This window comes from Pongo pygmaeus, chromosome 10 (genome assembly GCF_028885625.2).
Source record: "Pongo pygmaeus isolate AG05252 chromosome 10, NHGRI_mPonPyg2-v2.0_pri, whole genome shotgun sequence".
Taxonomy (NCBI): domain Eukaryota; kingdom Metazoa; phylum Chordata; class Mammalia; order Primates; family Hominidae; genus Pongo; species Pongo pygmaeus.
In genome coordinates this window covers 50,801,894-50,926,803 of record NC_072383.2, presented here as the reverse complement: position 1 = coordinate 50,926,803, position 124,910 = coordinate 50,801,894, and the positions used below count along the sequence as shown (strand labels likewise).

Below are 124,910 nucleotides of genomic sequence, written 5' to 3'. Positions count from 1 at the left end.
TGGCTAACACGGTGAAACCCCGTCTCTACTAAAAATATAAAAAATTAGCCGGCGCAGTGGTGGGCACCTGTAGTCCCAGCTATTCGGGAGGCTGAGGCAGGAGAATGGCGTGAACCTGGGAGGCAGAGTTTGCAGTGAACCGAGATTGCGCTACTGCACTCCAGCCTGGGCGATAGAGCGAGACTCCATCTTAAAAAAAAAAACAAAAAAAAAACATGTTTTGGCCAGGAATAGTGGCTTACACCTATAATCCCAATGCTTTGGGAGGCCGAGGTGAGAGGATCCCTTGAGCCCAGGAGTTTGAGACCAGCCTGGGCAACATAGTGAGACCCTGTCTCTACCAAAAATAAATAAATAAATAAATAATAGCTGGATGTGATGGTGCATGCCTAACATCCCAGCTACTCAGGAGGCTGAGGCTGGGAGGAGGCTGAGGCAGGAGGATTGCTTGAGCCCAGGACTTCAAGGATGTAGTGAGTTATGATCTCACTTGAGAATAGCCACTGCACTCCAGGCTGGCCAACACAGCAGGAGCCTGGCTCAAAAAAAATAAAGCATGAGGCCAAGCGCGGTGGCTCACTCCTGTAATCCCAGCACTTTGGGAGGCTGAGGCGGGTGGATCACCTGAGGTCAGGAGTTCGAGACCTGCCTGACTAATATGGTGAAACCCCGTATCTAATCAAAATACAAAAAAATTAGCCGGGTGTAGTGGTGGGCACCTATAATCCCAGCTACTTGGGAGGCTGAGGCAGGAGAATCGCTTGAACCTGGGAGGCAGAGGTTGCAGTGAGCTGAGATTGTGCCATTGCACTCCAGCCTGGGTGACAGGGTGAGACTGTCTCAAAAAAATAAATAAATAAATAAAATTTTTTAACGTAAAAATTAGCCTGTAATCCCAGCACTTTGGGAGGCTGAGGCGGGTGAATCACGGGGTCAGGAGATCGAGACCATCCTGGTTAACATGGTGAAACCCTGTCTCTACTAAAAATATAAAAAATTAGCCGGGCGTGGTGGTGGGCGCCTTTAGTCCCAGCTACTTGGGAGGCTGAGGCAGGAGAATGGCATGAACCCAGGAGGCGGAGCTTGCAGTGAGCCAAGATCGGGCCACTGTACTCCAGCCTAGGTGACAGAGCACGACTCCATCTCAAAAAAACAAAAACAAAAACAAAAACAAAAAGTGAAAAATTAAAGTAAGTTTAAAGAATTATCTTCAGGCCAGGCACAGTGGCTCACACCTGTAATCCCAACATTTTGGGAGGCTGAGGTGGGAGGACTGCTTGAGCTCAAGGGTTTGAGACTAGCCTAGGCCACATAGTGAGACCATCTTCTCTACAAAAAAAAAAAAAAAAAAAAAATTAACTAGGTGTGGTGGTGTGCACCTGTAGTCCCAACTACTCAGAGGTGGGAGGACTGCTTGAGCCCAGGAGGTCGAGGCTGCAATGAACTGTTATCGTGCCACTGCACTCTAGCCTGGGCGACATAAGACCTTGTCTTAAAAAGAAAAAGAAAAAAAATGAATTATTTTCAGAGGCAGCAACAGAAGGCGAAAAAAAAAATGCCAAGCACGGTGGTGTTTGAGTAGTCCCAGCTAGTCTGGAGGCTGAGGTGGAGGTGGGAGGACTGCTTGAGCTCAGGAGTTGGAGGTCAGCCTGGGTGACATAGCAAGATTCAGTCTCAAGAAAAAGCCAGGCACGGTGGCTCACTCCCGTAACCCCAGCACTTTGGGAGGCCAAGGTGGGCGGCTCACTTGAGATCAGGAGTTTGAGACCAGCCTGGCCAACATGGTGAAACCCCGTCTCTACTAAAGATGCAAAAATTAGTCAGGCATGATGGCGCACACCTTGTAGTCCCAGCTACTGGGGAGGCAGAGGTAGGAGAATTGCTTGAATCCAGGAGGCTGAGGCTGCAGTGAGCCAAAATTGTGCCACTGCCCTCCAGCCTGGGTGAAAGAGGGAGGCCCTGTCTCAAAAAAAAAAAAAAGAAAAAGCCATACTCAGATTTTGAACTGCGCCATGGGTCAGTGGCTTGCTGTTGTTCAAGCGTCAACTATGTATTTATATAGCAATACAAATATATGTATTTTAATATACTACTATAATGTAATTAGCACATACTGATATTCACATATGTATATTAAATATGCATTTCTGTATTTGCATTTGACCATTTTACAATGAGACCATATAACTTTATGAAAAAAACAGTTAAAGTAAATGTGAGGTATTTTTATAACATCAGATCTGATCTCAAGCATGACATTTGTTTGTGTTACATTTCCAGTCTGTGGTTCTATGGGGAGGTGGTGTTAGAAAATAATAAAAAGGGCAGGGAAAACCACAGGATTGGGGTTAGGGGAAGAGCCATGAGGAGAAGACCTAGACTCAGCTGACCATTAGCTGGGAACAGCCCCCTCCCCTCCCAGGGCAGGGACTGAATTTCCAGGAAGAGGTCATCCTCCAGGCCTCAGAACCCTGTACTGTCTTCCTGCCCCAGTCCTCCTGCCTCCTCGTTCATTGGCTCCTGGGTCCCCGGGATGTTTCTCTTTTCTCCTCAGGATCGCTTAAAAGCTCCAGATCAAATAATCATGTTTCCAGCTGGATGGAAATTCAGAAAATCAGGAGCCTCTTAGTGAAAGATGGTGGTTGTATCCAGTCTAACCCCAAGCTGACCTTCCCACTAGAGGAAGAGGAAATGAGTTCAAGTGGAACACACTGACACCCAGCTCAGATGCTCACATATCCCAGAGTAGAAGTCTTCTCAAATAGCTCGATAATTCCATCTGGGCCAGTACTGAGGATAAACGCTGCTGGGAATCCCCCAATCACTGAGACGCGCTGGAAAGTTCTACACCCCATTACAGTCCTGTCCACTCATTCCCACACTCAAATCTAGATAGGCTCAGCTGGATTGGAGAAGTTAAAAAATAAAATATAAAAGCAAACACTTATGTAGTGCTTATACTGTGGGCCAAATACTGTTCTAAGCACTTAAGTACAATGATGCATTTAATCCTCACAAGAACGCTTAGGGGTTGAAACTATACTATCCTCCTCATTTCACAGATGAGGAAACTGAGGCACAGAGTTGTGTAGCCAGATTCAAACCAGGCAGTTGGGCTTTTTTTTTTTTTTTGAAATGGAGTTTCACTCTTGTTGCCCAGGCTGGAGTGCAATGAATGGCATGATGGCATGATCTCGGCTCACTGCAAACTCCGCCTCCAGGGTTCAAGCGATTCTCCTGCCTCAGCCTCCCAAGTAGCTGGGATTACAGGCGCCCACCATCATGCCTGGCTAATTTTTGTATTATCATAGAGACGGGTTTCACCATGTTGGCCAGGCTGGTCTCGACTCCTGACCTCTGGTGATCCACCTGCCTTGGCCTCCCAGAGTGCTGGGATTACAGGAGTGAGCCACTGTGCCCGACGACCTTGGCTCACTGCAAGCTCCGCCTCCTGGGTTCATGCCATTCTTCTCCCTCAGCCTCCCGAGTAGCTGGGACTACAGGCGCCTGCCACCACTCCTGGCTAATTTTTTGTATTTTTAGTAAAGACAGGGTTTCACCATGTTAGCCAGGATGGTCTTGATCCCCTGACCTCATGATCCGCCTGCCTTGGCCTCCCAAAGTGCTGGGATTACAGGCGTGAGCCACCGCACCCAGCCCTCAGATCCACATTTTTAATCACTTCCATATGGGGCCTCTTGGTGGAGCATCATGAGCAGCATTTTGCAGGGAGTATGCACCTGGTTAACCAGTCCCTCATTTGAATAATCTGGACAGATACCCCTAAGTGGATCAGACAGCCAAATGCTCCTACTCTCTTGCTGTTCTCCAGGGACAGAGCTTTGGGTGGGGAAGCAGGGCTGGAGGCTAAAAAACAGGTAAGTGGAGGCCCATGGGACAGAGGCAGCAGGGAGCACTGGGTTGGCAACAAGAGGCAAGGTTTAGTCTTAGTTTTATCACTCACTTGCTACATGCCCTTAGGCAAGTTATTTGCTTTCTTTAAGTGGATTTTCCTCTTGAGTAAAATAAATAAATAAATAAATAAATAAATAAATAAATAAATAAAGCCAGGTGTGGTGGCTTACGCCTGTAATCCCAGCACTTTGGGAGCCTGAGGCGGGTGGATCACGAGGTCAAGAGATGAAGACCATTCTGGCCAACATGGTGAAATCCCATCTCTACTAAAAATTAGCTGGGTGTGGTGGGGCGCACCTGTAGTCCCAGCTACTCAGGAGGCTGAGGCAGGAGAATCACTTGAACCCCGGAGCTGAGATGGCGCCACTGCACTCCAGCCTGGCAATACAGAGACTCCATCTCAAAAAAATAAATAAATAGGCCGGGTGTGGTCGCTCACGCCTGTAATCCCAGCACTTTGGGAGGCCAAGGCGGGTGGATCATAAGGTCAGGAGTTTGAGACCAGCCTGGCCAAGATGGTGAAACCCTGTCTCTACTAAAAATACAAAAATTAGCTAGGTGTGGTGGTGCATGCTTGTAGTCCCAGCTACTTGGGAGGCTGAGGCAGAATTCCTTGAACCTGGGAGGCAGAGGTTGTGGTGAGCCGAGATTGTGCCACTGCACTCCAGCCTGGGTGACAAGAGCAAAACTCCATCTTAAAAAATAAAATAAAATAAAATAATAAATAAAAATATCACCAGTACCTAGCAGCAGTAAAACACATGGCATAGCAGGTGCTCAATAAAAAATGTTTAAGGCCAAATGGATAATCTCTAAGATGCCTTCCAGCTCTTAACACGCTGTGAGTCTGACAGGAAAGAACCCTCTCCACTCTATTTGCCACCAGCCCCTTTGAAGCAAGCTCATCAGGGACAAAGCTAAAGGAATCTCATTAGTCTCCCCTACCCCTCTATTTCCATATCACTTAGGAATGTGAGGGCCCCTAATAATCACTGTCAGGCCAGGTGTGGTGGCTCACACCTGTAATCCCAGCACTTTGGGAAGCTGAGAAGGGAGGATGGCTTGAACCCAGCAGTTTCAGATGAGCCTGGGCAACATAGTGAGACCCTTGTCTCTACAAAAATTTTTTAAAAATTAGCTGGGTGTGGTGGTGCTGCCTGTAGTCCCTACTACTCGGGAGGCTAAGGTGGGAGGATCGCTTGAGCCCAGGAGGTCGAGGCTGCAGTGAGCCGTGATCCTGACACTACACTCTGGCCCTATCTCAAAAACAAAATAAAACAAAAACCGATAATAATGACATTGTCATCCAAAACAACAAATCACCAAGTGTCTCCTGAAAAGCCAGGCGTGAGCTAGCCTGTCTCCTCTCCAGATACGTACTGAGCACAGCCATGGGGAAAGCATCCAATTGTGTGTATATATGCAGGAGATAAAGGTGAGTAAGACTGTTTCCTCTTCCCCTCAAGATCATAGCATGATAGAAAGAGACGGAATGTCTACAAATAACTATAAAGTATATCTAGGTCTAGCCCAACAGGGCAGAAAGAGGAAGTGGAGTTATTGCAAGACTGTCTTTTGTCTTGAGATGATGGGTGGCAGGAGTAGGGGGGTAGTAGAAAAGATGCCTTTTCTTTTTTTTTGTTTTTTGAGACAGTCTCACTCTGTTGCCCAGGCTGGAGTGCAGTGGCGTGGCTCAATCATCACTCACTGCAGCCTCGATCTCCCAGGCTCAATTGATCCTCCCACCTCAGCCTCCCAAGTAACTCAGACCATGGGCACATGCCACTACGCACAGCTAATTTTTGTATTTTTTGTAGAGACAGGGTTTTGCCATGTTGCCCAGGCTGGTCTCAAACTCCTGGGCTGAAGATCTGCCTGCCTTGGCCTCCCAAAGTGCTGGGATTACAGGTGTAAGCCACCACACCTGGCTGATACGTGTTTTTCTTACTTAACCTCAACCGCTATTCCCTGAAGCCTGGGTGGGGGAACATGTTTTTTCCTGGTCTGAGTAGGGACCTGAGACCACCACCCATTCCTCCCCTTGGCCTCACCCTGCAGAAGCCCTTCCACCCTGCATTCCACCAGCACCTGCTGATGCTATCTCTCCACACAGGTTGGAACCTGCAGGTCTTGGAACATCCTGCATCTTTCTGAGTAGTCTGGGACCCAAGGAAAGGTCATTAACCCCTTTCCAGAAAGGGTAGGTGTCCCCCATGCCCATCTCAAGCACATTCCGGGACACATCCTTGAGCCTACCCTCCTTCTCTCCCCACCCTTCTTAAAGCTGGCTGTGCTTCCCCTGAGAAGCCCGTTTTGGTGGGAGGAGGAAAGGCAGATACAATCAGAGGTGAGGCAGGGAGGCACCCACAGAACTGGCTCACTAGTACTGTTTCCTGCCCTGATGGCTCCCTCACCCTCATTCAGGCTGGGTGGGGGAAAGTCAGGTACAGACAAGACATCCTAGTCCCTCAGCCATGCACCACTCTGTCCCCTTGGCAGCCTTTCACTTCGGTTTCACATGGGGATACAGGATCTGGTAGACCCAGATGATGTTGGACAAATGGTGCATTCATAGCTACAGAGGCAAAAGGGAGGCAGCAGGCCTGTGCTAAGCTGCAAGCTTACTTTGGTAGGAAGGGCCCTGGCTTTCCCCAAGTGGTGGTCACAGCAGCAGCCCAAGCCCCTGGAATCTTTGCTCAGTGGCCTGGCATATTGGGCATCTACTCCATGTGCTCCAGAGATCATCTTACCCTGGATGTAAGCAAGGGTTCTGCTTGACAACTGGGGGGAGTGCCTGTCCCACAACAGAGGAATGTGGAGGACCTAGAAGCCTCAGGCCCTTCCCACACAGCTCTGCTGAGAGCAATTCCATAGTTCTCAGTTTGAACTGGAGACAGCCTTGGAGAAGTTAGAAACAGAAAACTTTTGCTGATAATCCCACCTCAAAACCTCTAGCTGGGCTGGGCGTGGTGGCTCATGCCTGTAATCCCAACATTTTGGGAGGCTGAGGTGGGTGGATCACCTGAAGTGAGGAGTTCGAGACCAGCCTGGTCAATATGGTGAAACCCCATCTCTACTAAAAATACAAAAATTAGCTGGGCATGGTAGCAGGCACATGTAATCCCAGCTACTTGGGAGGCTGAAGCAAGAGAATTGCTTGAATCCGGGAGGCAGAGGTTGCAGTAAGCCAAGATCGCGCCATTGCACTCCAAACTGGGCGACAGAGCAAGATTCCGTCTCAAAACAAAAACAAACAAAACAAAACAAAACAAAAAAACTGAAAAAAAAAAAAAACTCTAGCTGCCCACTCACCAGAAACTACTGAGAAGGCTACAGGTAAGGATGAGTAAATCAAATCAATGATCATTTAAAAGTTTTTTATTTTCTAAATGGGAGTAACACAGAGGGAACTTTTGGCACCTTCTTTCCAGTCCATCACCCCCATCATGTCCTCCCAAACACAAAGCAATGGCAGGAGAAACTACAGGACAGAGTCACAAAGTCAGTCACAGAGAGATCTGTACAATCCTGGATAGCTGGAATTCAAGAGTCTGTCCCAGCTATCTTGTCCTGGAGTAGGGTTACAGCTCAGGGGCATAGGGCTCCTCAGTAGGTGAGGGTACCCGCAGCTCAGCATCATGCCTTACCACGGTGAAGAGTCCCACCACTGCCAGCAGAGCCATCACCATGACAGCAGAGCAAATGCTGAACATATTCCGAGTGCCTGTTTTTCGATCACTGTCATGGAGGACAAGGAGCCCTAGGCAAGCCAGTAAGTGCAGAGGTACCCGGAACCAGTTGAGTACACCAGCCTGCTCTGTCTCAGGGATCACCTTTCTCCGTAGGAAGCTCATGCTGGGAAAGTATAATCCACAAGCCAACTCAATAAGTAGAAAGGCTATGAAGGACTCCACTGGACTCTCCTGGCCTGGGCTGGTAGAGAAAGTCAACATGAAGAGAGAGAAGACGACGATGAGCACAGCAAGGGAGAGCAGATGCATGGGCTGAAGGTGGTACCTCTTGGAGGTGGCAATACGGTACAGGGAAGAGCCAAGCAGGCTGGCTGCCATGAAGCTGGAGAAGACAATGCCCAGAGGGGCCCCGTGTGGGTCCAGCACAGGTGTCCAGAGGAAGACAAAGATGAAGATGACACTCTCAAATAGAGCTTGTATGGTGCCCAACAGCAGCACGCGGCGGTCCGACAGCAGGCAGCGCAGGCCTCCAGCACAGGTCCTTGAGAAGGCACGCTGCCGGTCATAGTTCTCCCCCCAGTTTCGAAGGGCCAAGGCCCCTGCCAGAGCCAGGAGAGGGATGGCAGCCACAAAGGGCGCTACAGGCCCCAGCCCTATCCAGCTGGCTACAGCCTCAGCTGCCACACCTGCCACTACAGCCAGCACATGGTTCCAGAAGGCAGCTCGAGCAAAGGTAGCTGGGATCCACTCAGTAGGGAAGTCATGCCGTTCCACGTGCTCATGGATATACCAGGCCTCGAAGGCTGAGAAGAGCAGGGCTGTGGACAGCCCACCAAGTGCTCGCCCCACTAGCAGCACAAAGTAGTCTTGAGAGAGTTTGGTTAAGCAGCATAGTGAGTAAGTGAGGGAGAAGAGGACACAAGAATTCTTGCGACCCAGCCAATCCACAAGGGAGGAGGCCACTAGGCCAAAGAGGACTGTAGAGGCAAGGCCACAGACATAGAGGATGGCAATTTGACCTTCCAGGAAGTAGTAATGCTGGTAGAGTTTATAGAGGTAGGGGGCCTGGAGCCAATCAGCTGCCAGGGCCAGGAAGTAGACCTGATAGAAGTCCAGTTGAAACCGAAGGAAGGAGGGATTGCTGCAGGCCCTTCCAGGGGGTTTAGCCCGGCATCTTGACAGTTCCAGCCCCAGGCAGGAGGCCAGGAGGCCTACAAAAGCAAGGTAGGCAGTCACCAGCATGGTGGGCCCCCGGACGACCTGGGAAGAGAGGTGGGAGTCAGAGTCATATCCATCCTTCGGGCAGCACGGTCAAGGGGCTGACTGTCTTAAGCAGATGGCAGCTCCACCCAACCCCGCTGCCAACTCCACTCCCCAAGATCTCAGACCGGAGGGACCAGTTGGGCGGGTGGGAGGAGTGGCCACGCCAAAGCTGTCTCCTAGGACACTGTGGGGCAGGGAGGGGTAAGAAGACAGAGGAGAGGACTGAGCACTCACCCCATCCTTGCCTGTGAAGAGGGAGTCCCTTTCAATAATCCCGCTCCCGCAAATTCTACTGCCCTTTCCCACAGCAGCTCCCGCACACTTCCTTCTATTACCTCCCATCCTCGCTGCGGAGCCTCTTTTTGCCCTCAGTGTCTCATCCTCCGTCCCGAGCATCCCTCCCACTCGCGCAGGCCTCTCGAGTTGCTTCAGGGTCATGCGTGTGCATCTCAGATGCCCACTCCTCCAGGTCACTGGCACCCCACTGCGCCCCCTAGTCCCTGCCCAGCCCTGCCACATCCACTTGCACCTCGCCCAGACTCCGTCTCACCTGCTACCCCGGTCTGCGGGGACGCCCCGGGCACGTCCGGCTCCAGGCCGCCCGGCCACCCTCCCCGCTGTGGCTCCGGCTCCGGCTCGGGTTCCAGCAGCGCTCCCGCCCCTCACAGCCTGCTTCCGGGAGCCGGGCAGGCCTCTGGCCGCCGCCATGATGGCTTCGTCACGTGACGGGGGCGCGGCGCCAAAACCCCGCCCCGCCCCCCCATGTTCCCTTACCCGGGCGCGGAACTGCTGACGCCTGGGGTGGGTCGGGAAGGGGCGACCATAGGCGGCTGCGGTTGCTCCTCCTGGCCTGGCCTCGCTCGCTGCCCTCCCGTGACACCTGCTCCTCTGGCTCTTGGATGCCTGTGGGGCCACCCTGAAATAAGGGCCAATTTTCTTTTCTTCCGTGCAGTGCTCGGGAAAGATGCCCGCAGTCCGGTAGAGCCAAGGGTTGGAGCTTCCTAAGGAACAGCACCGCTGCCCGAAGCCGAGACGGTCTCCTCGGTTTGCCTCCTCTCCCACTGCAGTGACCTCCATGCAAGAGAAGCCTAGTATGGTCCAGACACCTGAGGGAGGCGGTGTGGTGTAAAGAACTTGGAGTCGGGCTGCAGACACACTAAGGCGCAATCCTGCCCCTGTCACTTACCAGCTGTGTGGCCTTGGGCAAGCCGCATAACTTCCCAGTGGCCCAGTTTCTTTGAAGTCACAGGAGAGCAATGCCCAAATAAAGAAGGCTAAAGTTCAGTGGCAGCATGGGATTAAGAACTTCAGCCTTGGAGCTTAACTCCCTACCTTCTGCCACTTACAAGCTGTTTTACCTTGGAAAAACTATTTAACCTCTCTACAGCTTCCGTATTATCTCCTCAGGAGCCTCCAATGACTTCCTATCTCACTAAGGGTAAAAGCCGAAGTCTTTATAATGGCCTACAAGACCCTCTGTCCTCTGACCCTCTGCCACTCCTCTGACTTCATCCCCTGCTCCTCTCCCTCCTACTCCATCTATATTGGCTACCACCAGGGCTTTTGCACACTGTTCCCTGTACAGTTCTTCTCCAAGATATCCACGTGGTTCCCCCCCTCAGCTCCTCCAGTTCTCTGTTTAAATGTCACGTGATCTTGGCTGGGCCTTGTGGCTCATGCCTGTAATCCCAGCAGTTTAGGAGGCCGAGGCAGGCCGATCACTTGAGGTCAGGAGTTCAAGGTCAGCCTGGCCAACATGGTGAAACCCCGTCTCTACTAAAAAAAAATATAAAAATTAGCCAGGCATGATGGTGGGCACCTGTAATCCCACCTACTCGGGAGGCTGAGGCAGGAGAATCGCTTGAACCCGGGAGGCAGAGGTTGCAGTGAGCCAAGATCACACCACTGCACTCCGGCCTGGGTGACAGAGCGAGACCCTGTCTCACAAAAAAATTAAAAATAAAATAAAGTTTTAAAAAAAGTCACCTGATCAGAGGGGCCTTCCATGGCTCTCCTGTTTAAAATAGCAACACCACCACCTCCAGCACAGTAATCTACCTACTTTCCTTCCAATTCTCTATTCTCTCTGCTGCTTTTACTCTACAGTACACTATGTATTTTCCTTGTTTATTTATTTACTGTCTTGGCCAGGTGTGGTGGCTCACACCTGTAATCTCAGCACTTTGAGAGGCCAAGGTGGGTGAATCACTTGAGGCCAGGAATTTAAGACCAGTCTGGCCAACATGTCGAAACCCCATCCCTACTAATAATACAAAAAATTGCTGGGCGCGGTGGCTTATACCTGTAATCCCAGCACTTTGGGAGGCCGAGGTGGGCGTATCATGAGGTCAGGAGTTCAAGACTAGCCTGGCCAATATGGCGAAACCCCGTCTCTACTAAAAATACAAAAAAATTTGCTGGGCATGGTGGCGTGCACCTGTAATCCCAGCTACTTTGGAGGCTGAGGCAGAAGAATTGCTTCAACCTGGGAGACAGAGGTTGCGGTAAGCTAAGATCGCACCACTGCACTCCAGCCTGGGCAACAGAGCAAGACTCCGTCTCAAAACAAACAAACAAACAAAAAAATTAGCAGGGCCTGGTGGTGCACGCTTGTAATCCCACCTACTCAGGAGGCTGAGGGACGAGAATTGCTTGAACCTGGGAGGCGGAGGCTGCAGTGAGCCAAGATTGCACCACTGCACTCCAGCCTGGGCGACAGAGCAAGACTTTGTCTCTAAGTAAATAAGTAAATATTTACTATCTCTTTTCCCTACAGATTCTTACCTGTTTTGTTCACCTGTATTCCCAATACTTAAAGCAGTCATTGATATGTATTAATAATAAATATTCCATAAATAGTCTATGAATAAATGAATAAGTTATGTAAATTACTATCAAAAGTACTGGCCCGTATTAACATAATAACACTTATCAGTTATTATGTACCTAAGGAGTTTTAAGAAGGTTTAGTCCAACTGCTATAGATGAATTATCTCATCTGACTGACAACAATTCATACAGTAGGTACTAACCAGAGTTGGAAAGGTTAGGTAACATGTTTAGAGTTACATAGTAAAAGACAGAGTTAGAAGCAGGACCCAATCTTTCCAGTTCCAAGCTCACATAGTTTATGCAATTATACTAGTTCACCTACCTGCGCAGCAGATCAGTCTTTTTTTTTTTTTATTTGAGATGGAGTTTCACTCTTGTTGCCCAGGCTGGAGTGCAATGGTGTGATCTCAGCTCGCTGCAACCTCTGGCTCCCAGATTCAAGCGATTCTCCTGCCTTAGCCTCCCAAGTAGCTGGGATTACAGGCATGCGCCACCACCCCCGGCTAATTTTGTATTTTTTAGAGACAGGGTTTCTCCATGTTGGTCAGGCTGGTCTCGAACTCCCAACCTTAGGGGATCTGCGCCTGGCCTGTTGGTTTTTTTTTTTTTATACTAAAGCTTAGAGATAGGGTAGGAGGGTTTGGGATTACATCTGGAGAAATACTTTCTTTTGGCCAGGCATGGTGGCTCACGCCTGTAATCCCAGCACTTTGGGAGGCCAATGTGGGTGGATTATTTGAAGTCAGGAGTTCCAGACCAGCCTGGCCAACATGGTGAAACCCCATCTCTACTAAAAATACAAAAAGCTGGGGGGTAGTGGCACACACCTGTAATCCCAGCTACTTGGGAGGCTGAGGCAGGAGAATCTCTTGAACTCAGGAGGCAGAGGTTGCGGTGAGCCGAGATCACACCACTGCACTCCAGCCTGGGTGACAGAGTGAGACCCTGTCCCAAAAAAGTCTTGAACTTCTGGCCTCAAGGGATCCACCCACCTTGGCCTCCCAAAGTGCTGGGATTACAGGTATGAGCCACCGCGTCCAGCCTGGAGAAATACTTTCTTATGATAAAACAGCTGATTTATATCCTACAAGTTCCAAAGCGCTTTCATCCCTAGCTGGCAAACTGGTGGAGAGTAGAAAGGGGTGATGGTTCCCATGCTTTCATCTAGAAATACTAAGATAGAAAATCATGATTTCTGACCAGAGGTGGTGGCTTGCGCCTGTAATCCCAGCACTTTGGGAGGCCAAGGTGGGTGGATCTCTTGAAGCCAGGAGTTCGAGACCAGCCTGGCCAACATGGCAAAACCCCATCTCTACAAAAAATACAAAAAAAATAGCCGGGCCATGGTGGTGCATGCCTGTAATCCCAGCTACTCAGGTGGCTGAGGCAGGAGAACCATTTGAACTTGGGAGGTGGAGGTTGCAGTGAGCCAAGATCGCACCACTGCACTCCAACTTGGGCAACAGAGTGAGACTCTGTCTCAAATAAATAAATAAATAAATAAATCATGATTTCTGCCAGGCTTGGTGGCTCATACCTGTAATCCTAGCACTTTAGGAGGTTGAGGTGGGAGGATCTCTTGAAGCCAGGAGTTTGAGGCCAGCCTGGGCAACTAGGGAGACTCCTGTCTGGGCATGGTTGTGGGTGCCTGTAACCCCAGCTATTCCTGAGGCTTAGGCAGGAGGATTGCTTGACCCCAGGAGTTCGAGGTTGCAGTGAGCTCTGATGGTATCACTGCACTCCAGCCTGGGTGACAGAACAAGCCCTGTCTTTTAAAAAGGAAAAAGCCATATGCAGTGGCTTATGCCTGTAATCCCAGCATCCCAGCACTTTGGGAGGCCCACGTGGGCAGATCACCCGAGGTCGGAAGTTCGAGATCAGTCTGACCAACATGGAGAAACCCTGTCTCTACTAAAAATACAAAATTAGTTGGGCAGGGTGGCACATGCCTGTAGTCCCAGCTACTCGGGAGGCTGAGGCAGGAGAATCGCTTGAACCTGGGAGGCAGAGGTTGTGGTGATCTGAGATCGCGCCATTGCACTTCAGCCTGGGCAACAAAAGCAAAACTCTGTCTCAAAAAAAAAAAAAAAAAGGAAAAGAAAAGAAATCATGATTTCCCCAGGGTCACTCAGTAAGTGCCCTCTATCCCAGTCCTGGGCTTCAGCCCCTTGAACTCATGACAGTGAGTCTCTGAATTCTCTTTTTTTCTTTTGAGACAGAGTCTTGCTCTGTTGCCTAGGCTGGAGTGCAATGACGTGATCTCAGCTCATTGCAACCTCCGCCTCCCAGGTTCAAGCGATTCTCCTGCCCCAGCCTCCCGAGTAGCTGAGACTACAGGCGTGTGCACTACGCCCAGCTAATTTTTGTATTTTTAGTAGAGATGGGGTTTCACTGTGTTAGCCAGGATGGTCTCGATCTCCTGACCTTGTGATCCACCTGCCTCGGCCTCCCAAAGTGCTAGGATTACAGGTGTGAGCCACTGCACCCGGCCTGAGTCTCTGAATTCTTAGTGGTATTTCCTTTGGGGTGGAGGTCATCCTGGATGAAGGCAGTGGATGAGACAGGATGACCTTACATCCCTTGCCTTCTATTTCACAGGATGGAGACCAGTTTTCTACCATTATTGCATTGCATTTTGCTCCAAAGCACCTACTAGGGACCAAAAGCAAGATTATATTATTTTGGTTTATTTTTGTTTATTGTAGGACCTATTCAAAATATGTATACTCCTTAAGGTCTCTCTGGCCCCTCAGAGCTGTGAAGCACGGCTGGGAAAGGTCCTAAATGTGGGGACTGTGCCAGCAGAGAACTACAGGGGATAAAGGGTGGCCTGGGTGGAGGGGAGAGAGAGCTGGGATCTGTGTGTGGGGAGCCAAAGGGGAAGTCCTGGCTTTCAGGGCAAGTGGGGAGGAAGCTCTGGGAGTTACTGGAAACCATGCTTACCAGAGGAACATCATTTAAAACTCTTTTATTATGGAAATGTTCAAACATACACAAAGGTAGAGAGCATAGTTCTATGAACTTCCATTTTTTTTTTTTTTTTTTTTTTTTTTGAGACAGGGTCTTGCTCTGTCACCCAGGCTGGAGTGCAATGGCATGATCTTAGCTCACTGCAACCTCCATCTCCCGGGTTCAAGCAATTCTCCTGCCTCAGCCTCCCGAGTAGCTGGGATTACAGGCGCACGCCACCACGCTTGGCTAATTTTTTGTAATTTTAGTAGAGATGGGGTTTTGCCATGTTGGCCAGGCTGGTCTCAATCTCATGACCTCAGGGGATCCACCCACCTCGGCCTCCCAAAGTGTTGGGATTACAGGTGTGAGCCATCGCACCCGGCCAGAATTTACATATTCTTTTTTTTTTTTTTTTTTTTGAGACAGAGTCTTGCTCCATTACCTAGGCTAGAGTGCAGTGGTGTGATCTCGGCTCACTGCAAGCTCTGCCTCCCGGGTTCACGCCATTCTCCTGGCTCAGCCTCCCGAGTAGCTGGGACTACAGGCACCCGCCACCATGCCCGGCTAATTTTTTCTATTTTTAGTAGAGATGGGGTTTCACCATGTTGGCCAGAATGGTCTCAATCTCCTGACCTTGTGATCCACCCCTCTCGGCCTCCCAAAGTGCTGGGATTACAGGCGTGAGCCACCATGCCCAGCCCAGAACTTCCATATTCTTAATTCAACAATTACTGATTATTGTCACTCCTTTCTTTCCTTCTGTCCTTTTTTCCTTTCTTTTTTTTTTTTTTTTTTTTGAGATGGAGTCTTGCCCTGTTGCCCAGGCTGGAGGGCAATGGCGTGATCTCGGCTCACTGCAACCTCCGCCTCCCGGATTCAAGCGATTCTCTTGCCTCAGCCTCCCGAGTAGCTGAGATTACAGGTGTGCGCCTCCACGCCCAGCTAATTTTTGTATTTTTAGTAGAGATGGGATTTCACCATGTTGGCCAGGCTGGTCTCGAACTCCTGACTTCATGATCCACCTGCCTCGGCCTCCCAAAGTGCCGGGATTACAGGCGTGAGCGACCGCAACCGGCTCCTTTCTGTCCTTTTATCTCTGCTGAAATATTTAAAATTAAATAGGTCACTTCACTCCATACTTCAGCATACATCTCTAGGAAATAACAACCTTCTCTTCTATAACCCAAGAGCCATTTTTATATCTAACAAAATTAGCACTGCTTCCTTGTTATCATAAATACCCAGTCCATAATTACATGTCCCCAACTGTCTTTACAGTTGAGTTGTCCAAATTAGGAACCAAACAATGTCCATGTGTTCCATGTAATAGTTGTCTTCTTAAATCCCATCTCATTTTTTTCCCCAGCCATTCACTAGTTGAAGAAATGGGGTCAGATTTCCTTTAGAATGTCCCACATTCTGGGGGTGTTTACCTGCTTCCTTATTGTGTCATTTTATTTGTTCCTCCATTCCCTGTATTTCCTGTTAAATGGAAGTCAGCACTAGAGGTTTGATTAGGTTTATGTTCAATTTTGTTTGTTTGTTTGTTTCTTTGGCAAGATTCCTTCATAGGTGGTGATGAGTGCTTCAGATTGCATCACATCAGGAGGTACACAGTGCCTGGTTGTGTCACTTTTAGTGAAGCTAAGATTCATCCGTGGGGTTAGGTTGTGGCAGCTCAATTTCCCATTGTAAAGTTCTCCATCACCCATCATCTTTGGTTTCATCCATTAGGCGAGTCTTGCTTTGATCAGTTACTTCATTAGGAGTTACAAAATGGTGATTTTTCTAATTCCATATTCCTTCCACGTTAGCTGGAATCATTCTGTAAATAAGAAGTTGTCTTCACCAATTAGAGCTATTTGGCTATCCTGAAATATAGTTTATACATGCAGGCAGCATAAGTGCTTAATTCTTTTTTTTTTTTTTTTCTTTTTCTTGATACGGAGTCTCGCTTTGTTGCCCAGGCTGGAGTGCAGTGGCGTGATCTCAGCTCACTGCAGCCTCTGCCTCCTGGGTTCAAGTGATTCTCCTGCCTCAGCCTCTCAAGTAGCTGGAATTACAGCCACACGACACAACGCCTGGCTAATTTGTGTATTTTTAATAGAGATGGGGTTTCACCATGTTGGCCAGGCTGGTCTCGAACTCCTGACCTCGAGTGATCCACCCACTTCAGCCTCCCAAAGTGCTGGGATTACAGGCAGGAGCTACTGCACCCAGCCATTTCTTTTTATTTTTTAATTGCCAACTTCCAGAATAAGAATTTGGGAGAAGCATCATTAAAAAAGAAAGACAAAAAAGAAAGAAAAGAGGCTTGGGCTTAAAGCTGAGCAGGAATGAATAGCCTGGATAGTGAGTGGGGAAAGGAGGGGCCATTCTGGTAGACATGTCTACCCCTGGCTCACTCCAGGGCATGGACTGTGTTTCCATGACAGACACTGGTGGAGAGCTCAGTGTTCTGGCCCTTGGGCAGCAATGACAAAGACATGAGACAGGCATGGTGTGCTCTGTTGTGCAGGACCCAGAGAGATAGGGAGATGGGGGGATGGGGCAGCACAAAAGCAAACCAGATATGAGGAGGCAGAAAGAGAGACAAGAAGTGAAAAAGCAGCTAGACATAGAAGACAGAAAGAGAGACAAAGAAAGGGAAATAGAAATGGAAGAGATCAAGAATGAAATGTGGCCAGGTGCAGTGGCTCACACCCGTGATCCTAGCACTTTGGGAGGCTGAAGTGGGAGGATCGCTTGAGGCCAGGGGTTTGAGACCAGCCTGGGTAACATAGTGAGACCCTGTCTCTACAATAATTAAAAAAAAATTATCCAGGAGTGGTGGTGCATGCCTGTAGTCCCGGATCGCTTGAGCCTGGGAGTTAGAAACTTCAGTGAGCTCTGATTGCACCACTGCATTCCAGCCTGGGCGATAGAGCGAGCCCTGTCTCAAAAAAACAAACAACAACAAAAAACTAACAACAAAAACCAAAAAGAATGAAATGCACCCAGAAGTAGAACAGGACAGAGAAACAGAGAGATATGAGGGAAAAGGAAAGACCAAGGAAGAAAATAGGCATGAAGACAAGGATTGAGACAGAGAAGGGGGAAGAAAAACACATATGCTAATTTTTTTAACCTTTCCTATGGTGCTGAAGACATACGTTAAATTGATTTCAAATTAGATAGAGTAATAGAGGGATAGAGAGTGGGGAAAACAGATGTGGTGATACAATTAGGTGAAGGCAAAATGTCCCAGTGACAGAGAGTGAGGAGGAAACAGAAATGGAGAGAGTGAGGTAGACAGAAGGAAAAACAAACAGCTATAAAGACAAGAACGAAAGGAGTCCTAGAGAAGGCAGCTAAGAAAAAGAAGCTTGAAACAGATTAGTACAGGAGCCAGAAAACTGGAGAGACGTGGAGTGGTGCTGAGGGACTCTCAGCCTAGGAGCTCGTCCCAGGCAGATACCAGAGTCTCCCACTTCCAGCTATCTCTTTTTTTTTTTTGAGACAGAGTTTAGCTCTTGTTGCCCAAGCTGGAGTGCAATGGCGCGGTCTTGGCTCACTGCAACCTCCACCTCTCGGGTTCAAGCGATTTTCCTGCCTCAGCTTCCCTAGTAGCTGGAATTACAGATGCGCGCCACCATGCCCAGCTAATTTTTTGTATTTTTAGTACAGACGGGGTTTCACTATGTTGGCCAGGCTGGTATCAAACTCCTGACCTCAGGCGATCCACTCGCCTCAGCCTCCCAAAGTGCTGGGATTACAGGCATGAGCCACCGAGCCTGGCTCTCAGCTATCTCTTGGTGGCTTGTCTCATCTCCCAGTCCCACCCCTGGGGACAGGAGACTTACAGCTAGCTATGTGTGGATGCCATCCTTAGGAGCCTGAGTCAAGGGTTCCCAGCCTCCCTCATCCCCATGCCAGATGACCCTGGATGTCACAGATGGGATCACTGCTGCAAGATTGAGGTCATGAGGCTGAGTGAGCTCTCAGAGATTTGAAAGACAAGACATCCAGGCAGAGGGTTCCTGACTAGAAACAAAGGACCACAAAGGATGCCAAGGATTTCCAAGTGGAGGGAGGAACCAAATATCTTCCACTCAGCCTCTTCTTCTGTTCCAAAAGCCACTGACCCTCTCTGCCTGACTCAAGGTGAGAGGTCAGGGATTGACTCTTGGGTCAATCTTGGGTGTAGGTCAGAGGGAGAAGTGGCCTCTGGACCAGGATCCTCCAGCTCCTCTAGAGGAAGAGTCCATTTATTCATGTGAACTGCAGAGGAGACTCCAATGGAGGCTCAGTGGAGGGGAAGAAATGACAAACTTGCTCACCTTCAGGGACCGTGGGGGAGGCTCTGAGAAGAACACTTTCCATTCCAGAAGTTGCAGAGGAAGAGGTTCTGGAACCAGCAGGAGCACATCCAGAAACTAACTTCAAAGCAGATTCCCCCTGCCACCTCCCCAGGACTGGGGAAAGCCAGCTGCCTCTACCTGCTTGAGGGAGGGGTCCAGCTGATCCCTCTCCCACTCCACCCAGCTCCTGCCTCCTTGCCAGGGCAGCAGTATGGAAGTGCTCCAGGAAACTGGCAGTCTCCTGGTGGGCAACAGTCCACCTAAATTATCAGACAGCGCCCCCGGGAAGTGCGTTGTTGTCCCCTGAAGCAGCAGCTACAGCAGCCAAGGGAGCCTGGAGGTCCCCAGGCAGCCCCTTGGCCACAGCTACAGCTATCACCGCAGCCTAAACGGGAGCTCAAACAGGCAGCTTGGCTCATGGAGCAAGGGTAAACCGGGCAGGGTGAGGGGTGGCAGCAGGTCAAGGGTGGACCGGAGCATGAGACGCAGGAGTTATGGGGACAAGTCAAGGGAGGACAGGCAGGGCAGCGGGGGCAAGAGTAGGTGCAGGGTGGGCCCAGGAGGCTGGGACAAGCGGGGCAGGGAGCTGCACTAGAGGGACAGGCAGTGCAGGAGCAGGGGGGTGGGGGACAGCTATGGCAGGGGAAGGCACAGGCAGAGGGGGGACAGGACAGACAAGGAGAGGCAGCAGGTGGACCATGCCTGGAGCGGGCAGGAGGCTCTTGGTGGGCAGGCTTCTTATTCCTAGGCCCCAAGCGTAGGCCCAGAGAGAAGTCCATTCAGCTGCAGTTGTGGCCAGGCTGGGGGCTGGGTGAAGGGGAGGACAGGGATGGAGTAGGAGGGGCGGACGGTGGGGGGCAGGATTAAACCTAAGACATGCTGAGCCTTGCTGATCCTGCAGGGAGCTCAGCCCTCCACATCCAGCCCTCCTTTTCCAGCCCTCCCCTTCCAGGCCGGCAAAGCTCTCCTGCTACCCCTCTCCCCTGAAAATCCTCCAACAGCACCAGATCAGAACACGTTCTTCAAATATGACATGTACTCCCAGGCCTCCAGTCCTTTCTTCACACTGGTCCTTCTGCTCTGAGTGCCCCTGCTCCCTTCTTCACCTGGCGAGGCCCTGTCATAGCTAAAGTCTTCTCCTTTACTCAATCAAAAAGCATTTCTTGGCCAGGCACGGTGGCTCATGTCTGTAATCCCAGCACTTCGGGAGGCTGAGGTGGGCGGATCACCCGAGGTCAGGAGATCGAGACCAGCCTGACCAACATGGAGAAACCCCGTCTCTACTAAAAATACAAAACTGGCTGGGCGTGGTGGCACATGCCTGTAATCCCAGCTACTCGGGACGCTGAGGCTGAGGCAGGAGAATCGCTTGAACCCGGGAGGTGAAGGTTGCAGTGAGCTGAGATCACACCATTGTACTCCAGCCTAGGCAACAAGAGCAAAACTTGGTCTCAGAAAACCCCAAAAAACAAACAAACAAAAAAAATATTTCTTGAGCTCTACGCCCCTGATGCCTGAGTCTCTCCGACACTAACCTCCAGAGCTGCTGCTTCAGGGCCCCCAAACAGCTCCCACAGGGGACTTAGGGAAGCAGCAGTAGGCAATAGCAGTGGCCACAGGAGGGCTCTGAGAGATGGAGTCTGGGATGTAGTTGGGAGCTGGCAGAGGAGGTGGGATGCCTAGGTTCTAGGAATTTCCAGAGAGAGCAAGTCCCAGGTGTGAGTGTGGGAGGTACCCAACTGTCTCTGGGAGACTGACAACCAGCCTGGTCAACTATTATTTGAGACCTAGTATGCATCAGGCACTGGCCTTAGTAGTGGACGAGATAGCTAAGTTTCCTCTCTTATGGAGTTCCCATAAAAGTGAGGGGTGGGGTGGGGTGAGGTGGGGACAAAAAGCAAACAGGTAAACACATAACTAAGCTTATTTCAGAGCATGAGAAAGGCTATTCTTATCCCAGGGTGATGTGATAGAAAGTGACTCGGAGAAGTGACTCCATCAGAAGTGACAGTTAGACCAGCCCCCAATCAGGTATGACCACCCTTAAGGGCTTTGTGGGAGATGCAGTCTGTCAAACCCTGGCAGAGGAGGCAGAGCTGACTGAGGCTGAATGGAACCCGAGTGGCTGGGCTATGGAGAAAAATAAAGCTGAGAAAGGAATAAGGAAGGCTGGAGGTGGCAATCCAAAATTCGGTGGTCAGGGAAGGTGTCACTGAGCAAAGACCTGAAAGAAGTGAGAGCAAGCCATGGAACTATCTAGTGGGAGAACATTCCAGAGAGTGGGGACAGCAAGTGCCAGGAGCAAAGAGGAGAGTCACAGTGGTACAGGTCAGAGAGTAAGGCAGAGGCCCTACCATGCAGGCTCTTGTGAGCCATGGCAGGGACTTGGATCTTATTCCAAGTAAAAAGGGAAAACCAGCCGGGTGAGGTGGCTCCCGCCTGTAATCCCAGCACTTTGGGAGGCCGAAGGGAAGATTGCCTGAGCCCAGAATCTCAAGACTAGCTTGGGCAATATAGTGAGACTGCATTCTCTACAAAAAATTTAAAAAATTATCCGACTTGGTGGCATGAGCCCGTAATCCCAGCTACTCGGCAGGCTGAGGCAAGAGGCAGAGGCTGCAGTGAGCCGAGATCACATCATTGCGCTCCAGCCTGGAGCGCAGAGCAAGACCCTGTCTCAAAAAATAATAAAACTAGGCAGGGTGTGGTGGCTCATGCCTGTAATCCCAGCACTTTGGGAGGCCGAGGCGGGCGGATCATAAGGTCAGGAGATCGAGACCATCCTGGCTAACACGGTGAAACCCCGTCTCTACTAAAAATACAAAAAAGTTAGCCGGGCGTGGTGGTGGGCTCCTGTAGTCCCAGCTACTCGGGAGGCTGAGGCAGGAGAATGGTGTGAACCCGGGAGGCGGAGGTTGCAGTGAGCCGAGATCGTGCCACTGCACTCCAGCCTGGGCAACAGAGCGAGACTCTGTCTCAAAAAAAAAAAAAATAATAATAATACTAAAAATAAAAATAAAGGCCGGCATGGTGGCTCACGCCTGTAATCCTAGTGCTTTGGGAGGCTAAGGTGAGCAGATAGGTTGAGCTCAGAAGTTCAAAACCAGCCTGGCCAACATGGCAAAACCCCCGTCTCTACAAAAAATATAAAAAATTAGTTGGGTGTGATGGTGCACGCTTGTAGTCCCAGCTACTTGGGGGGCTTAAGAAGGAGGATCACTTGAGTCTGGGGGTCAAGGCTGCAGTGAGCTGCGTTTGGACCTCTGCACTCCTGCATGGGCGACAAAGTGAGACTCTGTCTCGAAAATAAATAAATAAATAATAAAAAATAAAAATAAATAAGATAAATAGAAAACCTCTGAGGGTTTTAGGCAAGAAATTGTGTGGGTCTTCTTGGCCCTGCACCTGCTCCTGGTTAGAATGTTCTGCTTCGGCCGGGCGTGGTGGCTCATGCCTGTAATCCCAGCGCTTTGGGAGGCTGAGGCGGGCGGATCACCTGAGGTCAGGAGTGTGAGACCAGCCTGGCCAACATGGCAAAATCCCATTTCTACTTCTACTAAAAGTACAAAAACAAATTTGCTGGGCGTGGTGGTGGGTGCCTGTGATCCCAGCTACTCAGGAGGCTGAGGCAGGAGAATCGCTTGAATTCGGGAGGCGGAGGTTGCAGTGAGCTGAGATTGCACCACTGTACTCCAGCCTGGGTGACAAGAGTGAGACTCTGTCTCAAAAATAAATAAATAAATAAATAAATAAATAAATAAATAAATAAAAGAATGTTCTGCTTCTTGGCCGGGCGCGGTGGCTCATGCCTGTAATCCCAGCACTTTGGGAGGCCGAGGCGGTTACGGTTAAATCACCTGAGGTCAGGAGTTCGAGACCAGCCTGGCCAACATGGTGAAACCCCCGTCTCTACTAAAAATACAAAAATTAGCTGGGCGTGGTGGCAGGTGCCTGTAATCCCAGCTACTCAGGAGGCTGATGCCGAATCACTTGAACCCGGGAGGCAGAGGTTGCAGTGAGCCGAGATGGCGCCATTGCACTCCAGCCTGGGCGACGAGAGCGAGACTCTGTCTCACAAAAAAGGAAAAGAAAAAAGGTCCAGGCACGGTGGCTCATGCCTGTAATCCCAGCACTTTGGGAGGCCAAGGTGGGCGAATCACGAGGTCAGGAGTTCGAGACCAGCCTGGCCAACATGGTGAAACCCCGTCTCTACTAAAAATACAAAAAATTAGCTGGGCGTAGTGGCAGGTGCCTGTAATCCCAGCTGCTTGGGAGGCTGAGGCAGGAGAATCACGCTTGAACCCGGGAGGCGGAGGTTGCAGTGAGCCGAGATCACACCACTGCACTGCAGCCCTGGCGACAGAGTAAGACTCTCTCTAAAAGGAAAAAAAAAAGAAAAAAGGAAAAAAAATGTTCTGCTTCTTATATAATTGATACAGCCACTTTGGAAATCTATTTGGAGCTATCTGATAAAATTGAACCTGTATATACAGTTTGACTCTTATAGTTCTATATCCTAGAAAAACTCCTGCATCTGTGTACTGGGAAACATGTACAAGAATGTTCATGGCTACATTGTTTATAACAGTCCAAACTAAAAACAACTCAAACATTCACCAACAGTAGAATGAAAAAAATAACTTGTGGTATATCCATGCAATGAATACTGTGCAATAATAGGAAGACAGCTATGTGTAACAACTTGGATATATCTCACAAGTTGAACAAAATAAGTAGGAAGCAAAAAGTAATAGAGTATCATTCCATTTATAGAAACTTCAAAAACAGGTAAAGTTGAGCAGTATTGTTTATGAAGGCATACACAGGTGCTAAAACTATAAAGAAAAACAAGTAATTTCTGTGTTAACGATTATTACAAACGTCAGAATGGTAGTTCCTTTTTAGGAGACTGAGGGAATTGTGAAAGGGATGCATGGGGAACTTCTGAAGTATAGGAAATACTCCATTTTTTGACCTGGATGGCAATGAAGTAGGTATTGACTTTATTCCATTTATTCTGTATACTGTTCATAATATATTTATATACTCTGCACAGAAGGAGGAAATAAAAGTACTGCTTCTTTCTCAGCTCCATGCCACCTTGTTCAGGTCATTATGCTGACGTTAGGGCACTTCCAAATGCTCGTCTTTCTCACCAGACCTCGAGGACAGTGATCTCTTTATTTCTGGTACCTGTCAGTACCTGGCACATAACAGATACTCAATGTTTGCTGAATTGGATTAAATTGAATTTCTCAAGTCTCTCGTCCCATAGAGAGGTGGGCAGCTGCAAGAGAAGTGGAGGAACGCTGCTATAGTGAAGAGAGCTCAGGACCACCAAGATCTGGGTTCCCATCTTAGCTCTGCCACTTCCTAGCTGTGTGATATTGAGCAAGTCACTTAACCTCTCCAGTTCTTACTCCCTGCTCTGTTAAGTGGGGATGAGATAATGTATATGTCTAGCACAATACGTGGCACATAGTAGGTGCTCAATAAAAGATGGCTTCTCCACAGCCCCCTCCCCCAGCTTCACATCTTTTCTTCAAAGGAGTCCACCAGAAGGGGCAGTCAGACACCAAAGGGTGGGCTGGAGTAGAGATGTAGTTTGGTCAAAGGCTGGCAGACAGGGAGATCTAACTGAAGCTGAATAGAACCCAGGCAGTTGGTGGGAGTTGGCAGGGGAAGCAGGATGCCTGGGTTCTGGGAGTTTCCATCCAGGGGAAGTCCCAGGTGTGGGTGTGGGGGTGCCAGGCTGGCCCCACCCAACACTCTGGCCCCAGGGGATGTGGGCACAGGGAGGAAAGTGGGTCAGAGCAGGGCTGGGACTTAACCCCATTGGTTCCATGACCTCTTTGCTGGCTCCAGAGGAGGCACAGCCACAAAGAGGCCTGCTCCCTCTTTCAAAGGGCCCCCAATTCGTTTTCAAAAGGAAGAAACTTGGAACTTTGGTGTCTGGGTAGGAGGAATTGGAAGCTCTCCAGTGGACAGAGGAGAGAGAACCCCGTATCCCCTGGATGGAGATTCTGTGCAAAACAGACAGCTACGTCCACCCACACATTGGCTGGCAGACACCTGTAGCACTTGCTTCACACACACTCCAGGCAACTGTGGAGGCAGACATGCTAGCTCCAGGGAGTGGGACAGGTCAGGGCTGGATCAGGGGAGTGGGGGCGTGGTAGAGCAGGCTCAGAGGAGAAGGCTTTCTGTCTGGTGAGGCTCCAGCTGGGCAAATGCAGGAATCCCTTACCCTGGAGGATTTGCCAGCATGGGGCCTTGTTTTCCGTAGTATAATCTCAAGTCTCAGCCTGTGAGTCGTCTTCCCTCTCTGTCTCTGTTTCCCTTTCTGGAGGAAATGAATGCATTCAGGTATCTCAGCGTTCTGCTATGACCACAAGGAGGTACTTACCATCCCTCCCTCTTGGCATATTGAAATCCAAGCACGTCACAGGAATGGAAGGCCCCTCTTTTTTTGGGGGCGGGGGGAGCAGACTGGCTGAGGGCCAGGACCTCAATTCCAGGGCCTTTGTACATACTCTTGAGCAACACATATATTTCGCTGCCCTTCCTTCTCTCTAATCTTCTCCCATTTTTTCTCCAAAGACTTTCCTGATCTCCTTGGCAGGGGAAGAATACTCCTCTGCTCCATTCTCATGGTACCTCATGCCTCTCCACGCTGATTATTCTAGTTGCAGTTTTGTGGATTATTTGGTTAACATCTGACTCCATCCGACTGTGAACCTGCCAGGGACCATACCTGGGTATTCCCAGAACCTAGCACAGTGTTTATCACATAGTAGATGCCTACTAAAGATTTGTTGAATTAATGCATGGTGCCTGTTCAGGGAAGAAATTCCCAGAGCTGTTTAGGCTAATCCTAAAATCCTGAGCTTCAAAATTAAGTCCTTATTCTATGTGGGGATCTGGGCAGCACTGGGGCTGGTAAGGACCTTCCACACACAAACTCACTCACCAGGAGAGTCAATGAGCTGGCAAGCAGCAGAATAGGCCTGGTACAAGGGATGGAGTGGAGCAAGCACCAGAGGCAGGGCTGGCACCAGCACTGGCACAGAGCCTGCCTAGGGGGAGGAGGTGGGAGAGGAGAGGAGGAAGGGAAAAGAGAGGACACGTGTTATACAAAACATGTTTTCATCACGCTCTCCCTGGGTGCCCTGGTCTCCAAGCCCTGACAGCACTTCCATGCCTTAATGATGTCCTTGGGGGCTGCAACACAGCTTCCCCACCACCCCCCATAGTCATCTGCCATACACTTCTGAGCATGGCATAGGACATCCCCCACACCACCAGATTTGGGCATGGGGAAATGACCTATTCAGTATCCTGATGCTGGAGGGTTGGGAAGGGGTGAGGGTGAAAATTAGGGTGGGGCAATTTTCATCCTCACTACTGTCCGCCCCCCCAGCATCAGGACACTGAATAAGTCATTTCCCCATGAATTTCGGGACAGGTGGGACAGATATCTGCATCCTTTTCCTCTCCTCATAATCTCTCCTTTTGGTCTTTGCTCTGGGATGAGGGGAGCAAACAAAGCCTGGTCCTAGGGGCCCCAAGATATCATTACTCCAAGTTGCCAGGGTGACAAAGTGGAGCAGCCACAAACAGAGCAAAGCCTAGAAATAGGGATGACCCAAGGGAAAGAGGAATGAGGGGAGCCCCCTCCACCAGCTTCCAGAGTGGGAAGCCCTCTTCCCAAGCCTCCTCCTGGAATCTCTGGACAGAAAGCTGGCTCTGTTGCAAGCTGGGGAGTGGAGGGTGGGGAGAAGAATCTGAAGCCCTCACAATGCCCCTCTTCCCTGTCCCCCAATCTGCTGCTGCTATTTGGTTTGACTTCCAAACTGCTGCAGTGAACAGACCCCAGTCACTGGGTCCTGGGGAGGGGCGGTAGAGGGGGCGGGGGTGGAAGCAGTGGCAATCCCAAGGGGAGGGGCCGGCATAGGGCGGGTCTTCCTGGGCATCGCTGCTTGGCTGCTGTCGTCGGCTGGGGACGAGGAGGCCGCCAGAAGGGAGGAGCTACAGTTACCAAGACGGATGGATAGACAAACGCCCACCAGAGACAAAGACCCGGGCAGACAGACAGACAAACCAAGACAAAGGGAGGGCAGAGACAGTTGGAATTCTGACTCCCTCTGTCTTCAGAGGTACCCCAAGTGTTTTGTCCCCCGATTTAGGCTTCCCTGGCCCCATGTGCTACCTAGATGCACTGTCTCAGAGCTCCAGCTGTTGATCTTTGGGACTAACCCTACGCCCCTCTACAGAAGAAGAAGGGAAGAGCTCAGAGAGATGATACTCAGCAGGGAGAGGAGAGTGTCACGGGTGGTGCCTGGTTCTGTGTCAGAATGCCCGGCCAGGGAGGGAGTGGTGCCCTTGCCTGGTTCATGAGGACAGGAGGCTCATTCACTGTAAACCAAGTACAGATGTGCTGGAAGGGGGAGGGGGAAATTAGGGCCACATTCCCAAACCACAACTGGGCCCGCCCTCCTCCCGCCAGCCACGACTAGGGCAGGGCAGGAGGGGTTAACTTTGCAGCCTCTTGGCAGGATCCCTGCCACACAGGCGGGGCGCCATCCCACCCCAGCCTGGACGCCTGGGTCCAACTCCCTGACACCCCCCCTTCCCACACTGCTGAGAGCTGCTCCCAGGGTAACCAAGCAAAGTCAACAGCAGCTAGGCCACCTGGGGACGGGACCCTGGAGTACCTATTCCTAGCTCTTCCTATCCCTGGAGTGAAAGGGAGGGCTTGTCTGCACCCCCATTGCCGTCTCCCATTCTCCTGAGATAACCACAGCATGCCTCTTCTTTCCCCCCTCTCCTTCACCTGACTTTGGCTACCAAAAGCAGCCTTTCCCAGGAGGGAGGACACCTGGCCCCCAGGGGGGAGCAAGGACAAAGCCAAGTAATTCCAGTACGGAAAATGTGACGTGACCCAGGAGTCTGTGTCCCAGGTCCTGGCCACCCTGCGAGCGTTGCTGGGGAAGGTACTTTGGGTATGTCTGTCCAGCCTACCAGCCTAGCTCAGACGCTCCCCTTCTCCTTTTTCTCCCTCCCAACTCCAGTTCCTATGGGAGTGTTTGGGATCCATGCACAGAGCTTGGACTGCAGACCCATTCTTTTGTCTCCCTCTGTCCTCAGTAGAATGAAGAGTGAAACCACTGGGTTCTCACTCTAGGGTTGAGAGTTTGTCTATGTTGAAGCAGAGAATGCCCCCATCAGACACAGACACTGACTCTCGGCACTGGCATGCGCACGCGCGTGCACAGACACACACACACTCACACACACACACACACATGCAAGTGCACACACACACACACCCGGAGTCAACAGCATTCATGGCACATCTACCAGGCAGGCAGGCAGGCAGGCAGGCCAGTGCTGGCTAGGGCAGACACACACCCTCTGCCTGGGCTTTCTCTCTCACACCCAGCCCAAGGCTCCTCCCACTCCCAGCCACAGTTCCTCTTGCCCTCCTCTCCAGCCTCTCCCCTTCCAAATCCAGGCCTAAAGGTGGGGACAACTGGCAGTCAGGGACCCAGGCGCCCTAACTCCTGGAGCTTACTCCAGGCAAGATGACAGGGAAGATGTCTGTGAGCCCTGGCCTCAGCACCCCCAGCAACAGCCACTAGTCAACCAGTTTGCTTCTGGGACCAAAGGAGTGAGGTGGGCTAGGGGGAGAGGCTACTTGGATCTGCAGTTGAAGGCTTAGCAAAGAGTAAGGGCAGGAGCATCTATTCTAGATCTGGCATACTCCTGCCCGGCCACTCCAGCACTGGGAGGGAGTGGGTACCGCCCCATTGCCTACCCTGGGGAGGCGCTAGAGACTGGCCTCCGAAGAGTCACAGCCTGGCCACAGACAACCCAACTAGTCCCCCCAAAAGGCAGAAAGGAGAAAAGTGCCAGAGAGAAAGGGTTGGCATCACGGGGCCAGGACATTGACCTCCTCTGCCAGCCGTGCCTGGCCTCCCAGAGGATGGAGTCACGGAAGCCTAGCAAATGGGAGGGGCAGAGACCCAGGCGTCCCGGGCCGCCCCGCCCAGTCCCCCTCCCGCCCACCCATCCCTCCGCCCCCCAGCCCCAGGGCACAGAGGAGGGAGCCGGGCAGGGGCAGGCAGGGGAGGGAGGAGCGAGGGCGGGAGGGGGAGGAGGGAGTTGGGCAGGGAGGGAGGTGGGGGGGGTGGGGAGGGAGAAAAAGAAAGAAAATATTTTCCGTGTCCCCGCCTGCAGAGTCAGTGTGCGGTTTGGGAGAAAATGTGTCGGATATTTTGGGGCGGTCACGTGGGCGGGCGGGCTCCGGGAGGCCCCGGGACAGTCCCAGCCTAGAGCCGTGCCCCCCCAGGAGCCCCCCAGTACGGCGAGCCCCGGACATTGCGACGCTCCATCTAAGAGACCGCCTGACGCCGGGACCTCGGGGCTCCGCCGCCTCCCTTCCCCCTCCCACTCCAGGTGAGTCAGGCGGGGAAGCAGGCTCGCCCGCCCCGTCGCCTGGGTCCTCCGGCGAGGCGGCTGGGGGAGGGGGCGCGGAGGAGCCGCACTGGCGAATGCCCTCCCGAGGCTGGCCAGGCTGGCCGCCGGGCTTGAGGGGGGCTTCTTGCCCCGACCCGGGCCAGTCCTGCTGTGGGAAGGGAATGGGGAAGATTTTAACAGGCTGAGGATGGGCTGGGTCATCTGCCCTTCATTTTGGTGCATAGCAGAGGACAGCATTTGGGGAAGTCTTCAGCCAGGGGGCATTCCTCCTTATATTTTTGTGCTGGGAATGTGAGAGAAGACAGGGTTTCCTCTCGCGGGGAAAGACTACCACCCCCTTACCCCCGGGCTCTGAGGGGTAGATTTGATGTTCCATGCTGGTCCAAGTTCCTCCCTCCCCAGTGGAATGGCACAGCTTGGACATCAGAAGGCAAGGAAAACGTCCAGAGGCAAGTGAGCCTGGCCCTCCGCGTCCAGGAGTTCCGAAGGACTAGCGCATAGGATAGGGATCTGTGAACTTTCCTTGAAGCGCTGGATTCCCTCCCACACGTTCCCAGCCCAGGTGCAAGCCTTGGCTCCCTCCAGCCAAGGTGGGGGGCACCTCTGGAGTATTCTTGAGGGAAGCCCAAATGGAACAAAGAAAGAGCAGGAAGACCGGGACAGGGACCCAGGAGTGCTGGTCCCAGAGTTCCACTGACGCTGCCTCTCTGTCTTTAGCAGCTACGGCCCAGTTCCCTCAACCTGACCCAGTATGTAGGAGCCAGTCTCTGCAGGCGGCCAGCCGGTAAGAAGATGCTTGGTTGTTAGTGGTGGTGGGGGCAGGGGAGCCTGAGTAGGAGGTCTTCAGGGCAAGAAACTGAGATGACTGTCCCACTTTAGGGCTCTGGTCCTGGGCAGCTGGAATCCCAGTCCTCAAGTCTGAGGCTTCTGCCCTTAGGGTCAGATGCTGAGATGGGGTCAAGGACCACAGCCAGCGTCTCATATCCTTGAGGCAAGTAGAGAGAAGACAGGGGAGCGGGGGTAGTGTGTGCAGGGTGCCTGGAGCTTGGGTATCCCATATAGACAGACAGACAGACATACACACACAAACACACACACACACACATGCACTGTGGCCTACAGCCTAGTAGGCAGCATGGGGCACGCCCCCCCACACCCCAGCACACCCCAACCCCTGGCTCAGAAAGCCACCTAACTGGCACCTCCAGTTCCCCCCTCTGCCCCACCCTGCCCATGCCCTCTGATGCCCACACACATTCCACTGGCATTGCCTGCCTGCCTCCTGGGCACTGCCCCTCCCTGGGGCTAGCAGGGTGGAGGGAGGGCACCTGGGGATGAGAGGTGGAGACTCAAGGGTCTGGACTCCCCCAGGGATGGCACAAGGCCAAGGAAGCCTGGCCCACTGCTGCCTCCTGGGGAGCAGGATGGGGGCCCAGGCTAGAGCAGAGGATGCCTGGGTTCTCTGCCCAGGCTGGAGATGGGGTCATGGAAAAAGGTGGTCGTGTTTATACAGAGGGGAGGGGGGCAGCGGGTGGAGAGTGGCCGACAAGAGCAGCTTTGTTCCAGGCTCTGGAGCGGGCAGGGCGGCAGGGAAACGCACCCCCCTCCATCCGGCAGCCCCCTTCATCCATGCCCTCCCCTCAACTCCACCTCAGCTCTAAGAGAAGCAGCTTTGTAAGAGCCCCTCTCCCCTAGTCCATCATCCCCCCTGCCCCACCATTTGAGATGGCATCTTAGTAGAGGAAGAATGTTCTCTACTTTCCACGAGTCCCCCAAAGAACCAAGGCATCTGGGGCCTCAGTTTAGGACTTCCTTTTACTCTGCACTGCCTTCAATTCCTTAGTCCATTCCTCTACCCTGGGTTTAAGACCCTCCCCTTCTCTTCCCAGCCAAGTCAGAACCAAGGCTCAGAAATGGGAGGAATCTCTACCCCCTTCCTCTCTTCACTCAACTCCCAAGTCCCTTCTCTGAGGCAAAATAAGAGGAAGGCCAAGGACAACTCTCCTTGGCTGACATGCAGCATCATTCCTTGGTGAGGATCAGGAGCTGAGCATCCCTCTGTGGGGACCCCCCCACTGCCCTACCTGCCTGTGTTTCCCATTGGTAGGTGAGAAGCAAAGACAAGGAGGGCTAAGGCAGAGAGCCCTGTTCCCAGTCTAAGCCAAGTCTGGGGAACATGGGGATGGGGGAGCCCTCTAGTAGCTTCTCACTCTTGTCATTGGGGGGGTTAATCCACCTGGAATGTGGCCTGGCCAGTTGAGCTGTGGCTCAGGGGCCTCAGAGGTCCCCAAACTCCTGGCTCCATCTGGGTTTAACTAGGGATGAGAACTTCGGAGGGGAATAGCATAAGGAAAAGGAGAGGGACCCTGGAGGCTTGGAGCTCAGACTTTTAGGGCCTGCGAAGACACTGGGCTAAAGAGTTTGAGGGTGCTGGGTGTATGGGTGGTGCCATGGTGAGGGGCAGGGGATGCTTCATTAGTAAGGGCTGAGTGAAATGTGATGGCGTTGGGGTCTGGGTTCTTGTAACCTCCATGACAGTTTACCCTCAAAGGCTTGAAGGCCAAGGTAGAGGAGAGAAAGAAAAACAAGCAAAAACAAAAATAAAAACCAGAGGTATAAAGACTGAGAACTATACATCCTAGAAGCAAATACTGATGGAAAGAAAGGCAGATATACCCATCCCCTACCTCTGGGCCTGCTCACCCCGTGGTCTCTCTGCATTTTAGTCTCTTGGCCCTTCTCTACCCTTCATAGCAGTCTGTTATGGCTCTGGCTGGTGGAGATACCCAGGCTGGGGTGACTCTTCCTCACTAGCCCACTAACTGCCTAGAGAGGTGAGAAGTTCTGGGGCTCCTAGGAAAGCCAAACTCTTCCTTTGTCAGAGGATCAACATAGGAACCACCTACTTAGCACTAGGATTCCCATCTCCTCTCTCTACCTCCTTCTCCTCCCCTTCCCCTGGGCTCAGGTTTAAACTCTTAGAGAGAAGCCTACTTTTGGGGGAGGAGAGGATGCAGGGAGAACTTCCTAGAAACAGGGAGCCCAGGGATAAGAAAGAAAAGGAGGCGGAATGCCCGGGCGTGTGGCTCACGCCTGTAATCCGAGCACTTTGAGAGGCCAAGGCGGGCAGATCACCTGAGGTTGGGAGTTTGAGACCAGCCTGACCAACCTGGAGAAACCCCATCTCTACTAAAAATATAAACATTAGCCGTCTCAACAAGACAAAACAAAACAAAACAAAAAGAGAGAGAGAGAAAACGAGGCAGACAAGTAAAGTCAGCTGACCAAGAAGCAGCTCCTTGGCATCATACACTTGGCACAAGTGGGGGCTCCATCAACATCCTTAGATTTGAAGCAGTGGGTACAAGAGGGCTTAGAGGGCGAGGAAAAATTGGAGACAGGAAGAATTGGGAGGGGAAACTGGAAGAGGGAGTGTTGAGGAAAACAGAGAGGGAAGTGCTTACTGAAGCAGAGTATGGAGGAAAACAAGGTACAAAGAGAACTAATATGAGACATTTACATCACATTTCATATGTGCCCTACATTATGCCAGACGCTTGACATTGGTTAATTTATTTAGTCCTCACAATAACCATATGAGGTAGGCCCTATTATTAGTCCCAAGTGACGCATGAAGAAACTGAGGCACAGAGAGATTAAGTAACATGCCTGAAGTCCCACAGCTAGCAAGTGGTGGGGTACAGTCCAGGTAGTCTGGCTCTAGAGTCTGTCCCCCTAACCTTTGCCTTATACTCCTCTCCAGAGAGCTGTAGGGCTCCCAGGTTATAACAGAGTTATGTTTGCCTTCTCCAGGATGGTAAAGAGTTTGAATCTGAGCTCCCGCACTTGCAGCCATGTGACCTTAAGCCAGTCACTTCACCTTAGTTTCCTCATATGTGAAAGGAGAATCATAACTCCCAGTTCACAGGACTGATGTGAAGGTTAGGTCAAATGCTTAGCCCAGTTGTGGTGATTCATGATCACTTCCCAATCTAGTTCTCTCCACCAGAAGTCCTCAGACCATCATTCACCTTGGGACTTCAGTTTACTCTTTCCTGGAGCTCCTCTGGAGAGTTTCTCAGAGCCTGCATAACCGCCTGCCCTGCCCTCTCTACCACATTGCAAGGGCCCTGAGCCAGCGCAGGATAAAGTGTAGCAGCACAGAGGGAGAAGACTGCAACTGAGAGAGGGTCGTAGGGCTTGGAACCTCAGAGTGGTCATTCTCTCATCTCTCCTTTCTCTCTCTTTCTCCTTAGGACTTTTGGAGGCCCAGTGGGCAGGCCAGGCAGGGCGGGTACGGAGCCTCCCAGGCTGGGGCAGTGGGCATGGGCGGGGGCTGTGGCTGAAGACCTCCCCCGCCCACTGCAGACCCCAGGGGACTCCCACACCGCAGCTGCCATGGCCACCAATAAGGAGCGACTCTTTGCGGCTGGTGCCCTGGGGCCTGGATCTGGCTACCCAGGGGCAGGCTTCCCCTTCGCCTTCCCAGGGGCACTCAGGGGGTCTCCGCCTTTCGAGATGCTGAGCCCTAGCTTCCGGGGCCTGGGCCAGCCTGACCTCCCCAAGGAGATGGCCTCTCTGTGTGAGTCTCAGGGATCTTGGGGAATGAGGGCAAATGTTAACAAGAGGGCATCTGGAGGGTGGATGGTAAAAGAGTTGGCACCCCAGTTAGGAAGGCAGGCAGGGGACAGGGGTTTGGCCTAATGGAGTAGTAGCGAATAAGAATAATGGAGGGTGGCAGCAGTGGTGAGGAAAGAGTTTGGATGTGGACTCAGTGGAAGTGTTTGCAAATGAGAGTTCTCCTGCTCAAATAGGATAGGGAGGTAGCAGGCCTAAAACTTGGGGGGTGGGTATCTAAAACTGCCTCCTGGGTCAGTCAACTAGTAGAGGGGAATACCTTTGTGTGGGCAGCTGGGGGTGGGTCTGGTGCAGTGTGAAGCTGCTGCCTGCTTGCAGTGGGGAGTTGGAGGGAGCCAGACTGGGAAGCAGAGGAGTCTGGGAGGCCAGTCACCTGGCTCTGTGATCAAGAGGTGAAATTGGGCTGGGCGCGGTGGCTTACGCCTGTAATCCCAGCACTTTGGGAGGCCGAGGTGGGTGGGTCACTTGAGGCCAGGAGTTCGAGACCAGCCTGGCCAACATGGTGAAACTCCCCCTCCGTTAAAAATGCAAAAATTAGCTGGGTGTGGTGGCGCACACTTGTAGTCCCAGCTACTTGGGAGGCTGAGGCACGAGAATTGTTTGAACACAGGAAGCAGAGGTTGCAGTGAGCCAAGATCTTGCCACTGCACCCCAGTCTGGGCGATAGAGTGAGAATCTGTCGAAAAAAAAAAAGAATGAAAAAGGCTCACACCTGTAATCCCAGCACTTTGGGAGGTCAAGGAGGGCGGATCACCTGAGGTCAGGAGTTGAGACCAGCCTGACCAACATAGTGAAACCCCGTCTCTAAAAATACAAAAATTAGCTGGGTGTGGTGGCGTGTGCCTGTAATCCCAGCTACTTGGGAGGCTGAGGCAGGAGAATCGCTTGAACCTGGGAGGCAGAGGTTGCGGTGAGCTGAGTAAAGAAACTCCATCATTACTAAAAATACAAAAATTAGTGGGCGTGGTGGCGCAGGTATGTAATCCCAGCTACTCAGGAGGCTGAGGGAGGAGAATCTCTTGAACCCAGAGTTGAAGGTTGCAGTGAGCCAAGATCGCGCCACTGCACTCTAGCCTGGGCGACAGAGCAAGATTCTATCTCAAAGAGAGAGAGAAAAAAAAGGTGAAATTGCTTTGAGTTACGTGGTGGCTGCAAAAAGGGGAAATAAATCCTGTGCCAGGTCCCCAAAGATGTGTGGGGTCAGGAGACTGTGCTTCTTGGTTCTGGGGAGGATGGAAATGACTGCAAAGAAGGTAGCTTTTGTACCATAAGTAATCCAGAGAGGCAGAGGGGGTGTTCCAGAAGCATCCTCTCCTCCAGCGGTGTGGGTCTGGGCTCCTCCCCTCCCTGCAGGTCTGGCATAGAGCCTGCATGCTGTGCAGATCCCTACTTGTTCCCCAGGCCTGCCCTCTTTGGGTTAAGCCTTTGAGTGCTGACAGCAGGCAAGGCTTGGGCCTCTCCTCTCCTCCTCCCTCTGGGATCCCTCTCCTCCCGGTTGGTAGTCATTCCTCCTGGCCAGGCCATTACAGGTGGGGGTTCCAAGCTGGTTAAGAGAAGGCTTCAACTGGGGACAAGAGAAGGTGATTGAAGGGCGGGGGAAAGAGCAATTTCAGAGACAGAGTTGGAGAGAAAAAGACAAAAAGATAAATGCACATCCTTCATGGCTCCACAAGCGCAGAGACAGAGGTAGAAGAGAAGGCGCCCTGCTTCCAGGAGGGGGCACGCAGAGGGTTGTGTGTCTGTATGTGAAAGGGGTGACTAGGCTGGGCTGGCAGCTCCACTGGAAAGAGTGTGTTCATTGGAGAAGGAGTGTGTGGTGCCTCCAGACTTGATGCAGTTGTGTGTGCACCGCATCTCCCTGGGCCTCTGCTCATGTACAGAATTCCAGTGTGTGCAACAAAGAGTCAGTGCAAGGAGTGAGGAGGGATTTCGTAGTGTTGCTGACGCTGTGGCTGGCATTTGGTGAAGCCTGCTGGTGGCATGTCTGTAGTCCAACAGGGGTTATTTGAGTGGCATGTAGGTGAACAAGAGAGCACAAAGTACTCTTTTTGGAAACTTCAGCTGGGCTTCCCCAGACTTCATTTTCACCCCATGAATCTGTCCTAGGGACCTGGGGAAGTGGGAAGTAACCACCCTCCCCACATGAATGTACTTCTGGCAGAGAACCCTACAACTCAGACTCTTGGGACTTGATTTTCCTAGGTTCTGGGAGAGGCAAGTAAAGGAGATGGAGTGGAGAGGGAGAGGAGACAGAATGGTAGTGGGGACAATGCTAGAGCTAGTACCCAGTCCCCAGTGACGTCCCCCTTGTGCCCCTGTGCCGTGGACACACTGAGATCAAGGTCAGGGTTCAAAGTGAGGTCAAGTTAGGGAAGTGGTCAGGCTGGGCTCCATCTTCGAAGGCCATGCTGAAGGAGGGGGCTGAGAGGAGAAATCCAAGGGAGGAGCCAGAGCCAGGGCAGGTAGCTGGGGAGGGTGCGGCTAGCATGGAAGGACAGGCCTGGACAGGGAGGTGGCAGGAGGAGGGAGGAGGGGAAGGCTTGGGGGTGGGTCGCTACGCGGCTTAAATGAGGGTGGGGCATGCAGCACCTAGTGGTAGTGGAGAGGAAGACATAGGGGAGAGGAAGAGATCCAGGAGTCTGGGAAACCTTCCAGAGTGGGAGAGTAGCAGAAGGGTGAGAGAGTGTCCTCTCTCATTTCTCCGACCTGCTGTCCCTTTTTGGCTGGGAGCATCTAGTGGAGAGGGTTTAGAGGCCTAAATCTGATGCCAAAGGCATACTCACCTTGAGTTTGTGCATCTCATCACCCTCTCCCTTATTCTATGGATGACACACACACATTCTCTCTCACACATAGACTAAGAGAGGTGGCCCTTGAAGAGGTCTGGCACTTCTCCCTGGGGCTGGCTCTTGGATCTTATTCTGGGTCCCTGGCACCTTGGGGACATCCTTGTTGAGAACTGAAGTCTTGCTCTACTTCCTGGGGCTGTCTTGGGGTCTGAAGCGGGGTGAGACAGGCATCTCAGAACTGCGTGGTGGTGGAGGGGAGGCTCAGGGAGCACGTGCTGCTGAGGCAAGCACAGGCCTGTGCTCATGGAAAGCAGAGGGGTGTGTGTACGTGTGTGTGTGCGTGTGTGTTCATGCATGTGCATGAAACCCCAGGTGTCTGTGTCCCTATGTTATCTCTATGTTTGTGAATCCTAGTGTGTTCTAGATTTGCTTTCTATAGAGAACAGAGTGTGATGAAAGAGAAGGGAAGCCTTGCCCTCCTCCCACCCCTGAGCAGATAGCTGTGGTCCTGATGACCTAGCCCAGTTTGTCCTCTGAACCTGGCCATGGGGCCACTGTCCCTGGGGCAAGGAGCCCAGACTTCACCACACTAAGTCACCACACATGGAGAAACTGAGGACAGGCTGGCACAGAGAGAGAGTCTTGCTTAAAAGAAACTGAAAAAGAGAGACTCACAGACAAGACAAGGGACAGCTACCCAGGCCCAAAGGTGCAGACACAGAGAAGCCAGGCACTGGGAGAAGCAAGGAGAACAAACAGGCGGGTAAGGGCAGTGAGCAGGCAGCAGTGAGGCCTCCTCCAGGAAAAAAGCCCAGTCGACTGCCTCCTTTCCCCTCCCCTCCCCGGTCTCTCCTCCTCCGGCACAGGCTCCAGCTCCAGGCCGACACAAACGGGGCTTTGATTGCAACAGGAAACCTCTTTGGCGGGGTGGGGGAGCTGGGCAAGCCGCCGCCGCCGCCAGGGCCCAGGCTGCACCCCCCTCTCCTGGCCCCCTACCCTGTCCCAGCCCCCATCCTGCCCAACGTGCCTCACATCCCTGCTTTGGGCCCCACTCTCATTCACACCTCCCTATTCTTCTGCTCTTCTGCTGCCCCCTCCTCCAGAGACCCCCTCCCATTGCCCTTCAGGTGGGACTCAAACCTCAGGACTTACCCTTCTGGCAGGGCCTGCTTTACTTTGAAATGCCCCCTTTTCAGCTTTTCGAGGGAGGGTTTTAGAAAAAAGGGAGAATTTAGCGTGAGGAATTCAGAGCCAGTTATCCTCAAGCCCCATCCAGAAGGTGGCAAGGAGGGAAAGGCAGGGTGCATAAGGAGTTAGCTGTCCCTGCCCTGCCTCACCCTGGCCAAACTCATCCTTGCCAGGGTGGCAGGAACTCTAAGGGGTGACCCCGAAAGAATCTGAGTGCTAATGGCTTTATTAGTTGGGAAGGGGTACTCTCCTCTTTGCCTCTAGGGCTATGCCTTTGTGGGGCTCTAGCTGGGAGGGGGGTATGCCCTGGTGGTGGGGATCATAGGGAAGGGGGTGAGTCAGGCAGCAGCCCCCCTTCATCCTCCCACCAGGATGGTGGAGAACATCTGGTTCCCATGAAATGCTAGAAGGCTAATGGGTCTAATTGTTGCAATAAGGGCTGGGGAAACTTTGGGGAAAAGAGGGGGCACTAGATCCCCCATCCTCTTACCTTCTCCCCAAGGCTGTACTAAGTCTGTCTAGAATGGGGGGGTCAGGGTTGATGGGGAGGGCGGGCCTGACACCCTAATGCCTGGTCCTAAGGACCCCCTCCATGAATTGCCTGGGATGCACACACAGATGGGGTGATGAGGAGTGGGGTGCATCTGGTGAAGAGAAACGGGGGCTATTGAGGACTCATGGCTTCCTGGAGCCCTCCCCCAACTCCTCCTGTGCCCTCCTCCCAACCCCCCTCCCTGTGGCCTGGCCACTTCTGGTTCTAATTACCAACCAGGCAGGCCTGACTTAATTGGGACCTTTCAGATTTCTGAGGGGGAAGGGGGGTACTGACAGCTTGAAGTTGACTAATCAAGGCTCTTTCTCTCTTGTTTTCGGGGATACTCCCTATTTTGCACTTAACTGATTATTTTTGTTGTTGTTTGCTGCTGGTCAGATTCTGATTCAGAACTTTCTCTTTCTTTCTTTCTTTCTTTTTCTTTCTTTTCTTTCTTTCTTTCTTTCTTTCTTTCTTTCTTATTTTCTTCCTCCTTCTCCTTTCTTTCTCTTTTTCTTTCTTCATTCTTTCTTCTTTCTTTCTTTCTTCTTTTTGTGGGGTTGGGGTGACTGGATTCAGAAATGGGTATTTGGGGTTGGGGGAGGAGGAGGGAGCTTACACTGGGTTGGAAAGAGCAGTGCATTCCCTCCCCATCCCTGCTTCAAGCCCCCCAGTCAACCTTGCCACCCCGAGGTTCCTGGCCATCCACAAGTCAGGCCTATTCCCAGCCCCGGCAGCCCCCCGCCCCTCCCCCGCGCCCGCCATCCCTCGCCTACTCTGGCACCCCTTCCTGCCCTTTATTCTTCCAACAGGCGCCCCACTCCTGCAGCACCCCAGTGCGCCCCCCACCCGGTACAACAGATTCTTAGAAAAGCGCGCCCCGCCCTGGCCCAGCCACAAGCCGCCTGGCGGGGGAAGGGCCGGGCCGGGAGCCGCTCCCGCTCCGCGGCGCTGCCCGTGTGAGCGTTGCTGACAGAGCCGGCTAAGCAGGCAGGCCGGGCGGCCCGGCGGCTGAGGGCGGGGCGCGGGGGAGGGGGCGGTTTCCGGGAGTCGCCGCTGCTGGCGCTGTCCGGGGCCAGGGTACCCCATTCGGCCCTGCCGGGCCAGGGCAAACTTCTGACGTGGCCAACCTCCCGCCCACCTCACCCCCTTCTCCGCCGGGCGAGGGCGCTCAGTGCCGGAAGGGGCAACCCAGGGAACAGTGTTGCGGCCTTGGAGAGCTGAGGGGCACTAACCGAAGGGAGGGCAGTTATGTCTAGGCTAGGGGGTATTTAAAGACCCTGAGAACAGTCAGTGACCAGAAGCGCCCCTATTGCCGAGGGAGCCCTTGGCAGTGAGAAACTGGAGGAGGGGAGTTGGCCATCAGGGGCAGATTCACCGAGGCGCAGTTGGCAGGGCAGGCACAGCTTAGGGGGTAGTTTTGTGCTCTAAAAGTGAAGTTATGTTCGAGGAAGGAGCATCGAGAGAGACGGTCGAGGCGCTTAGGGGGCGTCAGTTGCGGGATAAGACTTCGGGGACTCGAAGGGAGGCGGCCCGGGCCGCAGCGGAGGGCGGACCGCTCGGGCTAGGAGGGGTAGTAGACTCTGGCTGCGCTGGAGGGGGCGGGGGACTCCGCGGCAGCGCTGGAGACGGCCTGGGCGGGGTGGGGCGGGGCCGGGTCAGGAGGAGGTGAGCGCGCTCGGCCACCCGCCCCGAGGGGGGTTCCCGGAGAGTTCACGGCGGGAGCGCGCTCCGGCCCTAGGACCGCGGGTGGGGAGACGGGAAGGAAGGAGGAGGCAGCGCGCGGCGAGCCGCAGGAATGCACTTTTCGGCCCTGAAGCGGGCGCGCGGAGGGCGAGGGCGGAGCCAGGCCTGGGAATGAGAGGGGTGGAGGTAGTGCAGGTCCCGAGCCCCAGGAGAGCAGCTGCGCGCGGGGACCTCCACGTTCCCCTTTCCCCAGTCATCCTTAACACCCCTGTATTGACTAGTGTGAAAAAGGGAGAGTTTGGGGAGAGGGAAAACTCTGAAAGGAAATGCTTATGCTTGGTTCCTCCACTCCTTCCTCCAACACCGACCTGGGCACGCGCCTCAGTGCAAATGCGTGCAAAGCCTATGAGCTGTGGAGAGTGTGCTTGCAAGCATTCTCCCGAGCAAGGTGTGTTTGCACAAACATGTGTGCACCTATGATTTTATATGCGTGCTCACATGTATGTGCACTCTTGCATATTTGCAAATTCTTGGTGCCTGATAAGATAAATGCATGCACGGATGTGTGTCTAAGCAAGCGCGCGCGCCGCGGAGCGAGTGTACGTATGTGTATGTGTGCGCTCCAGTCTCAGCTCTGCTCATCTCGGTGCCCGGCCCCCTTCGCTCTCCAAGCTCCACCCCCCACCCCTCCGGGCTTCCCTTTTAAGAAAGGTCTCCCCAGTGCTAGCTGCCGAAGCACCCAGATAGAGCTGGACGGAGGCTAAAGCGGCAGCCCCAGCTTCGCGCCCCGCCCAGTCCCTTTCCCCTGCTGGGGATCCCCCCTCTTCCCCGCCCACCCCTTACCCGCATGCAGCCGAGCGCCCTATGCTAGCCCTCCCCCTCCCCCCCTGCTGGAGCGGGGCGCCGCTGGGGGAGGAGGGGGAATCGGCTGCGGGTCCTCGGTGTTTCTAGCACCCAGCTTCCCTTCAAGCCGGGTCGCGATGTACGACTGTATGGAAACGTTTGCCCCGGGTCCGCGACGGCTGTACGGGGCGGCCGGGCCCGGGGCCGGCTTGCTGCGCAGAGCCACCGGCGGCTCCTGTTTCGCCGGACTTGAATCTTTTGCCTGGCCGCAACCCGCCAGCCTGCAATGTAGGTACCCGAGTCCGGGGCTGGGGTGTAGGGTGCAGGAGAGGCTGGGATTTACTCTTTCCGTGTATATAGAGTGGAACTGAGAGGTGCAAGGAGGAGCTTGTGGCCCTTTCTATGTAAGGTACTGGCCCTTTAAACGTGGGGGACTCAGCGTCTCCTTTGCGTGTGTGCAGTAGTGTTTGGAGTGTGTGTGGTTTTTATGGTGGGTGTTTAGCTCGAACCTGTGGTTGATGCCACTCCAGAGTTCCTGGGGATAGGGAGAGACCGAGGTGTGTGGGTAGTTTGCGCCTTCAGGTCCGTGGCCCTGGAAGGATATGACACTCAGGACCGTGGGTGGCGTTTGTAAAGCCCATGTGGGAAGCTGGCAATGTTAAAAATATTGTTTGCAGAGCGTGTGAATCCCTGGAGTGTGCAGTGCCTTGCCTAGGTGGTGTGGGTGTGGGAGCAAGGGTCTCTCCACCAGTGTCGCCTGCGACAGCTGCCAGGTCCACATGGCCTGTGAGGGGATGTTTGTGGCGTGAGGCTGGGAGGGCGTGTGCCCCTGCGTGGCTGCGGGGGCGGTTTTGGAAAGTGCTGTGTTCGAGAGTGCATCCTGTGTGTTCTCATGCCGGGTGGAAAAGGTTGTGCACACAAGAGGGAGAAGGCTGAGTTCTGTACGCCACCCCCATATAAAAAAAGAAATGTCTGGAAGCGTGTATGCGGTTATATGCAGAGATGACTTTTTCCTATGGCTCCAACACACACAACTTCAGCAGGAAGCGAAAAGTTTAAAGCAAAGTCTGTGTGTGTGGTGGGGGGTGGCCTGAAGTTGACAGCGGCAGGGCGAGTACCATTACTGGGTCCCCAAATATCTATCTTCCCCCTCCGTGAAATGGGAGATGCCAGGCCTGGGGCCCTGGAACCCCTTTCCAGAGCAGTAATAAAAAGCTGGGGACTGAGAGGCAGTAAAAATGAAGTCCAGATGAGAGGCGGCTTTGAAGCTTGGGCCGCAGTGCCTGGCGGGGGTGGGGTGTGGGGAGGGGCCAGGAGCGGAGCCTGGAACACCCCCCAAATTTACCCTGGGCTGGGATGTGCTCGCTGCCTGGGTGCGGACGGCCCGGGGATGAGGGGCTTGGGGGCACGCTGGGAAGGGTGGGAAGGGGCGGGCAGCGGGCGGGGCGGCGGGCGCTGGGGGAGTGCGCACGCCAGGTCACCAAGCCCCCGCCAACGCGCCTCGCTCCTTGGCACCAGGCAGCGCTGTTTACAAGTTCGGATTTTTTTTTTTTTTTTGGTTCCAGAGCAGAGCTGCTCAAATTTAACAACTGGGAAGCTGGAAGAGGGAGATGGCAAACCAGGAGACCGGACTTGACTTTACTTCTGGGTGGGGTGGGGGAAGAATTAAAAGTGTGTCATTTAAAGAACCGAGAAAGCATGGAACTATTGATTTGCACCAAATCCCTGTGAATTCTTAACTTTCCTCTCATAGCCCAATAGGATGGGGAGTTGGGGTATGTTGTATGTTGTGGGGGTGCTGAGATGGAAAGAATCTTTCAGGAAGGGCTTCTAGGGGCTGGGCAGAGACCCTGTCTTTTTTCGGCCTATGGAAGAAGCCCTTTGGGGCTTGACTGGCGGTAGGTTTTTGAGTTTTAATTTGGACCAATAATTTTGGCCTCTGGGATCCTGGTGGACACACAAAGCCAGCTTCAGGCCTGCCCCCACACACTTTCAGAGGGAAGGCTGCTTGGGGGGTGGAGGTGGGCTGGATGTGTGTGTGTGTGTGTGTGTGCCTGTTTGGAGGCTTTGGTGTCCTGGTGCTGCGTTGGCAGGCTGGGGTGTTTGTCTGGTGGTAGAGCTGTTCCCTTGTGTGGCCAAGTGCTGGGTGTTGTGTGTCAGCCTTGTGACTGGTACATCTACCTCCACGGTGTAGCTGGAGTGAATGTATCTTTATTCTGGCTGTGTGTCTGTGCCAGAATCTAGTGAGGGTTCTAGGATCCCATTGTAATATGCCTGCTTTGGTGCCCTGTGTGTTGTTAACCTGTGAGTGTGTGTGTCTCCAAGGAGGTGTGTGCTAGATTGTGAGTCCAGGCTGCTCAGCTCTGAGCCTCGCAGCTGGGAGCGTTTACAGCCGGTTATAAAGAGTTTGTTTGAAGCTCCGCGCAGCCTGGTCAGGAATTTCCTCAATTTCAGCAATTTGGGCTTTAAAAGGAGAAAACCCCAGAGCCCACCCCCATCCTCCCTAGCAGGGGCCCCTGCCTAACCCAGGAGCTGCATCCCAATGGTGGGGTCTAAGCCCGAGTCTGGCGAGGGGATCTGATTGGAGTAGACCCAGTTAGCTTTCTGGGGCCTTGACCGCGCAGATTGACCTCGGAGCCACTAGACTGCACTTTAGGGTTCAGGGGGTGGGGATGTGATAGTATCACTTAGACGGGAAAAGTTGCCCCCGGGCCTGTCTCCCTAAGGCCCCCAGTCTTATAATTGGCTGGCACTGCCCCATGCCAGTCTGACCGCACCCAGGCCCTTGCGCAAGAGAGGAAATGAGGCAGCGCTCTGCGGGCAGGGAGGGCGTCAGCGCCAAAGTGAGCACCACCCCACGCACAGGCCTTGGGCAGAACACGTGCCCTTGGAGGACACAGTGGTGGGTCTGAGGAGTGAGGAGAGGTTGGGAAAGGCATTCCAGCCCTCCTCACATTTCTCAGCACCAGCCCCTCCTGGAGCCCCCGTCCCTAGTCTTGAATAGACTCCAGGCACCCTTCTTTCCCCCCCCTCTCCTTTCTCCTTTTTCTTTGGGGAATCTCTGGCAGGATTCTTATGCTAATTGATTGTATGTGTGTTGGGGGTGGGTAGGGCTTCCCTCCTGTGGGGTGGGTGGAGCTAGCCTGGAACCCTGGCATCCTGGGCATTCCTTCCGCCCTTCTGGCTGCATTGGGGCGGACTTCTGACCAGGTGGGCTGCAGAGGGTTAGAAGGGAGAAGGTGTTCATGAGGTGGGTGCATGGGACACACCTTAGGGAGGGTCTTAGGAATTTTTTTGCATTAACTTGGGCCCTCCAGGTTTGGGCAACAGGTCCTACAGGTTGAATAATTTACAAATTTTCCGAGCCTCTGAAGACCAACCACACACGTGCACACACACACACACTTACCCAGCAGCCTTTTGAACAGAGCAGAGCATGTCCTCCCCATACTGTGGGGCTGAGACCCCTTTTGAGCTGCAATTGGGTATTTTCAGAGTGAAGACATAAGCTCAGAGAGGGTCCAGAAACAGGTCCCCTCCCCCATCAGTCCTGTTTACCTACTGTCACCTGACTTCTCCAGTTTGCTACACCTCCAAAGGCTTCCAGACCTGAGAAACTGAGCAAACACCTCAGTCTCCGCTTCCCCAGCTTCTCTGAGTCACAGCCACTTGGATCTGCTGGTGGTGTGGCACTGAGCTGGTCACTTCCCCTCTCGTGGCCTCAGTTTCTTCAGGCATGAGCCAAGGCTGTGGTGCATCCTCTCACTCACTCCCCTGAGACCTTTGCCCTGTTTGATCCACTGTCTCTGATGGTTATTCAGGGGTGGTGTCAGAGAGAAGCCTGAGGAGTTATCCCCCCTGTACTACTGGAAAGGAAATGAGGTCCTGGTTTACCTGCTAAGTATCCCAGCAGGTCATTTGGCCAGTACCAGCTACAGGAAGCCTGTGATTGCCTACCTGCCTCCAGAGTTATTGCCCCACAGGGAGAACAGTGGGAGGTAGACTATCTGACAAAGATATACCAAAGAGACAGAGAGTGACTAGAGAGCTCAGCTGCAGGGCTTTAACCCTTCTACCCACCTCCTGTATAGTTAGGGAAACAGGTCCAGAGAAGTCAATTTCCAGAATGGCCTTGGTCTGGAATTTGGAGGATTAAACATGTCATACAGGGTGAGGGCTGGCATTCTTGTGAACAAGTTGGTTAGACTGTGGAGGGTGGAGGGTGGACTAGGGTCACAGCAAGCTGTGGTAATAATGGTCATGAAGAGGATTCTCACAGTGCTTACTGCTGGGACTAGTGCGCTGTGGTAGTGATGGCTGTCACCGGGGGGCCAAGGAACAAATGCACATGGGGTGTGTGTGATGAGGAAGCCTGGAGGTCTGTGGGGCCCTTCTCCCCTGACCCTCACATCACTGCTTCCCTCCCAGCGGTGGAGACACAGAGCACCAGCTCAGAGGAGATGGTGCCCAGCTCGCCCTCGCCCCCTCCGCCTCCTCGGGTCTACAAGCCATGCTTCGTGTGCAATGACAAGTCCTCTGGCTACCACTATGGGGTCAGCTCTTGTGAAGGCTGCAAGGTGTGTACGTGGTGGGGGTGGGCAGACGGGGGATCCAGTTACCCTAGTAAGATGAGAGACCAGGCACACAGATGCTGTGTGTGAGCAGCACTGCTTTGCACATAGGTGGTTAATAGATTAGGTCAGGCCTGGGGCAACCTGCAAGGCCAGTGAGAGGCTGGTACTCCCAGCATTGTGCTTCAGAGGCCCTCTCTCTTTCCCTCAACTCCAGGGCTTCTTTCGCCGAAGCATCCAGAAGAACATGGTGTACACGTGTCACCGCGACAAAAACTGTATCATCAACAAGGTGACCAGGAATCGCTGCCAGTACTGCCGGCTACAGAAGTGCTTCGAAGTGGGCATGTCCAAGGAAGGTAGGCTGCCATCCTTGGCTTGGGCAGGAGCACTTCGGTCCTACCCTATGGCTGTGGCCCTCTTTCCTCTGGCCACTCCCACTTCCCTGACCTCTGAGACTTGGCCTGCCCTGGGGTGCTGCCTTCTCCCAGGCCAGTCTTATTTGATTAGCTCCATTCAACCAGGAGGCCCCACCATTTCCCATTCTCCCTCTCAGGGAGCTTGACTCTTCCTCTGAATGGGTGAATAAGTAGGGTCTCACATTCCCCCTGTTCCATGGAGGAAATGAAGCCAGTGGGCTTGCCAGTCCCTTAGCCTCCCCTGGACTGAGCCAGAGATGGATATGGGGTGGCTCCTCCTCTCCACACCCCCCCTCGCCCCCATTGTGCTGCCAAGGCTATAAGTGGATATCCTGCCGCCTGCATATCCTGCCCCCCTCCCCCAGCTCCTGCAGGGTGACAGGAAGGGCAGGATGGAGCCGAATGGCCTGGGGAGGGAGCAGGGGCTGCAGGCCCTGGGTGGGGCTGGGGAGAACCAGCCTGGGAATAGGAGCTAATATAGGCGATAGGGAAACTGAGGCACTAATTACAGTGCCAGAGAATAGATATTCATGATAAGGACTGAGCACATTAAATTAGGGTGAGAGAGGACACCCAAAGGGAGGCTCTGAGGGTCCTGACCCTCTCCTTGTGCCTCCACCCACAAGCTGTGCGAAATGACCGTAACAAGAAGAAGAAAGAGGTGAAGGAAGAAGGGTCACCTGACAGCTATGAGCTGAGCCCTCAGTTAGAAGAGCTCATCACCAAGGTCAGCAAAGCCCATCAGGAGACTTTCCCCTCGCTCTGCCAGCTGGGCAAGTATACCACGGTGAGGAATGGGCAGAGCCCAGTGAGGGCAGGGCACTCTTCACTTTGGGGAATGGGGCTGGGTTGTGTTGGAGGCTATCATCGACTGGTGCTGAGAACAAGGAGGGCATCAGAATGCAGAGAGAGCTTGGGATATTGGTAGGGAGAAGACAGCCCCCAGAGGTGGGCCTTAGCTTGCCTTCCAACCTCCTACCCCTCCCCTCTGCAGAACTCCAGTGCAGACCACCGCGTGCAGCTAGATCTGGGGCTGTGGGACAAGTTCAGTGAGCTGGCTACCAAGTGCATCATCAAGATCGTGGAGTTTGCCAAGCGGTTGCCTGGCTTTACAGGGCTCAGCATTGCTGACCAGATCACTCTGCTCAAAGCTGCCTGCCTAGATATCCTGGTAAGTTAGGCCCTGTGGGTCCTGCCACAGCCCGACCCGCATATGGGACCCTCCACAATTCCTTGATCCATGCAAAGATTTCCTTACCCTGCACCCCCTGCCACACATGCGGGACTCCTCAGCTCTCTTTTTGTCTTAGCCTCTGCCACTATGACCTGATCCTAGACTTTTGGATGCCCTGTCTCCTCCTGACTTCCCAGGACTACCCCTGCCAAGTCTCAGATCCTCCACCTCTGCCTTCTCCATGCCTGCTTCAGGTTGCACTCACTGGGGACCTAACCTCCTCACTTTCCACTCATTCCCTCTTTTCCCCATCCCCCAGAAACAGCACTAACCCTCTTCCACCCCCGACCTCCAGATGCTGCGTATCTGCACAAGGTACACTCCAGAGCAGGACACCATGACCTTCTCCGACGGGCTGACCCTGAACCGGACCCAGATGCACAATGCCGGCTTCGGGCCCCTCACAGACCTTGTCTTTGCCTTTGCTGGGCAGCTCCTGCCCCTGGAGATGGATGACACCGAGACAGGGCTGCTCAGCGCCATCTGCCTCATCTGCGGAGGTGCGGGGGCGCCCCCTGGCGTCTGCTCAGTGCTCAGTCTCCTTTCCCACCACTCCATGCGGGATCTGTCTGGGAGGGGGCGTGGAGGACCCAGTGGTTTCTTCTGCTGGTAATTCTTGCACCCGGCCCCATCCACAGAGTTCTGAAATCCTGTACAGGCTTCCCAAAAGGCCGGTTGGGGATCGGCCATCTGTCACTGTGTCTTCCCCATCTCTTCCTTCCCCTCTCACTCCAGTATACTTGTCCCCATAGACCGCATGGACCTGGAGGAGCCCGAAAAAGTGGACAAGCTGCAGGAGCCACTGCTGGAAGCCCTGAGGCTGTACGCCCGGCGCCGGAGGCCCAGCCAGCCCTACATGTTCCCAAGGATGCTAATGAAAATCACCGACCTCCGGGGCATCAGCACTAAGGGTGAGTCAGAGTGGGTGTCCCCTCTCTGTCTTCCCAGGGCTGTTGGTCTCCCAGGTCGGACAGGAGGACACGCAGAGACAAGAACAGAGTAGTTGAGAACCAGGCAATCTACACTGGAATCCTAGCTCTGCCACATAGTAGTGGGAGACTTTGGGCAAATTGCTTCTAAACCAGTACTGTCCAATAGAACTTTCTGCAATGATGGGAATACAATAGTCATTAGCCACACATGGCTATTAAGCATCTGAAATGTGACTACTGCAACTGCAGAATTGAATTTTTAATTCAGCACAATTCCACGTATATATATATATATATTTATTTATTTATTTATTTATTTAGAGACAAAGTCTTGGGCAAATTGCTTTACTTTTTTAATCTTGTTTGTAAACTGGGCTATTCTTCACGTACCTTGTAAGGCTGTCTTGAGCACTAAATTAGTTAATATACAATGTAAAGCCAGGCACCATGGTGCACATCTGTAGTTCCAGCTACTCAGGAGGCTGAGGCAGAAAGATCAGTTGAGGCCAGAAGTTGGAAGCTGCAGTGAGCTATGATTGCACCTGTGAATAGCCACTGCAGTCCAGCCTGGGTAACCCAGCAAGACCCTGCCTCTAAAACAACAACAACAACAACAACAACAACAACACAACAAAATACCCGTAACATATACAGTGTACTTAGAGTTGTGCTGAATTAAAAATTCCATTCTGCAGTTGCAGTAGTCACATTTCAGATTGCCACATGTGGCCAATGACTACTGTATTCCTATCATTGCAAAGTTCTGTTGGACAGTCTAGGCTTAGAAGGATGTCTGGAACATAGTGTTTGATAAATATTAGCTGTTGTAATAAATGTTATTAAGAGAACAGGACTAGGAACAAGTGACAAGCTCTGGACACTCGAGAGTGGGGTACTTGGGAAGTGGGGTTGGAAGTTGTGTGCATTGCACTTGCTGAAGAGACAGCCTGAAAGAATGGGATGAATGGGCAGCAAGCCTGATAGAGAAGGCCAGGTAGAAGTTCCAGGCAGAGGAGTGGCACCCAGGAAGCCTAGTGAGAAGAGGATGATCTGGGGATGGAGAGGTGGTGGGCCTGTGCTGGGCGCCCCCTAGGGGAGTCAAGGGCAGTTGAGAAAGGTTAGGGAGATGGCCTTAAGGGCCATGTGCCTCTATCCTCCTGAGCCTCTCTCTTTCTCTCTCCATTGTAGGAGCTGAAAGGGCCATTACTCTGAAGATGGAGATTCCAGGCCCGATGCCTCCCCTAATCCGAGAGATGCTGGAGAACCCTGAAATGTTTGAGGATGACTCCTCGCAGCCTGGTCCCCACCCCAATGCCTCTAGCGAGGATGAGGTTCCCGGGGGCCAGGGCAAAGGGGGCCTGAAGTCCCCAGCCTGACCAGGGCCCCTGACCTCCCCACTGTGGGGGTTGGGGCTCCAGGCAGCAGACTGACCATCTCCCAGACCGCCAGTGACTGGGGGAGGACCTGCTCTGCCCTCTCCCCACCCCTTCCAATGAGCTCCTTGTTTTTGCCAAAGTTTCTAGGGGTGCCTCTGTGTTCATCCCCTTCCTGATCTAACCGGCTCCCTCGCCAGTCCCGGGGGCCTGCCCTGCTCCCACCAGGAGAGAGGGCAGAGGGATGAGCCTGGGTTTGGACTCTAAAATCTCAGCACTGCCCCACGGGTGCCAGGGTCCTAGACTTCCCAGGGCAAGAGGAAGACCCTGCCATTCCACAGCCCCTTCCTCTGCCAGGTGCTTGGCTCTCTGGGAGCAAACAGGAACACTAGAGACCAAAAAGGGGACAAAGGAGAAGGGCTGAGCCCACCTTCTTGCCCCTACCCTTGGTGCCTAATGCTGTGTGATGCACCTGCAGGGTGTGTACTAGCCTCTGTGCCCCGTCCTTGTGCCAGGTCAAGGTGGGGGCAGGCTGGGCCCTGCATTTCTGGGGCAGGAACAGAGGGTGAAAGGGACAGATAGATGCAGGTCCGTTCTGCACCTCTTGGCTCGGGTGCAGCGTTCGCCCTGTGCCCTCCGTTACAAGTCCCTCCCCCAGCCCTGTCATGTGCCTTGGGCTCCTCCTGCCCTCCATCTCAGCCATCGGGGCAGGGACCCTCCTACACTACAGAGGGGCCAGGGGATCCCTCTCTCCCTAGTGCCTTCCACCTTTTACTCCCCAGAGCAGCTTGGCCCAGGGAGGGGGGATGCTGCTTAGCTGATCCCGCCCTGACCCAGAGGAAGCCTCTATTTATTTATTAGCTTTTGTTTACACCGTGGAATTGACCCCTTCCTCCAGGGGTCTTGGGTGGGGGAGCCCAGGGCCCCTGTGACCCCTCCTTTCTTCCTCCAATCCCCAGTTTGTATTTAGCTGCCAAATAAGATTCCCATTGGCTCCCTGTGTTCTCTTGGGGGGTCAGGGTGCTGTCCCCTCCCCTCTGTTTACATCTCCCCTCTACCCCGCTGTATCGCATATTGCTGAGTTTTCTATTTTTGCAAAATAAAGTGATGGAAACTCATGGGATGTGGCTCCCTTTAGGAGGTGGTAGGAAAATGACCAGCTGACCTGGTGAGGGAGCTGAGTGAGGAGGGAAAGCTTGTAATTGATTGGACTTTGCAGCTTTCTTGGTAGAAGAAAACAGGATGAAATGTGCCTGGATTGTGGTGGGGACAGGATGGGGGAAAGGGAGCCCATGGGGACTCACCCTGAGTGACCGGGTTTCCCACAACCACCAGGTGTGGGTTCAGAATCTCACTCTGTCGCCCATGCTGGAGTGCAGTGGTGCGATCTCGGCTCACTGTAACCCCCACTTCCCAGGTTCAAGCAATTCTCTTGCCTCAGCCTCCCGAGTAGCTGGAATTACAAGGGTGCACCACCACACTCGGCTAATTTTTTTTATTTTTAGTAGAGACAGGGTTTCGCCATGTTGGTCAGGCTGGTCTCGAACTCCTGACCTCAGGTGATCCGCCTGCCTTGGCCTCCCAAAGTGCTGAGATTACAGGCGTGAGCCACTGCATCTAACTTGGTGTGGGTTCTTATGTTGGATCCTGTGGATCTCTGGGAGGGCATGAATGGACTTCAGAGGTCTGTAAGCCTGTCCCCACCTCCAGTTATGCATATGTGCATATCTGCTCTTCTCTGGGGAAGGAGTCCATTGAAGTTTTATTTATCTTTTTGTTTTTTATTTTTTTTCTTGAGACGGAATTTCACTCTTGTTGCCCAGTCTGGAGTGCAGTGGTGTGATCTTGGCTCACTGCAACCTCTGCCTCCCGGGTTCAAGCGATTCTCTTGCCTCAGCCTCCCAAGTAGCTGGGACTACAGGGGCGCACCACCATGCTCAGCTATTTTTGTATTTTTAGTAGAGATGGGGCTTCACCATGTTGGCTAAGCTGGTCTCGAACTCCTGACCTCAAGTGATCTACCTACCTCAGCCTCCCAAAGTGCTGGGATTACAGGTGTAAGCCACCATGCCTGGCGTGAAGTTTCATTTAGTTCTCATGAGGGTTCCTGGCCCCAGAAGAGAAGAAGCCTGCATCTAAGCTACAGTGTTACTGTTTTACACCAGCCCCTCACCCAGGGAGCCCTCTGGCCTTCTGTCCCCACCCACCCTGCTATCACCTTGTAGCTTACTCCCCCCACCCTCTCTGTTCCCACTCTTCACCCCATGACCTCCACTCACCGCCGCCTGCACTGTTACCTTCTCTCCGAATACCTGTCCTTGTTCCCACACGCCTTCCCTCTGCAACACACCTTTGCAGTGCCTTTGGCCTCTACTGCTGCACCCTGTACTCTTCCCTTTGCCCTCTGTGACTCCCCTCAAGCCCCGCCTCCGTGTCCTACCTTCCCTGGGACAGTGCCTTGCCTACCTTGTTCCTGGCTCTCTTCACTGGTGACCTGTGGATATGACAAAAAAGTTGAGGATGTGGGAGTAGGGGAGAGAAGAGTGGAGGGCGGAAAGCAGAAGAAGAAAGTGAAAGAAGCTCTAGAGGAAACCACAGGGCCTGTGGGGAAGGAGGGTCATTGCCGTGGTAACCCCTGGTTGTGGGGGAAGTGTATAGGTCCTGGCTATCCCATAGCCTGAGGCCAGCCAAGCCCACCTGGAGGAAGAGCCCCTCCTCTCCAATTGTCCCCTCCTAGCAGCTACACTTCTGCAATCCATCTGACATTCATTGAGCACCTACTATAAGATGGGCACTTGGCTAGGTGCGGTGGCTCCAGCAGGGAAGCCTCGTAGAGCCAGTCCCTGCCCACAAGGAGTGCTCCTTCTGGTAGGGGAGATCGACCTGTGAACACAGACCTCATGTCTAGTTCCCTCTCAAAGCTCTTAGTGATCTGTATGGGCCAGGAGCAAATCCCGTTAATATTTTCCTGCTCTCCCTACGGGCTTCATCCTTGCCTTGGCTTCAGCTGTTGTTCCTGCACTCTCTGCTTCTCCCAGTTCACCTCCTCCACCCCTTTCCCAGGATCCACTACTGTGTTGGCTCCTGGCGCCCCAATCACATGCTCTGAGCCTGGCCCTATGCCTCTCTCTTCCAAGTTTCCAGTTGTCTGGACCTTGAATTTCTCAAAGCCTCTTCACTTCTCACCTCTGTTACTTCTCATCCCTACTAATTCTCTTATCAAGCCCTTACTTAGTATGTGCCAGGTAGTCTTGTAGGCAATTGATATGAATTATCTCTTAATTCTCACGACAATCCTGTGAGTCTTGCTGGACAGATGAGAAAACAGCTGCAGGTAGGGTTAAGTAATTCAGCTAAGCTCCTTACTACTAGTAAGTAGTAGAGCCAGGATTTGAACTCTAGCAACTTGGCTCCAGAGCCTATGTAGTCAAGCACACTAATACAATGTATCCTGGGTTTTCAAAATGAACAAGTCTCTAATTTCCGGCCTCTCTACAGTACTTACTGCCTCTATTCCCTCCTATCGTGTTCCTTCCTATATAAGTAAATGGAGAGATCATGAATTTTGGAGGCAGGCAGACCTGGATTTAAATCCCAGACCAGCCGAGTGTGCCTGTAATCCCAGCTACTCAGGAGGCCAAAGTGGGAGGATTGCTTGAGTCCAGGAGTTACAGACCAGCCTGGGCAACACAGCAAGACCCTATCTCAAAAATAAAAAAACAAGCTGGGCATGGTGGCCCTCACCTGTAATCCCAGCACTTTGAGAGGCCGAGGTGGGCAGATCAATTGAGGTCAGGAGTTTGAGACGAGCCTGGCCAACATGGTGAAACCCCCGTCTCTACTAAGAATATAAAATGTTGCCGGGCATGTTGGTGCACCCCTGTAATCTCAGCTACTCGGGAGACTGAGGCAGGAGAATCGCTTGAACCTGGGAGGCGGAGTTTGCAGTGAGCTGAGATTGTGCCATGGGACTCCAGCCTGGGAAACAGAGCAAGACCCTATCTCAAAAATTAAATTAAATTAACTTAAATTAAAATTAAAAAAATAAAATAATACAAATTTAAAATAAAAATCTTTTTTCTTTTTTTTTTTTAAATCCTAGACTAGCTACTTACTAGCTGTGGGACCTTGGGCAAAATTCTTTATTTCCTGCTTCCAAGCCTCAATCTCTGCATCTGTAAAATTGGGGCTTGGGGGAATATTAACCCCTATCTTATGAGATTGTTGTGAGGGTTAATTGTAATATGTTACGTTCAACACATGACAGGGGTTCAATAAATGAGCTTCTTTCTTCCAGATCTCTGTATTGTCCACTCCCTTGGCTCAGCCCCACCCCTATCTGCTCCACCTTCTAGATCAGTCACCCCCACCAACCCCAAATCTTCCCCACCCTGGGGAGTGTCACTTCCTCCTCTGCAGTCTCCCAGATCAGTACACAAAGGCTGCTGCTGCCGCCAGAGGAAGGGCTGCTCTGCACGCACCTGTGAGTACCAGGGCACCAGCCCTTATGCCTCCTCTCCTTACAAGCCCAGGCCCACCTGGTCCCAACCTCTTGGGAAGAGGGCTCTGACCTGGATACCAAGGGTCCTGTCCAGACTTGAGAAAGGCTCTGAACTCCTTTCTGCATTCCTAAGATCCCCTGACCTGGTTCCCTCCTCCAGTTTCACAGTACCCCCACCCCTACCTCTCCAAAAGCCCAATCTCTCTTGCATCAGTTTCCCATGAGTGGGTCTGGAGGCGGGGATGTATATGAGTGCTGTCATTTGAGTGCCTGCCATGTGCCAAGGATTATACCGAAGAAGGGCAGGTATACCGATTATACTGAGGGAGGGTTCTTCCAACATTACCCCCAGCTGCCATCCCTAATGCTCTGCCTTCAGCTCAGACTTCTTCCTAATCGGCACCTTGGGCACAGACTCCACTCTCCTGGGACACTGAGGCCCAGCAGCTCAGTTCTGTCCCCTCCTTGTGACTCCCAGTGGGCAGCAGAGGGTTCTGCTTGATTTGGGAGGTAGGGATGGATTGGGAAGAGGCTCTGTTTCTCAGCTGCTGAGGGGGGCCACAGGGTGTGTACTGGAGTCAGAATGGAGTCCAGAAAAATGGAAATAACCACTTGGTCCCAGGGAGAGAAGGGAAGACTGCAAAATACCCCTAAGGAAAGAGAAATGGGATTAGGCAGAGCCCATCAGGGCTAGCGGGGAGAGAACACAACTTTTGATGGAGATGGTGCCTGGGTTGGAGAGAGGAAAGGAGAAAGCACAGCAAAGGCCTGGCCCTGCCCCGTCCTGCCCTGCCCCTAGTTCACTGGGTGACCCTGGCCTCATGGAATTTAGGTTTCCATTTGTAAAAAGAGTGGGATGGAGTAGAAGATTCAGCCATTCTATAGTTAGGAACAGAGGGGAAAAGGAAGTAAAACAGCCCTATGAAGAAGTGGAGCAGAGAAAAGTAGCAGAGAGATGCAACAGAAGTTTTGAAATGAAAGGAGCCAGAGAGAGACAGAGAAGCAGACAGAGAACCAGGTGGCAGAACATGTATTCCCAAGGAGGGGAGAAGAGAGGATAATTGGAAAGAAAGGTAGGAAAGGGCTGTCCAGGGAGTCCCAGGGCCCCCTTTAAGGGGAGATGAGTGGGCCTGAGGACTCTGAAAAACCTATGTGGCAGCCGGGGCTCCACTTGTGAGAGATGAGTCAAAACCCGGCTTTGGGTTGCAGCATCTCCAGCCTCCCTGACCACAGGCACGCAGAGCGAGCAGGGCTGAGGTTACACTGAGGCTGAGCTGGGGCCGGCCTCTCCCCGAGGGGTGGAGGCTCCGTTATATATGGTGCCTGAGGTCACAGGTGGTGGGGAGCAGGACCAGGACATTCAAGGACTCAGCACCCCACTCCTTTCCCACACTCTGTGCAGAGTATCTGGACCTGACTCTGGGCCCAGGCTGAAGAAGATGCAAATGGTTTATGACAAGGAGTTAGTTGGCCTTTCTCCTACACTGCTGATGGGAATGTGGACCAGTACAAGCCCTGAGGAGTTTATGTTGGCAATACCCACCAATATATATATATTTTTCTTAGCATGAGAATGTAGATGAAATACACACCAGTATTACAAATGATACCTATCTAGTTATCCTGCATGTCCTCTGCTAGAGATTTATCCTACAGATTCAGTTGCACACGTGTGAAATGATAAATACATGACATTTGGCTGGGGGTGATGGCTCACGCCTGCAATCATGGCAATTTGGGAGGCTGAGGCAGGTGGGTCGCTTGAGCTCAGGAGTTCTAGACCAGCTTGGGCAACATGGGGAAACCCCATCTCTGCAAAATAATACAAAAATAATTAGCCAGGCACGGTAGCATGCGCCTGTAGTACCAGCTACTCGGGAGGCTGAGGTGGAAGGATCAACTGAGCCGGCAAGGTCAAGGCAGCAGTGAGCCATGATTGCACCAGTACACTACAGCCTAGGTGACAGAGCAAGACCCTATCTCTCAAATGAATGAATGAATGAATGAATGAATGAATAAATAAATAAATAAACAAATAAATACATTACTTTTCATTTCAGCATTATTTGTCATAGTGAACTAAAAACAATTTAAGGCCAGGCATAGTGGCTTATGCCTGTAATCCCAGCACTTTGGGAAACCGAGGCAGGAGGATCACTTGAGCCTAGGAGTTTGAGACCAGCTTGGGCAACATAGCAACACCCTGTCTCTACAAAAAAATAAAAAAATAGCTGTGCTTGACGATGTACACCTGTGGTCCCAGCTACGCCAGAGGCTGAGGTGGGGAGAACTGCTTGAGCCCAGGGGGTGAAGGCTGCAGTGAGCCTGGGCAACAGAATGAGATCCTGTCTCGAAAGAAAAAAAAAAGAAGAAACAATTTAAATGCACATCCTTAAGGGTCTGATTAACTGTGATATGAGGTATCCATGCAACGGAAAGCTTTATGGCTGTAAAATTGAACAAGGACATTCTTAATTTTCTCACGTAGAAAGATCTTCAAGAAAAGTAGTTAAAGGAAAAAAAAGTGAAAAATTGTGTTTTCTACCATTTAAAGAATTATGCCATTTGAGTCTACCATTTAAAAAGCATATGCATGTTAATTCATATATGCATAAAACAATCTCTAGAAAGATTATAAGAAACAAAGATAGGCTGGGTGAGGTGGCTCACGCCTGTAATCCTGGCACTTTGAGAGGCCGAGGTGGGCGGATCACTTGAGGTCAGGGGTTGGAGACCAGCCTGGCCAACATGGCGAAACTCTGTCTCTACTAAAAACACAAAAATTAGCTGGGTGTGGTGGCTCACACCTGTAATCCCAGCTACTCAGGAGGCTGAGGCACACGACTCACTTGAACCCAGGAGGCCGAGGTTGTAAATCACACCACTGCATTCCAGCCTGGTTGACAGAGTGAGACTCTGCCAAAAAAAAAAAAAAAAAAAAAGATAAAGAAAAAAGAAACAAAGATAGTAGTAAATGATATTTATTTAGGGTAGGTGTGGAAACTGGGTATGGCATATGGGGTAGGAGATTTCTCACCATCTCATTTAACTTTTTGATTTTTAAAATGGTAAGATACACAAACATTTATCATTTTTACCACTTTTAAGTGTACAATTCAGTAGCATTAAGTACATTCACTAATTCCAGAATTTATTCATCACCCTAAAATGAAACTGCCCATTAAGCAGTCATTCCCCATTTCCCCTTCCCCCAAGCTCTGGTAACCACTAATCTACCTTCTGTCTCTGTGGATTTTTCTAGTTTGGATATGTTCCATATGCGGAATCATACAATATGTGATCTTTCATGAATGGTTTTGTTCACTGAGCATGTTTTCAAGGTTCATCCATGTTGTAGCATGTATGTATCAGTACTTCTTTTTTTTTTTCTTTTTTTTTGAAACCGAGTTTTGCTCTTGTTGCCCAGGCTGGAATGAAATGGCACGATCTTGGCTCACTGCAACCTCCGCCTCCCGGGTTCAAGCGATTCTCCTGCCTCAGCCTTCCAAGTAGCTAGGGTTACAGGAGACCACCACCATGCCTGGCTAATTTTTGTATTTTTAGGAGAGATGGGGTTTCACCATGTTGGTACGGCTGGTTTCGAACTCCTGATCTCAAGTGATCCCCCTGCCTCGGCCTCCCAAAGTGCTGGGATTACAGGCGTGAGCCACCGTGCCCAGCCCCATTTCATTGCTTTTTATGGCCAAATAACTTTCTGCTGTATGGATATACCACCTTTTCTTTATCCATTCATCAGTTGATGGACATTTGGGTTCTTTCCACCTTTTAGCTATTGTGAGTAGTGCTGCTGTGAACATTTCTGTACCAGTTTTTGTTTGAACACCTGTTTTCAATTCTTCTGGGTATATACCTAAGAGTGAAATTGCCAGGTTATAGGATAATCCTATACTCAATTTATTGAGGAACCAAATTGTTTTCCACAGAGATTGTACCATTTTACATTCCTTACATGGTAATGTATAAGGATCCCAATTTCTCCATGTTCTCATCAACACTCATTGTTTTTCATTTTTTGATGATAGTCATTCTAGTAGAAGTGAAGTGGTATCTCATTGTGGTTTGTTTTTTTCTTTTTCTTCTCTTTTCTTTCTTTCTTTTTTTTTTTTTTTTTTTGAGACAGGGTCTCATTCTGTCGCCTAGGCTGGAGTGCAGTGGCCCAATCTTGGCTCACTGAAGCCTCTGCCTCCCGGGTTCAAGCGATTCTTGTGCCTCAGTTTCCCAAGTAGCTGGAGCTACAGGCATGTACCACCATGCCCAGTTAAGTTTTGTATTTTTAGTAAAGATGGGGTTTCACCATGTTGCCCAGGCTGGTCTTGAACTCCTGACCTCAAGTGATCCACCCACCTCAGCCTCCCAAAGTGCTGGGATTACAGGTGTGAGCCACCACACCCAGATCATTGTGGGTTTCATTTGCATTTTCCTAATGATTAATAGTGTTGAGCATCTTTTCATATGCTGGGTGGCTATTTGTCTATCTTCTTTGAAGAAATATCTTTTTAAGTCTTTTGCTCATTTTGAAAGTTGGGTTGTCTTTTCGTTGTTGAATTGTAAGAGTTCGTTATATATTAAGGATACTCATCCGATATATAATCTGCAAATATTTTCTCCCATTCTGTGGGTTTTCTTCACTCTCTTGACGTTGTCTTTGATGCACAAAAGTTTAAATTTTTGATGAAGTCCAATGTATCTGTTTTTCCTTTTGTTGTCTGTGCTTTTGGTATTATAGCTAAGAATCCATTACCAAGTCCAAGATTATGAAGATTTACCCATATACTTTCTTCTAAGAATTTATAGTTTTAGTAGTTATATTTAGGCCTTTGATCCCTTTTCAGTTAACCTTTGTATATGGTGTGAGGTGGGGGGGTCCAACTTCATTCTTTTGCATGTTGAAAGCACCTTTTTTTTTGAGAAAAAGTGGTGGCGTGTGCCACTACACCCAGCTAATTTTTGTATTTTTAGTAGAGACGGGGTTTCACTATGTTAGCCAGGCTGGTCTTGAACTCCTGACCTTGTGATCTGCCCGTCTCGGCCTCCCAAAGTGTTGGGATTACAGGCAAGAGCCACGGTATCTGGCCTTTTTTGTAAGATGGAGTTTCAGCTCGGCATGTAATCCCAGCTCATGCCTGTAATCCCAGCACTTTGGGAGCCTGAGGCGGGTGGATCACTTGAGGTCAGGAGTTTGAGACCAGCCCGGCTAATGTGGTAAAACCCTCTCTACTAAAAATACAAAAACTAGTCAGGTGTGGTGGCGCATGCCTGTAGTCCCAGATACTTGGGCGCCTGAGGTCAGAGAATTGCTTGAACCTGGGAGGCAGAGGTTGCAGTGAGCTGAGATGGCGCCACTGCACTCCAGCCTAAGCAAGACTCCATCTCAAAAAAACAAAACAAAACAAAAAAGACAGAGTTTCACTCTGTTGTCCAGGCTGCAGTGCAGTGGCGCAATTGCAGCTCACTGCAGACTCTGCCTCCTGGGATCATGTGATTCTCCTGCCTCAGCCTCCTGAGTAGCTGGGATTATAGGCGCCCACCACCACACCCAGCTAGTTTTTGTATTTTTAGTAGAGACGGGGTTTCACCATGTTGTCCAGGCTGGTCTCGAACTCCTGACCTCAAGTGATCCACCTGCCTGGGCCTCCCAAAGTGCTGGGATTACAGGCATGAGCCACTGTGCCCGGCCCCAGCCCCATTTTTTGAAGACAGTTTTTCTCATTGAATGGTTTGGCACCCTTGTTGGAAATCAATTGGCCACAGAAGCATAGTTTATTTCTGGACTCTTTCAATTCTATTCCACTGATGTATAATATATGTGTATCCTTATGCCAGTACCACACTGTCTTCTTTTTTTCTTTTTAAGAGACAGGGTTTCACTCTGTTGCCCAGGGCAAAGTACAGTGACACGATCATAGCTCACTGCAGCCTCAAACTACTGGGTTCAAGCTGTCTTCCCACCAGCACTGGGATTACACGCATGAGCCACTGTGACCAGCCAACACTGTCTTGATCACTGTAGTTTTGCAGTACCTTTTTTACAAGATTATTTTGGCTATCTGGGGTTCCGAGCAATTCCATACAAATTTTAGGATCAGCTTTTCCATTTCTGCAAAAAAAAAAGGGCCAATGGGATTTAACTTTTTGACTTATGAAGCGTGGTAAATGAATTACCTGCTTGTTTTTAAAAATTAACATGTTTTTTTAAAATCGGGAATTTGCTTGGCTTTCCTAAAGGTCACTCAAGGAATTACCCTGTCTCCAGGCTCTTTCTTCAAACTAGATTATCTTTGTGCAAAGTACAGAAAATAGAAAATTTTTTTGCCAACACTGGCCTTCTTTCTCCCCTTATCCCAGACCAGCAGAGAGTTCTTGTGGTCTAATCTTCATTCCTCTTGCTACCATGTCAACCAAGCAGAACTATTCTTTCTTGACTCTTTCACACACTCCCTCATCTGCTCCAGCTTTCTTTGCTTTAATTCCCACTCACTGACCCTCTGCTCTTATTTAGAATCCAAGACTGTAAAAGCTGCCAAGTATGTCAGATTATTTATTCAACTCCTCCACTTTGCAGATGTGGAAACTAAAGCCCAGAGAGAAAGTCTGACTTGCTCCACAGCCAGTGAGTGACTGCAGCAGCACCAGAATCCGGTCTGTTTCCTGTTTGGCTCTTCTACCACTACAGCTTGGGATCTCGGTAAATAGAACTGGGTGCAGACTTTAGTGCTTCCAGGCCCAGTCCCCAAATCCTTTAGTAGGCCATTTTGCCCACCCTGGCCACATGAAGTCTGCATACAGGAAGGACAGATCTTCTCTGAGGCCCCTATTTATTTATTTTTTTTAAGACAGATTCTTGCTCTGTCACCCAGGCTGGTGTGCAGTGGTGTGATCTCGGCTCACTGCAACCTCCGCCTCTCTGGTTCAAGCAATTCTCTTGCCTCAGCTTCCTGAGTAACTGGGATTACAGGTGCACGCCACCATGCCTGACTAATTTTTGTATTTTTAGTAGAGATGGGGTGTTGCCGTGTTGACCAGGCTGGTTTCGAATTCCTGAGCTCAGGTGATCCACCCACCTTGGCCTCCTAAAGTGCTGAGATAACAGGCATGAGCCACCACATCCGGAGGCCCCTACCTTTGCCTGATACCTGCTCCTTCCCATCATTTTGAAGAAACTGCTGAATCCACAGGGGAAGTGAAACTATGAGGGGAGATAAAGTGTTGGGGCAGAGTTTTGAGAGTGATAACCACAAGCTAAGTTTAGAGGACTGAGAGCTTGAGGGTCCTTTATATCTCCCTTCATATCCTATTACAGGGCATGGTGACTTTGCCAGTGGTCCTTGTTTTGCTGCTGGTCCTGAGCAGAGGTGAGAGTGAATTGGATGCCAAGATCCCATCCACAGGGGATGCCACAGAACGGCGGAATCCTCACCTGTCCCTGCTGGGGTCCTGCCAGCCAGCCTCCTCCTGCCAGAAGTGCATCCTCTCACACCCCAGCTGCGCATGGTGCAAGCAACTGGTAAAGATGGGCCTACGGCCTTTGAACCATGTGTATGTGTATGTGTATGTGTATGTGTATTTGTATGTGTATATGTATGTGCAGCCTGGATATATGTGTGTGATTGTATGGGCACATGTATGATTTTCTAGGAACACTCCACAGTCTCATGTGTGACTGAGTTTGTGCACATAGGACTCCTGTGTGTGGATATACGTGTGTGCATACACACGCATGCAAGTTTCCTGTGCACTTAGGATTATGTCTGTATCCATTTGCTCGTGTATATATGGAATTTGTGACCATGAATTGGGAGAAAGTATGTGCTTGTGGGAATTCGCGCTTGTGTATAGGTAGAGGGAGCTGATGTGTATGTAAACATGTGAGAAAGGTACTACCCAGTGCGGGCTGCCATAACAAAATACCATAGGCTGGGTGGTTTAAGCAACAGGAATTCATTTCTCCTAATGTTGGAGGCTGGGAAGTCCAAGATCAAAGTGCTGGCTGATTTGGTTCCTCAGTTAGGGCCCTCTTCCTGGCTTGGCAGACTGGCTACCTTCTCGCTGTGTCCTCACATAATGGGGAGGGGGTTGGGGGATGGGGGTGGGAACTGCCTCTCCTTGTAAGCGCACTAATTCCATCATGAGGGTTCCACCCTCAGGCCCTCATCTAAGCCTAGGTACCTCCCAAAGGCTCCATCTCCAAATACCATCACATGGAGGGTTAGGGCTTCAACATAGGATGCGGTGGGGGTGGGGTGGGGTAGGGGTGCAGAGTTCAGTCCATAGCAGCAAGTGTGTGGTTAGATTTCTAAGTCTGTGTTTTGGGTGGAGGCATTCTGTTCCTGGGTGTGTAGTAGCCTATGATTGGACAGGTAGAAAGGGGAGGGGTGGAAGTATATGGGCTTGAGGGGGACTGGAAAGGCTTGAGCTACCTAAGTGGCCAAGAAGGATGCTAGGGAGCAGGTGTCTCCCTGGCTCTTCAAATAAAGCTGTTGTTTATGCTTTAAAGAGACAGAGCTCATGGAGCAGCAGAGCAGGAGGGGTGCCCAAGCTGGGATGGGGGCAGGTCTGCCTCTCTCAGGGTAAGATGGAGGGTTAAATCAGTGTGGGAACCCAGATAAGAGATGGGGGCAAATTCACATGGAAGCAGGGCTACAGATGCTTAGAGGCCCCAGGAGAAAGGCACACTGGGACCCAGGAGAAAGGCACACAGTGAATCTGACTGGACAAGAAGGGTAGATACTGAGTCTGCACAAGGCAGAGAGGCAGAGGTGCCAGGCTGGAGCTGGGGAGCTGGAGCTCTTGAGATGGTCAGATCTGTGTCTGGCTTCTCCAGTCCCCTGACACCCAGTGCCAGCTGAGAAGCTGCTCTAACCATTTCCTTCCCCTGTGGCTTCCCAGCCAGTCCCAGGGGGTACCAGACATATTGGTGGGGAGGACGCCTCTTCTTCTGTTCTTATCCTTTCCCTTCCAAGGAGCTGTGGGTCTTAGTCTGACCACCTTCCCATTTTGGTGTGAGCTTGCTGGGGAGGTTGGCCTAGGAGGCAAGGCCCCTGTTTTTTTGTGGTAGTGAAGTCTCTAAGATCTCAACAGGAAGTCTGTGGCTCTATTGGGGAGGAGAGGGGTAGGTGGCTGTGGCAAGGGGGAGTTGAGATAGGGGAGGGGTGGGGGACTGCTATAGGAAGTGGGGCTCTGACAAGGAAGAAAGGACCAGAGTTCCACCGGTGGTGGTTCATGCCTGTAATCCCAGCACTTTGGGAGGCTGGGGCAGGAGGATTTCTTGGGGCCAGGAGTTCGAAACAAGCCTGGGCAAAAAAGCAAGACCCTGTCTTTATAGTAGGAAAAAAAAAAAAAAAAAAGGCGTGGTGGTTCACGTCTGTAATCCCAGCACTTTGGGAGGCTGAGGTGGGCGGATCACTTGAGGTCAAGAGTTTGAGACCAGCCTGGCCAATACGGGGAAACCCCGTCTCTATTAAAAATACAAAAAACCTGGGCGTGGTGGCGCACGCCTGTAGTCCCAGCTACTGGGAGGCTGAGGTACGAGAATCACTTGAACCCGGGAGGTGGAGGTTGCAGTGAGCGGAGATAGCAGCGCTGCACTCCAGCCTGGGTGTCAGAGTGAAACTCTGTTTCAAAAACAAAACAACAAAAAAGACCGGAGTTCAAGGGTAGCTGTGGCGAGGAGGAGGGGAGGGAATCAGGGACTCAAGGAGTGGACTGGAGGTGGGGGCATTAGAGGTGGCCGGGTTTGCAGGGTGTTTTTGGGAGCGGGGCCCAGAGCCTATGCAGGACAGGGTCCCGACGCGCCTTTTCTTGCTGAGCAGAACTTCACCGCGTTGGGGGAGGCGGAGGCGCGGCGCTGCGCCCGACGAGAGGAGCTGCTGGCTCGAGGCTGCCCGCTGGAGGAGCTGGAGGAGCCCCGCGGCCAGCAGGAGGTACTGCAGGACCAGCCGCTCAGCCAGGGCGCCCGCGGAGAGGGTGCCACCCAGCTGGCGCCGCAGCGGGTCCGGGTCACGCTGCGGCCTGGTGAGTTACGGGCGGCGGGGCCAGGCCAGAGGTCTAGGCTGGCGTTCCAATGAGCTCTGCTGACCCGCCCGCCACCCACCCCCCAGGGGAGCCCCAGCAGCTCCAGGTCCGCTTCCTTCGTGCTGAGGGATACCCGGTGGACCTGTACTACCTTATGGACCTGAGCTACTCCATGAAGGACGACCTGGAACGCGTGCGCCAGCTCGGGCACGCTCTGCTGGTCCGGCTGCAGGAAGTCACCCATTCTGTGCGCATTGGTGAGCCGAGCGCTGCCTCCCGCCCTGTTAGCCCTTGCCTATTCAACCACTGCCCTAGCCTCTGCCAACATCCTGGACTCACAAGGGCCCCAACTTGCCCTCCCAGTTGTTGACAGGCCTAGCCAGGCCACAGGTTCGTTCCTGCATATCTCCCTAGACACCCATCTTCTAGGTCAGAGCTGGAGAGGACTCAAGAGACTGTCCGTTTTACACATCTGAGACCCAGCGTCTGGAGAGACTGTGCTTGGGCACTCTCTGGGCCTGGACAGCTGCCCTGAGCCTACCAACCTGGAACCTGCCCTGATGCAAGTCTCCCTGGAGATGCCACTGTCCCTGGCTCCACATTCTGTGCCAACTCTCTATTCAAATTTCCTTCATTTGCCTCATGCTGCTACCATATCACATACCCGGGCCTTCTTCCGCCTTCTGGAAGTTCCCGTTTGCCCTGAAGTTCCCATTTGCCCAGGAAGTTGTTTCCTCCTCTTAATGTCTTCTACCTGCCACTTCCCTGAGCCAGTGGTCTCATTGCTTTGCTTGCCAGTTACCAGGTCCCTGCCCCCTAGGTGCACTCTCTCCCATCACCGTCCTCCCCACCCCACTTCCCATAGAGCGCTCTCATGGGTCCTCTGTTGCTGCCCTGCGACTTCTGGCACAACCTTCATTCCTCTCCTCTCCCAGGTTTTGGTTCCTTTGTGGACAAAACGGTGCTGCCCTTTGTGAGCACAGTACCCTCCAAGCTGCGCCACCCCTGCCCCACCCGGCTGGAGCGCTGCCAGTCACCCTTCAGCTTTCACCATGTGCTGTCCCTAACGGGGGACGCGCAAGCCTTCGAGCGGGAGGTGGGGCGCCAGAGTGTGTCCGGCAATCTGGACTCCCCTGAAGGTGGCTTCGATGCCATTCTGCAGGCTGCACTCTGCCAGGTGAGGAGGTGGGGCGGGGATCTGAGCCTGGAGGTCTGTTTGGGAACAGGACTGCCCCTTATGGTTGTGTAGTGCACAGTTCTAGGGGGTGCCATTCATACCATAGTTGCTGTAGTTTGTATACTTAACAATTACCTGGTGGGTTGGAGTAAAATATCTTGAGAAGGCGGCATGTTTTTCTAATTCACAAGTAAGCCTCCACTAGCAGCAGCCTTCTTTAGGGGGCTGGGGAGAGCAGGGAGAAGCAAGGTACTGGAGGCAAGGGGATGGACAAGCTGACTCAGAGTGAGGCTGGCCACATTCTTGGCTCACAGAGCTGGCTGGGGTGGCTCAAGGGCCATCCCCAGGTGCACAGCCTACCACCCCCACTGTACCTCAGGAGCAGATTGGCTGGAGAAATGTGTCCCGGCTGCTGGTGTTCACTTCAGACGACACATTTCATACAGCTGGGGACGGGAAGTTGGGCGGCATTTTCATGCCCAGTGATGGGCACTGCCACTTGGACAGCAATGGCCTCTACAGTCGCAGCACAGAGTTTGTGAGTCCCTTTTGTCACCCCGCCTCTCCCCATTTCAGCCACACCTCTTTCCTTCCAGGACTCCCACTCCTAGCCTTACAGTCCTCACCAGTAACCACCCTGTAGACACCCTGCCATCTTCTCCAGCAGTTCCTCCTTTCAGCTGCCGAGACAGGACACCTTCGTCACCCCATTCCCTACCTCCTTCCTATTCCATAGCAAGCCTCCAGGGCTCCTCCAGCTGGTGGAACCTTGGTTCCTGGATTCCTTGGGCTGAGGGCACCTTGCATGTTGTGGGGGAAACCTGTGGGGCTCACCTTGTCCCTGCTCCCTGCCCTAGGACTACCCTTCTGTGGGTCAGGTAGCCCAGGCCCTCTCTGCAGCAAACATCCAGCCCATCTTTGCTGTCACCAGTGCCGCACTGCCTGTCTACCAGGTGAGAGCTGTCTACATGTCAGATCCCCCAACCCCATCCCAACCTTTCTCAATTCCCCCAAAGATACATTCTCCATCCCCCATATGCCCTCCTTCCAGACCTCCGAGAGCCCATTTTCCTAGAGCTGTGACCCACCATTTCCCTTAACTCCCCTAAACTCAGGAGCTCAGTAAGCTGATTCCTAAGTCTGCAGTTGGGGAGCTGAGTGAGGACTCCAGCAACGTGGTACAGCTCATCATGGATGCTTATAATGTGAGGGGCCAGGGGAAGGGGAGATGGTGAGGGTGGGCACTAGGGAAAGGTGGAAAGGGGCCCTTGGGTGGGGTGGCAGAACTAAGAGAAAATGGTCACTTTTTGGTCTAACATTCCACAGCTCCTACCTATAGTCTGCATGTGGCTGTCATTAACTGTTCAATCTTACATTCATAAATCTTAGAACACCTCACACGCAGACAGCATGGAGCTCTGCTCTGGGCAAGAAAGGAAAGTTTCAATCACTGAGCTTTTATTTCATGCGCCCACCATCCTAAGTGTACATACTGTTTGCTACTTCATTTAACCCTGCCAAAAGCCTTGCTTCATAACTGTTAGCATCCCTATTTTACAGATGAGGGAACCCACACAAAGAGGCTAAGTGACTTGTCCAAGGTCACAAAGATAACAAATAGAAGGGCTGGCATTTGTCCCCAGTCAGTCTATACATAAACAATGTGAGAGCTGGAGCCTGCTTTCACTAAGTTTATAAATAATTCAGAGCTATTCTTCACAAGAATCATAGAATTTTACAGGTAGAAGGAACCATAAAAATTCTTAGTGGTTTAGGTCTTACCTCTGCAACTAGGCTGTAGGCTTCTTGATAACAGGGAGCATCTCCTAAACCTATGGCAAGAAAATCTGAGACAGTATCAAATTTCCCAAGATAAACTCTGTAATAAATCTGCCCTTTAGACCTGGCATGCACCCAGGTTATGTGTGCTGATGTGGGGCTTCACAAACATGGTCTCTGCACATTTACAGCACCTGGCCAGCCTGTGACCCTCAGTGGCCCTTGCTGGCAGCTGCACTGAAATGCTATATTAGAGGCCTCTGGATCCTGTATGTTCTATGCAAGGTTCTCACAGGTCCTCCCTCCAGAAATGCCTCGACTGGGCAGAATGGAAAGAGCCCCAGGTGGCAGAGGGCAGGGTGCTGGCAGAATTGGGAACACCTGGAGAGGACATACGGTGGGGGTGGAGTCCTTTCCTGCCTTCACGTGGTTATCCACTCGCTCTCTTCCCATAGAGCCTGTCTTCCACCGTGACCCTTGAACACTCTTCACTCCCTCCTGGGGTCCACATTTCTTATGAATCCCAGTGTGAGGGTCCTGAGAAGAGGGAGGGTAAGGCTGAGGATCGAGGACAGTGCAACCACGTCCGAATCAACCAGACGGTGAGAGCCAGCAAGCACAGGCAGAAGGCGGGCAGGGGGAAGTGGGAGTGGGAAATTAAGCAGGCGGGAAAAGATGGGGGGCAGGAACAGGGAGTGACATGAGAGCCTGAGGTAGTCCTCCATCCATCCTTCCTGGAGCAGTCTGAGTGGCTTCCTCAGGCATGTTTCTAGGAGTTGGGTGTTACCATGACCCCATCCCTTCATTTACTAAGGGGTGAAGTTCTGGATGATTGGTGAGGTTGGGGTGTATGTGTGTGCGTGTATAACCGTGGCCTGATTCCTGCCTGTTCTCAGGTGACTTTCTGGGTTTCTCTCCAAGCCACCCACTGCCTCCCAGAGCCCCATCTCCTGAGGCTCCGGGCCCTTGGCTTCTCAGAGGAGCTGATTGTGGAGTTGCACACACTGTGTGACTGTAATTGCAGTGACACCCAGTCCCAGGCTCCCCACTGCAGTGATGGCCAGGGACACCTACAATGTGGGGTATGCAGGTGAGGGCCTCCTCTTCCCTTCACCCGGCTGGCTCCCAACAACCAACCAACCCTGGCCTGTATTCCTCCGCTGCTTTCCACCCCCCCCACAGGAGTCTCCTTGACATCCCTAGACTCCCCACTCAATTTCATCCCTTGAAGCTTCCCATATATGTCCAGGTCCTCCCCTTGACTGGGGCTCCCTCCACTCTCTCACCCCTCAGTGTTTCACTATACTTAACATCCTTTCAGCTGTTTGTCTCTCTCCAACTCTTTTGAGAACTTGGGTTTAGAGGTTCCTGGGAGAGACAAGTCAGGGGTGATCAAACCCTCTGACCTACTTCTCTCCTTTGCCTTCCCCTTCCAGCTGTGCCCCTGGCCGCCTAGGTCGGCTCTGTGAGTGCTCTGTGGCTGAGCTGTCCTCCCCAGACCTGGAATCTGGGTGCCGGGCTCCCAATGGCACAGGGCCCCTGTGCAGTGGAAAGGGTCACTGTCAATGTGGACGCTGCAGCTGCAGTGGACAGAGTTCTGGGCATCTGTGCGAGTGTGACGATGCCAGCTGTGAGCGACATGAGGGCATCCTCTGTGGAGGTACCTGGAGCCTTGGGGAGAAGGGCGGGGTCTGAGAGGCCTTCCCAAGGCACTTAGGCTCTGGGAATCTCCTGGCATGGAAGGCAAATATCAAAAGATTCTGGTGTATGGGTTAGAGGGTGTGTTTGGCATACTTCAAAAAGACTGGATGCGTGGGCTTGTGGTGCCACGTGATGGCCAACTGTGTGTGTGGAGTATGGTTGTCACCCTCTGCATGGCTCTACCCCAGGCTTTGGTCGCTGCCAATGTGGAGTATGTCACTGTCATGCCAACCGCACGGGCAGAGCATGCGAATGCAGTGGGGACATGGACAGTTGCATCAGTCCCGAGGGAGAGCTCTGCAGTGGGCATGGACGCTGCAAATGCAACCGCTGCCAGTGCTCGGACGGTTACTATGGTGCTCTATGCGACCAATGCCCAGGCTGCAAGACACCATGTGAGAGACACCGGTGAGGCCTCAGGTCTTGCATCCTGGGAGCAGGGGCACAGTGGGACTTGTTGAGCTACTCCCATCTGCCTACTCTCCTTTCTGCTTGTAGTTGGGCAAGGGGCATTGGGTGACAACTGCCCAGCTGGTAACCCATTGGCATCTACTACACAGGGACTGTGCAGAGTGTGGGGCCTTCGGGACTGGCCCACTGGCCACCAACTGCAGTACAGCTTGTGCCCATACCAATGTGACCCTGGCCTTGGCCCCTATCTTGGATGATGGCTGGTGCAAAGAGAGGACCCTGGACAACCAGCTGTTCTTCTTCTTGGTGGAGGATGATGCCAGAGGCAGGGTTGTGCTCAGAGTGAGACCCCAAGAAAGTAAGTGGGCAGGGATGCCACAAACCCTGGAAGTTTGATGGGCAGGGTCTCAACTCTGGGGATGCAGAGTGAAGATAATGGGAAACAGGCTGGGGGCTGAAGCAGAACTGTGAATCCAGGACAAAGGCAGAGGCAATTGAGCAAGTGGACGAGGCTAAGGCCCTGGGCAGTGAGGATAACCTTGGACCTCCCTGGGTTCCCTTTGCTTTCAGTGACAGACAGGGTTGGACAGGCTGGACACACTGTGAGCAACTGTTGATCTGTCCCTATGCTCCAGCCCCCACAAGTGTGTCTGGTTTCTTGTTCACAGAGGGAGCAGACCACACCCAGGCCATTGTGCTGGGTTGCGTAGGGGGCATCGTGGCAGTGGGGCTGGGGCTGGTCCTGGCTTACCGGCTCTCGGTGGAAATCTATGACCGCCGGGAATACAGTCGCTTTGAGAAGGAGCAGCAACAACTCAACTGGAAGCAGGTGAGGAGACTTCCTGGTTAGGCCCCCTTTTAGCTGTTTCCCCACCACAAGCCCAGCCCTGATTCCTCCCACTGGGCTTCCCCAGCCCTCGGCACATGTAACCAACCCCTCTGCTAACTTCCATCAGCTCCTAGGATTCGGCTCAAGGCTGGCCTCTTAGGTCTAGAAAGGGGACGAGGAATCCTGGGATTTTTGCTTATAATCTGCAACATCTTTCTCCAGGACAGTAATCCTCTCTACAAAAGTGCCATCACGACCACCATCAATCCTCGCTTTCAAGAGGCAGACAGTCCCACTCTCTGAAGGAGGGAGGGACACTCGCCCAAGGCTCTTCTCCTTGGAGGACAGTGGGAACTGGAGGGTGAGAGGAAGGGTGGGTCTGTAAGACCTTCCCATGCCGGCAACCTTGCATCCACCTGGGCTACCCCACCCAAGTATACAATAAAGTCTTACCTCAGACCACAGCTGTCACTTTGCTTTACCTCATCAAGGCCAAAGCAGGCTGTTTATAGCCTGGGCCTCGGAAAAGCTCTTGTCCATCCTCCTCTTGCCACCTGAGGGCAGGGAGAGGTGCCCAAGCGCGAATGTGCAGGAAACTCCCGGGGTGCACCCTGGGACCCAGGAAGCCAGGTCTGGAAAGGGCCTGTGAATTCTCAAGTGCTGCGGATGCAGGGGGGTCCCAGGTCAGAGACACTGCATCTGTTGGTGTCTAGCCTCCTTCCATCCTGCTGCGTGTACTTTTTCCTCTTGCTCAGAACTGATGCTCTGTTTTTGCTCCTACTTGCTTGTTCCTCTGTGGAGAAGGGGTTTCAAAATGGCTTATAGGGTGCTGGAAGTTGTGGGGTGATTATGTAGGGAGAAAAAAGGAAAACAACTAAAACCAGTATGAAAAAGCTTCCCCAAAGAGGAGATAGTATGTAGAAAAGCCCCATTTTCCTTTTATTTAAATATCCTAAATATATCACGAAGGAACATACACTGCACTTTAATGGTAAAAAGATACAAGTTTATAACATCTTATAAAAACTACCATTTAAAAGTGATCTTGTCCATTTGATATTCCCCTCCCCCATAGCAAAATAAGTATATTATTAAAAAAAAAAAAAAAAAAAAAAAAGAAGGTGGAGAGGAGGATAGGAAGGGGATAGTTGATAAAACCCCAGGGCCACAGCAGAGGCAAAGGGCATCTGGGGAGAGGGTTCGAAGCTGTGGCGGACTCCACTAATGTAACCCTCCAATGTCAAGCCATGGGCGCGATCAGTAGCTAAGTGATGACGAGGCTGTTGGGGGTGGACGGAAAAGACTTGGGGCAAAGCAGACTGTTTATAGCCTGAGCTGGTAGGGCCTGGTGCAGCAGCCTACCCGGAACTGGCACTACTCTTTCCCAGGTTCCCCGACTCTCTGTCCTGGTCTCTGAGAACGTGCCCTATTTCCGTTTCCCCCACTCCAAAAACACCTGAGGTATCTTCCAGTGCTAGGCTCCATGCTGGCCAGCAGGGGTGGGGCATTGGGCCCAGGAGCCTCTGCAGCGGTGTGAGTCAGTGGCTTCCCTGGGGTATCCATGGGGCTCCCGGGCCCTCTGGATGCCAAATCACTCCTTTCACTGCTTTGCTCCTCTCTTCTCACACATCTATTGCCCCAGACATCGGCGCAGGAACTGAACCAACCACCTGCTCCTGAGTTTCCCTCACTGGGTCCTTGGCAGGGGTGGCTCTGCTATGGCTGTTCGCACATACTCTCTGAAGTTCCCTCCCTCCCACCCACCCAGGCAGGAAACCAAGGTCTGTGGGAACACCTTCTGACCCAGTACACACATTAGTACACATAGGGGCACAGGTCACTCATGTGAGACTTACGTGAATCTCTCCACATACATCCCTATCCCAAACAGATTAGCTGTAAGTGGCAGGGAGAGAGGCCTCTCATTTTCAAAAGCATTTTTGGGAGGATAGTTTTCTAAATATTTTAAAATGGTTTACAGGGTGCTGGAAGATGTGGGGTGAATCATCCCAGAAGTGAAGGACAGGAAAACCCCAGCTCCAGCAGAACCCTTGAACAGGAAGGGGGCTGGCTCACATGCAGAAAGATGCCCCTGTTTGCAGGGACCACAGGGCTGATCCAAGGACTGAGGTCTAAGTTCTGGATCACATCAAATGGGAGTGTCAGCATAAAGCTATAAGAGTACATGGCAGCAAACACTCCTCAGCGTCTCCCCAAAAGGATCTCAGATGCTGTCAGGGAAAATCGAATGGGTGCCATGCCTGCTTTCTTTTTCGCTGAAATACTCATACCACAGAGGTATGGACAACCCCCTCCCCAACCCCACCCCTCCAGAATAGGTAACAGCCAGGAATCATTGCTGGTATCCATTCTTTACATTTTCTGGGAAATGAAATCATACTTCCAGGAGTTTCCCATCTCAGACCCTACTGACAGCTTGGCACTCAGGTTCACCCAGTCCCCATGATTACTATGACAGTTCCCTTACCCACCACAGGTCAGGTCAGGTTACAGTTGGGGGTCAACCAAACCCCAAAACTTCCCATAAGGCTTCTTTCTTTAGCAGAAAGAAAAGGTTTATTTCACCTTAGAAAATTCATGTTCACAAGTCCTGGCTTGGGTTAGAAACACCCTAACTGCCAGGCTGTTGAATTCATCTAAAAAAAAAAAAAAACTCTCCAAAACAAAAGCCCTTCTGTTCCCTAAATTGTGTTCTTCAGCTCCTGCTGAGACTTCAAGCACCCTTCATGTTTGCGCAAGAGGAGGCTATTTTCCACTCATCCTCCCCGAAGGTGAGGGCCAGAGAAGGGTTTGGCTCAATAATATGCCATCTCCTGCAAGCATACAAATACATGCACTCATATCTCACACACACACACACACACACACCCCTGATTACTTTTTTGGGAGTGGACAAGGTGGTGGTATTGGAGCAAAGAGGAGCAAAGAATATGGTTAAGAATGGAACCTACATTAGGTTTCTTCTTTAGTCTTTTCTCTGCAGCACCCCCACCCCCATCCCCCACACTCTGTTGGGTAGGGATGGCCATCAGGAAGTAAGCCGAGATCTTGCTTTTTGGGACCAAAGGACAGACCCCTCCCTACCTCCTCTACCTGAATACAGTGATAGGACTTGGGGAGGGAAAACAGCTCCTACTGCTCAACAGGCATGTCAGAAGACCCCAGATTCCTTTGTTTCTTGAGCAGCTGTTAGCCAACTTGGGACCAGTCTTGGGTTGTTCCTAAGAGGGCACAAGGAGAGAGAACCCACTTTGACTTCCATGACTCCTTGCTCAACACATCTGTCTCACTTTAGGAGTCAATGGCAGCGAGGTAGCCACAAACCATCTCCAAGACCGACTCCCCAAAAAAAAGAAGAAAAGGGCTTCAGGGGCCACTCTCACCCAAGTTTCCTCCTAAAGGCACTTGAGCTGATGCCATCAGGTGCCAATGTGACATGGGCCATGACAACACCCACAGGCACAACTCTTCCTTTTCCCTTGAGGAAGGAAGAGGTGCTATCCACTTTTTGGATCCAGCCCTTGTCTGCTCTCCACCCCGTTTTTCCTTTTGTCCCTACAGTGTATAAGGAAGCCAAAGTAGGCTCAGCTGCCATTCCTGATCTTATTCTTCCTCAAAAAGGAGGTGAAGTGCAGGATTGTGAAACACTGAGGAGCTACTCCAACTAAAAACCCAATTGGGGAGAGCTGGACCAGCTATAGTCCCTACTTTGGACCAGGACTCTTATGCCTCTGGATTACCTGTATCCACAGTTTACCTGCTGAAGTTGCTTTTGGATAAACAAAAACAAGAACAGAACAAACAAATCCCCTTCCCCAATCTTTTCCATTTCAGCTGCCAGCTGGAGTCCAAGGTTGTGGGAGCCACACTTCAGTCTTGGTCCTGTACCTTGAGTCCCCATCTACGACCTCAGCCAAGGGTCCAGGGACTAGCTCCCCTACCCAGGAATGCTGTAAGAACTTCCCCGAGATACTCATAGTCTCAGATTATTTACAGAGCTGAGGTTCTGGGGTCACTGTCCCCTGATGCACTCTTCTGGTCTCCTGGGTCCACTCCTCCAGGAGTGGGACAGGTTCACATGGGGTGGTGGTGGGACCATCAGACCAGAGGGGCTGTGCTCTTCGGCAGGTTCTTCTGATCACTCCCACCACCCGGGGCCCCTTGCGCCTATAGAGAAAACTGCCCGTCGGAAGTCTTGGACTGGCACCCTTGGCACATCCGTTTGTGTCTGAGTAATCGATCTGTCCGAGAAAAACACTGAGAAGAAAGGGAAGGTTAAGTGCCTGAGTGGAGAAACGCAGCTACCTGTTGGCTAACTCATTCCTCTCACAGGAGGCAGATACCACATTCTCCATCCCCTCAGCACGTGCACAGACAGCAGGAGCACACGGTGGTGGAGAATGCAAGCTCTTGGGCCAGAGCGCCTGGGGCTGAATCTTGGCTCTATCACTCAGCAGCTGTGTGACCTTGGGCAAGTTACCTAACAGCCCAGAATCTGCACACTCATCTGCAAAACTGTAAAGCGAGGCTAAAAGTACCTACTCACAGCACAGCTGCTTTATTCATCAAAGATTTATTGAGTATCTATCTCAAGGCAGATACAGAGTAGAGAACCAGAGGAACGAAGTCTCTGCCCTCATGAACTTTTATTCTAGTGTCTGACGATTCAGTGTAAGAGTGCGGAGCAAAGCTTGGGACCTAGCAATGCATCCAGGAAGTGTTAGCTATTATCATTTCTCATCTCTTGTTCTTGTCTTGTTTTGGCCCCAACTCTTACATTCTCATCAGATCAGATACTGACCCCCAGGGCAAAGATGGTATCTCTTCCTCCAAAGTGCACTAGCTCTGAAGTTGGACTGAATCCCAGCTCTGTTCATGATCTGCTGTGTCCTTGGGAAACTTAACTTCTCTGAATCTCAATTTTCCCATATGTGAAATAAGGCCAATACAGCTACCTTAGGGAGTCAATATGATGATTAAATAAAATCATCTATGTAAAGTATGCTCTCACAGTGCCTGGCATAGAGTAAGTGATCATGAAATGCTATTATTATTATTATTACAATGTTCTAATTGCTCCTCCCCATGATCAGCTGCATAAGGCCAGACAGATGCACTTCACCCCGATGTGTTAACTATTATGGTGAGTAACGCTGGTGGCTCTTTTGTCAGGCAGGAGTGGAGGGTGGCCCTGATTCTTGGGGAAGGAAAAGTGTGTGTGGGGGATTGTAGCAGGGATGAGCCTTACCTGATGACACCGTTCACACTGGTAAGGCTTTTCACCACTGTGCACACGCTTGTGGCGTTCCAGGTGGTACTTCTGGATGAAACGCATATCACATATATCACACTCAAATGGCTTCTCACCTGGCCCAGGTGGACAGAGAAGTGAATGTGGGGAGGTATGTACGGTAGGGACCTCATTCCAGTTTTCTCAGAAACTTTAACTCTTAGTAATGCGTAGACACCTAAGTGATCATAAATGGGGAGAGGTCCCCAAAGGTGCTGGTCTCAGTGACACCAGATACGAAGCCACGCAATCTCTCTGCTTCATTAACTTATCTTCTTCCTTCATTTCTAATACTTACCCATTAAAATAAACCCAACTAGAGCCACAAACAGACATGGAATACAAGTGATAGACGATTCTCCCCCTTTTGAATATAAGCAAGAGACTTACCAGTGTGAATAAGGATGTGCCTCTTTAGGTGGTAACTGCTCCGAAAGGCTCCAAAGCAGTGTTCACAAACAAAATTTTTGGGAATCTTTACTTGAAAAGAACCATTTTGTTCCACTACCACCACCTGGGGGCAATAATCACGTATGTCATGAGGCCACCACTGCCCTCTTCCTGGAGACACTGTTCTACTCTGGGTCCACTTCCAGCTATTGGAGAAAGGAACCTCTCTGATGCTGTCTAAAGGTGCTGCCATCTCCTGTACTCCATGGAGGTAAGAGACCCTTTGGGGAAGGAGGTGGAGTGGGTAAGCTGTCTATCCTGTCAAACCCAGCAGTCTGAGTATGACCTGAGCTAGAGCCTGCCTGCCCCCATGCCTCGGGATCTGGGATCTCATGCTCCCCAACCTGTACCATTACTGTTCCAGCAAGGCAGGAGATCAACTACCAAGGTAGTCTCTGGATGAAATCTGGGGGACTCACTCACTGGCTATCAGAGATCAAAGCATCTAGGGAAAGCTCCAGGTTACACGGTAGAGGGAAGGAGGAGGAATATTACCCCATTACCAAACTGTATGAGTTTGGGGGATCACCCCATTACCTGCCTTTTTAACAGTCTTTTTTGAATGAGAGGCCTCAGACAAGCTGTCATCATCTTTGCGGCTCCGGGACTTATCACTGTCTTTTCGGTGACCCTTTGAAGACAAATCAAATCTAAACTCACAGCCCATCTCGGAACATGAGATGAGACCCAATGCAGCTCTCAGACAAAATTCATAAATAAGAGTAAACCACCTGCCCCAAAAGCTTAGAGGAAGTATACAACTATTTCCTCTCCAAGCACCTGGTCTTAAAGAGTTGAAGGTACACAAAAGACCTTCCTTAGCTTTCTGAAATACCAACGTTCATACATTCCCCAGCTGGATCCCCTTGCCCCACTTCCCTATGCGGAAGCATCAAGGAATCAGAGCTTGGTATCTCCTGGCAGAGAGCTTGGGTCACCCGATCCCCAGGTGCCACAATGGACTCAAGCGCTGTACCTGACTCGAGCACCTCAGCACATCAGGGCTACCTGCCCGCTCGCCATTCTCGGCCTGCTTGCTGGCAATCTGGCTCAGCATCATCTTCTTGCTGGCTGCAGTGGGAACCAAACTCACACCTGCTAGGCCTTCACAAGCCAGGAGACTTGCCTAAGTTGAAAGGAGATGAGGTGTCAGGTCACCTGGAAGGGCAGGGCATCCTCTATAGAACTACCTTTTACACCCTGCTACAAACCGCTTATCTCCAGGGAATATCCCTCCTCACTGCCAAAGCCTTGCTTCCTTCAAGAGTCCTCCCTAACTCATCTCACCAGGAACGACTTATTTTGTCATCCTTCAGCATTTAAATATAGATCAAGTAAATAATCAAGTATTACCAACACCTTTGTCATCAGCACTAGGCAGTGTGTGGCTACATATTTCTTTGAAGGTATTTCTAGGCCTTAACTGTGAGTGGATATGAGGTTCCATCTCGCTAACCCACTGACATGGGGAGATTCCTTCAGGACCTTCCTCCTTCCTCTCTCAACAGCCCTCATCAGCTGGGCCGAGTTCAGTGGCTCACACCTATAATCTCAGCACTTTGGGAGAATGAGGGGGGCGGATCACGAAGTCAGGAGTTCGAGACAAGCCTGGACAATAGGTGAAACCCTGTCTCTACTAAAAATGCAAGAATTAGCCAGGTGTGGTGGCACGCACCTGCAGTCCCAGCTACTCGGGAGGCTGAGGCAGAAGAATCGCTTGAACCAGGGAGGCGGAGGCTGCAGTGAGCCGAAATCGCACCACTGCACTCCAGCCTGGGCGACAGAGCGAGACTCCCTCCGTCTCTCTCTCTCTCACACACACACACACACACACACACACACACAAAGCCCTTAGCTTCAGAGCCCACTTTTGATTGGCAGATCTTGCTGGTGCCAACTGTATTTTCTATCGGTTTCATTTTTTGCTTGTTGGTTGAGACAGTGTGTCACTCTGTCGCCCAGGCTGGAGTGCAGTGGCACGATCTCGGCTCACTGCAGTCTTGACCTCCCTGGCTTAAGCGATCCTTCTACCTCTACCGCCTGAGTAACTGGGACTTCAGGAGAATGCCACCACACCCGGCTATTTTTTTTTTTTTGTATTTATAGAGACAGGGTTTCACCATGTTGCCTAGGCTGGTGTGGAACTCCTGAGCTTATACAATCCTCCAGCCTCGGTCTCCTAAAGTCCTGGGACTACAGGCTATTTCTCCCTTTAGATTTTAAACTCCCTAAATATTTACCAATTGCAACTGATACGATTTTTGGAGTTCAGTATTTCTCTTGACCTCTTAGGCCATTTATATGTGTGCATGTATGATCACATTTTTTCACATTCCTTGCTCCATATATAATTTAAACAATTACTTAAGTAAGATATATTTAAGTAAATTTCCAGAAAACTGCTACATTCTTCAAACTGACTTCGGTTAGCCAGCATTAAAGAAAATACTTTTCTTACTGAAAAAAAATTTTTAAGAAATCATTGGTCAGCAAACTCACACATTTATGAAGAAATTCCTTCTAGATGATCAGTATATTCTGGGACCCCTCCCTCCACCTTCTGGGACTTTGGAGTGAAAGATCCAAAGTTAAAATCTTAGCTCAGCTGTTTGCACTGTATAATCTTGGGCAAGTTATTCCAACTTTGCAAGCCTTAGTTTCCTTACATGAAAAATGCCTGTCATAATGCTTATCCTTACAGGGTTGATGAAAAGTAAACTAAGACGTAAAACGCTTAACTGTTCAGCACAAAGTTGAGTCCTTAGTGGAAGGCAGCCTTCTCAGAAGACTGAATACAATGCTGAGAAGTGGGTTGCAAAAGACAAAGGAAGAAGAAACTGACGGGCTCCTATTCTATATGGAAAGGAGGAAGCTGTGCATTCAGAAGCAGCTGGAGGAAAGCCAATTATACTACAATCAGACTGCCATCCTGGTGAGACTGGTAGGGGAGGTTCCCTAGAAGCAAGCTGGGAGAAGCTCAGGAGATGTGTGCACATAGCTATTCTACTCAGATGACTACAACAGCCTATCTGCTCATTCTGTCTCTCCAGTCCATCCTCTACCTCCACAATAATGACCTTCTACATACACTGATCTGATGCTACTCTGCTGCTTAACTTAGCAAGGCATAAAAGGCCTTTGGATTACACTCTGCTTACTGCAGGGAACAACTTCCTCACCTATCACTGTCAATGCTACCTCCATAACTATCCCCATTTAAATCCCTTACTCTGTAACTACCAAACAACCTGCAGTACTCGGAACCTCATCACATTTTCCCATGACTCTAAGCTCCTGCCCATGCCGTTCCTGTTGTCCAAACACCCTTCTCTGCTTGTTTAGCAAAATCCTATGCATCTTTCAACCTTCATCTTCTTTTTCTATCCAAGCAGAAGTACTGTTCTCTCCTATGTACATACTCCTATTATTGCACATTCCTCAATCAACAGATTCAGAGTCTCTACTACTAGCCAGCCACTATACAAGGCATTGTGAATATAAAAATAAATGGCTTTCCATCCCTCTCCCGACCCCAACTAGCCTGGAAGCTCACTGGGGACAAGGACAATCGTATTCATCTTTGTATTCCCAGCACAATGCCTTGCATGCAACAGGAACTCAATAAATTCCTGTTGAAAAAAAAACAAATGAAGCATTCACCATACTATTCACTCCCTTACACCCCTCAGCACTTAATGTACCAAATGTAAACTGAGTACACGTTGCTTTGCAAATGTCCCATCAGTGCCTGTGATGCAGTATAGCCTACCTCCTTCATTTGACTGGAAGCTCCCTGAAGGCAGGGGCTGTGGCCTGTCTCCTTTCCTTCCTCTAGATCTCCCCCTGGTGCTTAATACAGAGCTTGGATCACTGGGGTTGGTCAATATGTTGACTAAGGCAGCATTCAAGAGTGAAACTGCAAACAGGCTTCCCAGTGATCTTGGAGGAGGACTCTAGAGCTTTTTACCTGAGCCATGCTGATTTCTCACTTAAGGCAACCCAAAAGTTCAGGAGTTCCTAGGTCCACCTTTCCTTGAGACACTGTCGTTTTGAAGAACTGTCACCAAATCACGGGAACGACTCCTTCGTGTCCCATCAGTCCTGTTGCCATATTGAACTTTGTCTTCAAATAGAACTTAGTGTCCTCCAAAGAAAAGATAGGTGTTCCAAGAATCCCTGGACTCTGCCTGGCTCCTGTCTATTGTCTGAAGAAAAACAGAGTCTACCAGTCTTGGTTTTCCAGTTGAATTCTCTTGATGAAGCTCACGATCTGTTTCAGAAACCTGAAACCAGAAAGGAAGAGGGGAGCTGCTAAATGCAACATCTTCAGGCCATTACAACGTACGATATGAACTTTTTTTTGCTGGGCGCTCTCTGTGAAGCTCAGAACGAGGACATGAGTCAAGAAGAGTTTTCTTTCTAGGTCAATAGAAGGAACTGGTCTCCTGGGCAAGGAGGGGAAGCCAACAGGAGCAAAAGTAATTGGGGCCTCCTATGGAGGAACTCTGCCAAAAGGGCAGTTGCTTGGATTTGCCATCTCAGGAATGGAAGAAGGGGGCGGAGACCCTTTGGGGCTTTTGTGCCCAGTGGGCCGGCCCGAAAAGCTCGCACTTTACAGAGGCGGCCAGACTAAGGTGGAGGAAAGCTCAAGGGCCATCGCTGGGTGCTTCGGTGGCAGGCAGAAACGGGACTGGCAGTGCCCACACGTGCGCGTTCTCCGCGTCCGCCCGAAGGTAGGGAAACTCGCTGCGGAGGTGGAGGGCAGACAGGCGAAGCCCGGCGCAGCGTGTCGCCCGCCTCGCTCCGGCCAGCCAGCCTCTGCACCCGCTGCACCAACCGGGAGCAGAGCCGGAGAGTGCCGAGAAGCGCGCGAGGTGCGTGCTCGCGCCCGCGTCCCCTCCGAGAGCCCTCTCCTGGGCCGGGGACGCGGCGGGACGCGCGGACAGAGGGCGGTGTGCGCGCACGGCCTTTCTCCTCCCTCCCCTGGAGATCCCCCTCCCTTCGCCACGCGCCCCTCCTCCCCTCCCCTCCCCCTTCCCGCGCGGCACCCCACGGCTTGCGAGCTACTGAAGCGCTGCCGTCTGTACGGACGACGCTGCGCTCTCTGGGGCGTGCTCCTACCTGCCAGGCGCGGCCTCCCGCTGGCTCCCCGGCCGCGCGGCGCCTCCTCCAGGCCCCAGCACACCCTGCCAACCCCACGGCCGCGGCTGCCCCCACCGGGACCGAGGCAAGTTTACAAACACCAACCCCGGCCCGTTTCCCCGGAAGCACTTTCCCCTCCCCCTCGTCCTCTCCGCCGAACGGCCGCATCCACTTCCGGGCTCGGCAGCTAGACTAGCGGGGGCAGCCTCAGAGCGGGTGAGGTTGGGGACGCACGGAGAGGTGCAGCTGGGTGAGTGGGCGGCGCCGTGCGCCGAGGGCCTGGAGGAGGGAGCGCCGAGGCCCGCGCGTGCGCTGTGGCCGGGGCGTGCTCCGGCCGCCATCGAGACTGAGGGCAGGAGCCTCGGCCCTGCGGTGATTGTATGCTGGGTGCTCGATGGGAGGAGGGTGCTCGATGGGAGGAGGGTTTGCTGGGTGAGCTGGTTCAGACTCCTTGAAAAATCGTCGTCACTCTTTCTTCCTCGCGGACGTCCTGCCCATCGCTCTGAGCCGGCGCCCCAAGTAGAGCCAGAGTAGTTCGTACCCAGCCTTTTCACGTAACTCGGCCGAGGTGGTTCTTCTCCGAATTTTTTCAATCAGGCCCAGATTAGCAGATTTTGGGGTCAGCTGGGAGAGGCGTTAACTTTTCTTTGCACACTCTTGTGCGCTCAACCACAGTCTGAAAAGGAGTGTTGTCGCAGAGGCGTTCCTTGAGTAGCCCGAGGCCACACTGCTCACCTACCTGCAGAAGTCAAAGCCCCAGCCATCGTCTGCGAATCCCGAGGCCCAGTCTGGTTACCTTCTCCCCTTCCCTCTTTATTCCAGGCCGTCCAGCATCAAACACTAGCCTCCACACGTGGAAAAGACCCTTACTCCCACAGTAGACTAGTCTTAGGGGAGACCTGGCTCTTGGGCCAGGCTGCATTAGGAAAATGGAAACCAGACTATCTTCAAATTCTTCTGCGTAGCCTTAGCCATTAGAGAGAGGTCCTGCTAAACATGGACTGCAAATGCGCTTGATGGAAGGAGATGTCAATTCCACTTAAGTCCTCATTTCTGCTGTAGGTGATATTATGTCGTGACTTTAGAAGTAATGGTGATACCAAAAGAAAGAAAAACTTTATGATGAAAAAAAGACAAGGATTCTCAACTTTTTTTTTTTTTTTTTTTTTTTGGTAGACATTTCATTTCCCTGAGCCACTCCATGATTTGGGCCATTGAAAGTACGTTTTTTTGTGTTTTAGGATCATTCTAAAATAGAGACAAAATGGAGAAAGAGAGAGAGATAAAGAAACATCACCAGAAATAAGTCTTTTAAATCTTTTTTGAAAATTAGCTCCTACTTATTTTACAAATCGACACAACGCAAAAGTTTATAAAAGACACAAAATGGTTATTCTCCCCCTCTACTTGTCCCATGCTCCTGAAGGGAATCATTCTTACCAGTTTGGTATATATGCTTTTAGGCTTTTTTCTGTGTTCATACAAAAATCTTTTCATTCAGTATTTATTGAGCACCTGTAATGCGCCATACAGTGTATTTTAGACATCTAAGTCAGCTAACATTTAAAAAACTGTTGCACAGTATTCCAGTTTATGTGTGTGCCTTGTCCCATCTTGATGAACATTTAGGTTTCAGATTTTTTTGCTTTATAAATAATACAATAATGAACATCCTTAAATAGTTATCTTTTTGCTGCGGGCAGGGTGGCTCACACCTGTAATCTCAGCACGTTGGGAGGCCGAGGCGGGCGGATCATCTGAGGTCGGGAGTTGGCGACCAGCCTGACCAACATGGAGAAACCGCGTCTCTTCTAAAAATACAAAATTAGCCAAGCGTGGTGGCACATGCTTGTAATCCCAGCTACTCGAGAGGCTGAGTCACGAGAATCGCTTGAACCCAGAAGGCGGGAGTTGTTGTGAGGCGAGAGTCGTGCCTTTGCACTCCAGCCTGGGCAACAAGAGTGAAACTGTGTCTCAAAAAAGAAAAAAAAGTTACCTTTTGCATTTATAAGGATTTATAGATAGGATATGTGCTTTTATTTAAATTTAATTTTTTTTTTTTTTTTTTTGAGATGGAGTCTCACTCTGTCACCCAGGCTAGAGTGCAATGGCACCATCTTGGCTCACTGCAACCTCCGCCTCCCAGGTTCGAGCGATTCTCCTGGCTTAGCCTCCCGAGTAGCTGGGATTACAGGCGCCCGCCGCCAGCCCGGCTAATTTTTTTGTATTTTTTAGTAGAGATGGAGTTTCACCATGTTGGTCAGGCTGGTCTTGAACTCCTGACCTCAGGTGATCTACCCACCTTGGCCTCCCAAAGTGCTGGGATTACAGGTGTGAGCCACCACACCCGGCCCTATTTTCATTCTGTTTAAAGATAGGGTCTTGGTCTGTCGCCCAGGCTGGAGTGCAGTGGTGCAATCAGGGCACACTGCAGCCTCAACCTCCTGGGCTCAAGGAATCCTCCCATCTTAGCCTCCCAAGCAGTTGGGAATACAGACGTGGGCAACAGTGCCGGGCTAATTTTGTAGTTTTTTTTTTTTTTTTTTTTTTTTTGTAGAGACAGGGTTTTGCCATGTTGCCCAGGCTGGTCTCAAATTCCTAGGTTCAAGCTATCCATTGGCCTCGGCGTCCTAGAGTGCTAGGATTACAGGATTGAGCCACCATGCCTGGCCGGATATGTAAATTTTAATAGATTCTGTGAAAATGAATTGTAAAAGTTTGTAACAACTCCCATGCTTACTCAGAACCGTGTGTGAATGTTCCCTATTCCTACAACGTTGGCAATGTTTAGTGTATGCTATGAATTTTTTATACAGTTACTAGTTTAATAGGTGAAAAATAGTATTTGTTTTCATTTTCATGTCATTAATAGTGAAGTTAATATTCTCTTATTGCCTTTTTTTTTTTTTCAAGAGATGGGTCTCTGGACAGGCACGGTGGCTCAGGCCTGTAATCCCAGAACTTTGGGAGGCCGAGGTGGGCGGATCATCTGAGGCCAGGAGTTTGAGACCAGCCGGGCCAACATGGAGAAACCCCATCTCTACTAAAAATACAAAAAAATTAGCTGGGCTTGGTGTTGCGTGCCTGTAATCCCAGCTACCAGGAGGCTGAGGCAGGAGAATCACTTGAACCCGCGAGGCGGAGGTTGCGGTGAGCCGATATTGTGCCATTGCACTCCAGCCTGGGCAACAAGAGCGAAACAATGTCTCAAAAAATAAATAAATAAATAAATAGATGGGTCTCCACGCTTTGTTGCCTTAGGCTGGTTTCCAACTCGTGAGCTCAAGTGATCCTCCCACTTCAGCCTTCCAAATAGGTGGGACTATTTTATTGCTCTTTGACCATTTTAATTGTTTTTGTAAACTGTCTGTTCATATCCTTTGCCCATTAAAAAAAGGTAGATCATTTGTATATTTCTTATTGATGGTAGAAATCCTGTCTGTGTTATGGATAATAACTGTTCTTTGTCATCTGCATTTAAAATATTTTCTCTTTGTTTTTCACTTATCTTTCAGCTTTTGAGACAAAAGTCATGCTTTATGGGAAAATATTTGAAACATTTCTGTCTTTGATAGGAACAAGCCAGGGTTGTTTACTATTAAAACTAATATTTTAGGAGAGCTCCTGGCCACCCTAAAGCCTTCTTGATTTCATATATATTCATCTTACAAAGAGAAACGATTGACAATGTATCAAAACTATGGAGTTCAGCAACATGACCAGATGTCAGATTAACAAACAAAAATTATATAAATAAAATATAAGAATATAACCAACACGAAAATACCATAGAATAAATAATCCAATTCACAATAAAAACATTATATTTTGGCCAGGCGAGGTGGCTCACACCTGTAATCCCAGTGCTTTGGGAGGCTGAGGTGGGAGGATTGCTTGAAGCCAAGAGTTTAAGACCAGCCTGGGCAACATAGTGAGACCCTGTTTACAAAAAATTAAAAAATTAACCCGGCGTGCTGGCATGTGCCTGTAGTCCTAGCTACTCGGGAGGCTGAGGTGGGAGAATTGTTTGAGCCCAAGAGTTCGAAGCTGCAGTAAGACATGATTGTGCTACTGTACTTCAGCCTGGGTGATACAGCAAAATCTATTCTCTAAAATAATATATATATATATATATATATATGTATTTTTTTTTTGAGTTGGAGTCTCGCTCTGTCACCCAGGCTGGAGTGCAGTGGCGTGATCTCGGCTCACTGCAAGCTCCGCCTCCCGGGTTCTCGCCGTTCTCCTGCCTCAGCCTCCTGAGTAGCTGGGACTGCAGGTGCCCACCACCATGCCCGGCTAATTTTTTGTATTTTTAGTAGAGATGGGGTTTCACCATGTTAGCCAGGATGATCTCGATCTCCTGACCTCATGATCCGCCCGCCTTGGCCTCCCAAAGTGCTGGGATTACAGGCGTGAGCCACTACTCCCAGCCCCTTCTGGTATTCTTTTTTTTTTTTTTTGAGGTGGAATTTCACTCTTGCTGCCCAGGCTGGAATGCAATGGCGCGATCTTGGCTCACTGCAACCTCTGCCTCCCGGGTTCAAGCGATTCTCCTGCCTCAGCCTCCCAAGTAGCTGGGATTACAGGCATGCGCCACCACACCCAGCTAATTTTTGTATTTTTAGTAGTGACGGGGTTTCACCATGTTGGTCAGGCTGGTCTTGAACTCTTGACCTCAGGTGACCTCAGGTGATCCACCTGCCTCGGCCTCCCAAGTGCTGGGATTACAGGCTTGAGACACGGTGCCCACCCCCTCCTTCTGGTATTCTTATGGTTGTATATTTTCAGTTTCTGTCTTTATCTTAGCTGCAGTTAATTTTTGTCAATGGTGAGAAATAGTGAGAAATGCCACATGGACCAGTGATGCAGTGAAAGAGGTAGCCTAAAGTCAGAAAGTCAGCGATCCAGGCTTGTTCCCATGTCACCTTTGTAATTTTGGACAATTAGTTCACCTTCTTTCAGCTAAGAATCCTCATCTTGAAAACAAGAATGAATAAATACCTATTTAGGCTAATTTCTAGTACTATTGTGAAGGTCAAACGAGATAATAAATGAGAAGGAAAAACACCCTTTGCAAATCTATTATCATTACTACAGATTCTTGGTTGATGCAAATCAAATGTAAGTAGAATGCAGCATTTTTTCCAGTACCTGTAAATCATTGATTGATTTAACAAATGTTTATGTAATGCCTCTGTGCAAGTCCCTGGGGGAGGGGAGAGGACAATCAAGAAGATGGAAACTAACATTTGAGGGGTCCCTGTTTTCTATTAGTTTACTTAATGAAGGAAAAGACTTAGTTCTCTCCACCCAGGAAAGTACAGTCTAGAAGCAGAGAAAAAATTGTATACACAGGAGAGTTTGTACCTTTATTAATGTGGGTGTGGAGCCAGTGGGGTTTGTTGATTGGGAGATAGCACAGAGTACTTTAGCTTTCTAACCATAAACCTGGCTGAGAGCGCTTCAGGAGACAATTTTCTAGATCCGTTTGTCCCCAGGCAGGCCTCCTCCTGTGACCTTCCTTAACTCCCTCTTCCCTTAGGCCCACTCCATCACTTATTCAAATAGCATTGCAATGACTCCTGCTGAGTCTTTTCCTGCACCAGCTCTCTATTGCCTTAAGGAGAGCGTTAGTATTTTGTCCTTGAAGCCTGTCTTGGGCCAGTTGAACTTTCCTGCCTTTCCATGGTGACCTCTCAACTCCCTCTTGTGGCAATTTCCCTTTATTTTACATGCAGGTCTCTCTTGCCAGCTGGTTAGATGGAGCCCACAGGGCAGTTGCAGCACCGAGGGTAATGCCAGCCAGTCGCTCAGAAGTAGACAACACTCAGTCAATATTTGCTGAACAAACTGAACCCATTCCCTTCCCTGAGAGCCAGTGGGGGTTGAGGGGTTGCGTAATAGAGATGAGCACTGTGTGGCTCCCTTTGCCTTCCATTAGACCTTTGATAACAGTGGATTGAGGATTTGGGAAACCACATGATGTGCAAGGGACATCCCTTGAGCCTGATGATTTGTATATTTTAGAATTCTTGTACCCCCTTAATTTCTCCATGTATATATATATATTTTTGAAATGGAGTCCCACTCTGTCGCCCAGGCTGGAGTGCAGTGGTACCATCTTGGCTCACTGCAACCTCCGCCGCACAGGTTCAGGTGGATCCTGCCTCAGCCTCCTGAGTAGCTGGGATTACAGGCACCCACCACCACGCCCGGCTAATCGTATTTTTAGTAGAAATGGGGTTTCGCCATGTTGGCCAGGCTGGTCTCAAATCCCTGACCTCAGGTGATCCACCCACCTCAGCATCCCAAAGTGCTGGGATTACAGGTGTGAGCCACCGCACGTGGACAATTTTTATATTGTTTGAAAATAACCTTTATTTTAATTCCATAAGCAATGTGAAATGATTGTATAAAGTTATAAAAATATAAATGTGTATAAATAAGAAACTTAAAAATCATCCATAATAACAACACCCAGAAATAGCCACAAATGAATATTTTGAAGTCTTTTTCCTTCTTTTTCAGTATTTTCTTTTTTTCTTTTTTTTTTTTTTTGAGATGGAGTCTCGCTCTGTCGCCTAGGCTAGGGTGCAGTGGCGCGATCTCTGCTCACTGCAAGCTCTGCCTCCCAGGTTCACGCCATTCTCCTGCCTCAGCCTCCAGAGTAGCTGGGACTACAGGCGCCCGCCACCACACCCGGCTAATTTTTTGTATTTTTAGTAGAGACGAGGTTTCACTGTGTTAGCCAGGATGGTCTCGATCTCCTGACCTCGTGATCCGCCCGCCTCGGCCTCCCAAAGTGCTGGGATTACAGACGTGAGCCACCGCGCCCGGCCTGTATGACCCCTTTTACATGAAATGGCCAGACTAGACAAATCTATAGAAACAAAGTAGATTAGTAGTTGCCAGGGGTCGGGGAAGGGGAGAATGGGAAATGACTGCTACTGAGGTTTTTTTTTGGGTGATGAAAATGTTCTGGTGTTAGATACTGATGATGGTTGCAACAACTTTGTGAATTTATGAAAAAACCACTTAATTATACACTTTATTTTTAAATATTTATTTATTTTTTGAGACAGAGTCTCACTCTGTTGCCCAGGCTGGAGTGCAGTGGTGTGATCTCAGCTCACTGCAACCTTGTTGACTGAAATGTCGTTACGTGGTGCATGACTGTGGTGTGAGGTCTAGTGACTGTTGGCAGTGGATTATATTAGACCATCCCATTTTGAGGATGGTTGCTCCCTTTCCAGATTTTCTTGATCTTCTTGCCCTGTCATTTGGGGGGGTCCCCCAGGCCTTGGTGTTTGCTCCCTCCTCCCATCCATCTCTCCGAATGTTCTCTTCTTTAGGGAAAGGAGCCCATCACAGGCCTTCAGCTATACCCTGACTCTCAAACCTGCTTTCCATTCTAGCATCTCATCAGAGCTGTGGGCCTGACCCCCTCCCATAGGAGTATCTGTAGTCCCAGAAGACCTCCACTCAGATGAGTATTTTCAAGCAATAACCACTTTATTTCTATCCAGTTTCCCCTTTCTGCATCCCTGTTTCTTTGAGGGGTGCCATTATTTTTCTAGTCTCCCAGGCTTGAAATCCCAGGGTCATCTTTGAGTCTTCCTTCTCCTGCAGCGTAGCTCCCGTAAGTTTTGAATTCAGCACAATCCAGGGAATGAGCATGCCTGCAGATTGTTCTCTCTGTCTTTTCCTACCAACATCACTCTTATTCAAGTGTGGATCGCCTCTTGCCTTATTTACTGCAAGAGCCTGTTAATTCTTCTGCATCCTACTGCTATAAATTGGTCTTCTGAGAGCATCCATTGCACTACATTATTCCTTGCCACACAATCTTTCAGTGACTTCCCATTTTCTGCAGGATAAAATGTCGATTCCTTGGCCTGGCTGGCACTCATGACTCCTTATGTGCTCACAAAGCTCTGCCCACCCTGTCTTCACTCCCATGCTCCCGCCGGCCCAGTGTTGCCACTGACCTCAGGACAGGCCCTGTTCATTCCTGCTGTAAGCTCACGGCTTTCCTCTTCTTACCCCTGAATGCCTCTCTTCCTCCCAGTCACCCATCTCATTTCTCCTGCCCTCTTTTAGGATTCAGCTGCAGTCCCACTGCAGGTCTTTCTCAGCCTTCAGCATCCATCCATCTCCTTCTTTCCTGAATTCTGAGGAGACCTAGGATTGGCATCCAGCCATGCCCTGGTCTTTAACTGTTGCACATGTGTCTGTGTCCTCCCAGTGGGGTGAGGGGGCGTTCTCAGTCCTCAGCACCATGTGGCGAACACAGTTGGTGCTCACTACAAACAAGACTCCGAGCCCGGAAGGCACAGGATCGCGCTTGTTTAGCAAATGCTTCCTCAATATAACCCCTTTCCTTCCTGCTCCAGGAGAGGGCTTTAGAAAGCAGGGCAGTTCTGAAAAGACTGGGGGTTGGGATGCAAAAGAGGTTGGCCTGTGAGGCTTGCCTAAAGGATTTTATGTCAGCCGGCGTGGTGGCTCACGCCTGTAATCCCAGCACTATGGGAGGCTGAGGCGGGTGGATCACCTGAGGTCAGGAGTTCGCGACCAGCCTGACCAACATGGCTAAACCCTGTCTCTACTAAAAATACAAAAATTAGTCTGGTGTGGTGGCACACGCCTGTAGTCCCAGCTACTCGGGAGGCTGAGGCAGGAGAATCGCTTGAACCTAGGAGGCAGAAGTTGCAGTGAGCCGAGATTGTGCCACTGCACTCCAGCCTGGGTAACAGAGCGAGACTCCATCTAAAAGTGAGACTCCCTCCCCCTTGGTCTCCAGGGTCACCTGTGGCAGTTTCTCAGACCCTTGTCTGCCCTCCAGACACCCCCGTGCTGGGCCCTAGGATGCATAGTTCGGGTCCCCTCTTCTGCGCTGGCCCTCTGGTTCTCGCCACCCTGGGGTTAATGCAGCACGGGTTTTGCCTTTCATCTCATTTCCCATCTTCTGTCAGCTAATGATTATTCAGGGAGCTTCGCCTCACCCTGCTGTCCCTATCTCACATCTGTCAAAGTTCTCTTTAGGGCAAAGGTCATGAGAATTATGTCATGGCCATGTGACTGCTGTTTTCACCCCACTTCCTCTGCCATCTTGGTCCTACTGTTCTGAGGAGTTACCTGTACACCCTGCCTCCAGCTCTCCTGAGCAGAGAGGTAAGCTTGTCTCTGCCTTAGGTGGAAATGGCCACTAGAGTCCACCTGCTCAGCACTGACTGCCTTTTCTCTCCCACCTGTTCCCACTGGCTTTCTCCCTGGGCACTCTCACTTGCCCTTGTCTGTGCACTGGAGGCCGAGACTGAGCTGCAGGGCTTGGGCCTCAGGCCCGTTTGGGAGAGGAGGCTCCTGCTGGGTAGGTCCGGGAAGGGTTGACAGGCTGAGTAGGGAATGACTCTGCTCTGCCACAGATCCTGATGGCTGACTCAGAAGCACTCCCCTCCCTTGCTGGGGACCCAGTGGCTGTGGAAGCCTTGCTCCGGGCCGTGTTTGGGGTTGTTGTGGATGAGGCCATTCAGAAAGGAACCAGTGTCTCCCAGAAGGTGAGTCCTTTCCTCCTCCTCCTTCCCATCAAGCTTTCTTTCTTTTCTTTTCTCTTTTTTCCTTTCTTTTCTTTTCTTTCTTCCCCCCTCCCTCCTTCCTTCCTTCTTTCTTCCTTCCTTTTTTCCTTTCTTCCTTTCTTTCTTGACAGAGTCTCGCTCTGTTGGCCAGGCTGGAGTGCAGTGGCACAATCTCGGCTCACTGCAACCTCCGTCTCGCGGGCTCAAGCAGTTCTCCTGCCTCAGCCTCCCGAGTAGCTGGGATTATAGGCATGTGCCACCACGCCCGGCTAATTTTTGTATTTTTAGTAGAGACGGGGTTTCACCATGTTAGCCAGGCTGGTCTCAAACTCCTGACCTCAGATAATCTGCCTGCCTCGGCCTCCCAAAGTGTGAGGTTACAGGCATGAGCCACCACGCCCGGCCCAAGCCTTCTCTTTCTCTTTCCAAATCTGGCTCAGAACTTTCCTCCTTTGATAAGGTTTCTCCCCAGAATTCATCCCTGTCCCCCTGGGTACCTCAGGGATTTACATTCTGGGTCTTATTGTGTTCACTACTCTTGTTCATTTTCAGAGTTTTGCTTTGGAAATATCCCGAAGTTGTTTTTAGTGCAGGTTGGCCGTGTCTCGTGTCTGTGGAGGTGTGGTTTGACAGCCAGTCCACAGGCATCCCAGGCCCCCAGCATCCCCGGCTCTCTTCCTAGGTCTGTGAGTGGAAGGAGCCTAAGGAGCTGAAGCAGCTGCTGGATTTGGAGCTGCGGAGCCAGGGCGAGTCGCAGGAGCAGATCCTGGAGCGGTGTCGGGCTGTGATTCGCTACAGTGTCAAGACTGGTGGGCCCTGGCTTCTGTGAGGAGGAGACTTGGGAGTTTGCCCTGAGCTCTGCTCTGAGCTCCCTGGCTTACTGTCCTTCTCCAGGTCACCCTCGGTTCTTCAACCAGCTCTTCTCCGGGTTGGACCCCCATGCTCTGGCCGGGCGCATTATCACTGAGAGCCTCAACACCAGCCAGTGAGAATCCCAAGGCCCCTCTACCATCCCACAAAGAATTTAGGTTTGCTAGAGAGGTGCCTGAGGGGTAGGGGAGGAGAATGGTTCTGCCCTCTCTCTACTGCTTCTGGGAATCCCTGTCGGCAGAGAGTTTTTCCTCATATCCTTTGGACCCACTTTCTCCAAACTTTCTCAGGCCTCCTGACCCGTTTTCTCTTTCTTGCTTCCCTGGTTCTGTCACCAACTTGTTCTTCTCCTTGGACTGTTGCTTTGCTCACTCTTCATCGCCTCCTTTTTCTGACTCCTGTGCAGTTTAAGGGCCTGTCTGGGCAGTCCCTCCCCATCTCTCCTTTCCTGTCGTTCTCTCTCCTGGCAGGTACACATATGAAATTGCCCCCGTGTTTGTGCTCATGGAAGAGGAGGTGCTGAGGAAACTGCGGGCCCTGGTGGGCTGGAGCTCTGGGGACGGAATCTTCTGCCCTGGTTTGTGAGAAGGAGGGGGACCTTTCTTTGCCGTTTTTATGAGTTCCTCCTCCCCCACCGTTCTCTTGCTCTTAAGTATCTGGCAGGGAGGGATGATTCCTCTTTGATTCCTCTCCAGCTGGACCCAGGCCAGGCCAGGGAGGCGGCTGCCTGGTCCCCTCATGCTCTTGTTTGTCACCATTCCCTGGGGTCAGTGGTCTAGTTCCTGCTGTCTCCGGACGGGGGCTGTCTCTTGTGGGCAGCCCCAGGTGTGGAGGGGTGTGGTCAAGAGGATCTGCTGATCCTGGATCCATTCTGGGATGGCATGATCCCGAGAATTGTGGCCTGGGAGCCAGTCATACCTGCTTCTTTGATGAGCTCTTCTGGTAGAAAGGGAAGGGAGGCAAGCTCCAGTCTTGACCCACTGCTCCTTCCTCTTGCCACCGCCCCCTCCCTGTGACAGGTGGCTCCATCTCCAACATGTACGCTATAAATCTGGCCCGCTATCAGCGCTACCCGGATTGCAAGCAGAGGGGCCTCCGCACACTGCCGCCCCTGGCCCTATTCACATCGAAGGAGGTGGGGAAGAGGCACGGGCCCAACCCTGGGCTCCTGATTCTAATCTCCAGCCAGCTAAGTAGAGACCTTCCAGGCCTTCTCCCTGCTCTCCCCACTTCCTCCAAGGCCAGCCTGCCCCCGGGCAGATGTGCTTCCTTCCAATCAAGGAGGCCAAGTAACTGCTCCTGTTCACATTGCCTTCTGTTTGGGGGCAGAGAAGGGGCCGTGAGTGCAGTGGACACAGTCCATAGTCTTCCTACTCAAGAGTGTGGTCTGTGGACCAGCAGCATTGGTATGACCTGGGGCTTGTTAGAAATGCAGAATCTGGCCGGGTGCGGTAACTCACGCCTGTAATCCCAGCACTTTGAGAGGCTGAGGTGGGTGGATTGCCTGAGCTCAGGAGTTTGATACCACCCTGGGAAACATAGTGAAACCCCTTCTTTACTAAAATACAAAAAATTAGCCAGGCATGGTGGTGGGCGCCTGTAGTCCCAGCTGCTTAGGAGGCTGAGGCATGAGAATTTCTTGAGCCTGGGAGGCGGAAGTTGCAGTGAGCCGAGATGACACCACTGCACTCCAGCCTGGGCGACAGAGGGAGACTCTGTCTCCACAAAAAAAAAAAACAACAAAAAACAAATGCAGAATCTCGGGCTCCACCCCAGACCCCAGACCTAGTGGACCTGAACCTGCATTTCATTTTAACCAGACACCCAGGCGATTCGTATGCACGCTAACATTTGAGAAGCCCTGGTCTACAGGATCCCATTTGTTGGAGCTCACACTTGACTTTTACCTTCTCTCCCCTCCCCCATCAAGTTGTGCTAACTTGCCCTCTGCCTTCCCCTGCAGTGTCACTACTCCATCCAGAAGGGAGCTGCGTTTCTGGGACTTGGCACTGACAGTGTCCGAGTGGTCAAGGCTGATGAGAGGTGAAGGTCCTTCTGCCCACATGGCTGTGACCTAGCTTTGCACAGCGTACCTTCCTGTCGCCAGAAAGCTCTGGCATCAGACCCTTACCGCTGGTGGACCTCTCTCCCCTCGCTATTCAGTAGAATTGCTGTTCCTGTCTACCAGAGCCTGCCAGCGTCTCCCACCTCTGCCCTGAGATCTGTTTCACCCCCTGAGGGAAAAACTAGCACTGTCGTCTCTGCATTGCTAACCCCACCTTACCCTGCCTTCAACAGAGAACCTGTCCCTGCTCTACCCTCTGCATTTTCTTTTTCAGAGGGAAAATGGTCCCCGAGGATCTGGAGAGGCAGATTGGTATGGCCGAGGCTGAGGTGAGTGAGTGAGGCTCACTGGGGTGATATAGCCTCCAACCGTCTTCGAGGGTTATTTGGGCTCTCCTTGCTCAAGGCACCCTTCATCCCTCTCATCTCCATGCCCATCTCCCCTGTGGGCTGAAGTGACCGTGGAGAGCCTGGGGGTGAGGACACTACATTGCTTTCTGGGGCTCTGCCCAGACACCTACGCCGGATTGGATTCTGAGAGGCAGGACTGAGTGAAGGAGCGAGTCCCAGGCAGCACCACAGGGAGGGTGCTGGGGGCCTGCCCTGTAGTGTAGAAGGTTCCTGTGGGCTGCGAGGGTCTGCGCAGGGAGAGGCTGAGGAGGGGAGAGGCACTGGTGAAGGCTGTGAGTAGTGGGGATGAGGGGACATTAGCACTCTCCTCTACTTCGAGGGGTATGTAACTGCTACAGCCACCTTGGAGGGCATTTTGGCACCATCTATACAATTTTATTTATTTTTATTTTTTAATAGTTTTTGAGACAGAGTCTCACTCAGTCACCCAGGCTGGAGTGTAGTGGTGTGATCTCAAAAATGATAATAATAAATAAATAAATATAAATGTAAATTTTTTTTTTTTTTTTTCTGAGATGGAGTTTCACTCCTGTTGCCCAGGCAGGAGTGCAATGGCGCGATCTCAACTCACTGCAACCCCCACCTCCCAGGTTCAAGTGATTCCTCTGCCTTAGCCTCCCAAGTAGCTGGGATTATAGGCATGTGCCACCAGGCCTGGCTAATTTTGTATTTTTAGCAGAGATGGCATTTCTGCATGTTGGTCAGGCTGGTGTCAAACTCCTGACCTCAGGCAATCCGCCCGCCTCAGCCTCCCAAAGTGCTGGGATTACAGGCATGAGCCACTGCACCCGGCCATTTTTTTTTTTTCTTTTTTGAGACAGAGTCTCGTTGTGTCACCCAGGCTGAAGTGCAATGGCACGATCTCGGCTCACTGCAACTTCCACCTCCTGGGTTCGAATGATTCTCATGCCTCAGCCTCCTGAGTAGCTGGGATTACAGGCGTGCGTCAACACGCCTGGCTAATTTTTGTATTTTTAGTAGAGATGGGGTTTCACCATGTCGGCCAGGCTGGTCTTGAACGCCTGACCTCAAACAATCCACCTGCCTCGGCCTCCCAAAGTGCTGGGATTATAGGCGTGAGCCACCATGCCTGGCCATAAATGTTTAAAACAAAATTTAAATGTCCATTAGTAGACAAAATAAATTATGGTATATCTATGTGTCTTAGTTCCTTCCTCTGTAAAATGGACAGAATATAGAATTTGCCACATAGGGTTATTGTAAGGATTGAATGAATTAGTATATGTAAAGCACTTAGAATAGTTCCTGGCACATAGATGCACTGTATAAATACAAGCTACTGGTATTGTTGTTATTATTATTTATTACTATTATTAGAGTACTGGGTAGCCATTTAAAAGAATAGGTGAGAATATATATACTAACATGAAAGTATCTCCACTGTATATATTAAATATTTATTGCAAATTGCCATATAGAACGGACATTATGAGCCCATTTTTGTTATTTGGAACAGGATATATTATTGATATATGGATGTTACCTCTGAGTAGCAGTAAGGGCAGCAATTAGAATAGTGATATTTCTCTTTTTATTATAGAAACTTTTTTGGTAATAGTTTTATTGATATATAATTCACATAACATATAATTCACCTAACATATAATTCACCCACTTAAAGGGTACTATTTAGTGGTTTAGCATATTTGCAGAGTTGTGCAAACATCATCACAATCAGTATTAGAACATTTTTATCGCCCCCTAAAGAAACCCCATACCCTTTAGCCATCCCTCTGTAATTCTCCCAAAGCTCCCAGTTCTAGGCAACCAGTAATCTACTTAGTGTCTGTATAGATTTGCCTGTTCTGAATTCTGGAATCATATTATGCATGCCTTTTGTGATGAGCTTCTTTTACATAGCATAATGTCTTCAAGGTTCATCCAACCTGTAGCGTGAATGAAGTGTAGAAGCACTTCACTTCTTTTATGGCCAAATAATATTCCATTAAATGGGTATACCATATTTATTTATCCGTTCATCAGTTGATGGACATTTGGGTTGTTTCCACTTTGGAGCTCTTATGAATAATGCTGCTATGAACATTTGTTTACAGATTTTCGTGTGAAAATACATTTTCATTTATCTTGGTTATATACCTAGGAGTGGAATTGCTGGGTCATATGGTAACTCTGTATCTAACCTTTTGAGAAACTGCCAGGCTGTTTTCCAAAGTGGCTGCACCAGTTTACAATCCCACCAGCAGTGTATGAGGGTTCCAGTTGCTCTACATACTCACCAGCACTTGTCATATCTTTTTTTGATTATACCACTTAGTGGGTGTGAAGTGGGATCTCATTGTGTTTTGATTTGATTTTCCCTGATGACTAATGATACTGAGCATCTTGTCATGTACTTATTGGCCATTTGTGTATCTTCTTTGGAAAAATGTCTATTCAGATCCTTCACCCATTTTGTTTTTCATAGAACTTTTATTCCAGTAAGGAAGACTGACATTCATAAATATATGTAAAAATACTGCATATGTGCTATGAAGGTGAGGTACATTGTGCTCTTTGAGCATAGAATACAGGAGAATTGACCTAATCAGGAGGTGAAGGAGTCAGGGAAGGCTTCCCTCAGAAGGGATGGTTGAGCTGAGACTGGAAAGGAGAAAAGAAATGAACTAGGTGGTGCCCCTTTGGGTAGACAAGAAGATTGTGTGTGTGTGCAGAGGCCATGGGATATTTCTGGAATTGAAGATATGGAGCTGGAGCAGCTTCCCCCCTTTGCCTGGACTGTTTCCACCCCACCTGTAGCCTTCCTCATCCATGGATACTTGCTTGGGGCTGGTGCTGCCATCCACCCCCACTCTCCTAGTCATCAAGTGGGCATTTGAAGTGTGTGGAACTGTTTTATTTTGCTTTGTTTTGTGACACTAGCCAGAGGGCATTACTGTGTTTATTGAGAGGGAAACAGGGATCCTAAACATTTTTGTAATAAGCAGGGATAGCTCTACATGAACAAGAACTGACTCACCCAACATGCCAGTAGGGTCTCTGTTGAGAATCTGCTGCCAGTTCTACTTGTTTTTTTGTGTGTGTAACATAAAATTTACCATCTTAACCATTTTTACATGTACGGTTCAGTAGTGTTAAATACATTCACATTGTTTTGCAACCAGTCTCCAGAACTTTTTTCATCTTGTTTTTTTGTTTTGTTTTTTTTTTTGAGACAGAGTATCACTCTGTCCCCCAGGCTAGAGGGCAGTGGCACAGTCTTAGCTCACTGCAGCCTCTGCCTTCTGGGTTCAAGCGATTCTCGTGCCTCAGCCTCCTGAGTAGCTGGGATTACAGGCCCCCCGCCACCAAACCTGGCTAGTTGTTGTATTTTTAGTAGAGATGGGGTTTTGCCATCTTGGCCAGGCTGGTCTTGAACTCCTGGTCTTAAGTGATCCGCCCACCTTGGTCTCTCAAAGTGCTGGGATTACAGTCATGAACCACCGCACCCAGCAGAACTTTTTTCATTTTATAAAACTGAAACTCCATACCCATCAAACAACAACTCATTACCCCTCTTCCAGCCCCTAGCAGCCACCATTCTACTTTCTGTCTCCATGACTTTGACTACTCTAAGTACTTATATAAGTGGAATCACACGGTATTTGTCTTTGTCTTTTCTTTTCTTTCTTCTTTTTTTTTTTTCTGGAGATTGAGTTTCGCTCTTGTAGCCCAGGCTGGAGTACAATGGCGCAATCTCGGCTCACCGCCGCCTCCACCTCCTGGGTTCAAGCAATTCTCCTGCCTCAGCCTCCCAAGTAGCTGGGGTTACAGGTGTGTACCACCATGCCCAGCTAATTTTTTGTATTTTTAGCAGAGACGGGGTTTCACCATGTTGGCCAGGCTGATATCAAACTTCTGACCTTGTGATCTGCCTGCCTCGGCCTCCCAAAGTGCTAGGATTACAGGCATGAGCCACAGCACCCGGTGGTATTTGTCTTTTTCGATTGGGTTATTTCACTTAGCAGAATGTCTTCAAGGTTCATCCACGTTGTAGCATGTGAGAATTTTCTTCCTTTTTAAGGCTGAATAATATTTCATTGTACATATATGCCATATTTTGCTTATCCATTTATCTGTTTGGGTTGCTGTTTGGAATCTCTTTGAGACCCTGCTTTCAGTATTTTGGGTGTATACTCAGAAGTGGAATTGCTGGAGTATATGGTAATTCTATTGAATTTTTTTGAGGAACTGCCATACTGTTTTCTATAGTGGCTGTATCAGTTTACATTCCTGCAGTGCACAAGGGTTCTAATTTATTCACATCCTTGTCAACGCTTGTTATTTTCTTCTTCTTTTTTTTTTTTTTTTTGAGATGGAGTCTCGCTCTGTCACCCAGGGTGGAGTGCAGTGGCGTGATCTCAGCTCACTGCAAGCTCCGCCTCCCAGGTTCACGCCGTTCTCCTGCCTCAGCCTCCTGAGTAGCTGGGACTACAGGCTCCCGCCCCCACGCCAAGCTAATTTTTTTTTGTATTTTTAGTAGAGACGGGGTTTCACTGTGTTAGCCAGGATGGTCTCGATCTCCCGACCTTGTGATCTGCCTGCCTCGGCCTCCCAAAGTGCTGGGATTACAGGCGTGAGCCACCGCGCCTGGCCAACGCTTGTTATTTTCTGTTTTGTTTTGTTTTTTTTGAGACAGAGTCTTGCTCTGTCACCCAGGCTGGAGTGCAGTGGTGCGATCATGGTCACTGCAGCCTCGACCTCCTGGGCTCAAATGATTCTCCCACCTCAGCCTCCCAAGGAGCTAGGACCACAGGCGCACGCTGCCACACTTGGCCAATTTAAAAAATTATTTTTGGTAGAGACACATCTCTACCAAAATTCCATTTCGCTGTGTTGCCCAGGCTGGTCTCAAACTCCTAGGCTCAAGCCATCCTCCCACCTCAGCCTCTTAACAGTACTGGGATTACAGGCATGAGCCACCGCATCCCCTCATTTTCTGTTACTTTGATAGTAGTTATCCTAATGGGTGTGAGATGGTAACTCATTGTAGTTTTGATTTGCATTTCCCTAATGATTAGTGATGGTTGAGCATCTTTTCATGTGCTTATTAACAATTTATATATCTTTATTGAAAAAATGTCTAGTCAGATCCTTTGCCCATTAAAAAAATTACGTTGTCTTTTTATTACTGAGTTGTAAGAGTTCTTCATATATTCTAGATGCAAGTCCCTTATCAGATATATGATTTTCAGATATGTTCTTCCCATTCTCTAGGTTCTCTTTTCACTTTTTTGAAACTTTTATTTTAGATTCAGTAAGTACATGTGCAGGTTTGTTATAAGGGTATATTTTGTGATTCTGAGGTTTGGGGCACGATTGAACCCATCACCCAGGTAGTGAGCATAGTACCCAATAGGTATGTTTCAACCTTTTCTCCCCTCCCTCCCGCTTCTTATAGTCCCCACTGTCTTTTGTTCCCATCTTTCTGTCCATGTGGACTCAGTATTTAGCTCCCACTTACGAGAACATGTGGTATTTGGTTTTCTGTTTCTGTGTTAACTCACTTAGGATACTGGCCTCCAGCTGCATCCATGTTGCTGCAAAGGACATGATTTCATTCTTTTTTATGGCTGCATAATACTTCATGGTTTGTATATGCCACATTTAAAAAAATCTAATCCACTGTTGGTGGGTACCTAGGTTGATTCCATGTCTTTGCTATTGGACTTTTCACTTTTTTGATGATGTCCTTTGAAGTACAAAGGTTTTAAATTTTGAAGTCCAATTTATCTATTTTTTCTTAGGTTGCTTCTGCTTTTGGTGTTATATTTAACCTAATCCAAGCTCACAAAGATTTACTCCTATATTTTCTTCTAAGAGTTTTATAGTTTTAGCCCTGGGATTTAGGCCTGTGATCCAATATGAATTAATTTGAGGGTGTGATCTGAGAAAGGCATTCAAACTGCATTGTTTGCATGTGGATATCCAGTTGTTCCAACATCATTTGTTGAAAAGACAATTCTTTCTTCAATAAATTGTCTTGGCATCCTTGTTGTAAATCAGTTGACTGTAAATGTGAGGGTTATTTCTGGGTTCTCAGTTCTGTTCCACTGATCTACATGTCTATCCTGTAGACTACATTGTCTTGATTCAGCTGTAGCTTTGTAGTATGTTTTAAAATCAGGATGTGTGAGTCCTCCAACTTTGTTCTTTTCTTCAAGATTGTTTTTGGCTAGTCTGGGTTTCTTGAATTTCCATATGAATTTAAGATCAGCTTGTCCATTTCTGCAAAGAGGGTAACTGGGATTTTGATAGGAATTGTGTTTATTCATCAACATGAAACATCTTTCCATTTATTTAGGTCTTTAATTTCCACAGTGTTTTGTAGTTTTCAGAGTATATGCTTTATACTTCTTTTGTTAAATAGATTCTTAAGTATTTTATTCTTTTTGGTGTTTTTGTAAATGAAATTTTCTTAATTTCATTTTTAGATTGTTCATTGCTAATGTGTGTAGAGATACAATTGATTTTTGTATATTCTGTCTTTTGGAAGAGTTTGTGAACTGTTACCAATTTTTCATTAAATGTTTGATAGAATTCATCAGCAAAGCCATCTCTGCCTGGGCTTTTCTTTTCTTTTTAACTTAAAAAAAATTGAGACAGGGTCTTGCTCTGTTGCTGAGGCTGGAGTGCAGTGGCACGATCAGGGCTCACTGCAGCCTTGACCACCTGGGCTCAAGTGATCCTCCTGCCTCAGACTCTCACTGTGGTAGATTTTTTTTTTTGTTTTTGGAGACAGGGACTCACTCTATTGACCAGGCTGTAGAGCAGTGGTGCAATCATGGTTCACTGCAGCCTTGATCTCCCAGGCTTAAGTGATCCTCCCACCTCAGCCTCCCAGGTAGCTGGGACTATAGGAGTGCACCCCTATACACTTATTTTTTTTTCTTTTTTTTTTTTTTGAGACGGAGTTTTGCTCTTGTTGCCCAGGCTGAAGTGCAATGGCGTGATCTCGGCTCACAGCAACCTCTGCCTCCCGGGTTCAAGCCATTCTCCTGCCTCCACCTCCAGAGTAGCTGGGATTACAGGCATGTGCCACCATGCCCGGCTAATTTTGTATTTTTAGTAGAGACGGGGTTTTTCCATGTTGGTCAGGCTAGTCTCGAACTCTGGACCTCAGGTGATCTGCCCACCTCGGCCTCCCAAAGTGCTGGGATTCCAGGCGTAAGCCACCACGCCCAGCCTATGTTTTTTTTTCTTTTGTAGAGGCGAGGTCTCACTAGGTTGCCCAGGCTGGTCTTGAACTCCTAGGCCCAAACAATTCTCCTGCCTTGGCCTCCCAAAGTGCTGGGATTACAGGCATGAGCTACCACATCCAGCTGTAGTAGTTTTAAAAATTACTAATTCAATTTCTGCATAAACTTTTGTACTATTCAAATTTATTTATTTATTTAGAGACAGAGTCTCACTTTGTCACCCAGGCTGGAGTGCAGTGGCACAATCTCGGCTCACTGCAACCTTTGCTGCCCAGGTTCAAGTGATTCTCCTGCCTCAGCCTCCTGAGTATTTGGGATTACAGGTGCCTGCCACTGCGCCTGGCTAATTTTTGTAGTTTTAGTAGAGACGGGGTTTCACCATCTTGGCCAGGCTGGTCTTGAACTCCTGATCTCGTGATCCACTTGCCTCGGCCTCCCAAAGTGCTGGGATTACAGGTGTGAGCCACCGCGCCCAGCCTATTTATTTACTTTTGAGACAGAATCTTGCTCTTTTGCCCAGGCTGGAGTACAATGGTGTGATCTTGGCTCAGTGCAACCTCTGCCTCCCGGGTTCAAGGGATTCTCATGCCTCTGCCTCGGCTTCCGCCTCCCAAGTAGCTGGGATTACAGGTGTGCACCACCACATCCAGCTAATTTTTGTATTTTTTAGTAGAGACGGGGTTTTGCCTTGTTGGCCAGGCTGGTCTTGAACTCCTGGCCTCAAGTGATCCACCTGCCTTGGCTTCCCAAAGTGCTGGGATTACAGGTGTGAGCCACCGTGCCTGGCCTATTTGTTTATATTTTTTGAGGCAGGCATTCATTCTGTTGCGCAGGCTGGAGTGCAGTGGCAGAATCATAGCTCATTGCAAACTCAAACTCCTGGGCTCAAGCAATCCTCCCATCTCAACCTCCTGAGTAGCTGGGACTACAGGCATGCCCACTACACTTGGCTAATTAAAAAAAAATTTTTTTTTAGAGGTGGGGTCTTGCTATTTTGCCCAGGCTGGTCTTGAACTCCTGGCCTCAGGCAATCCTGCCTTGGCCTCCTGAAGTGCCGAGATTATAGGTGTGAGCCACTATGCCTGACTCAAATTTTTTTCAGTGGCATTGGATCTTCCAGTAAAACATTCAAGTTTTTTGAGAGTATGAGCTTTGGAAATAGAAACCTAGGTTCAAATTCCATCTCTGCAGCTTCTGCTTGGATCTTTGAATCTCAGTGTCCCTGGCTGCACATTAAAAAGGACAGTAACACATTGTTGTGAGGTTGAAATGGGCCATTTTAGGCATGCAAAGAGCTTAGAGCTGGGCCCAGCACCAGGCTCTGAGTAGCTTTTGAGATGACTTTACATCTTTCTCCCTCTACATTTTGGCAACAGGGTGCTGTGCCGTTCCTGGTCAGTGCCACCTCTGGCACCACTGTGCTAGGGGCCTTTGACCCCCTGGAGGCAATTGCTGATGTGTGCCAGCGTCATGGGCTATGGCTGCATGTGGATGTGAGTGGGACTTCGGCTTGGGGGTGCGGTGGGGTGGGCTGAGCCAAGGCCAAGGCCCACGTTGTTCCTCCTGCTCCACAGGCTGCCTGGGGTGGGAGCGTCCTGCTGTCACAGACACACAGGCATCTCCTGGATGGGATCCAGAGGTGCATACAGTCCCCTTCTTCCCAAATCCCGCCCTTCAAACCATTGGTCCAGAGAATCATCATGGACTAGGGAGTTTAACATGGCTGGGGTAGGAGGCTGAGGGGAGGGGGACTGGAGAGAGGATTGATTGGAGCTGGGAGGTCAGACATGGCAATTCTTCCTGATGCTGGGGTGAGGGTGAGACCAAAGCCCCTTTACTGGGGACCTGGAAAAGGAGGAAGGGCTCTGGTTGGGCAGCTGGAGGAGGAGCCACTGACGTGCCTTTGCTCCACCCCATCCAGGGCTGACTCTGTGGCCTGGAATCCCCACAAGCTCCTCGCAGCAGGCCTGCAATGCTCTGCACTTCTTCTCCAGGATACCTCGGTGGGTCTGCCCCTGCCCCTGCTCCGGCCCCACCTCTCTCTGGAGCTCTGCCTTCTCTATCCCACCTTAGATAAAGTTCAGGCCTTTCTCTATTCTCCTTACCATCCCTTCTGAAGCTGCATCTCAGCTACCACCCTAACCTGTATTAGGCTCCTTCACTCCCCCAGGGTCCTCTCTTAAAAGGGAAAAGTTTCCAGCTTGAAGTTGGAGTCAGAGGTATCCTGGAGTTTCTAGCTTGAGGTTGCCATCAGAGTTTGGGAAGAACCCTGGGTATTGGGAGGAAACCCAAAGAAAGGGGTTGGAGCCAGCAGGCAGCCGTCCCAGCAGTGCCGCCTGGCTCCAGGGAAAGAAAAGGGTATCCTGAGCTAAGACCCCCACAGTGCAGCCCTGGAGGAAAGCCTCGGTGGAGAGGGTAGGGTCTGACAGTCTCCTCACCCCCACACAGAACCTGCTCAAGCGCTGCCATGGGTCCCAGGCCAGCTACCTTTTCCAGCAGGACAAGTTCTACGATGTGGCTCTGGACACGGGAGACAAGGTGGTGCAGTGTGGCCGCCGTGTGGACTGTCTGAAGCTGTGGCTCATGTGGAAGGCACAGGGCGATCAAGGGCTGGAGCGGCGCGTCGGCCAGGCCTTTGTCCTTGCCCGGTAGGCGGGTGGAGGTGGGGGGTCGTCCCTGTTCCTCTCTCCTGGGTCCATGCCCCTCCCTCTTTCCTGCTCCCGGGATTACTTTTCTCTCGGTTTCTCTCTGGCTCATTCTACGTGGGCCTCTTCTGTCTCGATCTCTGCTTTTCCTCCTCGCCTGTGGTTTCTCAATCTCTGTTCACAGGTACCTGGTGGAGGAAATGAAGAAGCGGGAAGGGTTTGAGCTAGTCATGGAGGTAGGACCCCCTTCTCTTTTGTGGCCCCTGCCCCAGCCTAGCTCTTTTGCAGCCCCCAAGCCCCAACTAAAGCCCTAGTGGAGGGAAAAGGGCAGGGAGAGGGAAAACGGTCCCCCTTCCTCAGCTCACACCTTCCTCTTTCTCATTCCTGTCAGCCTGAGTTTGTCAATGTGTGTTTCTGGTTCGTACCCCCCAGCCTGCGAGGGAAGCAGGAGAGTCCAGATTACCACGAAAGGCTGTCGAAGGTAGGCGTGCTGCGCTGCTCTCCTTACCCGTTAGAGAGCTGATGCAGCTGATGCGCTTCTGCCCCCTGTTGGCTGGGAGTGGCATGGCAGGTCCCCTTGCTGGTCTTGCTCTGAGGCGTGGACACTCTCTTTTCGGTAGGGGTGGGGATGGGGAGGAAGGTATGTTTCTGGGAAGTAAGAAGCAGCGAGGGGTGTTACAGGAGAAGTCAGAGAAGTTACCAGTGTGTAGTACACAGAGCCTTGTGCTGGCAATTGGGCTGGGAACTCAGGCCCAGGACAGATATGAGGCAGAAAGATCATGGAAGAGCCTTATTACCCGTGCTGGGGACAGAGCAACCCGAGAAGGCCAGTCTAGAAGTGTCATCTGGAGGCGAGGAGCTGTGTTATATCCTGGTCCCTAAAGATAGAGTGGTACTAGGTGCTGCAGATAATCTGAAAGGACAAATGTTCTTGCCCTTATGGAGTTGTTATTATAAGACAAGAGTTACCTACTTGGAAGCAATGTGTTCAAGGCAGTGTTGTAAATTACTTGCTAGATCACAGGGCACAGATTAGTATTATCAAAAATATTACAGGAATTAAGAGAGGGGAGAAGAAGATGTTGACTAAGGCTTAGATGACCAAGGCTTGAAGTTAGACTAAAGCAGTGTTAGGAATCAAGAGAAAGTCAAGATTTGGCAGAAAATGTCCCACAGGACAGATTTCTTGGAGATAGGAGAAATGGGGAGAAAAGCAGAAGATAGAGAAGGCCAAGCAGGTTAGATATGACAGAAAAGGTAAACTGAGGCCAAGGTCAAGGTCTGAGCAATGTGTGCTACCCCCAGAAGGTGGCTGGGTGGGAAGGAAAAGCACCTCTGGAAGCCTGGCAGGACAAGAAGCTAGCCTACCTGTCAGCCGACCCAGGCTGCAGCTGGAATCTCTCTCTACCCTCCCACAGGTGGCCCCCATGCTCAAGGAGCGCATGGTGAAGGAGGGCTCCATGATGATTGGCTACCAGCCCCACGGGACCCGGGGCAACTTCTTCCGTGTGGTTGTGGCCAACTCTGCACTGACCTGTGCTGATATGGACTTCCTCCTCAACGAGCTGGAGCGGCTAGGCCAGGACCTGTGAGCCTTCTCTGTCTTGCTGCCGGCCTTGATACCACCCCTCACCCGCAGAGTCACTGCATTCCCTCCCAGCCTTTGAGGCCGGGCGCAGTGGCTCACGCCTGTAATCCCAGCACTTTGGGAGGCCGAGGCAGGTGGATCACTTGAGGTCAGGAGTTCGAGACCAGCCTGGCCAATAAGGTGAAACCCTGTCTCTACTAAAAATACAAGAATTAGCCGAGCATGGTGGGCCATGCCTGTAAACTCAGCTACTCAGGAGGTTGGGGCAGAATTGCTTGAACCCAGGGGGCAGAGGTTGCAGTGAGCCGGGATTGCACCCCTGCACTCCAGGCTGGGCAACAGTACCAGACTCTGTTCCAAAAAAAAACCCAACCAAACAAACAGCCTTTCTAGGCCACAGTGACCTGTGCAATGTTTATATGCTTTGACCTACTAACTCTTTCTCCTAACTAAATATTTGATTTTAGGAGAGTGTTTAAATAAATTACAGTATGTCTATATGATGGAATGTTATTTGCCATTAAAATTATGTTTACAAAGATAATTTTTATTGACATAAAAATAACTTTAATGTAATTTATATTGAAAAAGCTGAATACAAGTCTTTATATACAGTAATATTTGAGCTATGTTCAAAAATACATAGGAAAAGACTGATGAATGAAATATGGCAAAATGTTAATAGTTTTCCCTGGAATAGAATAATAGGGAATTTTAAAACAGACTCCTTTAAAAAAACAAAAAAAGAAAAAACACATAGACTCCTTTATATCTTTTGAGCTCCCTTCCTTTTATTATGTAATGAATATGCGTTGCTTTTGTAATAGGAAAATAATAAAGTTAAAATTTCAACTGCATTCTTTTGGTATGTTTTTAAAATTTATTAACATTCAACCAGCCGAGCACGTTGGCTCACGCCTGTAATCCCAGCACTTTGGGAGGCCAAGGTGGGTGGATCACAAGGTCAGGAGTTTGAGACCAGCCTGACCAACATGGTGAAACCCCGTCTCTACTAAAAATACAAAAATTAGCCGGGAGTGGTGGCGCATGCTTGTAATCTCGGCTACTCAGGAAGCTGAGGCAGGAGAATCACTTGAACCCAGGAGGCGAAGGTTGCAGTGAGCTGAGATCACGCCATTGCACCTTAGCCTGGGCGACAGAGCGAGACTCTGTCTCAAAAAACGAAGCAAAACAAAACATTCAATCAAGTAATGAGGAACTTTATTTTTTTGTTTAAACAAGATGTGGCCAAGTGTGGTGGCTCATGCCTATAATCCTAGCACTTTGTGAGGCTGAGGTGGGAGAATCGCTTGAGCCTGGGAGTTCAAGACCAGCCTGGGCAACATAGCAAGACCCCATCTCTAAAAAAAGAAAAAATTTTAAAAATTAGCCAGACATGATGGTGCACACCTGTGGTCTCAGCTGTCTCAGAGGAGGTGGTAAGATTGCTTGGGCCCAGGAGGTTGAGGCTGCAGTTAGCTGTGATTGCGTCAGCACTCCAGCCTGAGTAACAGCGTGAGAATTTGTCTCAAAAAGGTAAAATAAAAAAGCATGTGTAAGAGAGGAACAATGTTTTTTTTTTTTTTTCCCCCAAAAACCTTTAATGGGAGAGAAAAAAGCAGAGTCGATATACCTAATGTAAATGATGAGTTAATGGGTGTAGCACACCAACATGGCACATGTATACATATGCAACAAACCTGCACGTTGTGCACATGTACCCTAGAACTTAAAAGTATAATAAAAAAAAATATGTACATATATATATAAAAGAAAAAAGCAGAGTCACCCTATAATCAATTTTACTTTGGTGACATTGAAACAAAATGGGCACTGATTGGATCTTGAGACCAGAGCCTTATGTAATTATCAATCTTGAAAAATCTTAACATGCACACAAAGATTTTTCTTCTGAAATTTAAACAACAGAAAAGTTAACGATAAAGACAACTAACCAGCAACCAAACCACTGTATGTCCTGTGGTTTTCTTACTGTCTTACATAAAAGCATCATTTAACTTTTTTTTTTTGAGACGGAGTTTCGCTCTTGTTGCCCAAGCTGGAGTGCAATGGCGTGATCTCCGCTCACTGCAACCTCCGCCTTCCGAGTTCAAGTGATTCTCCTGCCTCAGCCTCCCAAGTAGCTGGGATTATAGGTGCGTGCTACCACACCCAACTGATTTTTTGTATTTTTAGTAGAAATGGGGTTTCACCATGTTGGCCAGGCTGGTCTTGAACTCCTGACCTCAAGTGATCCACCCGCCTCGGCCTCCCAAAGTACTGGTATTACTGGCGTGAGCCACCGCGCCCAGCCCATCCATTTATCATTTAAAATCCTAGCTGGTATTGCTTCTCAGTCACTTTTTTGAAAGGAGACATTTAGCTACACAAGTTATTAAGGACAAGTGGCAAGTCTACCAGAACTTTTTGTTATTTCCAGTTCCTAAAAATATCATTTATGGAAACAGTAATTTGGCCATGTAAAAGTCATCCAAAGTTATTTGAAGAGGCAAATACAGACTGTACGAACCGTAGCAAAAGAACATCCAAATCTCCGACGCAATTCTTTTGACCATTTGGAGAAAAAAAGCCTTTCATAAATTACTAGTAATTCCCCTCTAAAATTGTGATTCTCATTATGAATGGTATTTTAATTTCCTCTAATAATAGAATTTTTGAGACCTTCAATGTAAACTCCAAACTCTACTCTTAAAGGAGTCTGTGTATTTGCAAAATGTCTCAAATATAGAAAAAAAAAAAAGTCTTCTTTTCAACTCAAAGCAAAGCCAGAAAGCAAAAACAAAAATAAAATCTTCAAATTCCTTGAATCATCTCCATTTGAGAAATATGTTAAAGAGAAGGCCAGAAGAACAGAACATAAAATCAGTTAATCACCTGTTTTTTCCTTTCAACTTTATAAAACTGATGTTTCTTTTCCTCCTTTCCCAAAATTCAGCCTCAGAATCTCTGGATTCAATAATAGTATACTCTATATTTTAATTATTTATTTTTAAAGTTTCTGTCTCATCTAACTGGAATGTAAGCTCTGAGAGCAGAGAGCTTGCATTTTGCTACCTCCCAAAATAGTGTCTGGTGCTTAGGAGGTGGTTACTTTGTTGAGTGAATGGTTCATGAGCTCCGGGGACTAGTTGCCTTCTCTCAGTTATACATTTTTTTTTTTTTTTTTTGAGTGGGAGTCTCGCTCTGTCGCCCAGGCTGGAGTGCAGTGGCGCGATCTTGGCTCATTGCAAGCTCCGCCTCCCGGGTTCACGCCATTCTCCTGCCTCAGCCTCCCGAGTAGCTGGGACTACAGGCGCCTGCCACCACGCCCGGCTAATTTTTTTGTATTTTTAGTAGAGACGGGGTTTCACCATGTTAGCCAGGATGGTCTCGATCTCCTGACCTCGTGATCCGCCTACCTCGGCCTCCTACATGAAATAGAGACAGGGTCTGGCTATGTTGCCCAGGCTGGTCTCAAACTCCTGGGCTCAAAGCAACCCTCCAGCCTCAACCTTCCAAAGGGCCGGGATTCTAGGCAGAGCCGCCACACCCAGTCAGTCACACAACTTGTAAGTGGTGGAGTCAGAAACTAAACTCAGACCATCTTACTCTGGTTCTTAACCATGGATCTGACTGGCTTCTGTTGACAGGTGTATCTAATTCATAGGTGTGTCCGTTAGGACTGTACACCTTAATAGCCTTAGTAGCCTAACCTTAATAGCATAAATTATTAACCATGCACTGTGGATCTACTACTTGCAGGAAGGTTGAGGCCATTCCCAGGTTTAGTCACCCATCTTGCCCTTGGCCTGGGGAAATGATATTTCCCTCAAATAGGAAAATAAAGGCATTGGAAACGCCTGAGTGGGTTGCAATGTTAGAGTGTTTTTTTTGTTTTTTTTTTTTGGCCTCAAAAAGTGACATTTATTCAAAGAAAAAAATGACAAGATGTCCATCCCTTGGCTCCCTTCCCTCCCCCCTCCTGCTGCTCCTCAGCTCCCCGAGATAGAGCCCTGGCTGGGGCTGGGTGGCAGGACAGCCCCTCAGATGAGGTCAGCAACATTGAGGGGCATTTTCTCAATGGAGGTGTTGTAGAAGGTCTTGATGTCTTGAAGAGTCCTCTTGTCTTCTTCTGTCACCACGTTAATAGCCACACCTTTATGGCCAAACCATCCACCTTGACCGATTCTATGGATATAGTTTTCCCTGTTGGTGGGAAGGTCATAGTTGATGACTAAAGAAACCTGCTGCACATCAATGCCTCTGGCCAGCAGGTCAGTGGTAATCAAAACTCTGCTAGAGCCAGAACAAAACTCCCTCATGATCACGTCTCGTTCGTTTTGGTCCATATCTCCACGCATGGTGGAGACAGTGAAATCTCGAGCATGCATCTTCTCGGTGAGCCAGTCCACCTTCCTCCGGGTGTTGATGAAGATGACTGCCTGGGGTGATGGTCAGGGTTTCATACAAGTCACATAGTGTGTCCAGCTTCCACTCCTCTTGTTCCACGTTGATGTAGAATTGGCGGACACCCTCCAGGGTCAACTCTTCCTTCGTGACAAGAATCCGAATGAGGTCCCTCATGAGCTTCTTGGTCACCTCAAGCACATCAGAAGGCATCGTAGCTGACAGCAAAACTACCTGGGTGTTGCTGTTGAGCTTTTGGAATATGTCATAGATCTGGTCCTTGAATCCACGGCTTAACATTTTGTCAGCTTCATCCAGTACAAACATCTTGATGTATTTGGGAGACAGGTATCTCTGGTTAAGCATATCAAACACATGGCCAGGGGTACCCACAATGATGTGAGGAGCTTCGTCTGCAGTTTCTGCACCTCAGCACGCACGTTGGTGCCCCCGATACAGGCATGACAGGAGGCACCCATGTAGTCTCCTAGTGCCATGACCACCTTCTGTATCTGCTGAGCCAATGCTCGAGTGGGTGCTAGGACCAAGGCCTGGGTGGCTTTTAGATCTAATTCAATCTGCTGCAGAATCGATATGGCAAATGTGGCCATTTTCCCAGCCCCAGATTGGGCTTGAGCGATTACATCATAACCCCTGATACAAGGTAGAATGGCTCGCTGCTGGATGGCAGACGGCTTCTCAAAACCATAGGCGTAGATGCCACGGAGAAGGGACTCCGAGAGGTTCATGTCATCAAAGCTGTCAACAATTTCATTCCAGTTACTCTCGATGACGCCTTTGGGTTCCATCCCATTGGGGCCATTGTCTCTGGATCAGGAATCCTGGCTCGCAGACATGATCCTTAGAAACTCTAGAATAGTTTTTTGTTATCATTTGGTTTTGGTTTTGGTTTCGGTAAGAGCAAAGGAATCAAAGTATCCTAGTCTCTAGGACCTAGGGACCAGCCTCCCCTTGACTGGGGAAAGAAGATGTTGCCTTTCACAGGGAGGAAGGCCGGGACCTGGGAAGGTCAGAAGCTGGATGGGGTACTTATGATGTCATAGCAGCTCTCTGAGGTTGAGAGTAAGAGCCCTTTTAAGAAAGTAGATAAATCCCAGCTACTTGGGAGGCTAAGGTAGGAGAATCGCTTGAATCTGGGAGGTGGAGGTGGTGGTGAGCCGAGATCACGCCATTGCACCCTAGTCTGGGCAGCAAGTGCGAAACTCTGTCTGAAAAAAAAAAAAAAAGTAGATAAAAGAGAACAAGCTAAAGTCAGAGTTCGACTGGACACTTGGAACTGTCCTTATACACCCTAGTCCTCATTTGACTGTTTCTCTTCTGTTTATGTGCCTTTTAAAAACCTTTTTTATAGCATCCTTCAATAGCTCAGCTGGTACAGCAGAGGACTATAGTCAAAACCTTTTTATTCTGAAATAATTTCAAACTTATAGAAAAGTTGCATTCTTGTCATTATTCTTAGTTACAGAGACCTCCCATATACTCTTTACCCAGATTTATCCATTTCTCACATTTTGACAAATTTGCTTTGTCATTCTCTCTCTAAATGCATTATACTCATTTTTTTTTCTGAATCATGTGTCAGTGCATATATTATGACCCTTTATCTCTTAATACTATAATGCATATTTCTCAACAACAAGAATATTCTCTTAAATAATGGTACAGGTTTAGCTGGGTGTGGTGGTGCATGCCTGTAATCCCAGCTACTTGGGAGGCTGAGGCAGGAGAATCACTTGAACCCTGGAGGCGGAGGTTGCAGTGAGCTGAGATCATGCCACTGCACTCCAGCCTGGGTGACAGAGTGAGACTCCGTCTCAAAAAAAAAAAAAAAAATCATGGTACAGGCTAGGCAAGGTGGCTCACACTTGCAACCACAACGCTTTGAGAGGCTGATGTGGGTCAAGGTATCCCTTGACTCCAGGAGTTCAAAATCAGCCTGGACAGCACAGCAAGATCCTGTTTCTATAAAAAAAAATAAATAAATAAGTTAGCCCAGCATGGTGGCATGCTCCTATAGTCCCAGCTGCTCGGGAGGCTGAGGTGGGAGGATTGCTTGAGCCTAGGAGTTTGAAGCTGCAGTGAGCTATGATTGAGCCATTGCACTCCATCCTGGGCAACAGAGCAAGACCCGGTCTCTATAATTAACAAAATGTATATCATGGCACAATGATCAAATACAGGAAATTTAACATTGACACTATAAAATTCATATTCCACCATTGTCAACTGTCCCAATAACACCCTTGATAGCACTTCCTCCCTCCAGTACAAGGCCCAGTTCAGGAGCACAGATTGCATTTTGTTGTCATGCTCTTTGTCTCCTTTGATCTAAAATAGTTCCTCAGCCTTTCTTTGTCATTAATGACACTGACATTAAAAAAAAAATACAGGACAGCTATTTTATAGAATGTTCATCAATTTGTGTTTTCCTGGTGTTTCCTCATGACCGGGTTTAAGTTATGCATCTGACCTGAAATGCGACATAAATTGTGTTGTGTTCTTTTAAGGGGAAGCCCGACCCAAGCCCTACAATGTCTACCCGCTCCTTACTGGTGATGTTAATTTAATCAATGTCAAACTTGCTCATGATATTGTCTGGTTTCTCCATGATATATAGTTACTATTTTGTAACTTGTGAACTTATAACAATTTGTAAACAATCTGTGGGGAGACACTTTGAGATCATGCAAATAACCCTGCCCAGCTTCATTCTTTCCCCACCTAGATTTAGTATTGAGGTAGGAAGCGGGACTTGATTCCAGAGGCAGGGCTTGGACACTGGACCAAATTGAAGACTAGCTAAAACAGGAATGGGGCGGAAGCAGCTTTCCATTAGACACACACCCACAAGCATGCCATGTCAGTTTACCATCGCCATGGCAACACCTAGGAGTTACCACCCTTTTCCATGGTGATGACCCGATGACCCGATGACCCAAAAGTTACTACCAATTCCCTAGAAATTTCTGCATAAACCACTCCTTAATCTACTTGTAATTAAAAGGAGGTGTAAATATGACTGCCAAACTGCCCTAAGCTGCTACTGTCAGCACACTGCCGATGGGGTAGCCCTGCTCTGCAGAGCAGTCACAGAGCTGTAACACTGCCACTTCAATAAGGCTGTTTTCTTCTACCCTACCACCAGCTTGCCCTCTTTCCTGGGTGAAGCCACAGACCCTCATGGGCTAAGCCCTGCTATGGGGCTTGCCTGCCCTGCACCAGTATCCATTCATGATGTTACCCTAGCCAATTGTTTGTTTGTTTGTTTGTTTGTTTGTTTATTGAGACAGAGTCTCTCCCTGTCACCAAGGCTGGAGTGCAGTGGTGTAGTCTCAGCTCACTGTAACCTCCGCCTCCCAGGCTCAAGTGATTCTCCTGCTTCAGCCTCCTGAGTAGCTGGGACTACAGGCATATGACACCACGCCCGGCTAATTTTATTTTTTTTTTAATTTTTAGTAGCCATGGGGTTTTACAATATTGGCCAGGCTGGTCCCAAACTCTTGATCGCAAGTCATCCACCCACCTTAGCCTCCCAAAGTGCTGGGATTACAAGTGTGAGCCACTGCACCTGGCCCCTAGCCAATTTTTATCACATTGGTTGCACAATGGTGATTTTCTAACTCCAGCATTCCCTCCATTTTTGTCATTTGGTATTAGACTATAAAAAAGAGCCCTCCCCACTCCTTTTTCATTCGTGTGTATTATCAATATGGACTTTGGTTTTATTCAATAGATTATAATTAATTTCGGTTCTTATTTTAATGCTCAAATTATTCCAGTTTTGACCAGAGGGAGCCCCTTTAATCTGGCTTCCATGTCCTTTAAAAAACTGGTGTGTGTGTGTGTGTGTGTGAAGACAGGATCTCACTATGTTGCCCAGGCCAGTCTCCAAATCCTGGCCTTAAGTGATCCTCCCACCTTGGCCTCCGGAAGTGCTGCGACTACAGGCATGAATCACCCGGCACTTCCATGTCTTTTGACATTACTTTTTTTCTTTTTTTTTTGAGACACAGTCTGGCTCTGTCACCTAGGCTGAAGTGCAGTGGCGCGATCTTGGCTCACTGCAACCTCTGCCTTCTGGGTTCAAACAGTTCTCCTGCCTCAGCCTCCTGAGTAGCTGGGACTACAGGCGCCCCCCACCACACCTGGCTAATGTTTTGTTTTCATATTTTAGTAGGGATGGGGTTTCACCGTGTTAGCCAGGATGGTCTTGATCTCCTGATCTCGTGATCCGCCCATCTCGGCCTCCCAAAGTGCTGGGATTACAGGCGTGAGACACCGCGCCCGGCCAATTTTTGTATTTTTAGTAGAGATGGGGTTTCACCATGTTGGCCAGGCTGGTCTTGTACTCCTGACCTCAAGTGATCCAACCACCTTGGCCTCCCAAAGTGCAGGCATTACAGGCGTGAGCCACCACATCCAGCCCATATTACTTTTTTTTTTTTTTTTCCCAGCACTGCCTTATTTCCTGGCACAACAAAAATGTTTCAGGCTAATCTTTCTCCTTGTCTGCCCCAGTCTTGAGATCAACCAGGTCTTCAGAAAGCTCTGATTCCTTTTAGCAGAGAACAGTATTTAGAAAACCCAATCTAGGCACCAGATGTGTTCATTGTTACTGAGTATGTTCAGTACTTTTAAAATTTAAACTAACATCCTTTTGGATCTCCCAACCCATCTTAGCTATGCTAAGGGAAATGATGGGCCAGATCCTAAAAAGGAGGAAGTGATGTTCCCCTGGGACTGGAAGAGGAGCAGCAGGGAGAGTGGCTGATAACAGAGGGGGAGGGGAGGTGGAGAGCCACAGAGTTGTGGTGCCTTATTGACCCACCCTCCTTTCTTTTTTTTTTTTGAGATGGAGTCTCGCTCTGTCGCCCAGGCTGGAATGCAGTGGCGCCATCTCGGCTCACTGCAACTTCTGCCTCCTGGGTTCAGGCGGTTCTCTTGCCTCAGCCTCCCGAGTAGCTGGGACTACAGGCAGGTGCCACCATGCCCGGCTAATTTTTTGCATTTTTAGTAGAGACAGGGTTTCACCGTGTTAGCCCAATCTAACCAATTGGGACCAACTGATGGTCCCAATCTCCTGACCTCGTGATCTGCCCACCTCAGCCTCCCAAAGTGCTGGGATTACAGGCATGAGCCACTGCGCCCAGCCGACCATCCTCCTTTCTAGAGTTTTAAAATGTTAAGTGGAGGAACTTGGAGGTTGGGTTTTTGTTTGTTTGTTTGTTTGTTTGTTTTTTGAGACCGAGTTTCACTCTTGTTGCCCAGGCTGGAGTGCAGTGGCCTAGGCTCACAGCAACCTCCACCTCCCGGGTTCAAGTGATTCTCCTGCCTCAGCCTTCCTGAGTAGCTGAGATTACAGGCATGTGCCACCATGCCCGGCTAATTCTGTGTTTTTAGTAGACACAGGGTTTCTCCATGTTGGTCAGGCTGTTCTGGAACTCCCGACCTCAGATGATCCGCCTGCCTCGGCCTCCCAAAGTGCTGAGATTTCAGGTGTGAGCCACTGCACCCGGCTGGAGGTTGGGTTTTGTAAAAAGACGGCAGTGTTTTCACAACCCCTGATTTAGCATTAGCATTACAAGTTTCATAGAATTATGGCCCGTGGAGGCTGAGGCAGGAGAATTGCTGGAACCTGGGAGACGGAGGTTGTGGTGAGGTGAGACAGCACCATTGCACTCCAGCCTGGGCAACAAGAGCGAAACTCTGTGTCAAAAAGGTTTTTTTTTTTCTTTTCTTTTCTTTTCTTTTTTTTTTTTTAAAGAGAAAGGGTCTTGCTTTGTTACTCTGGCTGGAGTGCAGTGACACAATCATAGCCCACTGCTGCCTCCAACTCCTGCTCAAGCGATCCTCCCACCTCAGCCTCCCAAGTAGCTAGGACTATAGCTCAATGCTACCAGGTCCAGCTAACATTTTTTTTTTTTTTTTAAGAGTGAGTCTCGCTCTTTCTCCCAGGCCGGAGTGCAGTGGCGCTATCTCGGCTCACTGCAAGCTCCGCCTCCCGGGTTCATGCCATTCTCCTGCCTCAGCCTCCCGAGTAGCTGGGACTACAGGCTCCCGCCACCGCGCCCGGCTAATTTTTTGTATTTTTAGTAGAGACGGGGTTTCACCGTGTTAGCCAGGATGGTCTCCATCTCCTGACCTCATGATCCACCCGCCTCGGCCTCCCAAAGTGCTGGGATTACAGGCGTGAGCCACCACGCCTGGCTTGCTAACATTTCTTTATTTCCTCCCAACAAATACAATCATTCTGTACTTTCTTTTCTAGGCAATTTTGTCAGCTCTTTAGATCCAGTTTCCACATGTTACAGGGTCCAGTCAGTCTGATGACCCACTTTTGAAAATATTCCTGGAGTTCATTTTTAGCAAATTCTCCGGTGCCAACATAATTAGCTCGCACACTTTCTTAATTTGTAGCATGTTATTTTTAGCTTTTCTTATAACAACATACATTTTAAAGTTAGCTCAGGAGTTGAAGTGTTTTTTTAATGTCAAATGGAGGTGGTTTGGGTGCTGTCCCCATCTACCAGGGTAAATAGACTTGAGGATTATGTACAGCAGGTATTGACACTGAGATTTTCTCTGGGGGAAGATTTAAACTACAGATTCGATTTCTTTAATAGATAATGGCTATTCAGGGCCGGGCGCGGTGGCTCACGCCTGTAATCCAGCACTTTCGGAGGCCAAGGTGGGCGGATCACGAGGTCAGGAGATTGAGACCTCCCTGGCTAACATGGTGAAACCCCGTCTCTACTAAAAAATACAAAAAATTAGCCGGGCGCGGTGGTGGGCGCCTGTAGTCCCAGTTACTAGAGAGGCTGAGGCAGGAGAATGGCATGAACCCGGGAGGCGGAGCTTGCAGTGAGCCGAGATAGCGCCATTGCACTCCCGCCTGGGCAAAAGGCAAGACTCTGTCTCAAAGAAAAAAAAAAATTAAAAAATAAAGATAATGGCTATTCAGGACTATTTCTTCTTGAGTAAACTTTGGTAGTTTTTATCTGTTAAGAAATTTGTTTTGGCAGCCGGGCATGGTGGCTCACGCCTGTAATCCCAGAACTTTGGGAGGCTGAGGTGGGTGGATTGCTTTGAGCTCAGGAGTTTGAGACCAGCCTGGGCAACATGGTAAAACGTCATCTCTACCGCAAAAAAAACCCAAAAAAAACCATATATATATATATACACACACACACACACACACACACGTGTATATATACACGTATATACGTATATACATATATATATATATAAAATTAGCCAGGTTTTGGTGGCATATGCCTGTAATCCCAGCAACATGGGAGGCTGAGGTTAGAGAATCACTTGAGCCCAGGAAACAGAGGTTGCGGTGAGCTGAGATGGGGCCACTGCACTCCAGCCTAGGTGACAGAGTGAGATCCTGTTTCAAAAAAAAAAAAGAAAGAAAGAAATTTGTCTTGGGGACCCTGCCTATGAGGTAGCCCTGTTCCACAAGAAGCAGTTAAAAAAAAAAAAAAAAGTCTGTTTCTTTTCTTTCCTTTTTTTTTGAGATGGGGTCTCACTCTGTCTCCCAGGCTGGTCTCAAACTCCTGGGCTCAGGCGATTCTTCCATCTCAGCTTCCTGAGTACCTGAGACTACAGAAGCATGCTTCAAGCCTGGCTATTTTTTTTTTTTTTTTTGTAGAAATGGGGTCTTACTTTGTTGCCCAGGCTGGTCTCGAACTTCTGGCTTTAAGCGATCCTCCCGCTTCACTCTCCCAAGAGCTGAGATTACAGGCATGAGCCACCAAACCTGTCCAGAAATTTGTCTATTTCATCTAAGTTTCAGGACTTATTGACATAAACTTGTTTCCTTATTATCCTTTCAGTTCTGTAGAACCTATATTGTCACTTTTCTCATTTCTGATATTAATTATTTGTGTTTTCTCCCTTTTTTTTTCCTGTTCATTTTAGTGAGAGGTTTATTGCTGTGATGGTTGATTTTTTTTTTTGTAGGGATGATGTTTTTTTTTGTTGTTATTTTTTGAGATGGAGCCTTGCTCTGTTGCCCAGGCTGGAGTGCAGTGGCGTGATCTCGGCTCACTGCAACCTCCGCCTCCTGGGCTCAAGCAATTCCCCAGCCTCAGCCTCCCAAGTAGCTGGGACTACAGGTACATGCCACCACGCCTGGCTAATTTTTGTATTTTGTTTTAGTAGAGACGGGGTTTCACTGTGTTGGCCGGGTTGGTCTGGAACTTCTGATCTCAAGTGATCTGCCCACCTCAGTCTCCCAAAGTGCTGGGATTACAGGCATGAGCCACTGTGCCTGGCCTGGGATGGTGTTTTGCTATGTTGGCCAGGCTGGGCTCAAATGAACCTCCTGCCTCAGCTTCCCAAAGTGCTGGGATTAGGGACATGAGCCCTCATGACTGGCCTGTGATGGTTGATGTTGTATGTCAACTGGCCTAGGTTAGAGAGCTGGTAGACATTATTTCTGGGTGTGTCTGTGAGGCTGTCTCTAGAAGAGCTTGCATTTGAATTGGTGTGCTGAGGAAAGAAGATCTGTCCTCATCAATATGCAGGCATCATCCAATCACTGAGGGCTCAATAGAACAAAAAGGTGAAGAAAGGGCACATTCTCTCTCTTCTTGAGCTGGGACATCAATCTTATGCCCTTGACACTCACCCGAGGACACTGGAGGTCCTGGTTCTCAGGCCTTTGGACTCTGGGATGACACCATTTCCTGCCCTGGTTCTCAGGCCTTTGGCCTCAGACTGGGAGCTCTGCCACTGGCTGCCCTAGTTCTCATGCCCTTGGACTCTGATTGAATAACACCCCTAGCTTTCCTGATTCTCCAGCTTACAGATGGCATATCATGGGAATTCTTGACCTCCATAATTGTGCAAGCCAATTCCCATGATAAATCTCTTACATATTTACATATATCCTAACGGTTCTGTTTCTCTGGAGAATCCTGACTAATACAATTGCAACTGATCTTCTCAAAGAACCAGCCTTGGTTTCACTGGTGTCTTTATTGTTATCTACTTGATTGATTTCTGCTTTAATCTATTATTTCCTTTATTCTGCTTATTTTGAGTATAATCTCCTCTTCTAGTTTGTTAAGGTAGAAGCTGAGGACATTGGTTTTAGATTTTTCTTCTTTTCTACTATAGGAATTCAGTGCTATAAAGTTCTAAGTACTGCTTCAGGTTTTTTTCTTCTTCTTTAAAAAGAATTTTTTTTTTTTTTTTACATTTTTAGTAGAAATGGGGTTTTACCATGTTGGCCAGGCTGGTCTCGAACCCCTGGTTTCAAGTGACCCACCTGCCTAGGCCTCCCAAAGTGCTGGGATTACAGGTGTGAGCCACCACTCCTGGCCCAACTTCAGTTTTATCCCATAAATTTTATCTCATAAATTTTCATATGTTGTCTTTATTTTCATTTGGTTCAAAATACTTTTTATTTTCCCTTCTAATTTCTTTGATTTATGGGTTATTTAGAAGTGTGTTCTTCAGATTCCAAATATATGGGAACTGTCCAGGTATATTTCTGTTATTGTTTGTTTGTTTGTTTTGAGACAGGGTCTCACTCTGTCACTGAGGCTGGAGTGCAGCGGTGTAATTTTGGCTCACTGCAATCTCAACCTCCAGGGCTCAAGCGATTCTCCCACCTCAGCCTCCCAAGTAGTTGAGACTACAGGTGTGCACTACCATTCCCAGCTAATTTTAAAAACTCAGCCCTACCTCTACAAAAAATATAAAAATTAGCCAAGCACAGTGGTGCATACCTGTCGTCAAACTCCTGGGCTCAAGCAATCTGCCTGCCTTGGCCTCCCTAAGTGCCGGGATTACAGGTGTGAGCCGCCGTGCCCAGCTTCTGTTGTTGATTTCTAATTTAAGCCAGTTTGGTCAGAAAACATACTTTGTATAATTTGCATCCTTTTACATTTATTGAGACATGTCTTATTGCCCAGAATGTGCTACCAAATAGGAATATGATATGAAAATTAGATAATGACATTACAAGAAAACTACAAACAAATATCCACCATGATACGGATACAAAAATCCTTAAAACAGTTGTAGCAAATTGGATCTAACAGTATAGAAAAACATACATCACGACTAAGTGGAGTTTACCCTAGGAATTCAATGTTGGTTTAATTTTTTTTTTTTTTTTTTTTTGAGACAGAGTCTTGCTCTGTCGCCCAGGCTGGAGTGCAATGGCGAGATCTCGGCTCACTGCAAGCTCCGCCTCCCGGGTTCACACCATTCTCCTGCCTCAGCTGGGACTACAGGCGGCTGCCACCACGTCCGGCTAATTTTTTGTATTTTTAGTAGAGACAGTTTCACCATGTTAGCCAGGATGGTCTCGATCTCCTGACCTCATGTTCTGCCCGCCTCAGCCTCCCAAAGTGTTGGGATTACAGGCATGAGCCACCGTGCTCAGCCAAATGTTGGTTTAATTTTTAAAAATTAATCAATGTAATTCAATATATTGTAACTCAAAGAAAATGACCAAGGTGAGTCTCAATCAATTTAAGAGGTTTATTTGTCAAGGTTAAGGACACACCCTGGAAAAAGAATACAGAAACACAGGAAAAATCTGTGGTCTGTGCACTTTTCTGAAGACAGTCTGGGGATCTCAATATTTGAAGGGGATATTGAAGAGTGGATATTGGGGGAAAGAGGAAGAAAGAAAAAAGGGAAGGTAGATAAAAGAGGCAAGGGGTTGTTTTCTTTTGAGTCTTTGATGAGCCTTCACTGAATACACATTTTACATGTGGGAGGGGTGAAGGGATAGTCACTTGGATGTTTGTCTCATGCTCAGTGAATCCGCATTTTTACATAAGATAAACATAGGGCAGAGGAAGCAGTCAGGTATGCATTTGTCTCAGATGAGCGGAGGGATGACTTTTTAATTCTGTCCTTTGTCTCATACCTGTGAAGATAAGATAAGCTATCAATGTACATTGTCAGGGTACATTTCAACAGAGCTGTTTTAGGGTAAAGATCTTGGGGCCTACGAAGAATTTCCTTGTAGGTAATTGTGAGCAAGGTATGTATCTTTTTTTTTTCTTTTTTTTTGAGACGGAGTCTCACTGTTGCCCAGGCTGGAGTGCAGTGGCGCAGTCTCGGCTCACTGCAAACTCCGTCTCCCAGGTTCACACCATTCTCCTGCCTCAGCCTCCCGAGTAGCTGGGACTACAGGCATCTGCCACCATGCCCGGCTAAATTTTTTGTATTTTTTTTAGTAGAGACAGGGTTTCACCGTGTTAGCCAGAATGGTCTCGATCTCCTAACCTCATGATCTGCCCGCCTCAGCCTCCAAAAGTGCTGGGATTACAGGCGTGAGCCACTGCACCCGGCCTTTTTTTTTTTTTTGAGACAGAGTCTTGCTCTGTTGCCCAGGCTGGAGTGCAGTGGCACAATCTCCACTCACTGCAACATCCACCTCAAGGGTTCAAGAGATTCTCCTGCCTCAGCCTCCTTTGCAGCTGGGATTACAGGCACCCACCACCATGCCCGGCCAATATTTGTATTTTTAGTAGAGATGAGGTTTCATCATGTTGGCCAGGCTGGTCTCAAACTCCTGACCTCTGAAAGTGCTGGGATTACAGGAGTGAGCCACCGAGCCCGGCCAGTACGTAGCTTTTAAAATCTTTGTAGCTATCTTATTTAGGAACAAAACGGGAGACAGGTTTGCCTGACCCAGTTCCCAGGTTGACTTTTCCCTTTGGTGTAGTGCGTTGGGTGTCCTAAGATTTATTTTCCTTTCAGAATATTAACAGACTAAAAACTAAAAATTGCATTATGCTCTCAATAGATGCAGAAAAGACATTTAATAAAATCCAATACCCATTCCTGTTTTTTCTTTTCTTTTTTCTTTTTTTTTTTTTTTTGAGATGGAGTCTTGCTCTGTCACCCAGGCTGGAGTGCAGTGTCATGATCTTGGCTCACTGCAACCTCCCAGGTTCAAGTGATTCTCCTGCTTCAGCCTCCTGAGTAGTTGGGATTACAGGTGCGTGCCACCACACCTGGCTGATTTTTGTATTTTTATAGAGATGTGGTTTCACCATGTTGGCCAGGCTGGTCTACGAACTCCTGACTTCAGGTGATCCACCCACCTCAGCCTCCCAAAGTGCTGGGATTACAGGCATGAGCCACTGTGCCCGGCCCCAATATCCATTCCTAGTGTAGGTTGAACATCCCTAATCCAAAATCCAAAATCTGAAATGCTCTGACATTTGAAACTTATTTTTTTCTTATCACACCCTGACTGGTCTGAAAATCTGAAACTTTTTGAGTACTGACATGACACTCAAAGGAAATGCTTATTGTAGCATTTCAGAATCTTGATTTTCTGATTAGGGATGCTCATTTAAAGTATAATGCAAATATTCCAAAATCCAAAAAAAGTCTGAAATCCAAAACACTTCTGGTCCCAAGCATTTCAGATAAGAAATATTAAACATGTAAAAACATTCAGCTGGCCAGGCAGTGGCTTACACCTGTAATCCCAGCACTTTGGGAGGCCGAGGTGGAAGGATCACTTGAGACAAGGAGTTCAAGACCAGCCTGGGCAATGTAGTGAGATCTCATCTCTACCAAAAATTTTTTTTTAAATTAACAGTGTGTGGTGGTATAAGTCTGTAGTCCTAGCTACTCTGGGGGCTAAGATGGGAGGATTGCTTGAGCTCAGGAGGTCAAGGCTGCAGTGAGCTATTATTGCACTACTGCACTCCAGTCTGGGCAACAGAGCAGCACTCTGTCTCAAACAAAACAAAACAAACAAAAAAGCAAAATTCAGCTGACTAGGAATAGAAAGTGTGAAGAATTTGGCCTTGCCCAAGGAAAGGCCTGGCCATTGTCCCTGGCTCCTGAGAGGTAGCCTCTAAACCCATGGAATTCCCCAAGTGGTAAGAATATTTCTCAAGCTGGGCACTGTGGTGTGCACCCAGCTACTCAGGATGCTGAGGTGGGAGGATCACTTGAGCCCAGAAGTTTGAGGCTGCAGTAAGCTCTGATCACACCACTGCACTCTAGCCTGAGTGACAGACTGAGACCCTGTCTCTTAAAAAAAAATTTATATATTTCTTTGTTATTCATGTGGGCCCCTAAGATTACATCTGATAGTTTATGCTAATGAGGTGACTCATGATGGCCTCCTTGATGGATCTCACCATGATACTGGCCTAACTTCCAGGGATAGGGGAGGGAGATGGGAGACTGAGTTCAACTGCCATCATGCCTGTATAATGAAAACTCCAATAAAACTCTGGACACTGAAGTTAGGACGAGCTTCCTGGATTTGCAACACTCTGTGTGCACTTTCACACATCGATGCTGAGAGGATAACATCTCCTGATGACAATGAAAGCTTTGCATTTGGAATCCTCCTAGACTCTGCTCTATGTGCCCCTTCCCATGGCTGATTTTAGAGTATCCTTTCCCTGGAATAAACTGTGACCATGAGAATAATAGCTAGCTTTCGTTGAATTCTGTCACTTCTGTCACTTCTTTTTTTTTGAGATGGAGTCGCACTCTGTCACCGAGGCTGGAGTGCAATGGCACGATCTCGGATCACTGTTCCACCTCCCAGTTTCAAGCAATTCTCCTGCCTCAGCCTCCCAAGTAGCTGGGACTACAGGCATGCACCACCATGCCTGGCTAATTTTTGTATTTTTAGCAGAGATGGGATTTCACCATGCTGGCCAGGCTGGTCTCAAACTCCTGAAGAAGAAAAGTCTAAAACCTCCTCGGCCTTCCAAAGTGCTGGGATTACAGGCATGAGCCACCACATCTGGCCTGAGTTCTGTCACTTCCTCAGTGAATTATTCGACCAGAGGGTGGTTTCGGGAAAACCCCAAACTTGCAGCTAATATCAGAAGTAAGGACAGTATTGTGGAGGACTGGGTTCTTAGACCTTGCAGTTTGGCTGACTTGGGAGTAGAAGGCAACTTTCTCAACCTCATGGGAGCATATACAAAAAAAAAAAAAACTACAACTGTAAAAACCTATATTTGAAAAGCAGAAAGATCTCAAATCAATTAACTAAGCTTCTACCCTAAGACACTGGAAAAAGAGCAAACTAAACCTAAAGCAAGAAGAATGAAGGAAATAATATATATTAGAGTTTAAATTAATGAAACAGGCAACAGAAAAACACTAAAGAAAATCAACAAAATGAATAGTTGGTCATTTGAAAAGATCAACAAGGCTAGACTGATTAAGAAAAAAACAGAGAAAGGCTGGGTATGGTGGCTCACATCTGTAATCCCAGTCCTCTGGGAGGCTGAGGTGGGAAGATCACTTGAGGCCAGGAGTTCAAGACCAGCCTGGGTGTGCTCTCTTTGGCAGCACATATACTAAAATTGGAACAATACAGAGAAGATTAGCATGGCCCCTGCACAAGGATGAAGTGCACATTTTTGAAGTGTTCCATATTTTTAATTTTTAAATTAAGAAAATAGATGTAAATATATTTAAATTATAAAATTTAAAATATATATACCTGTAAAAAAGTATATGTGTATATATATTATAACATTTATATATATGTATAACATATATATATATATATATATATTTGGGAGGCCAAGGCAGGTGGATCACTTGAGGTCAGGAGTTTGAGACCAGCCTGGCCAACATGGTGAAACACTGTCTCTACTAAAAATAAAAAAAAAAAATTTAGTTGGATGTGGTGACACATGCTTGCAATCCCAGCTACTCTGGAGGCTGAGGTGGGAAGATCGCTTGAACCTGGGAGGTGGAGGTTGTGGAGGTTGCAGTGAGCCAAGATCACATCACTGCTCTCCAGCCTGGATGACAGAGTGAAACTCTGTCTTAAAAAAAAAAAAAAAAGAAAAAAAATATATATATAGAGAGAGACCCCCTCACTCCAAAAAATGAAAAATAAAAAAAATTAGCCAGTTATGATGACATGTACCTGTAGTCCTAGCTACCTGGGAGGCTGAGGCAGGAGGATTACTTGAGCCCAGGAGTTCAAAGTTACAGTGAGCTACAATCACACTACCGCACTCCAGCCTGGGTGACAGAGTGAGATCCTGTCTGTCTAAAACAAGAACAGAAACAAAAAACGGAGAAGACTCAAATTATACTAAACTCAGGAATGAAAGAGGGAG

At 49.8% G+C, this 124,910-nt stretch overlaps 6 protein-coding genes, 1 non-coding gene and 1 pseudogene across 20 annotated transcripts; 4 read left to right on the top strand and 4 right to left on the bottom strand.

Annotated features, from left to right (window-relative positions):
* Positions 1-7,275: 7,275 nt before the first annotated feature.
* Positions 7,276-10,507, bottom strand: MFSD5 (major facilitator superfamily domain containing 5). Of its 3 annotated transcripts, XM_054445098.2 has the most exons (3): positions 10,057-10,507; positions 9,645-9,976; positions 7,276-8,867 (listed from the first exon to the last, which is right to left on the bottom strand). In XM_054445098.2, exons 1-3 carry the CDS (start codon positions 10,082-10,084, stop codon positions 7,497-7,499), a joined length of 1,731 nt encoding a protein of 576 aa, XP_054301073.2. In that variant the 5' UTR covers positions 10,085-10,507; the 3' UTR covers positions 7,276-7,496. The 3 variants fall into 3 exon arrangements, with proteins under 3 accessions (XP_054301073.2, XP_054301072.1, XP_054301071.1); XM_054445097.2 differs by having other exon boundaries at positions 9,421-10,448; XM_054445096.2 differs by lacking the exons at positions 9,645-9,976; positions 10,057-10,507 and adding an exon at positions 9,206-9,588.
* An 8,466-nt stretch (positions 10,508-18,973) lies between these two features.
* LOC129009431 (sperm mitochondrial-associated cysteine-rich protein) lies at positions 18,974-19,796 on the bottom strand. Its single transcript, XM_054442312.1, has one exon. The coding sequence runs from the start codon at positions 19,771-19,773 to the stop codon at positions 19,255-19,257; it is 519 nt and encodes a 172-aa protein (XP_054298287.1). The 5' UTR covers positions 19,774-19,796; the 3' UTR covers positions 18,974-19,254.
* Positions 19,797-29,191: 9,395 nt separating this feature from the next.
* Positions 29,192-50,796, top strand: RARG (retinoic acid receptor gamma). The gene is given in 11 exon segments (XM_054444609.2): positions 29,192-29,452; positions 30,191-30,257; positions 33,730-34,055; positions 45,578-45,726; positions 45,938-46,079; positions 46,766-46,926; positions 47,134-47,310; positions 47,669-47,873; positions 48,126-48,284; positions 49,494-49,666; positions 49,668-50,796. Coding segments are annotated over 9 exon segments (1,377 nt in total). The 5' UTR covers positions 29,192-29,452; positions 30,191-30,257; positions 33,730-33,871; the 3' UTR covers positions 49,695-50,796.
* A 3,259-nt stretch (positions 50,797-54,055) lies between these two features.
* On the top strand, positions 54,056-70,567 carry ITGB7 (integrin subunit beta 7). 2 transcript variants are annotated; one of them, XM_054443201.2, is made up of 16 exons: positions 54,056-54,161; positions 60,763-60,885; positions 61,501-61,704; positions 64,010-64,211; positions 64,298-64,468; positions 65,147-65,388; positions 65,768-65,926; positions 66,246-66,341; positions 66,504-66,593; positions 67,623-67,769; positions 68,064-68,257; positions 68,604-68,827; positions 69,057-69,276; positions 69,429-69,637; positions 69,948-70,108; positions 70,331-70,567. In XM_054443201.2, exons 3-16 carry the CDS (start codon positions 61,504-61,506, stop codon positions 70,409-70,411), a joined length of 2,397 nt encoding a protein of 798 aa, XP_054299176.1. In that variant the 5' UTR covers positions 54,056-54,161; positions 60,763-60,885; positions 61,501-61,503; the 3' UTR covers positions 70,412-70,567. The 2 variants fall into 2 exon arrangements, with proteins under 2 accessions (XP_054299176.1, XP_054299177.1); XM_054443202.2 differs by having other exon boundaries at positions 54,075-54,161; positions 60,763-60,839.
* A 452-nt stretch (positions 70,568-71,019) lies between these two features.
* Positions 71,020-79,971, bottom strand: ZNF740 (zinc finger protein 740). Of its 2 annotated transcripts, none has more exons than XM_054443215.2 (6): positions 79,837-79,971; positions 76,846-76,995; positions 76,411-76,500; positions 75,810-75,933; positions 75,378-75,496; positions 71,020-74,386 (listed from the first exon to the last, which is right to left on the bottom strand). In XM_054443215.2, the coding sequence occupies exons 1-6, from the start codon at positions 79,843-79,845 to the stop codon at positions 74,297-74,299; spliced, it is 582 nt and encodes a 193-aa protein (XP_054299190.1). In that variant the 5' UTR covers positions 79,846-79,971; the 3' UTR covers positions 71,020-74,296. The 2 variants fall into 2 exon arrangements, with proteins under 2 accessions (XP_054299190.1, XP_063528822.1); XM_063672752.1 differs by lacking the exon at positions 79,837-79,971 and adding an exon at positions 79,639-79,830.
* A 55-nt stretch (positions 79,972-80,026) lies between these two features.
* On the top strand, positions 80,027-106,238 carry CSAD (cysteine sulfinic acid decarboxylase). Of its 10 annotated transcripts, none has more exons than XM_054443207.2 (15): positions 80,027-80,602; positions 90,437-90,568; positions 91,269-91,395; positions 91,481-91,571; positions 91,927-92,033; positions 92,476-92,591; positions 93,420-93,499; positions 93,796-93,850; positions 102,525-102,641; positions 102,723-102,787; positions 103,070-103,151; positions 103,597-103,796; positions 103,978-104,029; positions 104,185-104,274; positions 105,212-106,238. In XM_054443207.2, the coding sequence occupies exons 1-15, from the start codon at positions 80,414-80,416 to the stop codon at positions 105,383-105,385; spliced, it is 1,677 nt and encodes a 558-aa protein (XP_054299182.2). In that variant the 5' UTR covers positions 80,027-80,413; the 3' UTR covers positions 105,386-106,238. The 10 variants fall into 10 exon arrangements, with proteins under 10 accessions (XP_054299182.2, XP_054299184.1, XP_063528821.1 ...); XM_054443206.2 differs by lacking the exon at positions 80,027-80,602 and adding an exon at positions 80,907-81,096; XM_054443205.2 differs by lacking the exon at positions 80,027-80,602 and adding an exon at positions 81,151-81,261.
* Positions 106,239-109,312: 3,074 nt separating this feature from the next.
* LOC129009912 (eukaryotic initiation factor 4A-I-like) lies at positions 109,313-110,645 on the bottom strand (annotated as a pseudogene).
* Positions 110,646-124,109: 13,464 nt separating this feature from the next.
* LOC129011138 (U6 spliceosomal RNA) lies at positions 124,110-124,216 on the top strand. Its single transcript, XR_008493250.1, has one exon. It is a non-coding gene; the product is annotated as a U6 spliceosomal RNA (small nuclear RNA).
* The last annotated feature ends 694 nt before the right edge of the window (positions 124,217-124,910 follow it).

Excerpts from the sequence above, each read along its gene's own strand:
- ZNF740 (XM_054443215.2), bottom strand. Across the intron at positions 75,934-76,410 it reads CAAAAAAGACTGTTAAAAAG|GTGGTGGTAGTGGAACAAAA; the intron begins GCAGGTAATGGG and ends TATTGCCCCCAG. Across the intron at positions 74,387-75,377 it reads AGTGTGAACGGTGTCATCAG|TGTTTTTCTCGGACAGATCG; the intron begins GTAAGGCTCATC and ends CTTTCTTCTCAG.
- LOC129009431 (XM_054442312.1), bottom strand. The coding sequence starts at position 19,773 with ATGGACTTCTCTCTGGGCCTACGCTTGGGGCCTAGGAATAAGAAGCCT.
- CSAD (XM_054443207.2), top strand. The coding sequence starts at position 80,414 with ATGGAAGAAGGGGGCGGAGACCCTTTGGGGCTTTTGTGCCCAGTGGGC. Across the intron at positions 92,034-92,475 it reads GGACGGAATCTTCTGCCCTG|GTGGCTCCATCTCCAACATG; the intron begins GTTTGTGAGAAG and ends TCCCTGTGACAG. Across the intron at positions 103,797-103,977 it reads CAGGCCTTTGTCCTTGCCCG|GTACCTGGTGGAGGAAATGA; the intron begins GTAGGCGGGTGG and ends CTCTGTTCACAG.
- MFSD5 (XM_054445098.2), bottom strand. The coding sequence starts at position 10,084 with ATGCGGCTTGCCCAAGGCCACACAGCTG. Across the intron at positions 9,977-10,056 it reads TGCCCAAGGCCACACAGCTG|GTGTCTGGACCATACTAGGC; the intron begins GTAAGTGACAGG and ends CGCCTCCCTCAG. Across the intron at positions 8,868-9,644 it reads GTCAGCAGTTCCGCGCCCGG|GTCGTCCGGGGGCCCACCAT; the intron begins GTAAGGGAACAT and ends CTCTCTTCCCAG.
- ITGB7 (XM_054443201.2), top strand. The coding sequence starts at position 61,504 with ATGGTGACTTTGCCAGTGGTCCTTGTTTTGCTGCTGGTCCTGAGCAGA. Across the intron at positions 64,469-65,146 it reads CACCCATTCTGTGCGCATTG|GTTTTGGTTCCTTTGTGGAC; the intron begins GTGAGCCGAGCG and ends CTCCTCTCCCAG. Across the intron at positions 66,342-66,503 it reads CCGCACTGCCTGTCTACCAG|GAGCTCAGTAAGCTGATTCC; the intron begins GTGAGAGCTGTC and ends CCCTAAACTCAG.